The 113,047-nt window shown below is 34.9% G+C and overlaps 4 protein-coding genes across 8 annotated transcripts; 2 read left to right on the forward strand and 2 right to left on the reverse strand.

Annotated features, from left to right (window-relative positions):
• Positions 1-4,898: 4,898 nt before the first annotated feature.
• LOC136041272 (heterogeneous nuclear ribonucleoprotein R-like) lies at positions 4,899-67,077 on the reverse strand. Of its 5 annotated transcripts, none has more exons than XM_065725887.1 (11): positions 66,955-67,058; positions 42,952-43,384; positions 41,170-41,411; positions 36,824-36,959; positions 35,237-35,442; positions 30,026-30,175; positions 21,020-21,165; positions 16,488-16,576; positions 13,833-13,957; positions 11,920-12,076; positions 4,899-8,731 (listed from the first exon to the last, which is right to left on the reverse strand). In XM_065725887.1, exons 2-11 carry the CDS (start codon positions 43,364-43,366, stop codon positions 8,547-8,549), a joined length of 1,851 nt encoding a protein of 616 aa, XP_065581959.1. In that variant the 5' UTR covers positions 43,367-43,384; positions 66,955-67,058; the 3' UTR covers positions 4,899-8,546. The 5 variants fall into 5 exon arrangements, with proteins under 5 accessions (XP_065581959.1, XP_065581951.1, XP_065581965.1 ...); XM_065725879.1 differs by lacking the exon at positions 66,955-67,058 and adding an exon at positions 62,041-62,198; XM_065725893.1 differs by lacking the exon at positions 66,955-67,058 and adding an exon at positions 62,041-62,183 and having other exon boundaries at positions 42,952-43,379.
• LOC136041300 (uncharacterized) lies at positions 23,216-29,591 on the forward strand. The gene is made up of 2 exons (XM_065725918.1): positions 23,216-26,184; positions 29,098-29,591. Exon 1 carries the CDS (start codon positions 24,193-24,195, stop codon positions 25,441-25,443), a length of 1,251 nt encoding a protein of 416 aa, XP_065581990.1. The 5' UTR covers positions 23,216-24,192; the 3' UTR covers positions 25,444-26,184; positions 29,098-29,591.
• On the forward strand, positions 65,534-82,985 carry LOC136041304 (protein bcn92-like). Its single transcript, XM_065725932.1, has 3 exons — positions 65,534-65,696; positions 76,042-76,162; positions 82,850-82,985. Exons 1-3 carry the CDS (start codon positions 65,614-65,616, stop codon positions 82,898-82,900), a joined length of 255 nt encoding a protein of 84 aa, XP_065582004.1. The 5' UTR covers positions 65,534-65,613; the 3' UTR covers positions 82,901-82,985.
• A 13,202-nt stretch (positions 82,986-96,187) lies between these two features.
• LOC136041259 (uncharacterized) lies at positions 96,188-103,052 on the reverse strand. Its single transcript, XM_065725874.1, has 2 exons — positions 102,347-103,052; positions 96,188-100,756 (listed from the first exon to the last, which is right to left on the reverse strand). The coding sequence occupies exons 1-2, from the start codon at positions 102,391-102,393 to the stop codon at positions 98,380-98,382; spliced, it is 2,424 nt and encodes an 807-aa protein (XP_065581946.1). The 5' UTR covers positions 102,394-103,052; the 3' UTR covers positions 96,188-98,379.
• Between the last annotated feature and the right edge of the window lie 9,995 nt (positions 103,053-113,047).

Genomic DNA, 113,047 nt, shown 5'->3' on the forward strand with positions numbered 1-113,047 from the left:
ATTTTTCTGCATCGAATGTATTTTTCCCTGCCATTTCAATTGGAGGCGGGGGTCATTCGACCGGAAATTGCAATTCTGATGTCCTCTTTAAGGGGGTGAAAGTGATTGAAGGACTACCAGCCTCCCTCCTGTACCTTTGTTTGTCCCCTGGTACCCCGTAACCCCCACTGTACTCGATCCTCATTATTAGGTAGCCATTTTATTCAGAACTGTTGGAAGATCTAATGCGCATGTCCCCAGGGTCAACAGGAATCTTGCAGGCCAGGGAGCAATGGTCGTAGATTTTGTTAATAACACATTATTCACAGATAAGTTTTAGTAGATAAGATGAACATGTTTGATCTTGGCTCATCGATGGGCAGCGGATGTAAATCCTAGGGATTGTTCCCTATGCACTAATTTTCTAGACTTTCCCAAGTGTATGCTCCTAAAACGACCCGGGCACGTGGAAACACTAAAAGACATCATTCCGGGGGAGGCCAATAAAACTTTTAATGTTTTTTTGGATTGTAGAGAAGAGCGGGGTGTCAATAAAAATTGTTTCTCCCGAGATGCTAATTATTTTTCCCTTTGCCTTAGACCGAGAGTTTCCGTGAATTTTTTATGGCACTTGGCATTTATTAGTGACATATAGCGATCGCAAATTCTGTCGGTCTGTCTGTCTGTCGGTCCCGGTTTTGCTAGTTTAGACACTTCAAGATAAGCTAGTACGATGAAATTTGGCAGGCGTATCAGGGACCAGACTAGATTAAATTGAAAAATAGTCGTTTCCCCAATTCGACCATCTGGGGGGAAGTGGGGGGGGCGGTTAATTTGGAAAAATTGAGGTATTTTTAACTTATGAATGGGTGATCGGACCTTAATGAAATTTGATATTTGGAAGGATATCGTATCTCAGAGCTCGTATTTTAAATCCTGACCAGATCTGGTGACATTGGGGGGAGTTATAGGGGGAAACCTAAAATCTTGGAAAACGCTTAGAGTGGAGGGATCGGGCTGAAACTTGGGGGGGAAAATAAGCACAAGTCCTAGATACTTGATTGACGTAACCAGAACGGATCCACTCTCTTTCGGGGAGTTTGGGAGAGGGTTAATTCTGAAAAATTAGAAAAATGAGGTATTTTTAACTTATGAAGGAGTGATCGAATCTTAATAAAATTTCATATTTAGAAGGATCTCGTATATCAGATCTCTTATTTTAAATTCTGACCGGATCCAGTGTCATTGGGAGGAGTTGGGGGGGTAGGAAATATTGGGAAACGCTTAGAGTGGAGAGATCAGGATGAAGCTTGGTGGGAAGAATAAGCACAAGTCCTAGATACGTGATTGACATAACCGGACTAAATCCGCTCTCTTTGGGGGAGTTGGAGGGGGTGTTGATTCGGAAAAATTAAAAAAATTGAGGTATTTTTAACTTAAGAACGGGTGACCGGATCTTGATGAAATTTGATATTTAGAAGGGACTCATGTCTCAGAGCATATATTTTAAATCCCGACCAGATCTAGTGACATTGGGGGGAGTTGGAGGGGGAAACCGCAAATGTTAGAAAACGCTTAGAGTGGAGAGATCGGGAGAAACTTGGTGGGCAGAATAAGCAAACGTCGTAGATACGTGATTGACGTAACCGGACAGGATCTGCTCTCTTTGGAGGAGTTAGGGGGAGTCTAGTGCTTCGGCGAGTTTGGCGTTTCTGGACGTGCTAGGATGATGAAAATTGGTAGGCGTTTCAGGGACCTGCACAAATTGACTTGATTAAGTCGTTTTCCCCGATTCGACCATCTGGGGGGCTGAAGGGAGAAGAAAATTTAGAAAAAATGAGGTATTTTTAACTTACGAGTGGGTGATCGGATCTTAATGAATTTTGATATTTAGAAGGGCCTCGTGTCTCAGAGCTCTTATTTTAAATCCCGACCGGCATTAAGCCTGTGATTTTCCTTTTAAATTAATCTATTGATTCTTAGAATTTTGCTAGAGCTCATGCCTTATGAGCTCTTGGCTCTTCCAACCTCGTCACAAGTGCCATATGAGCTCTTAGCTCTTGTTTCTTTTTCATGGTGAAATAGCGAGGTAATGAATTATAGACAGTATCCGCCCCCTTATTATCAAAATAGGGTATCTGCAATATCTGAAGAATGGTTTGGAGATCAAGTTCAGACCTTGGGGACTGCTAGGGGACAAGTAGACTCTGAATTTTGGGCTACGGGGGGGGGGGGCAAGTGTGTTTTGTCTCTAATTCATCTAAAAGTTTTGTCGTATTACCTACTGTGGAACTTTTGAAGTTTAGGTAAATCAATACTATATATACTCAGGTTATCGATATACCGTATCTGCAACGTCTTGATCTGCGTTCCCAGTGAGTTAATACTTAAATAAAAAGTTCATATTTTTGGTCTAGGATCATCAATAGTTCATATCTAATAACAAGTTCACATTTTGCCTCTTGGCAACCCAAAAGTATACGCAAAAACTGTTGTTTGTTTTGTTGTTGTTTTTTTTTGCCCATGTTGAACAGAGCAGCTTATAAGTCTTCCTTGGGTTATGAAGGCATCAAAAATAAAATTCTAATTGCTAACTTTATGACTAAAAGCGCAAGATATTAGCCATAGTAGTATAAGCTCCTATAGAACTGATTGACGGAGAACGTAGTGACTCAGATGTTTTTTACATACAGTAACTATAAAAAATAGACAAGATCCGAGGCATAAATACTTTGTTTTATTTTATCAGGGGACTTTAATGCCCAGATTGGCACAAATGGGGCTATATGCCATCCTAGCTTAGGTAAATTTGGTGTAAGGAAGGAAAGTAGCGAAGGAACTGCGACTACTACAATTTCCAAGCGTCAAAACCTATGCGGTATCTGGTCATAAAATAGTCCATATCATAACATGATACTTACATGGCAGCCCATCTTACTGAATATGCTATTGTAAATGGAAGACTGATAGCATCAATACGGGACACTAGGGGATATATAAGTGATGTTGTTGAGTCAAAACTAAAGACTACATTTAGCAGTGTCGAGAGTTAATTTCAAGCGGAAGCTGAGTAAGCGTAACTACCTCCTAAATAGCCATGACATGATAGACTCCAGGATGAGGATTTGAGTGGAACTTTCCAAGAACAGTTGGATATGAGACTTTGCTGTTTTTTGTTTTGTTTTTTTTTTGCAGAAAAAAAATTAGCGGGAGGCCTGTTTGGAGGACCGACTTAAGGCTCAGGGAGTGTTAAGGTGGAGGGCTAGGGAATTCAAATTTTATGTTTAGGAGAGGGAGGAATGAGAGGGTAAAGAAATTGTTTATCTTTAAAATATTGGTAAGCCAGGGGGATAAAAGCTTTCCTTTGTCCCAACAGGCCAGGACGAGTTACTGGACTGGGCTTCGAAGGTTTTTGATCATCCCAAGCCAAATGTGAAGATTTGTGATGCTCTAAAAAGGCACCATAGATTTCGTGTCCCCGAGCAGCGCGGGAATTACATCCATGTCCCTGAGCAAACTAGACCCCAAGGCAGAAAAAAGAACAAATTAATTTTGGCTGTACCGATTTAAGTTGCCGAACATTTGGTAAATTTTTGGTTTGCTCGATTAATTCACAAAGTAAAAGATAAACATACCAGTCAATATGCCTTCTAACGATCAAATATACTAATCGAACCCTCACAAAGAAGTCCGGGCCCACTTATCAGGCACAGGTAAACCCTAGGCTATATACAAAACTTTGTGAAATTCTTTTTCGAAATTAGCTTTATAAATAAACTATTGGTGAGAAATAATCCCCCCAAAAATGCAAAAACCAACAAAACCAGAACTCTTTCCATATAGCCTAGGGCAGGCTGGCCCATTAGGGAAAAGGGAACTTACAAGAGCTGCGATTAATATATTAATTCGATGTGCATAAAAAGGCACATAGAAGGGTATAAAATCTTTCAGCTAGTGAATTAAACGAGAAAATGATAAATCTACTATTTTTTCGTCTTTGATAGGCCTGAAACCCAATGAAACCTGACCTAAGAAGGGAAAATGACTTTTAAAAAATGAATTACATCCCTATGGAATCCCAACATGGGCAAATTTTTTTTTTTCTCTGGTCGGCTTCAATCTTTCAGGACATGTAGACCGGATCAGGAAAATCCTATTGAGCACAAGCAATGTGAAATGAACGATTCGATCATGTCGATTAAAAATGACAAAAAAAAACGAAATTTTCTTCCTTTTTTTGCGCAGACTCCTCTGAAACTTACAGGGCTAAGGAAACATCAACGAGCGCCCACAAAAACGCAAAAAAAAAATAATCTAACTATTGATTCGTGACATCTATTTTTTTAAGAAGAAAAAAAAAACGGTATATTAACAGATCCCTTGAATAAAATAGAGACTATGATGCGTGTATTCAAAGGTAAATATGCATTTTATTTACCCCTGTAGCATAAGAGGCCAGTCCTAAATTAAAACTTAATTAGTTAAACCCAAATCTCTTTATTCCTGGTAATTAATAAATCTTCGAATCAAAAATGTTTTGCAAAATTTGTAATTAATTACAGTGAATTAATAAGACTGGTTTAAATCCAGCCTATTAGGTAGGAATTCAGAAAGTATTACAAAATCATCAAGTCCTTCTTCTGAAACATCGCACCTAACACTATGATTGTTAAGCACTTTCTCTAGTTGATTTGTACCATATCCGGAAAATGTTTTCGCTAGAGAGAAGCCAGAAATTTAATATAACAAAATGAAACGAAACAGTGCTTGTAGAGATATAGTATCTCCAACAAAAACTACTGGTATAGATATAACGTAAGGGGTACTATGGTTGCCTTGAGTGATTTAAACCTTAGTGGATGTAAACACCCGATGCAGTGCTTACAACTGACCTAAAGGTTAGACGTTTCAAGATCGAATCGCACACAAAAATTTTATTTCTTCACTTCGAAAACATCAGTTCATGAGAGGGCACAACAACTAATCATAAACAGGCAGCAAACCGATAGATTCCAATCACACTCTGTTATGAGTCTATCCTCTGTGTACGAAAGACAAAAAAAGTCTGAACTTGTAAAATATCCAAAACTAAAACTATACTAAGAAGCAAAAGGCTATCAGAAGCAAAGAAGGGAAGTTGTAATATGGATACTAAAAGTTGTTAGATAAGTCTAGCCATTTTTACGCATAGAGCATAAGCCAAAAATGTATTTTAGGACCTGAAGAATAGCTACTACGACAAACAATGGTAAACAAATATTTCAACATCACGTTTAAAATGAAAAACAGCTAGACTTTCAAAAGGTAAAAAATAAAACTTTCAGTCACTAAAGCTTCTTCTTTCCAAAAGAAAAGGAACACAAACAATTATAAAATAAAAAAAGAAGAAAAAAGGTAAAGCATATACAAATATGCACAATGAAGCCAATCACGTTGGTGGAGTATCTGAACACCGAAACGCGTTGACAAACTGTGAAAACCCCTATCATTTTAGGCTGCACTCCATTCGTACAATGATAATAAAAATATTTAAGAATACTTGAACAATCAACGCATTCTATGCCAAAAATTGTTTTTCTTTCATTTCAAATCAAATATCTCAGGTCTAGCTGAAAACCAACTTAAACAAAGATCCTCAATCTATTCTTTCAAATTTGATATATTTCATCTCCTACTTTTTCAGAGTTCCGAACACAATCGTTAAAAAAAATATATATAGTTTCGTATAAACCTACAGTTAATAGAAGCAAGCCTGCTGGTTAACTAATCCTTAAAAAATATATATATGAAATAAAAAATATGTGGCTTAGCTGTTACAAATTAAAAGCGTCAAGTTTTCTTAGACTTGTTAGTTTTTTTTGAACTGTTCGAATTGTACTCAATTCGTGAAATATCTAACTCACCTAGCCTTTTTTTTAGAAAAACAATAAGTAACAAGCACTCAAACTAATGTATTTTTTATCCTGACTTTCCAACCTAGTAGAGACTTAAAACTATTTTGCGACATGCATTGATGCTTACCGCTATTCGTAATAATAAAAAAAAATATAAAATTTGACTCGTTTTAAGTTTGTCTAACTTTTTTACCAGTAGATGAAGTGAAAAAGTGAATAGGAAATAAAAGATTGCCAATGGAGTGCAGTTTTCCAACAGACATCAAAATATTACTGAATAAAATGCAGTAGTGTGACGTTTTCGCAGTTTATTAGCCTAAACATCATCGGTTGCAAGAGAGAGCAACTTTAAAAGTTTAGTTAGTAATCAGCCAATAGCCAAAAGTCATCCATAAGTCTTGTCCTATATCCGTTTCCTAAAGTCGGCAAAAATTGTAAAATTAATCTGATCGGTAGAGCGGTCTGGCGGGAGGGGAGATACCTAGCTTTATCTTGAATTAATACCACAGCTTAAAGATAATAATCCAAAATATAATAAAAGTACACAGAATCACATTCTTTCTTGTGGAAACAAAAATTACATACAAATGACTACTTTCCAACATAGACATTTCAGAAAAATTATCTTTAGGCATCTATCTTACAAACAAAAGAGCCTTTCGAAAGCAATTTGTAACTAAAGATTATAAATAGCTAACGAATATGCGACAAAAATTGGCTTAAAATATGAGCGACAATCGCTTATGATACAATTTCCCAAGAAACCGAATAGGGAAAACGTATTTAGTGGAACTTTTGCGTTCTATTTTAGCTCCAAGTAACTCTAGGCCATTCCACGGGCCGAAGACTAGCTCAAAAGTTGAAGAGTTGAAAACAGAGGAGACGTAGTCTGATTTAGCGACTTGCTGGGGCAAGATGTTTTCACCAGATGGGTATGTTTTGACAGCAAGCACACACATGACCATCCCAAAATCCCCATCTTTTACATGTACTTTCTTCTTTGGCATATAATTGACATATTTATCCGTTTATTTTAAATTACCCCCACCCCCAGAAGTAAACTCTTGAGCATATACCTTAATGAAAGTCTATTGGTAAGGTTAACGAAAGAAAACTCGAAGTACGAGCTATTTAAAAATAATTCAGTGGAAAAAGAACTCAAAAATACAAATAATATATTTATGACATATTAACTTAAGAAATGATGATCTTAACATTTGTAATCTTATAATGGCATTCTTGATCCAGTTTTCGGCACTGCAATTTGCTTTTTATCATCGCCATTGCTGACTCACGCATGGCAGAGTAAATCCTTGTCGACAGTTTCTTGAGAGTTAATCAGCATTAAAGTTGAAACGCACCCGTATAAAAGACTCAATCAATATTAATTAGGCGTTGTATTGCAAAAAAAAACTGACGAAACTACTTTTTCAAACATCGCCAATTATTAGTTGAAGTTTATAATCTTTGGTTCTAAGTACTAAAAACTAGAAAAAAAAGACAATTCTTCTGAAATGGTCAGGAAGACAACTACAATATAATAGCGCTGCCTTTCACTCATAAGTGACAATTTACTCATATCTCAATATCAACTGCTCCCTTTAGAATACCAAAGACTTGATAATGGCCTCAGGAATGCATTTTTTCATATATTCATTAATCGTTGGGAAGAAGAAAAAATACGTAAAAAAACAAAGCATTTAGGCTACGACTTAGATAATAGAAATTTTGAAGACATTTTAAGGGTAGCAATAACAAATAGAAATAAAGGTATTTCACATTCTGGATATTAATGAAATATTTTGAGGTTATCATCAGTTTCTATATGCTCATATAATGAAATTAATATTTCCATGAACATTTCGAAGAAGAAACTTTGATATTACTAAAGTTTATCAATTAAACATATTATTCGAGTTTTATTTATGACGAACTATTCATGAGTGTTCAACAAATGACAATACAATAAAAAGAGGGTGACAGTACACCATTGGTCTATAGATTATTTTTTACATTGTTCAAAAATGATGAAGAAAATTTGTTTTGGCTATTTATTTGCATATTCCGTCTTACAACTTTTTCTTTTGAATTTGTTTCTTTTTCAAAGGCACTTGAATTAAAAGCTGCAAGAATGGAAAATCTGAATTTGCATTGACTTCAATAGGACCACGTTTTATCCAATCCGGGAATTGGCTATAGGGAGAAAGATCCTTTGGAATAGCGAGTTGACATTGAGCAAAGTTGAATAAGTTTAGCGACCTACGTCGACGACAAACATACATTCTAAATCCTCTACAGAATGTCGCACATGCAAACGGTGACTTTGTACTTAAGTTGAAAATGGCAGATACGGTAAGCAAAATCAATCATGCTCACCGCAAATTCACCGAGCTCTGAAAATCACAGACAATCGAAAAATAAAATAAACGCTCTAGCATAAATGGATACTAGAACGGACTTGGGAGGAAAGGGGAGGGAGATCTGGCGATTTTCAGATACACTTCCAGTCAAACTCATTTTCCTAATGTCTCATATAAGGCAACACTTTTTTATAATCAGAATAATTCACTGGACGAGATTGTACCCAAAATGAAAAACAAAATAAACAGCTTTAAATGAAAAATCTCATTCACACTAAAAAAAAACTGGCAGTGGGTGGGAAAAAGGAGGGGGCTAGTTCCAAGATGCCCCAAATGAATCATCACGATACCAGACTTCAGTGCTAGAATTATAAACACTTGTCCAAGGTCCAAAATGGGGCCGAGACGCACCAGGTCGAAAAGACTGGTCTTGCTGTCTTGAAACTGGATTGCTCTTCCCTCCTTGGCCCGAAGACCCGCCTTCCGCTCCCGAATCCTCTAAAAACAGGAAATCCATAAACAATTAAATATATATTCTTTTAAGAATCCCATGATAAAACCACAAAAATTCTGTAAAAAGAGACTAAATCACCAATTTTGGTAATGGCAGAAAATGTGTCCTCATTTTTCATCAATTAGTAGTTACATTCAAACTTCATATTATATTGGAAATACTTTTCTCTAGAAAGTTTCAAATATAAGACAAATCCTTCAAATTTGTAATTAGAAATCCATAAATCCTAAGATAAAGTTTAAAACTAGCTTTTTAGGTAAGAAATTCAGCAATAGCTACAGGAACAGCAATACCTAGACTAAGCTCAGACCCTGTCGGTTGATTTCCTCTTTCATTTCTTCAACCAAGATTAATATCGCCATCAATTAATGACATCATCAATTAATTACGCAGCTACTACTAATACTATTCAAAAGGCCCATTGAGGCCTTTTTAATTGAAATTGAAGTTGCTTCCCAAAACATTCAAGTAATGTTGCATCTACGTGTCCGGCAATAGTCTCATTTATCAACCACTGAACTTCGAAGTCGCTGTGGCAAAAAAGAAACTATACAGGTCATCATAAAACAACAAGGGCCAAAATTCCTTGGACACATGCTATGACGACCAACCAGCAACATATTCCACACTGTCCTCACTTGCAAGCCCCCTTCATTAATTGGAATTCTTTGGATAGCTTCCGCTGATCCTCGACGTCGCTGAGACAAGGATGGGCTGAAGATTGCAGAAGAGACTGCCGCTGAAAGATAATGCTCGACAACATCTATCCATCAAGTAAAAGGAAATGTGATTAGCTTTAGTTAAGAAGGCTAATTAACAAGAGCAAAAAAAAACAATGCCCCTAATATAAAAAATGCTTAGTAAGACAGACAAAAAAAATTTCTAATAATAATTGCACAATGACAAAGCATGAAAAATAAACCCTCTTAAGAGATCAAAAATAGACCGCCTGCGTCAATTAATGTAAATTAGGCAGTTTTGGAATTCCTTTTTTTTTCAGCATCTAAAAATTTCTCTTTATACTTGAACTCCTTTATTTAAAACTACTGTTCCTCGCAAGCCATTTGGGCCGTCCAAATCCAAAACAGGTTCCCTGCAGCTATTAGGTATTAAGCTAAATGTTATACAATGTTAGGGTTATACTTTACCAGTCGAATACGTCTCTGAAATTGGAAGATGTGTCACTTTTTATACATCCTCGTTAAAGCAAAACATAATTTTCAAACTGTATTTGTTTATAACTTATTTTTAGCAGATAATCTCGGGTTTTGATTTTAAACAGCCGAAGAATCATTAGCTTAGCATCACACCGAAGCCACGTAATTTCCTCCATTTAAAGTTTCTAAAAGCATAAATAATAAAAAATGGGAATAGATGAGAAATGGCTAAGAAATTTTGCTTATATAAAAGACACCATTTGACTGGGCTTGTCGACTCGTTAATCCATGTTGAACGAATTTTAAATGACCGTTACATGTTTAGACCTAAAATAAATAAATAAACAAATCAGTCAAGCGCGGTCTGTCACTAGCAAGAACGAGCCCCTTCAACAATTTTTACGTTTGATTTTCAACTTGGCCGTTCAGGGGCCAAACCAACTAACCCCATAAAACCCATCAGAGATGAAATTCATAGGAAAATAAACCATTTACAAAGTCAATTATAATTTTAATGCTACTTATATTGAATACTGCTCCCATGGAACTTGGTCAAACTCGATTAGATCAAATCTAACAGTCCCAGCAGTAGACATGTCAAGATACTTAAGGTCACCAAGGCCGTAGGAATCTTGTCATATCTCTTCCTTTACTGACCATTCCGATTCTATAATTCCAGCAGATGAGTTCCCCAGCAGTGACAGAAGATAATTCATTATTCACTGCCAACTATCAGCTCATAGTATCGAACGATTATATAGGGAACTCAATTTTCTTTCATACCATTTAAAGTGATAATGACATGCCTTGTTAATTCACTATGAAAGTAACTACCTGACATTTTATCATTTCTTCTAGCGTAATCAAACTAAAATTACCAAAAGCTATCAAACTTGAAACTGAAAGTATTTTGTGTGCAAACAGAATGAGGAGATTAAGCTGTTAATAGTTGGAAAACCGTCCATCCTTACGAAAAGGTTTTTTTTCTATATCATCCAGTAATTCACAACTAGGTTATCAAACAAAGTATTAAACATTATATTACAAACTTTATTATCGAACTCAAACTGTAGTTAGCCAACCTCCTTTATCATTCTGATGTGCGTATTCTGGCAATTTGCACAGTGATATTGGAACTTATTATGATGCGGGTTTTGTTTATTGTTTTCTTTTTCTTTATATATTTTGTTTCATTTAGTTTAGTTTTTTTTCCGTTGATAAAAGCTTCCGGACGTGAAGTCGAAGTATTTTTTTTATTTAGTTTGTTGCCTTTTTCCTTTTTTTGTTTTGGTTTGCCCACTACTTTATTTAAAATACCATGTCCGTTTTCACTATATTTTTATTTAATAAAATTCTGTTTTGGTGGGATCAGATAATGGTAACCTTACTAAGCAATTTTCACACTCCCTGCAATCTAGATTTAAGAAGAACAATAATTATGGAAGTTCATTGGTGACCCCCCCCCCCCTTTTTTTCCGTTTATATACTCATAAATTCAAACAATCGCTGTTCTTTTTTTTAATGTATCCAAATGAGTTTCTTTTTTTGAGAAGCCAACAAGATTTAAGCTAATGGTTTTTTCACACCTTGGCGTAGAACTTTTCATGGTAGCATACTTAAGGATTTACGGTACGATACGTTATCTTATGGAGCAAATTTTGTCTATTTGGAGATTTTTTCTATGTTAAAAATTATACTTGGTTCGTTTTTTAAGTTTGTTTGTAACCACGTTTAACTTTACGTTACCATGTGACGTTAAACATTACGTACTTGCAGTTGTACAGACGCACAGTTTATACGTAGTAGTTGTACAGTTGTGCGTAGACGTACGATGTACTTATACGTACTGACATGTTACTGGCGTAACCAATGTCACAGCGTCGATACAATTGTACGTACAGTTTATATATCGGTGGAATCATTCGAAATCATTTTCACCTTATAATTATTGCAGGATAGGTTTCGAATAAAAAAAAAAAAGTTTTAGACACAAACTTCAAAAGGTTTTCAACTACCTTCATCTCGCCGCCTTGGATCCCCGTTGACCCCTCGTTCCTGAAGGCCCCTTTCCCCTTTGAGACACATCCCTTTGGGGACCTCTCGGCGCCCATGAGGGCCATGATTGTGGTCCAAGTTGTGGGATTCCCAATGGGCTTCCAGGATAGTACCAGCCTTAAAATTACCAGATATTAATATACATATACAAGTCATAATAACACAAAGAAAAACATATCAAACCAAAAAAAGGAAAAAGATACAATAGCATCAGGGGATAGTCTATGGTTGCAAATGGAGAAATAATGGTTGATTAGCTCTTTCATTGAAAACTGAAGCTTTTTCTGAAAAAGAAGCCAACAGTTTTTCGTTAGTCGATCTGTCTAAAAGTATTATCATGTGTGCAATGGATCTCTTTGGACAGCTGTGTTATTACGGTATTACATGGATGGTAATCCTCGGAGCAGATACCCTGGATTATCAAAGATTTTTCAATGTTGTATCTCATGTCCTTAAAAAGTGCACGGCTGCTTATATCTACTAATATTCATAACAACTAAATACAGGGTAGACTTTTTTTGCTAAGTTTTGTTGGTGATATTTATAGAAACCTTTCTGTGTGACCTTTGGGCTACTAAAATAAATAGATCCATCGACCGATCGACGGTATAACGGCAAGAATTGGAAACTGAGAATTAAATTGAAATTGAAAAGGGGAAGTTGAAATATGCATAAATATTCAGGTAAAAATCATATAACTAACTTTATGCTCCTTGGATTTCAAAGAACATATCCTTCCTCCTTAAAGCCACCCAAAATGAGAAATAACAAATTTCAATCAAACTTTGGGAAGTCGCAAAGCTTAGAATCCAAAAAAAGACCTTTTATTTTGTATTTTATTCAATTTCAGAATGTACTGCTTTTGAGCTTTCGACAAACATAACTTTTTCTTCTTTTTTTTAAAGGCTACGTTGGTCGGGAGATTTTCGGTTAGCAATCTAACGCCCGAATTAAAATACACAGGACAATAGTACGAACAATGGAAATTTATTTACACGGTCGGAATGGGAATCAAACGGAAAAAGTTTCCCAGACTGAGAGATTTTCCAGAAATGTCTTCAAATTGACCATTAACAAACACTAGACAAAATACTCTAGAATACCATAATATTTCAAATGAAAAAAGCCAAGAAGTAGATAAAGTCTGAGGGAAAAAGAAAGTAGGAATAGAGCAATATGGACGCATAAAGCATCCATATTTGTAAATAGTATTCAACAATAAAAATTGCACCATAATAATTTTCATATTATATGCTCTCTATAGCAGAGCCAACAAAACAGAATTCAGTGTGGTTATTCTCCGAACTATACAGATTTCTTACTTTTTAAATCTAAAGAAAGTTACCAGAGTTAAAAAGAGTGTCTTTTTTTCAATTCTATTTCTGATTTCCTGTCAAAAATCTGATTCAATGTGTTGCTATTTTGCAACAACAACATAAATCTGTGCTCAACCCGAATACAGTCTTAAAATACAATTTCAAAAAGGCAATTTTTTTTAATCTTCACGTACTAAAAAGAATGAACACGCTAAAAGAAGAACGAGAAGATATTTAGAGTTTGACAATTATCGTAGCAACGGAACAAAGTAAAATATCGTAGCAAAACAAAGGCGAAAAATTAATTAAAATTTCCCTGAAGAAACCCTTACGAAAAAGAATCCAAACATTAAACCTAGGTATTGAAAAACGAGTTCATAAAATTTTGCCTGGATTTATAACGAAGGACCAAGATGTCTAACACAGATGAAGAAAACGTTACAAGCATCAACATTCAACTACATATAAAAAGCAAAGGATAAGCCAGCAAATAAATCCAAGCTAAAAGTCTCAGAAGAGGAAAAACAAAAAGAAATGAACAGAAAGGTTCCACTGACCCCACTAGAACATGGCCCACTTGGCAAGTCATAAGAGTACTGGTGAAAATAGGTTCTGTAGTACTGATCAGAATACGAACTCCCAGAACCAGTTATGAATTCACGTCTGCTTTCAAAACCATAATCTGCAAGTTTGATTAGCATTAAAATTATTTATTTTCCTATCTTTTACTTTTTTTTCGTTGCTGCTTAAAATACTAATTTTCCACCAGAAATTTACGAAATATAAAGAATCTAGCATTTAATACTTTAGGGAAATTATTACACTTTTACAGTATATAAAATTTAAATGCAATTAAAAAAGTAGAATATTGAAAGCTAGTAATAATGAATTTGAATCAGGGTAGAAAATAGAAAAAGGAAGAAGAACACCAATGGTCCCATTCCTACATAATGTGCTACTGCTTTAAATTTGCAACTTCAGGTATGTTCATTTCTACTTTTTTCAAAATGTACTTCATTTGAAAAAAGTAGAATTCTCTAATATCAATCACAAAACCTCCTAATTTAAAAATGAGTATCTTAACTAAGCATCAGTTTATATAAAGAACTATGGTCCTTCCAGGACTTCCGTTGATAAAACTGTGACACAATATAATAGACAAAAATCACATTGGTTTTGAAGCAAATGATAATTGACTTGAGTTCAATGAAACAAATGATTTTGTTCTATCTTATTTTTGTGAATAAATACTTCAAAAATTTCAAAATGAAGAAGATGAGGGAAGCAGGTGATTGATATCTTCGAAAAAAGCTAAAGCTTTCAGATCTGACATTAAGAAAAAAGCCTCTTGAGAAAAAAAAGACGAATCTTAAATATAAAAATAGTGACATTTGGACCACATAATCATAAGTTTGGCATTCAAAACAACTATTAGCAAGTCGTCTACTACCTCAAGTATAATAAACGTTAATTATGCAACGCAGCTTCGTTAATTTTACCGATTCGTGCAACCTCAAATACCATTTTTGATCACAGCTCTGAATTTATAAACATCTATATACCCAAAGCATCACTCAATATGGAAGGAGATGGCTCAATTTAACAATCAGGAAATCCAAGATTTTTAAACACAGAATAAGAAAACTATTTTGATATATTTGATTGTTTTACGAGTAATCTCGTAAATTCCTGTAATGCGCCTTCTACTTTGACTAACACATCCCCCCTCAAGGCAATCATTTTTTCGCAGTTGGCTGTAGCCGAGTGGATTATCAAAACTTATATAGGTAGACAATAACAAAGTGAAAATAAATACATAATATCTAATTCTTTCCCTTCAAGCAATTAATTTACTTTTTCTTTCTATGTTGTGTCATTGGTGCATCTTCTTTCTTTCGGGGGGGGGGGGGGCTGGTTTTCCAGCCCATACATTTTTATACATGTAGAATATGACATTGACACAGCCCATCCACACAGATACAAGTCCTTAACCTGTCTGTGTAATTCAAGATTCGTTCAATTGTTCAAACTTTTGTGTCGAAATACTCTTCGAACTAAAATGACAATATCATCAGATTTTACGTCGCAAAATAAGCTAACTGGAAATAAGGAAAGTTTCAAGTTTTGAAACGTTACAAAGAAAGTGAGATTTTACAAAGAAATATGGATTGTAACGTTCAAATGAAAAATTAGAGTAGGACATACTGAAGTCAATAGTTTTATGTTAGTCGACAAGTAAGAACTTCAAAATCCACCTGTTCACTGCAAAAGTAAAAAAGTAATGTATGCTTGTAAAGATTGTTTCAAAAAACAAATGAGAAAACTATTAAGAAGAAGAACAGGAAAGGAGAAAAGAAACTATACTGTTGATAGCCAAATAATGGACGCAAACAAAACAAGACAGGCAGCTTCTTAAATCGGTTAATTAATAGTATAGTATATAAAATTCATAATAAGCAGGTTAAAAAATTCGGTCATACAGTCACTCCGCCAAACCATTACAATCAATGAAACTGAACAGCAATTAATTCAGTAAACAGCAACAAGAATAAGCTTGAAAAGGCACAAATAATAAAACTCTAGTTGGATGTCATTACCTAAAATCCTGGTTGTCAAGCCTGTTCATTGCATTCTCATGCATTGCATATAAAAAGTATGCATTCCTTCTTTCTTTTGGCGCTTCTAGAGAAGTTTCTGAGGTATGTTTTCAACAAATACGTTTTTTGTTAAAATTGTTCTCAGAATACGTTTTGAAAGCCACCATTGCTTCTTTTTCAAAATTATCAAGAGAGATTCGTCAATACTGAACGGAATAAGCGAACTTCAAATTTTTCGTTTTTTTTTGCAATAAATAAGCAAATTGCTTTTGAGAACAGACGTACCACAGTTACAATCACTAAGCATCATAAATATCGATAAAAGTAATTTTAAGTGGAAGTATCAAAAATCCAAAATAATTGACAAAAAAAAAAAAAAAAAAAAAAAAAAAAAAAAAAAAAAAAAAAAAAAAAAAAAAACTTTCAGAAATTCTAATTAAGAATTGATCATGAAACTGAAAATTAAATTTATGGGCCTGTTCTAATATGAATATTCTACATATTTCCGAGAACAAAATCACTGATAACAATGAAAGAATTGTATTAATTGACAATTTCTTTAAAATATCCTGAAAGCGGATTTTCTGCAAAGAAGTTTTCGAACTACCTACTTACCGTATTCTGGTCGAGACAGAAGACCACGCATGTCGCTCCCACCATCCACACGGCCACGGGGTACAGAACCAAAATTTGAAGGGAAAAAGCTGTGGAGAATAAAACAATTTTGGAGCTAAAACTACAGAAAAAATAAAGCAATTGCAATGTTTGATCAAATAATGCAGAGAGGTATCGCTAGACGGTAGCACATAGGTCAAAATCATTGGGATAAAAAGAAGATCTGCAATGCGACAGTTAAAATCAAAGACAGTGCGAATCTAATGAAGTTAATACAAAGAGGATCGTCCACTATGATTGAAATTGTATAAAATTAAAAAGAATGCAAATGTTGTCTTTGGGGCAGCAAAAAAGGTCATTAGATGTCAACAGAAGTTACTTAGAAACAACCATTAATATCCTAAGCCTGCCTTTCCAGAGTCCAGAATCAATTCGAGCTCTGAGAGGGAGTAGGAAGGACGGGGCGGGGGACCTTTAAATTGACGTAATAAGCACGTTTATTGATGGGGATGCCATATTCCATCAAAAACTTACTAAAACTAAGAGCCTGGCTCTTAGTACGACCAATCTGAATTTTTTGGAATGGGGAGGGGTGGGTATCAAAGATATCCTTTAAGGCAACGGGGCTCGCTTTTAGAAAGTGTGAGCGCAAGTGAATACACATCGTCACTTGTGTTTCTCCGAGGTTGTAACCCACAGGTCACAGTCGTTGCAACACTTCACAAAGCAGGGCAACAGAGACTGAGCTTCATCTATGATAATAGTATTATTTATCAAAAGAGTACTACTATTCTCAAGAGGTTTCAGTATCTACTGGATTTTTTTTTTTAGATCTTTGGTTCGTATAAACAAAGTTTACTAAGTTTACTAAGCCAAATTTATCAAATCGTACTTCCTTAAATAAAACGTTTAACTTTAGAAAAAAAGAAGACAAGGCTGAGTCTTTAACAAATTGAACAAAATTACTGCTAAATTCAGGAACTTGCTCGTAATTATATACAAGTTGTGAAACAAATTCTACTTTCAAAGTGCATATCAAGGAAAATCCCATCGGAAGCCAATCTGACCGTCCAAACTTGGGTCAATCTGAGTAACAGTATACTAAGCATTTATTTTTAAATCTTGTAGTATTTTCGTAAGGTAAACGGTGGTACATTTTCACAACAAATTGGATAAATGGCAGCACACTATCTCTTAGCTCGAAGTGTTCATAGCAAGCTTATATAACTAGTATAAGATTGTTTTAGCATTTAGGCAACATTTTGGAATACCCTTAAAAAGCTTATACAGAATTACAGCTACACCCCCGAAAAACTCGTAACTATGCATGAAATCTCAGGATTCGATTTGGAAACTGCGCTTTGCATCAAGAAAATATTCTAAAGCTGATTCTATCACTAAGTTTAATTGTGATAAACATATCAAATACGTCGTCAAATAAGAGTTCTTATTTTGGAATTTCGTAAAATCTTGGTGGTGTGGCACTTCTTCTTTTCCTATATTAGTACTAAAAGTTATCCCAGGACAGTAACTACCCAACACACCGCAGAGTCCGCCACCAAGATTCCCATAAACACTAAATGAGGGCGTTCCGCTTGTAGCACTACATTGTAAGCCCTTATCAAAAGTTACTATACAAGCCTGTGAAAAATCTGTAGCAAAATCTTTAAGTGCCTCTCCTCACTTGGATGCTTTATACAAAGAATTGCTTTTTAGCCATTAATTACTTCAAACGTTGATTAAAGTTGAGCCAAGCAAGTTGTGAGGTTCATTCAAGCAAAGTTACTTTAAAATATGTGATTGAACAAAACCATGTTTATGGTTCTATGATGTTTACCGGGTTGAACATTATCCCTCACATTTCCAAAAATTAACTGGAGAAATTTTCAGCTTTTGAGAAAAACGAAGAAAAAGATAGCTGAAAAGGGGACTTCCAGGGTAGAATGAAACCTTAATCAAGTGCTTTCTTCGAAACCGATTCCTGAGGAAATTTCAGATTTGGCTGGTTTCACATTACCAAGAGACTTGACAACTTTCCTCACACGTATTTGCACTGAGAACGTTTAATTTACGCTATGTCTGAAGGTTTTAGTCAAACTAGCTGGCGCTCCGTTTCAAGGGCATTGCTTAAGCAGCTAGGTACTTTACTGCCAGGAATTATGCTCACTTTACCGTGTACAACATATACTAGAACAAGAGCTAAGAGCTAATATGGCACTTGTGACCAGGCAAGAAGAGCTAAGAGCCAAGAGCTCATATGGTATGAGTTCTAACAAAATTCTAAGAATCAATAGATTGATTTAAAAGGAAAATCAGAGGCTTAATGCCGGTCAGGATTTAAAATAAGAGCTCTGAGTCGCGATGTCCTTCTAAATATCAAAATTCATTAAGATCCGATCACCCACTAGTAAGTTACAAATACCTATTTTTTTCTAATTTTTCCTCTCCCTTTAGCCCCCCAGATGGTCGAATCTGGGAAAACGACTTTATCAAGTCAATTTGTGCAGCTCCCTGACACGCCTACCAATTTCCATCGTCCTAGCACGTCCAGAAGCACTAAACTCGCCAAATCAATGAACCCCTCCCCCCAACTCCCCAAAAGAGAACGAATCCACCATGGTTACGTCAATCACGTATCAAGGACATTTGCTAATTCTATCCACCAAGCTTCATCCCGATTCCTCCGCTCCAAGTGTTTTCCAAGATTTCCCCCTCCAACTCCCCCCAATGTCAAAAGATCTGGTCGTGATTTGAAATAAGAGCTCTGAGACATGAATTCCTTCTAAATATCAAATTTCATTAAGATCCAAACATCTATTCGTAAGATAAAAATATCCCAATTTTCACGTTTTCCAAGAATTCCGGTTTCCCCCTCCAACTCCCCCCAATATCACAGGATCTGGTCGGAATTTAAAATTAGAGCTTTAAAGCACAATATCATTCAAAATATCAAATTTCATTAAGATCTGGTCACCCTTCCGTAAGTTACAAATTCCTCAATTTTCAAAATTACCCCCCCCCCAACACCACCAAAGAGAGCAGATCCGGTCCGGTTATGTCAGTCATATATCTTAGACAGGTTTTTATTCTTCCCATCAAGTTTCATCCTGATCTGTCCGCTTTAAATATTTTCTAAGATTTCCCCCCCCCCCCCCCCAATGACGCTGGTTCCGGTTGAGATTTAAAATAAGAGATCTGAGTTACGAGATCCTTCTAAATATGAAGTTTCATGAAGATCCGATCACTCCTTCGTAAGTTAAAAATACGTCATTTTTTCTAATTTTTCAGAATTAGCCCCCCCACCAAGCGTTTTCCATGATTTTAGGTTCCCCCACCCCAAACTCCCCCCAATGTCACCAAATCCGGTCGGGATTAGAAATAAGAGCTTTGAGACACGATATCCTTCTAAATATCATTGATCCGATCACCCGTTCGTAAGTTAAAAATACCTTATTTTTTCTAATTTTTCAGAATTAACCCCCCCCCCCCCAACAACCCCAAAGAGAGCGGATCCGTTCCGGTTATGTCAATCATGTATCTAGAACTTGTGCTTATTTTTTCCACCAAGTTTCATCCTGATCTCTCCACTCTAAGTGTTTTCCAAGATTTTAGGTTTCCCCCTCCCAGATCCCCCCCCCATGTCACCAGATCCGGTCAGGATTTAAAATAAGAGCTCTGAGACACGATATCCTTCTAAATATCAAATTTCATTGAGATCCGATCACCCATTCTTAAGTTAAAAATACCTCATTTTTCTAGTTCTTTAGAATTACCCCCCCCCCCCCAACTACCCCAAAGAGAGCGGATTCGTTCCGGTTATGTCAATCATGTATCTAGGACTTGTGTTTATTTTTCCCACCAATTTTCATCCCGATCCCTCCACTCTAAGTGTGTTCCAAGATTTTAGGTTTCCCCCTTCCAAATCCCCCCCCCCCCAATGTCACCAGATCCGGTCGGGATTTAAAATAACAGCTCTGAGACGCGATATCCTTCCAAACATCAAATTTCATTAAGATCTGATCAACCGTTCGTAAGTTAAAAATACTTCAATTTTTCTAATTTTCCGAATTGACGCCCCCCCCCCCCAGATGGTCAAATCGGGAAAACAACTATTTCTAATTTAATCAGATCCGGTCCCTGATACGCCTGCCAAATTTCATCGTCCTAGCTTACCTGGAGGTGCCTAAAGTAGCAAAACCGGGACCAACAGACCGACAGAATTTGCGATTGCTATGTCACTTGGTTAACACCAAGTGCCATAAAAAGCTATTTTTTATGGCCTTAGTCATTCTTTATCTTTCACGCTCAGTAAAAAACTGAACGATGCCCGAAAATAACCTGGAATCGTGGCTTTTAAGCATGCGTTTTTTTGTATTATTACCCTGGTAGTAACAGACGCCGTGGAACTGTTCTTAAAGAGGGATTTTTCGCATCCGTCCCTGTGCACTAGCAAATGCAACTGAATTGTCCCTATTTGTCATTTAGAAAGAAATATTTATATCAAAAGTAGAAATATACAAGTAACAACTCACCCTCCTCTTTGCATAAACATTTGCATAACTCTCCTTTCTCTTGCTCGAAGCATCTCCTCTTTTTTCTTCCTATCTGATGGAGGTTTGGCCAAGGAAACTTCAAGCACCACATTTTCAAGCGTTTTACCGTTCAGACCGTTAATTGCCTGCAAAAACATTAGATGCATCTTAAATAAATATTATTCTTCAAATCCTCACTATCACTCCTAAAACATCGCATCTAGAATTTTCACGCTTCTGATTTAATCGCCAAAAATCGTTAGCTAAGTTAATCTCAATAGAATGATCAGAAGCGCAACGTAGATCGGGACGATAAAGGTGGGATTAAACATACCTACTAATTCTCGCTCTGAGGACAACCTAGCTGATGGTTTTAACAATTTTTTAAGAAGAGCGAAAACGTCGGATACGACCTTTAGAGCAGTAAAAATACAGTAAAAAGGCATATGTCCTGCAAAATATAAAACGTACTACTAATGCAACACATACTAATCTAATATCACAAATTGGGAGTATATTATCAGAATAACAACCATGATAGGAACGTAGTATCATAACAATAAAATTACCCTTTTAAGGTTGAAATACGATAAATTATCAGAAACATATTCTAAGGTAAAAGGATTTAATATCTAAAAATGGCTTATTCTTTCTTTTTCAAAATAATTAGTTTTCAAGGTTTCTAGCCCTGCGTAAGTATTAGCATTGTCAGTTTCTGAATGGCACTCTCCATTTGGGCGAGTAAAATTCTAAACTATATTCACAGATATATGTACAATTATCCCAAAAGTACCGAATATTTTCCCATGTGATTTGCCTTTTTTCAGATTTGTACCCCCCCCCTCCACCATCAAAAAACAATAAACGCACATATTCAGCTATATTGTATTTTACCTTGTTGTGGTTAAAGACACAATTTTTATTTTTTGAGCTTGGGTTGCCTTACTTGAAAACATTTTAAAACATTTAAGCCGTACAGCTCAGAAATTGTTTCGGGCAAAGGGGCAGATACAGCCACATAATCCTTATATATCGCCAATCTTTGAAGGTCTTCAAGATTTATCGTACTGTAGGCCTATATTCACAACATGTCAAGTAACAGCAGTCAGATAAGGATTGGGTCAAAGAGTATGGGTAACTTATAAGTGTGGGAACTAGCACTCGACAAATAATATCTCAACGTCATCTAGCGTTTGGCGACACCAGGCATTTTTCTTTAGTGAGATAACAAGAATGATCAATTTATTTGTGTAGTTGTTAAAGTTGGTGTACTAACAAGTGCCTTATCTCAGTTCCTGGGTCATTCCATGTCAAATCACCCAGTAAATAATTAATTTGACACCCACCTATTTAGATTTTGATGAAACTTGGCACAATTATTGTATTTGCTATCCTATTGATAAATACCAAATTTTGTTTCTCTATCTCATATAGTTTTTTTTCTACAAATTTTTTAACTTTTTTAATTTAACGCAATTTTAGGCCTCGGATTTCGCGTCTTGCAATGTAACTTGTAGCTTAGAAAATTAATATCTTGAAAACTATTTGAGATATCACCATGAAACTTTGCATAATATTTAATTAATATATTTAAAATAAAGAAAAATATATTCACTAACCTATCTCAACTCCAAAAAATTATAAAAATATTATAATCAGAATTTTTTTTTATTTGTAAACCGTTGTCGGGATTTACTAAAATTGCAATATCTCAGGTCTCAGACCTGGTAGTGTTCATATTTTTTTTTACATACTCCTACATACATAGGCTAACAGATAAACAAAAAAGATGTATGGCTTTTTCACATGTTTGACTGATGTTCAACATTATTTATGAGTAACAAAATTACAGACCAACTAAAAGAATACGCAATTTGAAACATTTGGTTTGAAAGTAAATTAAAGTTTAATTTTAACTTTTCTTGTATTAAGTTGTTATCAGAATAAAAACACTCAATTAAACAAGTTAATCAAGTTAGTTTCAATTTTAGAGTATTTACAAAACCTTTATGAAGACAAATTGTAAATTATTTACTACTGATCATGTTTGTATCAACTATGAAGTGTTTAAAATTTTATATATCCACTTATTTTTTACAATTATTTCTAAAATCAATTAATTATTGATAGAGCAAGGAGTCGGAACTAAGACATGACAAAGATTTATAAAAGAAACATTATAAGCACTAATATTTACACAGCCTGTATGACTCATCTATCTTGTCTCAACAGGATCCTTTCATGTTGGTTCATGCTCCTAGCTCTACAGCTAACCACTGAACACTGCCTCAGTTTAGATCTTGCTTTGAGTGAGTGAAGACCTATAGTGCAAACTTCTTGTGCAGTGATTGTGATTTTTTATTTTATTAAGTGAAACATAACAGTTACAGTATATAACTATGTGATTTCCACTGAATGTTTTTTAATAAAACTATATAGTTTTGAAGTGAAGATGCACCTTTTAATTTTAAAAATCAACAAGAGTCAATTTTTTCTGACTCAGTGATTGTGTAAAACTAAGTGAATAGGCTAGTTACAGGTTGGACCTATTTTTCTACTTGGACTTTAAAATGGGGTAAGCGGAAATCAAAATGACAAATCCTCAAGCTTGTAGCATTGGACTATTTAAACAATCAGACTGTTTTTAGACAACTTATACACCTTCCAAAAAATTACAATCTGTATCAGAATTAACCGAGGAAGAAAAAGAATTAATTCAACTTACATCTCGAATCGATTTAATTGAATTTAAAAATGTTTGTTCCCATCACAGCTACTACTTTCTCAATGTGTTTGAAAAATATCAAACAGTATGCATAGATCCATTAAAAAAACACAAAAAGCCAATAAAAAAGTCACCAAGAAATGTATCTTTATGTTTTTCAAAACAATTGTGTGAAAAAAATATTTGTGTTAAACCTGGGCAAAAGGTATGTCCTTCATGTCGAAACTTCTGTGACGAAAAAACTAAAATCACTAAAAATGAATCTGATGACGAACTAATGATTGAATTGGATTCATTTGAATCTAGAAATGTCTCCCTTTCACAAACAAATGAAGCCTTAGATGATTAGGGTTTAACTCCAATTAAACTTCATAATTTGTCATCACATAGTAAGGGATCGTGTTACAAAAGAAAAGTTGAAAAAGTAACAAAAGAAGTAAATAAAAAAATGTCCAAAGCTCTAGATTATGACATTGAAATGTCAGAAGACGAAAAAGAAGGCGAAAGAAATTTTTTCAAAAAAGTAGAAGATTTTGATAATCTCGTGGGCCTTTTAAAAGAAAAACTTGTGTCTATTGGGAGATCCCAAAAAGTCCAGATTCTGACTTTGGTGCCAGAATTTCAGGTGACCAAATATATGGTAAAACAAGCAAGAAAACTAAAACGAGAGAAAGGTATCCTAGCTATCCCTGACCCTAAAAAAGGTAACACACTCTCCGAAAACACAGTTAAACTTGTGACAGACTTTTACCAAAGTGATGAGAATTCAAGAGTTTTACCCGGAGCAAAAGATAAAGTGAGCATTAAAAAAAATATTTATATGCAAAAAAGACCTATTCTCAGTAATTTGAGAGAGCTTTACTCTTGTTTTAAATGGGAATGCCCCGACTTGAAAATAGGTTTCTCGAAATTTTGCAGTATAAGACCAAAGTGGTGTGTCCTTGCTGGGTCAGCAGGTACCCATACAGTATGTGTATGCAGCACACAACAGAACGTGAAATTGTTACTAGATGCTGTAAAAATTGAAGAAAGTTACAAAGATTTGATCAAGATGTTGGTTTGCAATGTTGAAAACAGTGAGTGTATGCTACGCCATTGTGACAACTGTCCGTCTGATGATGCCCTGATTGAATACTTAACTGCAAAATTGAGTGAAGATTATGATTTAGAAGAAGAAATAATTACAAGCCAATGGGTTAATACTGACAGGACAGAAATGGTTAAGCAATCAATCAGCGTTGAAGGCTTTATTTCTTTACTGAGCAAATCTGTAGAAAACCTAATCCCACATTCATATATTACAAAATCACAGTCTAAAACTTTCAAAAAACTGAAAGAAGATCCGCCTTTAAATACAGCAATTGTAGTAATGGATTTCAGTGAAAATTATTCTTACACCATTCAAAATGAAATCCAAAGTTATCACTGGAACAGAGGTGGATGCACAATTCATCCTATTGGACTCTACTTGACAAAGGATGATAAAGTTTTAATTTCCAACCATTGTTTCATAAGTGATGATTTACAACATGACACTTGCTTTGTGAATTACGTACAAAAAGAAATTTCGAAATGGCTGAAAGAAAATCATCCCGAAATAAACCAAGTTCATTATTTCACTGACGGCTGTGCTGGTCAATGCAAAAATAGAAATAGTTTCAAAAACCTAACAAACCATCATGAAGACTTTGGAATGTAAGCCAAACATTCATTCTTTGCAACAAGCCACGGGAAATCAATATGTGATGGCTTGGGAGGAACTGTTAGAGAATTTTGAGAATAGCCAGCCTTCAACTTTCAGATGAAAATCAAATCGAGACAGCAACTGCAGTTTATGACTTCTGTAAAGTCAACATTGAAAAAATAAACTTTCACTTTATTGACAAAAAAAATGCTGAAGCTTTCAGATTGGAGTTAGCGTCACGATTTTTAACCACCAAGAATATTCCCGGTACTAGAAATTTCCAATATTTCAAACCATTAAATACAAATGAAATTGAAATAAGGAGGACTACTGATAGTCCTAATCCTACTCTAATGTTTTCTTTTGATTCTGCTACAGATTGGGTTCAACCATCTTTAAACGATTATGTGGCTGCAAACTACGATGGAAAGTGGTACTTTGGACTCGTTAAAACTGTGTTTCATGAAGAAGAACATGTTGAAATTCTTTTTTTTCACCCTCCAGAACCTGCTGCCAGCTTTTACTGGCCTCAAAGAGAAGACTTGTGCATAATACCTTTGGAGCACATTATCAGTACAGTTGATGCACCGCAATCAACTAGCACTGGCAGAATGTACTACTTCAAAAAAGAGTGCATCAGAAAAACAGAAGAGTGTTGGATGAAGTGGAAAAAATATAACAAGCAGAACTAATAATTGCTGTAAAAGATATTGATTCTTAGACTTTAGTTTTTATTTTATTTCACATTTATTAAATGTAAGTAAACCGCAAATTTATAATTTCTTAATAATATTCTACTTTTTGGAATATTAACTAAACATGTGATAAAGCCATACATCTTTTTGTTTATCTGTTAGCCTATGTATCTAGGAGTATGTAAAAAAAAAAATATGAACACTCTACCAGGTCTGAGACCTTTTTAGTAAATCCCGACAACGGTTTACAAATAAAAAAAAATCCTGATTATAATATTTTTATTATTTTTTGGAGTTGAGACAGGTTTTTTTTTTTATTTTATTTTTTTTTATTTTAAATATATTAATTAAATAATATGCAAAGTTTCATGGTGATATCTCAAATAGTTTTCAAGATATTAATTTTTTAAGCTACAAGTTACATTGCAAGACGCGAAATCCGAGGCCTAAAATTGCGTTAAATTAAGAAAATTAAAAAAATTGTAGAAAAAAAAAACTATACGAGATAGAGAAACAAAATTTGGTATTTATCAATAGGATAGCAAATGCAACAATTGTGCCAAGTTTCATCAAAATCTAAAGAGGTGGGTGTTATGACCTGGTTGACTTGACATGGAATGACCCTCCTTATAGAAAAACGATTAGAGAGCTTGAAACAATGCAAAGTGTCGCCAAACACAAGATAGCATTGATGGTTTTTTTGCCAACACAAGTGCCATTTTGCACTCTTATAAGTTACCCATACTCTTTGAATTTGATTTTAGGTTCAGGCCCTTACCTAAAGAGGATTGAAATCAAGATGAAGGTTTAAGTGTGGCAAATGGTAGTGTTTAAAAAAAGGTTGAAAACAACTGGAGGAACCAAAAACTCAGACACAGTAAAGAAGGAAGCATTAATGTTTGAAAGTGTGTAGCCGTGTTAGACTTAGGGCGAATATATTATTTTTTAAGCAGTGTCAAAAATAAATGCTCTAAGACCGGTTTTTAAATTCAGGGTTGATTGTCAGCTTCTTAGAGGAAAAAAATTATTAAGTACGTTTAAAAAAAGAATACCCGTTTTGAATGATCGATGTGTGCAGGGTTAGATAGGAATTTTTTGGCGGGCCTTCTCTATCTATTAAATTTTTAAGTAAAATTTAAATTTAGTATATATATATATATATATATATATATATATATATATATATATATATATATATATATATATATATATATATATATATATATATATATATATATATATATATATATATATATATATATATATATATATATATATATATATATATATATATATATATATATATTTATATATATATATATATATATACTTAATTTATGTAGTACCGGGTATTCTGTAGAAACCAGTAGAAATACATGTATTTCTACTGACGACGGTCGCTATATATGGGATCAAAATATCTGGACTTTTGTACCTCTTTTTTCACTGTCTACATAAATGGATTTATCCCCATTTGAAAGTTTATTTGTTCGTAGTACCAGGAAACCTCGGCTACGTGGCAGGCTTTTACATATTGACTCTCATTGTCACCTGTCTTCTATGCGAGGCTGTTGCCGCAGCGAAGCAACAGGTTGGTTTAAATCATCCTCCACTTCTCGCATTTTCATGTAACCTTTAGCTTAGTTGTTCGTGTCTCACATATATCTTCCAAGAGACCCATTGGATTGCGAGAGATCCCAAGACCTAAAGGATCTGGAAGGTGCTCTTTAGCAGCTTCATTGAGGTCTAAAAAGTATATTTTGTCACATGAATGTTGTTCAAAATCACCTTCGTGGGTTTATGATTTCGGAGCTGAAAACATTACGACTACTGATGGTTTGATCATCGCTTACGTTGAGTACAGCTAAAGCAAAACATGAGTTCAAGTTTCGTATCTGTTTATGGAATTCTTTAGAGAGCAAATGACGTCTTTAAACAAGCCGAACCAATTCATTTGAAAATTGTGGAGGTGGCAGTGCAATTTGACCAAGCATGCGAAAACTGCTGTAAATCAGCTTTGTTGGCTACTTTTCCTATGGGAAAATGGTGGACTGAACGTTGAAGGGTCCCAATGACTTGTAATTAATACTTGCGTAGTTTACGGCATCTTTGTAGGTTTTTATTGAGTTTTGCTCCACAGTTTGTCGGCGTCGAAGATTGCGATGGCGTTCTTCTTCTAACATAATATTTCTTTCTCCTTTACTTTCATTTTTGACTCATTCTAATATTCCTTGTCGCTTGTCTTCTAGCAGCACGATTCTTTGTTCTTCACTGTCATTTTTGAAACTTTCTGATACTTGTTTTCGAGTGTCTGCTAACCCTACAATTCTCTGTTTGTCACTTTCATTTTTGACACGTTCTGATTCTCGCTGTTGGCTGCAATTCTCGCTGTCAGTTATCTTCTAACTATACATTTCTTTGTTATCACTATCGTACAGTTTCTAACCACATATTTCTTTGTTCTTCGTTTTAGATTTTTGATTCGTTGTAATTCCCGCTGCAACGTATCTTTTAACAGCACATTTCTTTGTTCTTCATTTTCGTTCATAATTGCTTCAGACATTTTTTAATGCCCCTTGCCTTAGTTGCTCGGATTAGTCTTGTCCCTTATGATAGTTTAGTTTGTTTATTTTCACCAGTGCATTAACATTTCTCATGTTGTTGTTTTTTTTATCTTGTCTCGTTTGATGGTCCATTTTGTTCATTTTGACCTCTTTGGTTCACATTTTGAGCTTACATTAATTTACGTTTTTGTCCTCTAGATATTATGCAACAGCTGAAATGTCTTTTAAATTTTACATCACAAAACATGAATAAATGAATTAAAATTAATAAAAATTTCTGAGTTTTGTTCTATAAATTCTTCAAAAACTGTTTGAAAATCTAATTTCCTTGTGTCTTCACTCACAATCGACATAGTTGCTAAACTATTTAATCTTTCTTGGTTATTTTTTAATATCTTTTTTTTTTTTAGCCTGGAAAATGATATCTCTCCAGAAGCAACGCTCACTGAAATTGTTAAGAATATTTCACAATTTCAAATCAAATTCTTCATTATGATGGAGCCTCTGGGCCCGATTGGGCCCAATTGCTCCAATCACCCTTTATCCGGCGCTGGATGTGTGGGTGTATGCATAAAAGTGTGATTTATTTGATGCCCAATTTTCAAACATTGACGAGTTTATGAGGCAACACCTTTGGGTGTGGGAATATGACCCATAGTGGCTTGTAAGTATGATTGGAAGCCAATCTTATGATACTCACAAATAGCTAGGAGGATTCCTTGGACCAGCAAGGAGTATATTAAAAATAATTACTATTATTAAACTACTTTTAAAAATAATAGAACATTACAGACCGGTTTTTATGTAAATCTTTTTATATTGATTGATTAGATGTTCATTTATATATCAAGTTATTATGTTGCTTATTTGCCATGGCCTGGTGTCCTTTTTTGAAATAAATATTATATGCAAACCGTGCTATGGTTTATAACCGAAGATGTGTCTGTTGAGAGATTTTAAGTTTTCTAGCCTACTATTTAGCTATGCAGCCATCTGAGCTTGTTTTTCTTCTTCTTTTTTCCCCAATAGTACTATATAGTACATATTTAGGAAGCCCACTTTTTTTGTATATTTTATTATTACAAAAATACAATCAGCACCTGTGATGCTGCAAAGACAAGAGAGAAAAAAAATCTTAGCTTCTTTTGCACGACTATTTTATTTTCGTTTTTGAAATATTTTCAAAAATACAAAAAAAGAGCGGTTGCCCAATATAACTAGATAATACACACTTTCAAGATTTTTGTTTTTGCCCCCCTCCCCTCCCTCGGTCAGATCTATGAGTATCTAGGATATTACACAACGAACTCTTAGCACATATACACAAGAGCACATTACCTTGATTGCATTATCCCTTTCATCAAAATGAACGAAAGCATAATCTTTGATCTTCTTTGCTCTTTCCACTACTCCGTAAACTTCAAAAGCCTGCTTCAACTTCTCTTCGGTGATATCCTGTGTCAAGTTCCGAACGTATAGCACCTTTACCTACAAGGATAACAGAAGTCAAGGAACATTGTGAAATATTCTATACTTGAATGTATATAGACAGGTATATATGTTTATCTTCTTTTTCTTTTCTCGCTTTTATCTTATGTTACTCAACACTTGTGTTCTTTTGCGTCATTTGTAACCTACATTTTTTCAGTTTTTTTTCTTTTCTTTTCCCCTTTTCCTTGGGTTATTTTTCCTGGCAATTTTTTTTATTTTGAGTTGAAACATTACATTCGTTCCCTCCCCTCCATTTTCCTTTGCAGGCCAGAGCCTTCGTTGGGACTAGCACCTTGTACATAATTGCACTTATGAATGCAAATATCTTATCCATCTCAAAGACAGACGAAAAAGTAAATTGAAACTTATTTACATTTTTTACTGTATTTACCTATTGAGTCACTTTATTAAGGCCGTGATTAAGTGAACTTGAAAACATAGAGCTTCAAAATTGAAGTTAGGTTAGCCTTCTGTCTTTTAATTCTCTAGAGACCGTCGGTTGTCAAAACTTAAAATAGCACCAATTATCAAGTCTTGTCAAAAGTTTTGATTGACAGCTTCCTTTGGTGAGATGCTTCAGCCGAGAAATAGTAATATATTTGGCTGCGTCTTGCAAAGCTTGGTTACCGACCAAGGGAGAAGAGAAAATGAGCAAAAGAGCACTATCATTCTCAAGTACAAAATGCCCATGTATATGCAACATTGACGGCATGCATAGAGTGCATTTTAAAATTTATTGTTTTTTCCACTTTTTTTCCTAGGGATAGGCTATTTAAAATACCTCAGTTGATTAATTCGAAATTAAATACCAAAATTAGTTGAAAGCTTTCTTCGAGGATTCTTAGAAAACCAAAGGTTTCTTATAAATTAAATAAAAAAAAAATGACTGAAAGTAAGGAGTTACATTAAAACTTAAAACGAACAGAAATTACTTCGTATATGAAAGGGACTGCTTCCTCGTGAACGCCCCGCTCTTTACGCTGAAGTTTTTTACTGTTTTAAAAAATAGAGTTAAGAGAAAGAGTCAGACTTTAGCGTGAAGAGCGGGGCGTTGATGAGGAAGCAGCCCCTTTCATATATGAAGTAATTTCTGTTCGTTTCATGTTTTAATGTCACTCCTTACTTTAAGTTAAAAAACACTTGTTTTTATTTTATTTAATTTCTGAACGAGTTTAATCAATGCATGTTTTGATTTATGCTCTCTGCAGATGAATAATTAAAACGAAATTTGCATATTTTTTTTTTTTTGGCTAAATGGCCTTCTCATAGTTTTGATCGAATGATTTTGAGAAAAAAAGGAGGGGGGAAGGAGGTCTAGTTACCCTCTGATTATTTGGTAACCTAAAAAGGCAACTAGAACTTCTAATTTTTTACCAATTTTTTTATTAGTAAAAAATAAATTTTATTAGTTAAAGATTTATGTAACTTACAAATTAGCTTACGTAAGGAACTTCTGTATTCTCATATTTTTATTACATATATGAGGGGGTTCACCCCCTCGTCAGTACCTCGCTCTTCACGCTAAAGCTTAAATTTTGTCCCGATTTCTTAAGAATGACCCCTGAATCACAAAAGCCGTAGAATAAATAGTTGAAATTTCTAAAAATACTTTAGCGTAAAGAGCGAGGTATTAGGAGGAGGTGAGCCCCTCATATGCGCAATAATTTCTGTTCCTTTTAAGTTTTAATGCTGCTCCTTACTTTCAGTTGAAGAAACTTTGTCATATTTATTTTTTCATTGTTTTTTTTTTAAATAATACTAGAAATATCCTGCGCTCTCTTCATGGAAATTTTCTTCCCCCATGAAAAGTTCACCCAGCATATCCCTCTCTTCTCAACCCCTGCCCCCAACCAAATGAAAACACCCCTGAAAACGTCTGTACACTTCCCAATAATCATTACTATATGTAAGCACTGGTCAGTGTTTGTAACTTGTAGCCCCTCCCACGGTGACTGTGCGAGAGTAAGTCGTCCCAAAAGACATAGTTATAAGGATTTTCGACTACGCTGAATAAAATGGCTATCTCCGAATTTTGTTCCGGTTACTTTGGGAAAATAATTAGCGTGGGACGGGGGCCTATTTGCCCTCCGATTTTTTGGTCACTTACAAAGGGCACTGGAACTTTTCATTTCCGTTAGAATGAGCCCTTTTGCAACATTCTAGGACCACTGGGTCGATTTGATTACCCCTGAAAAAAAAAACAAATAAACACGCATCTGTGATCTGCCTTCTGACCAAAAATACAAAATTCCATATTTTGGTAGATAGGAGCTTGAAACTTCTACAGTAGGGTTCTATGACTTTTAGGGGTTGTTTGTCCCTATTTACTAAAATAAAGCAAATTTTCTCTGGCTCGTAACTTTTGATGGGTAAGATTAAACTTGATGAAGCTTATATATTTAAAATCAGCATTAAAATGCGATTCTTTTGATGTAGCTATTGGTATCAAAAATTCCATTTTTTAGAGTTTTGGTTACTGTTGAGCTGGGTCGCTCTTTACTACAGTTCGTTACCACGAACTGTTTGATAAAGTTGCAGGACAGGCAATATAAACAAAGGTATTTTATTTCTAATGACAATACAATTAAGTATGTAAATACAAAGAAGGATAGAATGTAAGGAAAATGAATTTTCCTGTTACCGGTACTAGACGATTAATCTTATAAGTACGGCTCTCGTATTGGAAGCCCCCGTGGAACTCTGGGATCAAAGCATCCATGAGGAATCCTTTTAGCATGGGAAAAATCTTGTCGGTCCAAAAGCCTGGATCGCGGTCTATCTTTTCAATGTAGAAGTCTTTCTGGGTAAAAATCATGAAAAAGCAAGTATCTAGCTGAGCACATTCAAGCTGACATTGTACTTGGTAAAAGTAGTCGTGGCCTCGTTTGAGGTTGACCAGTCCATTCTTTCCAACTTCCATGCAAAAGTCCGCCTTAGCCTCTTTTCGATTCTTTATCCACTTGCCTATCCCCAAATTTTTCGCAGTTGCATATCTCGCTTTGATTTAATTTTCCCCATGATTTCAGCTTTGTGTGCACAACTTTACGGAAGGCTCCTGACTATTTCTCATTTCTAGGTTTCTTCATTGCATTGAAATAATCTATGAAAATTTCACACTCTATTAACAAGCAGTTGATTATACCAGCTTGTCATTTTGGTCTCTAGGGGCTATTATCGGCGATCTGAAACGATTCTTTGTGGCAACCGACTAGTAAAAATTTCAGGTAGCTGAAAATATTCTAGGGGACTGTTAGAAAACAGGAAAATACATCGAAAAATGGTTCCAATCATCTTACAGGTTATTGTTTTCTGCTCATGATAGTACCGATTTTGTTCCAAAAACAATATCCTTCATAGAGTACACTTGTGAAAAAGACCTAGACATTTTCTAAGATTTCTAAGCAATTAGAGGAAATGGAGCAAAATCCTTTCAAACATTTTGTAGCATCTTCAAGAAGCTATGGGCTGATATTAAAAGCGGCATCTTCCGCCAATGAATACTTGAGTACTTTTTAAATATAAATTTTCAATTTAACATGGGATTTTCGAGTTCCATCAGTTCACTTAATCACGGCCTTAATACATAATACAAAACATCCGTGGTGTTTGCAAAAATGGTCGAAGTCCGCTTTTCCTAATTTTACAGGAGAGCAAAATAAAAATAAAAACGCAAAACTTGAAACTTTGGCAATCAAAAATGAACGAAAATAAATTTAAAAAAAGAAACTTTCCGAAGAAGTGTTCTAAAGAAAAGTAAAGGCCATATTAAACTTAAGATCAGAAGAAGAAACCAACATTAACTCAAACTCAAAATAACCGGAAATTGCTATTAAAGAATAAATGAAATCCAAACCGAACAGAAATCAAATAAACAATCATAGCAAAAAAAACATACAACAGGTACTAATATAAATGAATAAATAGATCTCAAAACGAGCAAAGCGTAAGTATAATATGCAAATCAAGCAATAAAGGAACAACAATAATTTTCTATTGAGGCATAAATGAAACCCAAAACGAACACAATTTAAACAAACAATCATAGCAAAGAAACAAACAATAGTTACAAATATAAATGAGTAAATAAATCCTAAACGAGTGAAACTTAAATTGAACATGCTAATGCAGCTTGAAACGAACAAAAATATCTAAAAAGAAGAATTTGGGTTTTGCCTCCTTCTTACACTGTAAAAGTCTAAAACCTACTGCGTCATTGGCCCTTCACTAAAAACAAGTTATATTACAAATATTTTCTTTTGTACTTACTACAACAACGAAAATAAACATAAAAATTACAGTAAAATTAAATTTTGAACTCATGAGTTTTCAGCAATTAATATCATTATATATGAAATATTTAGTTCAATTTTATTAGTTCTTTCCAAGACTGTTCAAGACAAATATAGCTTCACCACAAGCAAGAGTTTGGATACTGCCCCTGACTAATTATAAAAGTCTAAAGCCTATTACGTCATTGGTGCTTAACTGAAAACAAATTATATTACAAATATTTTCTTTCCCAGTTATTGCAGCACTGAAAATGAAATTACAGTGAAATAAAATCTTGAACTCATTATCTTTCAACAATTAATTCCATTATATTTATCAAACATTCAGTTTGTTTGTTTTTTGTACTTTTCAAGACTGTTCAAGACACATATAGTTTTCAGTAAAGCGCCAATGATGCAGTAGGTTTTAGACTTTTACAGTGAAAGAAGGAGGCAAAACCCAAATTCTTCTTTGTAGAGATTTTTGTTCTTTTCAAGCTGGATTTACATATTCAATTTAAGTTTCATTCACTTTAAGATTTATTTACTCATTTATATTAGTAACTATTGTTTGTTTCTTTGCTATGATTGTTTATTTAATTTCTGTTCGTTTTGGGTTTCATTTATTTTTTAATAATAATTCCTGGTTGCTTTGAGTTTGAGCTATTGTAGGGTTCTATTTCTTTTGAACTTAAGTTTAATATGGCCTTTACTTTTCTCTAGAAAACTTCTTTTTCGGAAAGATTTTTTAATTAGTTAAAGAAAAGGTCAAGTACAATTACAACCTTACCTTAGACATAGTCTCTGTATCTGGTTCTTCTTGGGGGTCTGCCCAGTCAACAATGATGTCACAATTCCATGCTTTAAATCGTCCTGTGCTTAACCTTCTTTTGGCAACAGAAGCAGATTTGTGAGAATCATACTCCAAAAAACAGAAACCTCGATTTTTCCTTTTGTCGTCTGGAGCACTGTAGATAATCACATCAGAAAGACCAGCTAGAAAAATTAGTAAAATATATTTACAACAAAATATAATTATAACTGTCACTTGACATATGGTTGAAAGGTACATCTCTTGAAAATAAAACAAAAGATAGAGAGGAGGGAGGAAGAGCGAAACTTTAAAAAGTGTAAGACCAAAATACCATGTTGTCAGTTAAACTTTTTTTATTGACTTGGTGGTGGGGTCCTGGATGAGAATCAGGAGAAAATTCTTCTTGTCCCCCTCCCACCAATTTATGGGTATAAGAATCGTCATGCTAATAAAAAAAAAATATTTGGGATGTTTCAAAACTGTGCGAAAAAAATGTAATGTTAACCACGATTCTGCTTTTACTCATACTTGTTTCGCGTTCCTTGCTTTCTCTGGTTAATTACGACGACAGAAAGCAACTAGAAAGCATTTTCCGAACCGTTTATAGGGTTCCACATGAGTAGAAAGACAAAGCAATATCTTTTTTTGTCACTTTTTAGTTCTTCAAGGTTAAATAGGAGACATGCGGCAGAGACGAAAAGCATTGCTTGATGTCATTGCCAGAGATTCTTTTACAGCATCAGCAACAATATCAACGCAATCAAGTAGTGACATATTTGCCTTGTGCTGCTTTTTTGACTCTAACTGTATCCCGTTGTAGTACAATCCAGCATATAACATAAGCAAATCTAAGGATTGTTAGTGTACAACGACGTTTTTCTTATTTCAAAAGACAAATTTTTCGAATGGATTATCCAAGAGAAGCTCCAGGGCAGAAGCAATGGTTTCAGTCTGAATGAGGAGAGCATCAGGGCCGAAAATGTGCCACTTGCACTCTCAAGGATCTTCGGTTATATCCCACCAAATTATGGTGTAGAGACGTTCTAAAAGCTGTCAAACAATTTCTTAATTTATTAGTCCCCAGGGAAAAAAGAGGGGAAAACTTATAAAGTACAGAATATCAAAAGAAAGCTATACATTTGTTTGCTACCTCCTTTTTCTATTACAAAGAGCGTATTAAAGAAAAAAATTACGCACCTGAAATGATTTCATGTTATTTTCTTTTCTATGACAATGAACTGAGTCACTAAAAAAAAATTAACATGTCAGGTAGCCCGTTTTTTTTTTACAATCATTATTACCAAAACTAAACAAGTTCTAATGGAAGATTGAGCTAGTCTTATGCGACAGGTAGCGACACCGCTCCTGTGCCTCACTTGCATGCCATTACCCTGGGACACTCTTAATCAAGGAAACCTTTGTAGTAGCACTATTTCTTTTCTTTTTTCTTTTACAAATGTAATTAGCGTTTGTCAGAATAAAAATAAAAAATTATCCTTTGAATGCTTTCCAATACTCTACCTAACATGCAGTAGCATAGCTTAAATAGGAAAATGAGCTTACTTGTGTACTTCGAAAATTCTTCTTTGATTTCTTGTTTTCCTTTTGACTTTGGTATGTTACCGACGAAAAGTTTTAGGTTCGGTATGCTTACGTTCACTTTAAGAGTCTTCCCGGGCTTTACTTCATACTCGTCAAGCTAAAAATTAATTTTTTTTTATTTTCTTAGATAACAAAAACAACATTTTTCTTTGGATTGATAATTATACAAATTAAATCTTAAACAAGTATTGTTGAAAAGATAAAATAAGCAAGATATCAATTACCTTCATGCAGGAAGTGGATGAGGGAACTCACCCTAGAAAAAATAAAAAATGTCCTAAATACAAAATGAGACGGATCAAAAATTCACGTTTATTCACCATTCAAATCTTATATTGAAGTTTTTCTATTCTAGCAGAGTGAAATTGATACTTCATCTTCTTCCCTTAAAGTTCTTTTGTTGCACAAGAGCAATTTGCATGGTTACGCAACCTATGTGGTTTTCAGCCCCTTCCCTTAAAAGGGTCACGCTTGTGTGCGCCTATGGAAGTGAAAAAAAAAATAGAAAAAACTGCAAGACAAATTTACACTTAAAACCCTAGAATTTTCGAGTACAAGTGAAGTTTTCAAAAGACGTGTTTCTTTCAAGTGTGACAGGAGATATTTTATAAATCACTACTAAAAGCTTTCAGCGAGTGCATTTTAACATATTTTAATAAGCGTAAAAACTAGTAACTGTGAAGTTACACATTTTTTCAGCTTTAAGCCAATTTTACAGAAAAGTCAATATACAGTCCTGCTTCACTTTTAAAACTCAGGGAACCGTATGAAAAAGGTTATTTTATAACTATTCAAGACAGTAAAGGTATTTCAAGACTTTACTTGAACTCATATTTATTAGGAGAAAAATTCAACTTGCGATGCAAAACTTGTTTAGAAATATACAAATGAACTACTGGTAAATTAGGAGCTTTTCCTGACAATCTTTAGGTAAAGAGCTTCTAAGGCATACTAGCAAGTTTTTTTTTTAATAAAAAAAGAGCGCAATTAATTTCTCTTGACTGATGAGTAGGCCTTGTACATACAACAATAATTTCATTGTAAGATACAAGCTACTCCTTGTTTTCTGCCGTCGGCTTTGGCTCGACCACGGTCTCCTATTTATCATTACAATATATCAGGGATGGCCATAACGTGACTTGAATACAAAGTTTTCGATTAGACTCTTGGACCCTCAAAGAACAGATTTTACTGAGATCCTGCTCTGTCATAATTTTTTAACAGGTAATATATTACCTGTTAATACATTAACAGGTAGATAATAGGATATGTAGATAATCTACAGACATCTACAGAAATGAAGATATACATCTTCATTTCTTGCAGCTTGGTCATCCATATAAACATTACCAAAGTTAATCCTTCCACTTTTTTTCTCTTGGCGGAAAAACTCGTTACAGTAGTCTCCTCTAAAATCGATATCAGAAACAAAGGATTAATACATAATGCAAACCAATAATAAACTTCAAAAAGAGATTAAGGACATTCGGTACTAACAATGTCATTTTGCAAGTCTCAGCGTTGGCTGAAAGTCTCAAATACAAAATGTCCATTACCAAATTTTCCCCAGCAAATTTGGTAAAAATTGATAGGGGATCTTAGATGTGTTCACAGTTAGAACAGCTAGCAAGAGGCTTGTTAAAAAAAAAAGTAGACCTATAATCACTTACTAATTGTTCAGCAAAACGGTGTCTAATCGATGTACATACAGTACAAATAATGTTATCCTGTGTCCCCAAAGATTTAAATCAAGGCGGCCCAACAGGAAACTTCCAAAGCTGTCAAATTATTCAATGAGACTTCTTTTGGGTTGATATTTGATATTTTCCAAGGAGGTAAACTAGAGTATTTTTTATGGACTGCTGTTCCTGAATTTTAAAACGAAAATTCTGCTCCATTCAATCAAAAACAAGAGCTAAGAGCTCATATGTCACTTGTGACGAGGTAGGAAGAGCCAAGAGCTCATATGGCATGAGCTCCGGCAAAATTCTAAGAATCAACATATTGATTTAAAAGGAAAATCAGAGGCTTAATGCCGGTCGAGATTTAAAGTAAGAGCTCTGAGACACAAGGTCCTTCTAAATATCAAAATTCATTAAGATTTGATCACCCACTCGTAAGTTAAAAATACCTCATTTTTTCTAATTTTCCCTCTCCCTTCAGTCCCCCAGATGGTCAAATCGAGTAAAACAACTTAATCAAGTCAATTTGTGCAGGTCCCTGACACGCCTACCAATTGACATCGTCCTAGCACGTCCGGAAGTACCGAACTCACCGAAGCACTGGCCCCCCCCTCCTAACGTTTTCCAAGATTTTCCAAGATTTCCGGTTTCACCCTCCGAGTCCCCCCAAAGTCACCAGATCTGGTCGAAATTTAAAATAATACCTCTGAGACATGATTTCCTTCTAAATATCAAATTTCATTAAGATCCGGTCACCCATTCTGAAGTTAAAAATACCTTAATTTTTCTAATTTTTCCAAATTAACCCCCCCCCCCCCAGCTCCCCCAAAGAGAGCAGATTCAGTCCAATTATATCAATCACATATCTAGGACTTATGCTTATGCTTCCCACCAAGTTTCATCCTGATCTCTCCACTCTAAGTGTTTTCCAAGATTTCCTGTTTCCCCCTCCAACTCCCCCAATATCACCGGATACGGTCGGGATTCAAAATAAGAGCTCTGAGACATGAGGTCCTTCTAAATATCAAATTTCATTAAGATCCGATCACCCATTCGTAAATTAAAAATACCTCTAATTTTTTAATTTTTCCTCTCCTCAAGCCCCCCAGATGGTCGAATCGGGGAAACGACTGTTATCAAGTCAGTTTGTGCAGGTCCCTGACACGCCTACCAATTTTCATCGTCCTAGCACGTCCAGAAGCACCGAACTCACCAAAGAACTGGATATCCCCCCAGCTCCCCAAAAGAGAGCGGGTCCGTTCCAATGATGTCAATCACGTATCTAGAACTTGTGCTTATTCTTCCCATCAAGTTTCATCCCAATCTCTCGATTCTAAGCGTATTCCGAGATTTAAAGTGTCCAAGATTTCTGTTTCCCCCCTCCAACCCCCATTCCCAACCCATCCAATCACCCATTCGTGAGACAAAGATACCTCAATTTTCACGTTTCCAAGATCTACGGTTTCCCCCTCCAACTCCCCCCAATGTCACCAGATCTGGTTGGGATTTAATATACTTGAGAACTCTAATTTTTTCCGAATTTCTCCCCCTCCTCTAACTCCCTCAAAGAGAGCAGATCCGGTCAGGTTATGTCAGTCATGTATGTTGGACTTGTGCTTATTCTTCCCACCAAGTTTCATCCTGATCTTTCCGCTTTAAGCTTTTTCCAAGATTTCCCCCCCCCCAACTCCACCCAATGACAATGGATCCACTCGGGGTTTAAAATAAAAGATCTGAGTTACAAGGTCCTTCGAAATAGGAAATTTCATTAAGATCTGATGACTCCTTTGTAAGTTACAAACACCTCATTTTTCCTAATTTTTCAGAATTACCCCCCCCCCCAACTCCCCCAAAGAGAGCAGATCCATTCCGGTTACGTCAATCACGTATCTACGATTTGTGCATATTTTTCCCACCAAGTTTCATCACGATCCCTCCACTAAGCGTTTTCCAAGATTTTAGGTCCCCCCCCCAACTCCCCCCAATGTCACCGGATCCGGTCAGGATTTAAAATAAGAGCTCTGAGACACAATATCAATCTAAATATCAAATTTAATTAAGATCCGATCACCCTTTCGTAAGTTAAAAATACTTCATTTTTTTTTAATTTTTCGAATTAACCGTCCCCCCTACTCCCCCCTAGATGGCCGAGTCGGGTAAAAGACTATTTCTAACTTAATCTGGTCTGGTCCCCGACACGCCTGCCAAATTTCATCGTCCTAGCTTATATGGAAGTGCCTAAACTAGCAAAACCGGGACAGACAGACCAACTAACCCCAACAGACCGACAGAATTTGTGATTGCTATATGTCACTTGGTGAATACCAAGTGTCATAAAAACTAAATTTACACTAATCTGAACATCTCTATCTCTGGCACAAAACAGAAGAAGATAAATGGTTTTTCAAAGATTCCTGGGAAATTAGGTGTCTGTTTTTAGTTTTCTGTCGTTTATTCGGATCTCTTATCAAAGCTGTAATTTATAATAGTAAAAATATACTGCCATAAAAAGGCTTCCGCCTCTATAAGACCGTCCAATCAATTCGGAATGGTTTGGCCGCACAAGATCATCAAATTGGTTGAGGGTAATTTTGGAAAATACAACTGAAAAAAAGAACAACATACTTTCCTAACAGCCTCTTGAGCACCATCTCTACCAGTAAATGTAACAAATGCATATCCTCTATTCATCCCTGTTAATGGGTCCATCATCAATCTCAAGTCCCAAATTGAGCCACATTGTTCAAACAAAGGTATGATCTCATCCTCATACATGTCCTTTGGAATCTTCCCAACAAAAACTTCACAGCCTGGTCCGGGAGGAGGTCCTTCCCAATTTGGTGGAGGTCCACCATACTTTCTCTGGCCTGAAATTTCTCAACTTATTGTTTAATTGGACCCAGAACATTGTTAGTTTAACGAAAAGTTCATTCATCAGATTGACCTACACACAATAGGGAAAAATTAAGAGCAGTATATATATATATATATATATATATATATATATATATATATATATATATATATATATATATATATATATATATATATATCCAACTTTTAAGGACATGCAGGGTAACCTTTCAATATCATTATGATTTTTACTGGGAAACTGAGTCTGCCACAAAAAAAAAATTTCACAAATAGAAAATTTTAAGAGCTTCTTAAGAAAACAAACCATGTGAGCTTAAATTGGAATCCTTTTTGTTTCCAACAGCTTATCAACTGACATATCATCCTCTACCGTTTTGTCACCTTCCACACACAAAGTGATGCCATTTGTCCAGAAAAACTCACTAGACAAAGAGTTAAAAAGTCACTAGACTAAAAAAATTAAGAAAAAAAGGAGCATACTTGCAGAAGAAATGCTTTATTTTCTTTTCTGTTATTTTTTTTTTCAATAATGACTCCCACTTAATAGTTTCCTTTTTCTTGTGCAAATACATTTGCTCAAAAATAACTAGAAGGCAAAGAGAAAAGGGATGAATAAAGAGAAAACAAAATCAACTAAGAAAGGGCAAACGTTTGTACAGTTTGAAGGGGTGCACCCTAGATCCATCTGAACAATAGTATCAATTCCTTGACAGTAATTATTTCTTGGCAATTTGTTTAGGTGTTTCTCAAGGAATTTCAAACTAACAAACAAGGCTCAACAGTGATATTATTATATTTAAAAAAAAATTGTCTCCAACAAACCCAGAAGTCTGCAGAGTGAATATTTAGTCTAATATACGATTTAAAGCTGTAAGAAACACAGATTAAAAAGCTTTAATGCACAATTCAAGAAACTTCTCGAGACCCAGTTCAAAGAATAGACAGCTGAGAAATTTAGAAAGGAGATTTACTGCTGATTTGACATAAATACACAAGCTGTTTGACAAAATAGTTTTTCTATGAACTATAAACTATGGTAAAAAAAAACTAATTAAAAAATTAAACCATGGATCAATAAAGCTTATCAAATCCCCTCCTCAATATTGTAAAATCCTCCTCCTCTTCCTTCTTTGTGCAGATATGGAGCATCATTATAGAGAAAAACTTATTCTAGAGAAGGAAAAAAGGATACTTGCTGTGCTTTAAGTACTGTTGTTCCTTTCTTTACATATTTTTATTTATTTTTTTTACCAAACTATCTTCTTAGTGTCCAACTATCAAAAAATCATTTTCAATATCTCAAATATGAAAAAAGTTAAAAATATTAATAGCCTACTTCAATATTGTGTAGTATTGCCTGTCATAACTGTGTATGCTTCTAATTCTCAATGTGAACCAAAACGAACACACAGCAACAAATGAATCTTCCCATCAAAATAAAACTTGGCTAACCTGATAAAGATCTCTTTAAAAAAGAAAACAACTAAATAATTTGAGCACATCAAACAAAAGTAGTGATAAAAATATAGAAACCTGTTGTAACATCTAGACAAAATCCTGTTCTTTTTAGAATCACATCAATCTTCTCTTCATCAGGACCTCTAGCCAAGAAACGTGAGCCATTAGAAGAGGTTGATGCCAAACTTACTAGGCCTGACCTTGCTTTTTGTCTGTATGTCTTCATGACACCACATAAAAAAGCAGACTTGTTGCTAACATGCTCAAGATTTGATTCCATAAATTGTTTCAAGACAGCAAGGGCACAATCTACAGGAAATTCCTTAATAGCATCAATGGCTCTGTCATCCAAGTCCCCCAAAGTGAGTTTGTCACTTTTGAAAATCTCTATCAGCTGATCTGCTACTCTCATATCCAAACCAAGTTCAACTAAAGATTGTAGGTCTGAACTTGCTTTGCTGCTACTGGGCATATCAAGTTTAGAAGCCATTCTGATGATAAATCTGAACTAGAAAATATAAAAATGTAAGGTACTATTAAAGCAATTGCCAATACAAACTTATAAATTTATGAATATATGAGTCTAATTTGTGTTGAAGTAATTCCTTCAAAAAGAAAAAAATAGTTCAAAACCATCAGCTGCACAAAAAAAAAATTTACATGCAAAGATGAGGTTCTACTAATAATAGTGAATATATATATATATATATATATATATATATATATATATATATATATATATATATATATATATATATATATATATATATATATATGGTGATTTTTTGTGATTAAAAAATAAAAAGCAAGAGTGTTTTTTTTTTTTTTTTGTTTTTTTTTTTTTTTTTTTTTTTTTTTTTTTTTTTTTAGGTCGGAAGTGTTATCTGGTGTTACAGCTGGACGAGTGAAGCAAAGCTGAGAGCTAGCTAGATGGAAAGCTACATCGTTGAGGATGACTCACCAATTTTCAAAGGAAAAAGTTTTGTTTCTATTTTTTTTTAAACTAAAATCTGTCCTTTTCAGGTTGTAAAGTGCTCAATCAAGGGACATCAGCATAAGAAGAAAGCAGGTGGACAAGGATGCCCTAGAACGAGCTCCGAACCGCTGTTGACGGTGGAATTTCTTATAGAAAAGCTGGTCATAATTTTAGCATCCTATAGTGTCCTCTATAGACATCACAGTATAAGAAAAAGGGTCATGAAATCTTAAAGATGGGAAGACCCTCCCCCCGAGATTGACGAGTTTCAAGAGGAAGAATTAATGAAAAGCTTGGTGACTTGTGGACAGGGCTATCCCATGACAGTTTTTGACTAGAAGTGTTTTGTGAAGTACTACCTAGATCGCCGAGGGAGATCATCTGGCAGATTCAAGGACAATATTCCTGGAGTGCGGTGGTAGTCTAGGAAAATTATGAAAAAAAGGGGTCAGCCTCAAACAAATTGTTATACAAATGATTCTTTCACTACCTAACCCAAAAATATCTGCTGAATCCGAATCCGGAAAGTTTACCGCTCTAGCTCTTTCACAAATTTGAGTTTTTTTTAGGTTGAATATTAGGTTGAGGCAAGAAATGTTGATTGAGTAAATACCAGCAAATGTGATTAGTAATGTCATTTCTAGCTCTTCTTTGCTGACGAGCATGAAAATAAATGTTTAAATTCAAAGAATTGTTTTGAGCTCAGAACTTGACAAAGCTATTCAAAACTTGGTCTTATTCTCACTATCATCGTCTTCAAGGTTTCTAGCACCAACTGTTTTGCAGTTAAAACAGCTTGTGCCTTTACAATTGCAACAAGCCCAAGTACATTTTAAGCCATGCTTTTTACAAGAACATCGCAGCGTCGGACACTCGCTCTTGCAATTACAGTGAAACACTGAGAGAAGGGAAGGCGGTGCTGGTGATCAATCTGATTGCAGAGGTCGTAATTCTCTTTTCCGCACGATCCAGCCATACTCCAAAGGATCCAGTCGACACTAAGCATTTTTCCACGCTTGTACTTGGAAGTATTCTCGAATTGAATGATATTTGCAAACATTGCTTGTTGGTTAGAGCGTTTTTGCCTCTACATATTTCCCAGAGCTTGCGACTTTTTCAAGGAATTTTCCATAGCGAACCTGGTCAAGACTTGTTTCATTTTCTACAGCCTTAAATAAGATCAGCATGGCCTTCTCTCCAGCTTTTCCAATGCCGTCTTATGTAGAAGCTGAATCTAGGAATAGTCTGGCGATATCCTGGAAGTTTGTCTTTTTTTGCATGGTTTGGCAGTATAGGTTTCCCTATACCATAAATTTGCAAAGACCTCATATTTGCCGTTTTTCTTTCTTTGCAGGACCTATGAGAAAGAGATTGGTTCAAAAAAAGGGAAAATGAACCAAGGCTACAGAAGATAGGGAACAAAGATGCAACCATGGACAACCTGTTCTTACATACCTTGGCAGATAATCTTCTCTTCTCTTATTCAACAAGGATTTTATGACACATATTGGTGAGCCATTAAATCCTTGGATATAGGAGAGTGCTGTTATTGATATTAAAAATAAAAATCCCCTCTAGAAGAGTCTAGAGTACTTCTGCAACTGTCTCACCATGTATGAGACACCTAACCTGTAATGGTTAACACACTTCTGTCCCTCTTGGCACATGCCATGAGGTATATGTAATTTCTAAAAGTTAGCAATCACGAGTACTTATTTGGTAATAACTTAAAACTTCTCAGATTGCTAAGCTGAAATTTTGCATGTGCTTTAAGCTCACACAAATTAAAACAATATATTTTTTATGTTTCATGTCTATCTGAGTTAGCAAGATGGTGTATTTTTGTTTAAAGATAACAATATTTACCAAAATATACTACTTATACTTTACTAACTAAAAATTCAGAAGTCACATGAGGGGAAAGCCTGAAACTTTGCAAATAACCAATTTTATGCATTAGAATAGGAGTGCAAAATTTCATAATGTTATGAGAATGTCAGGTTGTAAAGGCAGATTTGGTTATAGTATGTTGATTTCATATTAATTAACGCCTCTTATAAATCTTCTCTCTGATCTTTAAGAATAATGTACCTTTTGTCATAAATTGCTCAAACACCTCCAGAAACATAGTACAAAATGAAGAACAGTATTACCAAATCCTGACAGCCATTTACTAATTTTCTACCCTAACTACTGAGGTTTTACAAACTATCATACTGAGATCTCACTACAAGTCCTAGACAAGGTGCTTTTGTTTATATTGGAAAGTAGTTGAGTTGGGTGAATGAATAAAACTGTCAGGAATTGGGCCAGTCTTAAAAATTATCTGGGAAGATATTTTGAACTACCAACCTCTACCTCTTTCTTCTATAAAGGATACTTTCATGACCTTTTACAATACTTGTATTATAAAAGAAAAGTCTTGAGAAAAAGATCAGCAACTTAAATGAGGCAAAAGGGACAATTCTGATCCTCATTACCTTAAATCGCATTGTCCAGCAAATAAGGTATTATGATGTAGGTGCTGGTTAGTGAAGATGTTGAGCCAATGCATTGACTGCATCCCATTCTTAAAGCCATGGCTTGGATGACCAATCTTGTCTACAGCTCCCTTAGAGGCCTCCACACTAGGGGTTGAGACTGCTTCTTCACTTAAGGACTTCCAGAGTCCCACAACTCTATTTGGGAAGAAGGTGTTCTGCAGTCTGGTGTTGGCTTGTTTGCAATACAACTTCAAGGTGTGTCCTATAGGTCTTGTTGACTGGTCAGGTTCAAGCATAATTTGCTGCAAGGACTGAGTGTGCAGCATTTTGTACACCATGATAACACACCCATGCTTCCATCAATAGGAGAAGGCAGGAATCTGTAACTTCTCCAGGGGGGATGGGTACTCCAGGCTTCTACCAACCCTCTATTGATTTAGTTGCTCACCTTTGGATACTCTCTTATTTTTCTTGTCACCTTTATTTAATGGGGTCAACACAGACAAACCAAATACCAGTTTTAGTTAAATAAGTTCTTTATATAGCTTTAACATCAGCTTTGGTGACCTACTGTGGGATGTTCTTCTTACAATTGCCAGGACCCAGAGTCCTTTGGAGACAACTGACTGAGCATGTTGATCAAACTTCAATTCTTCATCTAAAAGTATACCCAGGTCTCTTTCAGCATGGAAGGAATCAATCATCTGCCCAGCACCATCTAATCCACACATGTGTTACTGACCCCTTGCATTTTTTCTGCCAAAATGAATTGCCCTGAATTTCTTAATGTTGAATTCTAACCTCCAGAGTTTTGCCCAATCTGAGAGTTTGTCTTGGCCAGCTTGTAACAAGGCTTGCTCTTTGGCTGCTTTTGCAGGGTTGATGATTTTCAAATCATCAGCATACACATTCGTATTATTTTGACATATTGTGGGGCATCATTGATATAGATGTTAAATAATGTTGAACCAAGAAGTGTTCCCAGTGGGACTCCACTTTCCACTTTAGCGCTATCCTAGGAGCTCAGTGACAAAATCACATGCATCTATTAGATTTGTATCAATAGATTGTCCTGATCTAAGTCCATGCTGACTCTCTATAATAAGATTGTTGGCATGAGGTATCTGACAGTTGTAGTGTTTACAATTCCTTCCTGGATTTTCCAGCAATGGATGTAATGCTAATAGGGCAGTAATGTGTTGTGCCTACTCAGCTGCTACCTTTATGGATAGGGATGATATTAGCATTCTGCCAGTCCTGTGGCACTCTCTTTGCATCCAGGGATTTTTGGAAAAGTGCTGCAAGAAGCAAAGCCCGTTCTGCATGATCTTCTTTTAATGTTCAAGGGTGTATTCTCTCAGGTCCCACAGATTTGTTCTGGTTTAGGTCTTTCAGTCTATCCTCAACATCATCTTTGAGGCAGTAATTAGTAACTTTGGTTTATCAACTGTATACTTAAGTTGATTGGGGAGTGGATTTCAATCTGGTAGTGAAGACTTTTTGGAACTGATTGTACAGTGCCTCAGCTATGTCTTTAGGGCTGGTAATAGATGTCCCATCAATTGAAACCTCAGTTACTGATTGACTGTAAGATTTTTGTAGGGAAGCATGCCTCCAAAATTTATTGTGATTTGATTTGGAAGCATCTGCAATTGCTTCTTCATACTCTCTTGTAAGTTTTCTTGAAAGCTGTCAAGTCTTTCAACCTGATACCTTTCCTTACATCTGAATTTAAAGATGTGTAAATAAATTTCTTACATTTAGGAAAAAGCTTGGTACTAGTCAATGGTTAGGCCTAATCAAAAGGGAACAATATGAAATTCAAAAGATACAAATTGCCCCTTGATAGCTCTATTCCATGGAATAGTTCAAACCCTGAATAGGCATTATTTAGCAAAGGTTAAGAATAGCAGCTCTCCAGAAGGGTACATGCTACAACAAAAAGAGACATTTTTAAATAATTAATTTTATGGTTCTGTTTGTATTTTTGACAATCCGTCCATGACCTCCCACCTCCTTAATGACCTCATGCAGCCCTAAGCTAAACAAAACAATGAAATTATCACTATATAATATGCAAAATATTTACATTAATCAGATCATCATGTTTACTTCTATTATTATTCACTTTTACAGCTCATTTAATATAATTGTCTTGTCCCAATATTCAGTGCAATCACTAAGGCTAAACTGGATATCCCCAAGCACACACAGAAACTGGTTTTATAACTAATCAGTCGATTGGAAGAGTAACAAACAAATATATTACCAGGGCTACATGTGTCCATCAGGAGAGGGGGGACATTGTCAATGTAATAACTACTAGGCTGAAAAGGAACATAAGATAAGGAATCTTATGATACAAATTTTATTTCATGTTTGTTTTGTCTTTAGTCTAGAATGATATAGAGGAAGGGGAGCTTTGAAAGAAATGTATTTATTATTTTATCTTAAACAAAAACAGAGTAAGCCATAGGCTTGTCTTGTTACAAATAGAAAATAAACAAGAATTGGACCCCTGGAAATTGACTGGTACCACAAATAACAAATTAATACTTAAGCTAAGCCCATTGCAGAAAAAACCAAATACCATACATCAGAATGTAAAAAGAGACAAATTCATGACACCCTTCTTAAGGGCATTAAGTAAAACAAATCATAAAAATACCATAAATAGTCTGGTTCTATATACTGCCTTTCATAAAAAAAAGTTCCAACCAAAGCTAGTTTAAAAGCTAAAACATTATTTCCTGAAACAACATGGTCAGGTGACATGTTCCATGATTTACAAAAGAGCCCTGTCCGGCCTTTTTTTTTAATTTTTCTGGTATAATCTTTAATAAGTTCTCTCATGTAGGTGAATGGCCACATTGAAAGAAATCACAACAAGATAAATTATCAACACCTTTACGAATTTGAAATGGTGTTAACTAAATCTAATTTAACCCTCCTGAATTACAGAGATGGTAGGCTCAGAACAGCTTAGCAAATACTTAAAATAAGGATCAGTTTGATTGCCATTTTCAAGTTTTTTTTTCATTAAGCTGTAAATCAGATTTTCTTCTTGGATACCACATATATATGCAGTATTCAACTATAGGTTACATAATTGTTCTATACAGCATAATAAAGCTTTGCAGGTTAAATATTCTAAACATCCTTTTGATCTCTATCCAATCCTATAATTCTGAAATTTCTTCAATAGCAGAGGTATTCAAACATTGTCAAATGCCTTACATAAATCAAGATTAACACAATCAAACTTTTGAGCTAAGTCAGCTATTATTTGAAAATATTTGATAAGTTCAATTATCTGGGTGATACAGGACCTATTTTTCCTGAAATGATGATGTGCTATATGCTGCAGTATTTTCTTTCAAGATAATCTGGATGGTGATCATCAATTACTTTTTCTATAGTCCTATACAAAATTGAAGTATTTGAAATAGAATGGAAGTTACTGAAATCTGACCTTAATCCACCCTTAAGAAGAGGTTTTATCGCTGTCTTTTTCTATGCAACCAGAACATAAACAAAGGTTACATAGAGAAGCAAGAGGACTGGCTAAACAAGAAGCCAATACATGCATGGTCAATATCAAAGGCGTTGTCAACAACATCAAAGATTCTGTATAACCATTTCAATGTGTTCATGTATAATGTCTGAATCATCAAACTGCAACACAAATTACAGTATGGGAGCTACCAGCATAGAATTAAGTTGCACAGGAGCAGCAGGATTTACAAAGAATGATAGAAAAATTTCATTAAAAACAGCTGCCTTTGTCCTATCATCATCATCAGATTCACCATTGACTGGATCACTGAGGATTCCAGATGATGGTAATTGATCATTGCTTCCCCTATTTACATACTTTTAGTACCTCTTTGAATAATTTTGCAAGGAATTAATGATGACTCTGCAATTAATTGTGTGATCACAGAGAGATTGTTGCAACATTTCTTGCTTTCTTATAAGCACACAAGGATTTATCATCCTTAACCAACAAATAATATCTCCAAAGTTTATTTTTATGGATATTGTATCAAGCACAAATTTTGGCAAGTTTTTTCATTTTTTACGATCCTCTCTAATATAGTACCTTGGAATTAACTTTTCACTTCTACTCCTACATTACAGATAAACTCAAATGCTGTGTTCACATCCATGAGACAAAGGTCTATCAAAATTGCAAACAAAATCATGAAAAAGAGCATAAACTTAGCAATGTAAATCTCTATCTTTTTGTTCTAGTATGTCTCTTTCTGGAGAGTATTCTGTCTCTTTCCTTTTGCTATCTTTAACCTTATCATTTTACTCACCTAGCCCTACTACTTCATATGATATCAGAAAGCCATTAAACTAGAACTTTACTGAAAAAAAAGAAGAAACATTGAAGTTCTTTGCTGTGAATTCTGTACCACTGTGGAATAATTTTTCAGATTCAATCGTTCAACTTGATTCTGTTGATTTATTCAAAAAAGGTGTTGACTGTGACTGGAGAAAATCAGAATGGAAGCTAACCTGAGATCCTGCCAAATCTTGATGAAGTCACACCTCTAGAAAGATTCTTTGAAGGGGATTAATGCAACCTTATCTTGCTGGTCATATAGCCTTAGGACATATAGAAAACTTTGACAATGTGGTCTCTTGGGTATCAGTATAGTCTACAATTAGGCCTGCTGAGAAGGCAACAATTCTTTCTTCATAATATATAGTAGAATTGTAGGGTAGAAAACAGTATTCAACTGCACAAAATTATATAAAACAAAAATTCTCACATCTTACTAGCATATACGAATTAATAGAAATTGTATATGTCAATGAATAGATAAAAACCTATGTATCAATGTGGTTATTATTAAAATTTCTTAAGATCAAACACTTGAAATTATTAGTCTATTGGCTTACCTAGAATGACCTCTTTTTTGAAATATCAACTATCCTATTTGATGTATAGGCTAGATCTATATTCTTTTAGTATTTCAGTTTTAATCCCATATTAACAAAAAGCCAACTTTCTTTTGATTCTAAAATGTACCTTTTATTACTTGATAGCAGTGCTGTCACTTACTTCAAGTACTTTTACTTGAAGTACTACTTAAGTAAAATTTTCCATTACTTGTACTTGTACTTAAGTAAAAACTCTAGGGTGTACTTATAGTCCAGGACTTTTAGCTCAAAAAAGGGTCGAACCCGGACATAATTGCAATATAAACGAAAATGGTACCAAAATCATCAGAAAAAAATTCTGTACAACATACTAAAAGTCCCCATAAATCCGAGTGGGGCGAGTACCCGAAAAACAGGGGAAAAGGGGGAAATGCGGAGGAAAATGGGAAAAATGCCGAACATGCCCAGAAAATAGTTTAAAGTGAGTTTTCTGGGGTTTTCACATACGCTGATTACGAAATTGACATCTAAAATTCAGTATAGAAAAAGAGTACTACGGAAAACGGGGAAACAGGGGAAAGAGGGGAGAAAAGAGAAGAATACAGGGTAGGGGTAGAAAGCGGTTTGGAAGATATTTTCTGGGGTATTCCTATCTGGTGATTATGAAATTGAGATATAAAATGATATACAAAAATCGATTAACATAAAACGGGGAAATGGGGGGGGAGGGAGGGGAAAAAGGAAAATATACAGGGTAGGGGTAGAAAGCATGTGGAAATGTGTTTTCTAGGGTTTTTCTCTGCTGATTATAAAATTGACATCTAAAACAAAGTTCGAGAACAAATACAGGAGATCTATAGAGGTTCGGCTACCCCATAGGTTCGGAAAAGGCAAAGAAAAAATTCGAGAAAGAAATACGGAAAAATACTGAAATTATATTATTCCGTATTCCTCGCTGTTATCGACAAGCGCGTGGGTTCGTCAACATAATCCTGTTCTAATTCGACATCCAGTAAGAGAAGCAAGGTAGACTAGTCACCGCGGAGTTCCAGTGCCGACGACAAAACCTATCCTGACGGAATGACATCTAGCGGATCCAATAGTCCCCAGTCAGCAATATGGAAAGAAGCGAACACGGACTCGATTCACCACCTGCCAGTGTCAGATCGTGTCACTGTAGTTGACGGAGGTTGGCTGCTTCAGCAAGTACCTTGGAAGATTGGTGATGCTTATGATTCAATCTGTGACAGCTATGTTAGTTTCGTTACTCGACGCTGTACCTCCCCTACTGTTGTCTTCGATGGATACAGTGCTGGTCCAACCATGAAAGATGCTACGCACAACCGACAGTGTAAGGGAAGCCAGCATCAAGTGATCAATTTCAGTTTAGGGATGAAGCTCCAGAAAAAGAAGGAAGAGTTTTTGAGCAACTCTCAGAACAAACAGCAAATTATAAGCTACATCGGGGAAAAACTCAGAGCCAAAGGATTTGAAGTCGTCCATGCGAAGGATGATGCTGACTATCTAATCGTGAAGACTGCCGTAACGAAAGCAGAAAACTCTGAAACAATAGTTCTTGGCAATGACACTGACCTTCTGATTCTACTCTTGTATCACCTCCCGCCTAATGCAAAAACACTTTACTTCGAATCGTCAACGAACGCAAAAGAAGCGATAACATGGTTCTGGTGCCTCAATGAAGTGCAAAAAAAAATGGGAGAAGTATCCAGGCTGCTTCTGGTAGGGCACGCACTCTTGGGATGTGACACGACCTCACGAGTTTTCGGACTTGGAAAACAAGCTGTGCTACCTCTTTTGAAGAAGAGCAAAGTGTTCAGAAAAAAATGCAAAGTGTTTCTGGATGAATCATCGTCCAAAGATGAAATTGTGAAAGCGGGTGAATATCTTCTCCTCAGCTTGTATAAAGCACGACCAAACGAAGATCTCACTAAGCTGCGACATCGAATTTTCTTGGAAAAAGTTTCTTTGTCTAATACTACGGCGTTTGTTAAGCCTGAAAGGCTTCCGCCAACCAAAGCTGCAGCTTCATTCCACTCCCAGCGAGTGCGCCTCCAAGTATCTGGTTGGAAAGGGGAACCAGCTGACCTCGACCCAGCTGACTGGGGTTGGGTCCTCAGAGACCATAAATACTCACCTGTGATGACCCATTTGTTGCCCGCACCTCAGACTCTTTTGAGTGTCGTGACATGCAACTGTAAGACAGGCTGCGAGAACTCGCGATGCAGCTGCAAGAAAAATGGATTAGCGTGTACGTTCGCGTGCGGAGAATGTCAGGGTATCAACTGTTTGAAAAGGGACAACAAGATTGTCGAAGACGAGGAGCTCGACTAGTGATATCAATACTGTGTTTTTCAAGTCAACTATACTGCCTTCGAAAGTGCAAATTTTACATATAATAGCCATTTTATATATAACTGCCAAGCGGTTGTTTTCTTTATGTTTAGTAATTCAAATGGTTGTAAGAAATGTCTGTGATTCAAGAAAGTACAAGTTTGATACTTAAGCGAGTTATTTTGTCCATAGGCCTACTTATTAGCCATTAGCAGCTGGCTCAGGAGTCAGGCCTCCCTTCCCCTTTTCCGTTGTTTCCTCCAGTTTAGTTCGGTTTTCATGGTTCTCGTTTTCTTTCCTTCATTTTAGGGGTCAGTTTCGTGATCAGCAGATAGAAAAACCCCAGAAAACACATTTCCACATGCTTTCTACCCCTACCCTGTATATTTCCCTTTTCCCCTCCCCCCCCGCCATTTCCCCGTTTTATGTTAATCGATTTTTTTATATCATTTTATTTCTCAATTTCGTAATCACCAGATAGGAATACCCCAGAAAATATCTTTCAAACTGCTTTCTACCCCTACCCTGTATTCTTTTCTTTTCTCCCCTCTTTCCCCTGTTCCCCCGTTTTCCGTAGTACTCTTTTTCTATACTGAATTTTCGATGTCAATTTCGTAATCAGCGTATGTGAAAACCCCATAAAACTCACTTTAAACTATTTTCTGGGCATGTTCGGCATTTTTCCCATTTTCCCCCTTTTCCCCTGTTTTTCGGGTACTCGCCCCACTCGGATTTATGGGGACTTTTACTATGTTGTACAGAATTTTTTTCTGATCATTTTGGTACCATTTTCGTTTATATTGCAATTTTGTCCGGGTCAAACCCTAAAAGTCCTGGATTATTATTACTTGATACTTCAGTAAGATTACGAAATACTTATTACTTAAGATACTTTTAATGTACTTGCTTTTCAAATACTTTACCTTTGACACAAAAATTTTGTGTGTGTGTGCTTTGGCAATGTACAAGAAAACATCACCTTTAAATTTAGAGCAAACTCAGATATAGCTTTTGTGTGTGTTTGCTTTGGTAATGTACAAGAAAACATCACCGTTTCATTTAGAGTAAACTCAGATATAGCTCCATGCCCTGATTTTGGATATGAAATAAGGTGTTTGTTTTTGACGAAAAAAATTATAGTATGATTAACACTTGGTTTAATTTTTGTTTTAAAGTTATATAGCAAAGAAAATTGAAATTATTTCACAGTTCACTGGTCGACAGTGAGCTAAATTCCCTTGTTTTGTGCTAAATGTTGCATACTGTAGTCCATTTGGGCTTATATTTCTGACATTAGTGTTTACGTTTTGTCATCTCGTCAACTGAACCAGATTTCTACCATTTCATCATCTTCAGGACCATATTATTGGTAAAACTACTGAAGCTATGAATCTTTGCCCATCTAAATGTTGTCTGCAATAAACAAGTCTAGGGAATTCTAGCTGGATCCAATCCAGTGATATTTTGTCAAATTTTTTCCAGCAAATTCAGGTATTCAGACGAATCTGACTTCAGATTTGTCACTCCATTCATAAGTTATAAGCCCTACTATATTAAAGGAAAACTCAACTTTCTTAAGGCTTGAAACCCTCTCCCCTTCGCCTAATTTGAGATAGGATTTGCAATACCAGAACTTGATATGAGCCCTGATCTTAGGCATCTTTGGTCTAGTTTTCATTCGGATCCATTACTCCATTTGCAAGTTATACTAAATTAAACAGAAAACTTAAATTTTTCAGGAATTAAAACCCACTCCTTCTTGTTAATTTTGAGCTAGGGTCTTTATATCAAAACTTGATATGTGTCATGGTCTTAGGCCTCTTTGGTTCAATTTTCATTCAGATCCATCACTCCAGTTGCAAGTTACTCTGAATTAAATGAAAAACTGTTTTTAGCAGGTGAAGCCCTCTCCCCCCTGTTCTGTTTGAGCTAGGGTCTTCATCTTTCAACTTGATGTGTCTCATGATCCTTGGCACCAAATCTGGCCATCAAAATTGTCATCCAAATCCAACCAGCGGTTCTCCCCCTTTACATGATTACACAGACGGATGGACTTAGGTAGCCATGTTGGCTCATTGGATCCAAAAAAAGAAAACAATAGCATATCATCATCCAGGCATCATCACCTATTTGGATAGTGGAAAATATCCATCAAGATAGGTTTTTGAGATCTGTCTGTCTGTCTGCCCGTCTGTGCAATCGAGTATAGCGGGAGAACCGCCAGTCAGATTTGTATTAAAATTGAACTATTTGGATTAAAATTGAGCTTAATTAGGGTGATGGGGCTTTTAAGTGTTAAAAAAATTCGAGTTTTTCATTTTATTCACTGTAACTTGCAAATGAATGAAAATTGAATAAAGATGCCTAAGAGTATGATATGCATTGAGTTCTGGGATGGGGACCCAAGCTTAATTAGGGCAAGGGGGAGGTGGCTTTAAGTGCTAAAAAATTTAGTTTTTTGTTTGACTAAGTTTAACTTGCAAATGAAGTAATGGATTTCAATGAAAGTCAAGCCAAAGATGCCAAAACCATAAGACAAATAGTGTTTGGAGATGAAGACCCTAGCTTAATTAGGGGGAGGGGCCTTAAGTGCTAAAAAAGTTGAGTTTTTCATTTAATTCAGTATAACTTGTGAGAGATCGATGGATCTCAGTGAAGATTGAATCAAAGGTGCCTAAGAACGTGGTAGGCATCAAGTTTTGAGATGAAAACCCTAGCTCAAATAGAATGAGGGGGAGTCGGTTGAAGTGCTGAAAAAGTCAAGCTTTTGGTTTAAATTAGTATAACATGCAAATGGAGCAACAGATCCAAATGAAAGCTAGACCAAAGATGACTAGGATCAGGGCTCATATCAAGCTCTGATCACAAGCCCTATCTAAAATAGGGCAAGGGGGAGGTGGTTTCAAGTTTTAAGAAAGTCAAGTTTTCCTTCAGTTTAGTAGGGTCTATAACTACTTCCACCCATGGCTTGCCCAAAGCCTAAAAATAACCCTTTTCCAAAATAAGTCATACTGAAGCCGACCTTCAAACAAATATTCCATCCCAAGAGAAAAATTACTTTGTATGGCACTTGGTATTTACCAAGTGACATACAGTGATTGCACAATTTCTGTCAGTCCTGGTCTTGCTAGTTTAGGCACTTCCAGATAAGCTTGGACAATGAAATTTGGCAGGCATATCAGGGACCAGACCAGATTAAATATGAAATAGTTCTTTCCCCAATTTGACCATCTGGGGGGGGGAAGTGAGAGGACGGTTAATTTGGAAAAATTAGATCGAGTCTTAATTAAATTTGATGTTTAGAAGGATATCATGTCTCAGAACTCTTATTTTAAATTCCAACCGGATCAGGTGACATTGTAGGTGGAAACCTAAAATCTCAGAAAATGCTTGGAGTGGAGGGATCAAGATGAAACTTAGTGGGAAAAATAAGCATAATTCGATACGTGATTGACACAACTAAAATGGATTCGCTCTCTTTGGGGGAGTTGGAGGGGGTGTTAATTCAGAAAAATTACAAAATTGATGTATTTTTAACTTAAGAATGGGTGATCGGATCTCAATGAAATTTGATATTTAGAAGGATATCGTGTTTCAGAGCTCTTATTTTAAACCCTGGCCAGTTCTGATGACATTAGGGGAGAGTTGGAGGGGAACACCAGAAATCTTGGAAAACGCTTAGAGTGGAGAGATCCGGATGAAACTTGGTGGGTAGAATAAGCAAATGTTGTAGATACATGATTGACAAAACCGGACTGGATCTACTATCTTTGGGGTAGTTAGGGGGGTCCAGTGCTTTGGCGAGTTCAGGACATGCTAGGACAATGAAAATTGATAGGCACGTCAGGGACCTGTACAAATTGACTTGATTAAGTTGATTTCCCTGTTTCAACCATCTGGGGGTAAGGGAGAAGGGAGGAGGAAAAATTAGAAAAATGAGGTATTTTTAACTTGCAAGTGGGTGATTGGATCTTAACAAATTTTGATATTTAAAAGGACCCTGTGTCTCAGAGCTCTATTTTAAATCCCGAACATAATTAAGCCTCTGATTTTTCTTTTAAATTAGTCCATTGATTCTTATAATTTTGCTAGAGCTCATGCCATATGAGCTGTTAGCTCTTGTTTTATTCCTTTTTTCTCAGAAGATTTTTGACTTAGTCTCATGGTTTTTGCCACTTCATGGTGTGAAAACAGCTGCTAGAAATAGATAGGTTGCAACTTCTGCTGTATTGTCTTCTAATATATTTAAATGTGTGCTTGCATTGTCCCTGCGTCCCCTTAAAAGTTCTGTTTCTTACAGTAATAATGGTTTGTCTTCTGTTGCATATGCAGACAATGTTCTTCTTGTTGCCCGGACTTGCTGTGGATTGCTTTCCAATTATACTATATTAACTAATGAACTATCTAAGATTGGACTGTCAATTAATGCATCTAAATGTGAGTTTATTTGTTTTAATAGCCCTTATGCAGTCGCTCTATTCGTTGCTGGGACTGCAATTCTGCCATGTTCTTCTTTAGTTAGTTGGCTTGGTCTGTGTTTTGGTCCAACACTTTCCACTACCTTTTCATCCCTAGTGAATCAAGCCTTGAAAAACCTACACATTGCTTACAGAAAAATATCCCCAAACAATAGTCATTACAACTGCAATGGTTTGTGCATAATTTATAATGCCTATTACGCCCCTGTGCTCTTGTTTTTATCAGGCATGGCTCATCTGTTTTGTAAGAAAAATCGCCATACTCTATGTGTGGCTTATTTCAGATATTGCAAATTCCTCCTCAGGCTTCCTAGATGGCACAAAAACAGAAAAATAATTGCTCAATTTTGTATAATAGATATGCCTTCTTGGATTTGGTCTTCCAATGATGATTTATTTAAAAAGACTATCTACTTTATTCACTTTTATGACCCTCTGCAGCCTTTTTTCCATATTGATACTGGTTAATTAGTCCATGTTGTCTTTTGTTAGTTTGAATTTTTTTTTCTTGCTGTTTATTGTGTTTTTTTTCTTTATTTATAATACTCTGTACTTTCTGTTTTTTCATACTTTTATGGATAATAAAGTTCATTCATTCATTCTGCAGTTTGACCAGCCATATGAAATGCGTCTGAATCAGCAGGCTTCCTGTGGCCCATGATTTTATAATATATGTTTGTAGGAAGTTTTACCAACCATCTCAATTGACTACACAACATGCAGCTTGCTTGAGTGAAAACCAGCCAAAGGATATAGATGCCATACATTTTCATAGCATGTCTGAAATTTAACTTGAAAACTGAAACTGAACTTGAAAACTTGAGCCAGTTTCCTTGAAAAGGTGCCAAGGGCAAGATATGTCATCAAAGTGTGAATCAAGACTTCATTTCCATACTCTTCTTTTCTTTCAGCACACTGAGAGCCAGCAACCTTCAATTAGCTACCAAAAGTGTGAATTTTTGCTACTCCTTTTTATTGAGCTTTGATTTCTCTTATTAAAAAGGTCTGCAACTGACTCACTTGGCTCCTTACTTTTAAATTTGAGTTGTTTTTTTTTGTTACTAAGGTTTTTACTTATTGAATCAGAGAATTAACTACTTTATTACCTTTTATCTGTTTTAAAGCCAACCCAAAGTTTATTTTTCTATTTTCAATATTTTTCCACTATTCTGACATGTTTCAGAATAACTCTGTATTTTTTCAAGCATGCCAGACTTGACTGAACACTAATTGCCAGAATTTCAACTCTATGTGTACTGTATTAATCCTGTCATGAGATCTGTGTGATCCAATCAGAAGTTTTTTGACTGCACTTAATTTTTTGATAGTCTTTTTCTTTCAAGCCATTGTATTGAAAATTGGTTCAGATTATTTTGTTGACTTTGCTTGGAGTCTACCAGCCAAACAAGGGAAAAAAATCCCTGTTTTTTTTTCAAACATGCCAGATTTGACTGAACACTAATCACCAGAAGTTTGACTCTATGTGCACTGTGTTAATTCTGTCATGTGATCTGTCTAATCCAATCAGGAGTTTTTTGACTACACTTAATTCTTTTGAAAGTCTTTTGCTTTCAAGCTGTTGTGTTAAAAATTGGTTCAGATTATTTTTTGGGCTTTGTGGGCTGTGCACCAGCCAAACAATGGAAAACAATACTTTCAATATTTTTTCCATCATTCCCACACGTTTCAGAATAACCCTGTATTTTTTCAAACATGCCAGATTTGACTGAACACTAATAACCAGAAGTTCAACTCTATGTGCACTGTGTTAATCCTGTCAAGTGATATGTCTGATCCAATCAAGAGTTTTTGACTGGAATTAATTGTTTTGATAGTCTTTTCCTTTCAAGCCATTGTGCTGAAAATTGGTTAAGATTATTTTCTTGGACTTCATTGGGTGGGTACCAGCCAAACAAGGGAAACAGTTAAAATGAAAAAACAGAAATTCTGGTTCTTGATTAAGATTTCCCAGAGAGGAATGACAGGGGACATTTTATAGGCAAGGGAAGGGGCTAAGAAGCCTTCAGAATGGCTTTAAAAAAGGGAGCATAGACTTGATATCAGATGGATATATATATATATATATATATATATATATATATATATATATATATATATATATATATATATATATATATATATATATATATATATATATATATATATATATATATATATATATATATATATATATATATATATATATATATATATATATATATTATTATATATTATATATATATATATATTATACTATATATATATATATATATATATATATATATATATATATATATTTATATATATTTATATATATATATATATATATATATATATATATATATATATATATATATATATATATATATATATATATATATATATATATATATATATATATATATATATATATATATATATATATATATATAATATAAATAATTGAAGTAATACTTAAGTACAATTTTGGCAAGTTCTTGATATTTGATACTTAAGTAAGAATTTGGAAAGTACTTATTACTTGATATTTAAGTAAAAAAAACAATGAGTACTTAATACTTGATACTTAAGTAAAAATTTGGAGTACTTGTTGCAGCACTGCTTGATAGTTATTCACTATATATTTTTTCTTTCATTTGCTTGTCAAAACAGAGGCAAGAATTTTTAAATTAGTCTGTGAGGACAAATGATTGGTGAAAAATTATGTTTATGTTGTAATAAAATTTGGGTGGTCCAAAAACATATCTTGATTTTTCTGGAATGCCAAAAAAAAGTGGTATTTCAAAAACAAGGTGTTCGACCCTAGGTTAGACTAGCTAATCATTCCTAAAAGCATTTTACTCATGATTGACCCTTTTATCTCCTGTACAAATATAGCCTATAGCCCAGAATATATATTTCCTATGCATTTTATCATAGGTCACATTACTCTTTTATTCCAATTTAATACCAGTAAATTAAAGTATCATCATTAAAATTCTAGTTAATTGACTTCTTGCTATCTCAGAAAGGGTTTAGGTTAGGAAAATGAAACTTTCAGGGATGAATCTACAGACTAAAACATGTCCTGGAAAGGTATTTTGAAGCAACTACCTCAGCTCCTTCTCCCTCTAGAGGGCCCTGACCTTTGATGACCTTTAAAAATATGTGTAGCCTATTTTAAAAGTGAAACCTTGCAAAATAGATCTTCTGCTTAATTGAAGCACAACGAAATTGTTTTCAACTTCATAACTTTACTCAATTCCATTTTATAAGGTTTCAAAAATATGCAAATACATTTCCTAAATTTTGGAGAAAAAAAAACATTGATATGGCTCAAAATTCAACTCAAATAACAGGAATTGCATTTTCAGAACTAAAGGCAGAGAAAAAGCAACTAGTAACTGAAAATTAAGGTAAAATGTTCTTTTGTCAAAATTTCAATAGGTATAGACCTGTCATGTAGGCAAATTTCAGGCCCTCTAAAGGGAGAAGGAGTGGAGGTTGGTACTTTAAAAACCTTACTTGGACATACTTTAGACTGTAGACCCACCCCTGAAAGTTTCATTTTCCTAACCTAAAGCCTTTCCAAAATAGCAAGAAGTCAATTAACTAGAATCTTACCATATCATCAATGAAATCAAGAAATGGAAAGATGCATGAGAAATATGTAATTTGTGGCTAAACAAAGAAAAAGGAGCAAAATATAACATATGATTCAGGTCAATTGGCCTATCTTACCTCCTTAGGAGAGGTGGGGCAAATTTGCAAGAGTAGGCCTATAACCCAGCCTTGACTATAATTCGTTATCCATTAACTAGCAAACCAATTGGAATATCTTAGGGCTCAGGAATATCTACACTTCCTAGTAAGTAGTCCATCAAATGTTTTAATGTAACAAAATCTAGCCTATTTAAACAATCCTATCTTGGTAGTTTTTCACTGAAATAGCTTAATTTCCAGACAATGTCAATATTGTGTATTCTTTTTCAAATCTACTTACCTACTTAAAAAGAATTGTAAAAAATCAAGTGCCCACCCAAGGTCACATAAACAAACAGTCACACCATTCCATGCCAATATGCCGAAAATCAAAAATGGCGGCGGCTTTCAAATTTGGCGGGCATACGGTGCGTTTTGTGGTATTATCCCAACTTTGGGAAGAGCTTTGCTTAGAGCTAAACTTTTGCTAGATTACCAAGAACGTAAAATACAAACAGCATATGCGTCGCTTTCGCAGCCCTGCAAATGGGGAAGAAACTTTTAGTTTAATAAAACTAAAATCAGATGTAAATTTGCCTTAATATGTCTAAATTGATTTCGTCAAAGAAAGTTTGAAATCCAAATATGCCAGACACATTTTCAAATTAGATATGAATGGCCTAAATCTCAACTTTTTATTTCGACTTTTTTATTCGATACATTTCGACTTTGAAATTGTAACAAATAATGGCTCCTAGGAAAATTGCCTCTCAGTTATCTCTAGAAGGAGACATATCCAGATGTCAGTAGCTCTCCAGAAGGAAACATCCCCGGATGTTAGCAGCTCTCCAGAAGGAAACATCTTAATAAAACTAGTAGCTAACCACTATATTTATTATTTTATTCTCCTTGTCAGTAGTGGTGTATTTTAGTCAAAATCATGAGGGTTGGGAGCAATTTTAAAGCAAATTTTCCCAAATCAAATGAAAATGACAGTAGAAACTAAAAAATGAGCCATATGGTACCTCAAGGGTAAAGATAGCCTAGGCTGCACCAAGAAAACTGACTGAATTATGTGGACACTTGAATTATGCAGGCTGATTTTAGTTTTGACAAGATTATTGAAGAAACTAAATTTCACCTGAGAGAGAGGTAAACCCTGCCAAAGAGCAAATTATGCTCCTGTTTTACGTGTGAATTGTTTCGAATATGAGATAAGCTAGTAAAGTAAGAAAAAAAAAAGACGGTCCTGGCCTATTTAGACTGTATTAGTTATATTTTCCTCATTAATGCCCAACAATGAAGGACAATTAATATTTTTACCTGTTAAGACTAGCCACAATGCCAATCAAAGCAGGCCTTTAGCTGTTTGAAAACTTTTATTTGCCCCTTTCACTGGCACTCAGTTGCTTAAGTGTTTAAAGTAAATTTTAAGAATAATATAGGAAAAGCTATTGTTATGCTAAATTGGTCTGGGTACAATTAATGTTGGTTTCTGTAGCTCAAACCTTACTACTTTTATTTCAAAACTGTTTCAACATGGATAATATTGTATGACTTAATAGCAATTGATAAAACAAAATAAAGTGTCATTGGACACAGGGGAACCTACCAAGCTAGGCATCAGACAACCTTGTAGAGATTTACCCATTCCCATTACAGCAGTACATCATCTCAATGCAATAATTAGACCTTAAAGCAAGACAGGAGTAGCCAGAGGGCATTAAAACTGTGGCCAGCATTTACTCCAGGACCCCCTCCCCCAATATAGAAAATTCTCACGCACAATATTGAGCAGCCAAAAAGAAAATACAAAATAGACACTCAAAAAATCAATCAGATGTACTAAGGAATAAAAAAAAGGAACAGATATCAAAAACAGTTTTAAAACAGGAGCTAATTGGTCTCCAACAGTGGCATAACTTTATCAAAATCCCAGGGGGTGGCTAAGTGGGAGCCAATTTTCCTGAATCAAAAGAAAACGACATTGAAATCAGAAAATTGAGCCATATATCAGTTAAAGATATTATAAAGAAAACTGACCTATTTCTGTGGATGCTTTAATTATGCACGTAGGTGTGTTCCATTTTTTTACGCGAATATTTTAGCTGAAGTAAAATACAACAGAAATAAACTTTTCGTTCTGTTGTTTTGTTCCACTGTATTTAAGACAATGAATGTAATTTGGGAGCAAAATTGTCCCAAAAATTTTTAGATTTTTTCATTTGACTGACAAATTCAAATTTTCTTCGATAAAGCTCATCTTGATGTAGATTCACTATTTATTTCCCTGTAAATGGCCTATAGTGTCACCTCCACCCGTCTTTAAAAGCTATAAACTCGATTATCTCGAAAACTTTTATCTCCCAGAGAGACAATTTTACTCTGAGGTGACGATTGACTAATAGTGGTTCGAGTAAAATATGGAACAAACATATTAGTGTGCAGTTGGGTGTTGGTTTTATGTCGGAAACGAATGAAGCAAAGGTTGAGGGGCATGGAATTCCATATATGTCACAAGGAGCTGGCAAAAACAAATTTACTAGATCTGTTCAAGCTGGTCAAAGTGGTGGGAGGGGCAGGGATTTGTTTCAGGATAGGTTGTTTGATAAATATGAGAACTGACGGGTTAATGCTTGAGGAAAGAAGGAAATACATGGCTCAGGTCAATCAAAAAATTGTCCTTCATGCGTCAAATGTGTGGAAATATTGAGGAAAACTCTTTACAATTTACTGGGAATTGCAAAGAATTTGTAGATTTAAGGAAAGAACTTTTTGGGAATGTTTTGTTGACAAATAAAATTTAATAAGAATAATTTGACAGAAATAACTTTGGAGAAATGTGAAAGCTGGAGATATTCCTTAGACTAGGGCTAAACAAAAGAGATCATTTATAATCTCATGTTGGATTACAATAATGTGCTTATGTTTTAAATATTAATTGATGTAGCTTGTTCCTTAGCGTCTTGTTCATTCTGCTACGGCCCTAGACGGCTTTCACACAAATAGACAATAGTTTTCTTATTAACGCTAGTAATTGCTTTGGGGGAAACCTATCTTTTTTAATGAATCTAGAACATTATTTTGGAGATCCTGGAACTCGAGACAATTTTTTGGGTGTTATAAACTTTTATTGCGTACTCACAAAATGAAATTGCTATGTTTGAAGAAATCGTACGGATCCTGACAGATAAGATGGTTTAATATATTAGACAAAATTTGCATGGTTTGTGAGAGTTTTTAGATAGACCTTAGCATAACTCCCTCTGTGTTTTCCTTACAGGCTAAGAAAATCATGCTGTAAATTTAATTGTAATGAAAAATGTCTCTGTGTGTAACGGTAAACTGAAATGAAGAAAATCAGCATTTTATGGGTTTAGTAAAGAAAAACAGGAAGTGCCACTGACAGTTGGCGCCCAGAAGAACTAAAAATATTGCGTATATTTTTAAATTAATTTGTGTCAAAATTCCTTTGGATTCAATATTAGTATTTTTGAAAATCAGCAGATTAATTCATCTAAACTTTTTTTCTGGATTACGAAATAGTAAGTGCTAGGGTTATTCGGGCTAGTTAAAACCAAACCTGGTCAAATCGCATCTTTTTTATCTTTTTGAAAAGTTATCCTTATCTTTGACTCAAAATGCAAAAGGAAAAATACTAAGCAAAATAAGTATAAATAAAAATTTAGTTTGACCTATTAGATTTTAAAAGGCTGGATACACCTCAATTTTTTCGGCACCGACTGGCCAAATCGGCACCGAATTGGAAAGGAAACGGCAGTGATCCCAGCTTGAAAAAACATTCTAGTTTCGGTGCCCATCACTTTAAAGACGGATTTTTTTTGGTGATTTTGGTGAAGAAAAAGAAGAAGTTATGTCAAATTCATTCAGGAAAAAAATTATGCTGTATAAAAATCTTTTAAGAGAAGCACACAAGTTTGACTCGTATAATTACAGGTGAATTTTGAAATTTCATAGTTTGAACAAGACTTTTACTTTCTTTTAGTAAAGTCTCCCTTTAGAGGGCCCTGAAATTTGTCCACATTACAGGTTTGTACCTATTGAAATTTTGACAAAACAACGTTTTACCTTAATTTTCAGTTAACAGTTGCTTTTTCTTTCTGAAAATACAATTCCTGTTATTTGAGCAGAATTCTGAGCCATATTGATGTTTTTTTCCTCAAAATTTAGGAAATATATTTGCATATCTTTAAAACCTTATAAGTTTGGATTAAGCAAAGTTGTGAAGTTGAAAACAATTTTGTTGTACTTCATTCAAGCAGAAGATCTATTTTGCAAGGTTTTACTGTTATAACATACATATTTCTAAAAGTTGTCAAAGGTCAGAACCCTCTAGAGAGAGAGGGAGTAGAGATGGGTACTTCAAAATACCTTCCTAGGACATACTTTAGCCTGTAGGCCTATCTCTGAAAGTTTCATTTTCCTGTCATAACCCCTTTCCGAGATAGCAAGAAGTCATTAAACTAGAATTTTACTGATATGGTAAAATTCATAAATGATTTTTCCTTCAAAGACCTTTCACTTTCTTAAAACATCATGTAGCCTAGGTATAGGAAAATTTGTAAATCTTTTGTTAAATGAGTATTAAGATAGCTAAGAAATAAACTCATCCCTAGAATCAGAATCTCATATTGAATGCAAATATAACATTTGCAAATTCAATTTTAAGCCATTTATGACCCTTAAAGATGATAGCCTATTAGATCTTTCTCTCTCTTTAATGTATGACCATTCCAATGCATAAAGAGACATGTTAAGAAAACATTTCTTGGTAAATTTATAGCAAACCATATAACTAGCTTTTGTATAAAGTGTATACACCACTCAATGCCTTTTTTATGCTCTTTACAAACATAATAATTGCTTCTACCCTAAATTCAGATTTAAGCCCTTTTTAACCTCACCTAACCAAACATTATAAATAGTTTTAGCACTGAAAAAATGTAGTATTATTTTGTCAAAAACAGTACAGAGAAAACATGGTATTATTTTGTCAGAAACAATGGATAACTTGTACTTTAATAAAAAATTTGTCATTTTTAAGAGCTTAAAAAGTGCTTAAATTTGAATTTGTTGTAAAAGTGATGAGAATATAAAAAAAGGCATTGAGTGGTATTGGATATACTATTTATCTTCACTTATTTTTCCAACTTTGTAAAAAAAAATTATAAAAAAAGCCATGCTTTTGATAAACCTTGTGCCTGTTGTCAAATTTGTGCTGAATGGTATGCCATTCTACAAATTTTTTATTGATAGTGTTTATCCTGGCTGTTCCTAGTTTTTGTAGTTTTGTATTTTTTTTATTAATGAAAATGCAGTGGCCAAAATACAAATTAAGCACCATCTACATATTTTCTAAAATCTTTTGTTTGTAGGATGATCTAGCTGTTTCATAATCAGAGAGAATTATACAAATAATTAATTTATAATAAATACAGATGATTAATTTTTGCTGAAATGTCATGGATGAATCTGATAATACATACAATAATAAATATGATTTAATTTGGTCATTGGCTGGTGCTTTGACTAGTGCTAGAGGAACTTTGATCTGGCTGATGAATATCAGTTTTGCAAAGCTCAGCCACCTGTAGTAACAAATGATGTATTCTGGTCCCTTTATTGGGAAAAAAAGTTTTCCATAAAGCTTGGCAAGATAACCAGTCATGTGGTTATCAGATCTCCCATTCTTGGGATTGCTTCATGCTTTGAATGCCATTAAAATTCAATATTTTGTGTGTGGACCCCAGTCATAGGGTCCAAAAAATTTAACAATTGGTTAAATGTCAGTTGCTGAAACCTTTTTGTGTTTAATCTACTTTAAACTCTTCAACACTCTGACATTATGGTTGTTTCTGGATGAATCCAATCACCTACAATGTCAAACAGTGTGTATAATGCATATTATGTCAAGCAGTATAATGTCAAGCAAATAAAAAAAAGTTTCTAGTTTTTTTTAAATGATTTGCCATCTATATTAAGTGTTGTATTGAAATTATATTAAGTTCTGAATTGTGCTTGAAAATTTCTGGATTGTTGAAAATGTTCTGAATTGTGCAAGAAAAATTTTGAATCATGCCAATAATGAAAAATGTATGTCCCTTGTGTGAAATTAAAATAATGGCTTTAGAGTATTCCATCAAACTGGAGATGACTTACAACAATTTTTGATTGTTCATGATATTCTCCCATATACAATGTTCTGTGCTGAATGTCAACAAGAATGTTATTTTGATCAAAGAAAATGTGCATTTTGCTCTGTGAAAACAAGAATGGAACAATGTGGTTGTAAAAGTCATATAAAAAATGGAATCTTCTACAAAGACATCATACAGGGACTTGGTGCAAAATTTCAAAGCAATCTTATTGACAAATAGCTGAAATGATGCTGGTTTTTGCAAACAGGAGCTGAGGATTTCACATCCAGCAATTCATGGTTGATGAGATGGGCATTTCAACACATGCTCCTGTGGATTGGCAAAATTTTGTTGTGAAGTATGTCTAGACTTTGTAGATGAGCATAGTGTTAAAGTGGGTGGCCCAGGGAAAGTAATTGAAATTGATGAAGCAAAGATAGGAAAAAGAAAGCACAGCAGATGATATTTCTTTCAAGGGCATTGGGTGTTTGAGGGAATTGAAAGGGACTCTGGAAATTTGTTTATTGCCCCTGTTCCCAACTGGACAGCAAACACACTGGTTAGCTTTTTATGCAATTGCATTCAGTGAGGAACAACCATAATGTCAGATTGTTGGATAGCTTAAAGTAGATTAAACACAAACAGTTTTCACCACCTAACAGTTGTTGTTTAGTTGACCCTTGAGCAAATCAACTGCTCGTATATGTGTGATCCTCTTTTGAAATTTGTGCTTATGAAGCCACGTCACTTTGAAAACACACAAATAAAATTTTGGCACAGGCCATGTCAACACTTAAGATATCTTGGGAGAAAACTAGGACGTTGTACAGAGTGTTCTTGCTTAAATCACTGGCACTATTATGAATATCACACCTCTATTCTGCTAATATTGCTTAAAATATCTGTGAAAAGAAACATATTCAGATTTAAATAAAGCTAAAATACAAGAATAAATAGATAGATGTCCTGTGGTGGTGCAGTGGATTTGACCTCAGCTTGGTAATACGGGACCCAGAGATCAAATCACGCTGCAGGAATGCACTGCAGGGCCAACGCAGGGACCATAGTAGTCAAGATGCATTGTTAATTCTTAAATAATAAATAGATAGATAAAAAGGTCAATACAATAAAAATATAAGTTAATGCAGTTATTACAATTAAAACATTTATAAATTGAAACATTAATACGAAAAAGAAAGGTCAATACAATGACTATATAAGTCAATACATTATATATAAAAAAAAAAAAAAAAAAAAAAAAAAAAAAAAAAAAAAAAAAAAAAAAAAAAAAAAAAAATTATTGGTCTCTCTGTCACACAACACCTTATAAATACATGTAAAATATTCATTTTGAGTAGCTTTTATACTTATACTCTGACCATTTAAAATACCCCACTTTGCCATTATATCAGTAGATTCATTTCCTGCAATTCCCACATCACCTAACAGTTACACTTTTGTGAAATTTTGTGGACCCTGTGATTGGGGCCCACACACAAAATATTGATGATGTTTAATCTGTGAAGCAATCCCTAAGAATGGGAGATCTGATGACCACATGGCTGGTTATCTTGCCAAGTTTTGTTGGAAAACCTTTTTTTTATCAAATAAAGGGGCCAGATTACATCATTTGTTACTACAGACAACTCATCTCTACAAAGCCAATATTTGCCAGCCAGTAAAAAGTTCACCTGGCACCTGTCAAGGCACTAGCCAATGACCAAATTAAATCATATTTATTATTATCTTGATTGATGAGATTTCAGCAAAAATTTATCATCTGTATTTACCATAAATTAATCATCTGTATAATTCTTTCTGATTGTGAAGCTGCTAGATCATCTTAGAATCAAAAAAGGTCATTTTTATATCCGTTTTCTTAGCATTTATTCTCAATTCTGTTTTTAGCAACTATCTAGATGGTGCTTAATTTTGTATTTTGGGCACTGTATTTTCAATCATCATTTTAATAAACTACAAAACTGAATGGCCATTATGAACACCATCTATAAAAAAAAAATGTAGGATGGCATATCATTCAGCACAAATTTGAAAGCAGACAAAAGATTTATCAAAAGCAACTGACAAATCAATGTTTAGCATGTTAAAATCTCCAACTACAGCTAAATCACATCTAGATCCTGAAAGCTCCAACAAGTGCTCCAGCAACAAAGAATCAAATTCTTTGTAATTCAGATCCTCAAGGTGGACTGCAGTATATTGCAACAATTTACAAAGGAATGCTAGATTTTAGTATTTGAATATCCAATATTAGGCTTTTGGCAAACAACTGTATTGTAGCCTAATAGGAGATATATCTAGCTAATATAATGACATATATCTTGTTGACTCTCAGCTGATAAGTTGTTAAAAGTTTAACTAATTTATGTAAGAAAATGATAAATCAAAATAATTATAGTCAAGTAAATAAAAGCAATTTTTGAAGATCCAATGTTAGGTAGTAGGTAGTAGAAAAAAGCATGTATATTTTGGAAAAACAAATTCTGCAAAAACTTTTTTGAAGATGAGGTCACTTTGAATGGAAAAATATGCCTTAATGTAGATTGAGTTTTAAATCTTTTTTTAAATTATTAGATTTTGCACTTATTCCAATGTATAAGTAAATTCTAATAAAGGCTTAGCAGCTAGTAGTCTTTGTCCTCTTATTCTTGGTGGATGCATATATGTTAAAGTGTTATGGTCATCACAAGGAAATGTTAGTGGAAAGCCATTTTGATGGCAGCTATACCTTGGTGATTACCTTCACATGTGCAGGAGCATTTATAGCCTAAAGAAGTTTGCTCATGTGGTGCATTTACTGTGTTTAGTGAGTACAGCTTTTGCTATGCAGAGAATCTTGATTCCCACTTCCCTCTTTTTAAAATTTTCCCAATCTCCTACCATTGTGTAGCCTGAAAATAAGGTCAGCAAATATTTTCCCAACATTGTTCAATAAAAATAAATCTTTCTGGTTGAAAAAATGTTAAACCCAGCTTAAGCACCTGAAAGAGATTTAGAGTTTTTATGCAAGGAAATACATAATTCTGAAATCATGTCCACCATCATCACTTGTTTTGTTTTCTACATCATGAACAAGCTCAAAGTAAAAAGAAAAAGGAAATGGAGAATCCCAGGGTATTAGGGCAGAGTAACATACTTTAGTCATCATACCAAGTGGGTAAGAATCTGAAGTAACAAGAAGCCATTGTTAATTTTGAAGAAAGAAAAAGGGGTAAACTGAGAGTAGGGGCTTAATATAAAGTCAGAAATGTTGATGCATGAACTTTGCCAATTAATTCATTGTAAAAAATTCCTTCTGTTGCAGTTTATAGGGGCTTTGACTCTTTTTAGTATTTTAATGCACTGGGTCATACAAAGGAGTTTTGATATGTATGACTAGAGGACCTAAAAGTGTATTTTTCCTTTGTCCCCTCGAATGCTCCCCTATTGTTGCACATGCAGACAAGTCCTCTTTTGATTCATTGATTGTTCAGGGAATGACTCAATAAGTACATGTTTCACAAAACGTGTTCAATTTCCTTCAAATTGGTAGCAAAGCTTTATAAGCCTTTGATTACAAATCTGAACCTACTATTACAATAAAGCAGCCCAAAATCAAAGTACATCCAGTAAATATTTCATAGAATGTGTTTTATTTTCACCAAAGCTGATCTTTAAGAATTTCTGAGACTGTTGATTACACACCTGAGCCTAATTTTTCAACTGATACATTCAAAATAAAATAAACATGAAGTACAATTTAATAAGTAATGGTTACATTGCAACCTCTTGAAATGTGTGAAATAGAAAAAATCCAATTTGTGTGATTGGAGCATCCAAAATTGGGCCCTCCAACAGCGCAGACTGTTAATCATAGATTATCAAAACATTATACATTATAAATCATGCAGATTTTACTTATGACCATCCCGAATCTATACAAAATCATATAAGAACCTCAAATTATGAAAATAGTCTCTTTGAAAACAAAGACTTTAGATATTATTTTGGTGTAAGACTTGTATTATGTCGAATGACTTTGATATAGACCTAGATGTGATTGTTATCAGTTAAACCACAATAGACAGATATTTCACAAGCAATGTTTGATTTCCATCAAAATTTATACTTGATAGTTTTTTAATTCAGTAATAACAAATATGGGACTAAAATAACAATTTTTGGTACATATATGCCTGCAGCCCCTGTACAATTGACCCAAATCATGCAGATGTAGGGTTTAAGAAAAAGACTCCAGACATAAATTTTTGTAAAATGGCAAGTATTTTATGCGTTTTTGAAATCATGATTGTGCAAAGGTGTTGTTCCACCTAATTGCTGACCCCTGGGTCCCTTAGACCTACTCCTCTCTGAGATCTTAGATCCACTCGTCAGTTCTGATAATTTGACAGTTTTTGTAAAAAAAACAAACATTTTTTCTACTTCAGAAGATTTAATTTAATGACTTATGGTTTGAAAAGGGTAAATGTATAACATGTTATTCAGACAATAGAAGCAAAAAACTGAAAAAAAATGCCTCAAGTATAGCAACAACAAATACAAAGTAGAGACAATAGGGAAAATCTTTTCAAGACAGTGGATATTATTTCTGTTGATATTTTGGCCCTATGTCCAAGGGCCGTCTTCAGCATAATACAAGAATAAGAGAGAAACTATATATATATATATATATATATATATATATATATATATATATATATATATATATATATATATATATATATATATATATATATATATATATATATAAATGAACTTACATCAAATTGTGAGAATTAAAACTAAATAATTAAAAAAAACTTTTAAAACTTTTTTTAAAAATAGCCCTAGCATCCTTACTTCAACGAAGTTCAACCAGGACTGGCGAAAAGAATGAAATGAGAATATAAGCTCATTCAAACTAAAGAGAACAAAATGATTAGATGCAATTTCTTAAAGCTAATCTTGCTTGTTTAGCAGCCTGTCTCAAAGGCCTTTTCGTAGTTGGTTCAGTACTATTATAAATCGGTTTAGTAAAATATTTTGTTAGATCATTTTTAATTAAATTTGAGTATAAAGAATTTAGTGAGTATTCCCCTAAGTCCCTGTTCAAAGAAATATTATTATTTATTTTGAGATTAATTTCGATTGATTCTCGAACCATCTGTTTTATTCCCAAATCATTACTGATGAGTGAAGAGTTTTCAAAAAGTATCATATGGGACGGATTATTAAATATATGCCAACCTAAAGCAGAATCAAAGGAGTTGTTGGAACTATTTAAAATTAAGGCCTTGTCTATGTCATTTTTATGCTGTTGTAACCGTTTGTCTAGATTCTGATGGGTCCTGCCGACATAGTAATTTCCACAATCACCTTTGGTGAGTAACTGGGGTCTTATCTTTACCCGAATTTAAGAAATGGATGATTTTAAAATTATTAGTAAAAACTACATAGGCCTACAGATTATTTTTTGTGCAAATATTTTTTAATCTAAAAAAAAAATTTTTTGTGCAAATTTTAAAAAACATTTGCACAAAAAATAATCTGTACGTAGTTTTTACTAATAATTTTATAATCATCAATTTCTTAAATTCGGGTAAAGATAAGACCCCAGTTACTCACCAAAGAGGGGTCTATCAAATACCTTGTGATTGTGGAAATTACTATGTCGGCAGGACCCATCAGAATCTAGACAAACGGTTACAACAGGATAAAAATGACATAGACAAGGCCTTAATTTCAAATAGTTCCAACAACTCCTTTGATTCTGCTTTAGGTTGGCATATATTTAATAATCTGTCCCAGATGATACTTTCATGTAAAACGCTCAAAGAACATTTTAGCATTTAATATTGTAATTTTGGCTTGTCTAATTTTTATGGCACTTGGTATTAACCAAGTGACATATAGCAATCGCAAATTCTGTCGTTCTTTCGGTCTGTCTGTCGGTCCTGGTTTTGCTACTTTAGGCACTTCCAGGTAAGCTAGGACGATGAAATTTGGCAAGCGTATCAGGGACCGGACCAGATTAAATTAGAAATAGTCGTTTCTCCGATTTGACCATCTGGGGGGGGGGGGGAGTGGGGGCCGGTTAATTCGGAAAAACAGAAAAAATGAAGTATTTTTAACTTATGAGCGGGTGACGGGATCTTAATGAAATTTGATGTTTGGAATGATATTGTGTCTCAGAGCTCTTATTTTAAATCCCTACCAGATCTGATGACATTGGGGGGAGTTGGATGGGGGAAACCTAAAATCTTGGAAAACACTTATAGTGGAGGGATCGATATGAAACTTGATGGGAAAAATAAACACAAGTCCCAGATATATGATTGACATAATTGGAACAGATCCGCTCTCTTTGGGGTAGTTGGGGGGGGGGAGGTAATTCTGAAAAATTAGAAAAAATGAGGTATTTTTAACTTACGAACGGGTAATCGAATCTCAATTAAATTTGATGTTTAGAAGAATATCGTGTCTTAGAGCTCTTATTTTAAATTCCGACCGGATCTGGTGACATTGGGGGGATTTGGGAGGGGGAACCTAAAACTTGGAAAACACTTAGAGTCAAGGGATTGGGATGAAACTTGGTGGGAAAAATAAGCACAAGTCCTAGATACATGATTGACATAAGCGGAACGGATCCGCTCTCTTTTGGGTAGTTGGGGGGGGGGGTTATTTCTGAAAAATTAGAAAAAATGAGGTATTTTTAACTTACGAACGGGTGATTGGATCTCAATGAAATTTGATATTTAGAAGGATATCGTGTCTCAGAGCTCTTATTTTAAATCCCGACTGGATCCGGTGACATTGGGGGGAGTTTGGGGTGGGGGAACCTAAAATCATGGAAAACGCTTAGATTGGAGGGATCGGGATGAAACTTGGTGGAAAAAATAAGCAGAAGTCTTACATACGTGATTTACATAATTGGAATGGATCCGCTCTATTGGGGGGGGGGGGATTAATTCTGGTAAATAAGAAAAAAATACGTATTTTTAACTTACGAAGGAGTGATCGGATCTTCATGAAACTTCATATTTAGAAGGACCTCGTAAGTCAGATCTCTTATTTTAAATCTCAACCGGATCAAGCGTAATTGGGGGGGGGGGGGACCGGAAATCTTAGAAAATACTTGAAGCGGTGAGATCAGGATGAAACTGGATGGAAAGAATAGAAACCTGTCTAAGATACGTGACTGACATAACCGGAACGGATCCGCTCTCTTTGGAATTGGGGGGGGGTAATTTTGAAAATTGAGGTATTTGTAACTTATGAAAGGATGACCAGATCTTAATGAAATTTGATGTTTAGAAGGATCTTGTGCTTTAAAGTTCTAATTTTAAATTGCGACCAGATCCTGTGACATTGGGGGAGTTGGAGGGGGAAACCGGAATTCTTGGAAAACGTGAAAATTGGGGTATTTTTATCTTACGATGATCGGATCTTAATGAAATTTGATTTTTAGAAGGAATTCATGTCTCAGAGCTCTTATTTCAAATCCCGACCAGATCTTTTGACATTGCGGGGAGTTGGAGGAGGAAATCTAGGGAAAACACTTGGAGTGGAGGAATCGGGATGAAGCTTGGTGGATAGAATAAACAAATGTCCTTGATACGTGATTGACAGAATCGTACTGGATTCGCTCTCTTTGGAGGAGTTTGGGGAGGGGTTAAGTGATTTGGCGAGTTTGGTGCTTCTGACGTGCTAGGACGATGAAAATTGGTAGGCGTGTCAGGGAGCTGCACAATTTGACTTGATAAAGTCGTTTTCCCAGATTCGACCATCTGGGGGGCTAAAGGGAGAGGAAAAATTAGAAAAAATTAGGTATTTATAACTTACGAGTGGGTGATCGGATCTTAATGAATTTTGATATTTAGAAGGACATCGTGACTCAAAGCTCTTATTTTAAATCCTGACCGGCATTAAGTCTCTTATTTTCCTTTTTAAATCAATCTATTGATTCATAGAATTTTGTTAGAGCTCATACCATATGGTCTCTTGGCTCTTAGCTCTTCTCGCCTCATCACAAGTGCCATATGAGCTCTTAGTTCTTGTTAGCTACTATCAAAAGAGCAAAAGAAAAGGAACTTAAACATAAAACAAACATTATGATTTTACTTCATTTAACGTATATATTTTAGGGAATATTTCCAGAGAAAAATAAGAGACTCATTTAGGGAGAGTAAGAGTTTACAAGACGAAGCTGAAATCAGGAAGAGGTATCAGTACGGGATAGAAATGTTGACAGTACTTAGGAGACAGGTAAGATTATTTAACTCTTCTGTTGTGGTTAATCATTTGAGTGGTTTGGCATATTGAAAGAAAAAGAACCTTACAGTTGCTAACTTTTGTACTTTCATAAATATCATATTAGACTTGTGCACAAGACGTGTTATTAGAAGGGTCGCCAAAGGGAGACTAAGTTTTTTTTTAACATCTTTTCTCCTTAAAGCCCAAAAAGGTCGCTTTTTGAAAAAAGAGGGCCTTTTGCATATTTGTTTCAAATCAAACCCTTGTTAATTCTGATTTTGCTCTTTTATTACGAAAAACTGGGCTTGGAATTTTCTGATTGGTTATTTCTTTTACTAATTAGAGATTTTTTCTGTTTCATTGTTATGATCGTTTTCATTACGTTTTGTAAATTTTAACTTGAAGGAATACACCGCTAATTTTCAGAAGATACAAATAAAAAATCAAATTGTTTACGATGCATCCTGCTTTTATTACCTTGTATATTTTATTTATCATGAGGTTGACTCACTTAGTGCATAGCATTAGGAGAACTTGCAGAAAAAGCACCAGTTGTAGCAAAAACCAGAATAGTCTATAAAAACAGCAATATACAAAAAACAAATTGTTTGGTCCTCGTATGCACAGTATCTGTCCCTTATTTAAACTGTGATTTTCATTCCTTTTTGATGAAAGTAATTTAGCCATGTGAAGGAAACTTTCTGGAATTAGCTCAAATATCAATTCCTTAAAAAGTTTTACACAATGCATTTAAAATATTTGCTTTTTTAATTTGAATAAATCCAAAATTATTAAGACTAAAGGAATAAATATCAGCATATTTATAGTAAATTGTCAATCCACATTCATTCCTTGTTTTTTTCAAAAGTCTTAGTTATCACCTCTTTTTTTTATATTATTAGAAATAGGAACATACAGCTCGAACAGCTCTGTTTGTTACTCTCTCAAACTCCTTTTAAATTAGAAAAAAATATTCTTCTTTAAACAGGAAATGTGGTTTTTATGAAGAAAAAGGTTCCAAATTCCCAATTCCTTGTGTTTGGATTACCTCTCCCAGAAAGTTAAAATTATATATTCTTCCTTTTCCTTTAAGGTACTTTGAGACTGGAAACTAAATTTCATTAAGTTTTCTAGTATTCACCAATCTAATATACACCTAGTTATCAGAACGCAAAAATTTGGAAAAGAATATGTCTCGGAAATTTAAACCGAAATCCAACAAGTGATAGGCACCTTCAGCTTTGGTGTAGTATGGTTTTGCCCTATATCTCCCAGTTGAAAAAATTATAGTTTTCACTTTCTATTTTGTTGTAGGCGTCCCGTGATAAAAGTTAATTTTGTAAAAAAAACTCTTGCTGAATCAGAGAATAAGTTCCTCTCTAGAGAGGGCAACAGTAATACAGTTCGTCCCTTTAAAGGTACTATGTTGAATTTGTGACGGCAATATTAGGAAAGAACTTTGACTGTAAAGTCAAATGGTATATTTTCGCGTAGGTCAACTTCATGCAATGGGGATCTCTCTGAATCTGGAGAACAAAAGAGATGGTGACATGGGTGGGCTTGAATGGCCTTAGGGCGAATATATCGATACGATGTTGCTTGTAATCTACAGATACCTAGAAATAAAATTTGAGCGGGAGATATTGCGTAGAGGCTATAGTTCACACAGCCAGAAGTTACTGACTCCTTGCTGGTTTTGCCTTATAATATCATGGGCAGCGCTATAGCGCTGTCTAAATAAAGAGTGATATGGGCACAATGTATTGTTTTTTTTTCTTTGGGTCAGGGCACTTTGTATTAAAGGAGATGTCGTAGAAACTTTGCAAAGGGCTCATTCGATTGGAAATTAAAACGACTAGTGCCCTTTTTAATAGTCAAAGATGACTAGAGGGTAACTACCCCCCCCTCTCCACGCCCACAATTTTCCTAGACACATTCAGTCAGAATTTTAAGGTAGCCATTTTCTCCAACTTAGTTGAAACGTCCGGAAATTGTGTCTTTGAGGATGACAACCCCCTATACAGCCCTCAGGGCAAGGGTTGTAATTTATGCCCTGCGGGAATTTAGGGTTTATATAGAAAGCGTGAGCGTATAAACTTTTGAAGGGGCTTACTAGACAGCTAATCAGAAGTTTTAGTGCCCTTTTTAAGATTCAGAGTGATCGGTAGAAATTTTGAGATGGTCATTTGTTGTCGTAGAAACTTCAAAAAAGGCTCATTCGATTGGAAATTGAAAGGGCTAGTGCCCTACTTAATAGTCAAAAGTGATTCGCGGGCAACTAACCCCCCTCCTATGCCTGCCCTTTCCTCAAACACATCCATTCAAAAATTTTAACCTAGCCATTTTCTTCAACGTAGTCCAAAGGTCTGGAAATTATGTATTTGAGGATGACAACCCCCGCTACAGCCCTCAGGGCAAGGGTTGTAATTTATGCCCTGGCAGCATATAATGTACATACAGAAAGGGTGATCGTATAAACTTCGGAGGGGGTTCATTGGACTGGTAATTAGAAGTTCTAGTCCTGTTTTTAAGATTCAAAGTGATCGGAGGGTGGATACCCCCCCCCCCCTCACACCTCATTTTCCCGAAATGTATCTGACTGGAATTTTTAGATGGTCATTTGGTGTCTTAGAAACTCCGAAAAGAGCTCATTCGATTGTAAATTGGAAGGGCTAGTACCCTTTTTAATAGTCGAAAGTGATTGGCGGACCACTAACCCTCCTCCCACGTCCACCATTCTCCCAAACCCATCCAATCCAAGTTTTTAGATTGTCATTTTGTTCGACGTAATTGAAAGGTCTGAAAATTATGTCTTTGAGGATGACAACCTCTCCAGAGCACTCAGGGCAAGGGTTGTAAGTTATGCCCTAGGAGAATATAAGGTATATATATATAAAAGATGTTCATATAAACTTCGGAGGGGGCTCATTGGATTGGTAATCAGAATTTATAATGCCCTATTTAAGATTCAAAGTGATCAGGAGGCGGATACTCCCCCCCCACACCACGTATTTTCCCGAAATGCGTTCTTTGAGATGGTCATTTGTTGTTGAAGAAACTTCGAAAGCTGCTCATTCGATTACAAATTGAAAGAGACAGTGTCCATTTTAATATTCAAAAGTGATTGGAGGGCAACTAACCCCCATCCCACGCCCACCATTTCCCCAAACACTTCCAATGAAAATTTTGAGATTGCCATTTTGTTCAACAGAGTTGAAAGGTCCGGAAATTATGTCCTTGAGGATGAAAACCCCCATACAGCCTTCGGGGCAAGGGTTTTAAGTTATGCACTGGCAGCATATAAGGTTATATGTAGAATGGGTGATAGTATAATCTCTCAGGGGCTCTTTGGATAGGTAATCAAAAGTTCTAGTGTTCTTATTAAGATTCAGAGTGATCAGAGGGTTGATACTCTCCCCCCTAAACCTCGTATTTTCTCGAAATGCATCTGATTTTAATTTTGAGGTGGTCATTTGTTGTCTTAGAAACTTCGAAAACAGCTCATTCTATTGGAAATTGAAAGGGCATGTGCCGGTTTTAGTAGTCGAAAGAGGTTGGAGGGCAACTAATCCCCCTCTCACACCCATCTTTTCCCCAAATACATCTAATAAAAATTTTGAGATAGCCATTTTGTTCAACGTAATTCAATGGTCCGGAAATTATGTTTCTGAGGATGGCACCCCCCCCCCACAGCCCTCAGGACAGAATTGTAAGTTTTGCCCTGAGGGGATATAAGCTATATATATATAGAAAGAGTGACCGTATAAACTTCGGAGGGCGCTTGTTGAATTGGTAATCAGAAGTTCTAGTGCCCTTTTTAAGATTCAGAGTCATCGGAGGGTGGCTAGTGCCCTTTTTATTAGTCAAAAGTGATTGGAGGGCAACCCCCCCCCTACTTCCACCAAGTCCCAAAACACATCTAATCACAATCTTGAGATATTTATTTTGTTCAGTGTAGTTTAAAGATCTGGAAATTATGTCTGATGACCCTCATACCTTCTCAAGACCAGAACATAATTTGCGCTTTATTGAATAAAAAATGGCTGTGGATTGCCAGTTTAATATACATATAGTGATATATATTCCTCAAGGTTTCGATAATTTTTAATCTATTGTAGTTTAAAAAGTTAAAACATTTTAAATATATTTTGTACATTTAAATCATACAATAAATAACCGAGTCAAACTCAAAACGAGCAAAAATGTTTAGGGCTGACACCGCCCATGCCTTCTCAAGGCTATTTATTGTAATTTCTGTTCGTTTTGAGTTTCATTTATTTACTGATAGTGATTTGTGTTAGTTTTACAATTGGAAGATTATTTGACTTTATTTTTGCTCATTCTTGGCTTAAGGGAGCTCTTTACTTTTCTTTGAGAAACTTGTCTTGTGGAAAAAGTTTTTTTAAATTAATTTCTAAGTAAATATGATGTATTTAATACCTTTTGCATATAAACTATTTTTTCTTGGGGGAGGGGGATATTCCCTTTCTAGGGGGCTATATTCCATCAAAGTTGTAATCTGATTGGAGGAAATAATTTTTTGGGGATTTATTACAAATTTCAAGGTCTCATAAGTGGAGAAGGAATTGGATCTTCTCTAATCGAGCTGAAATTTTAATGCAATATAGACTCTATTCGACAAATATTCAATAGTGAAAAAAAAAAATCAATGGTTCTGTAAGAAATTTTTTTGAGTCTAAAGAATGAATTCAAAGTTATATGCGCTCGAAAACATTTCTGCAGCAAAAATGGTTCTAAAAGAATTTGTGACATTTTTCTCATAAGACAGTCTTGCTGAACATCTTTTTTTTAAAATTCTGGTTACAAAAAGCTCAGGTTTGCTCTTTACTAGGTGGCAGCTACTGCTGCAACGAGAGACTAAGTCCTTAAACAGCTCTCTATGATGTTCCAGTGCCCTGCTAGAGCTGAAAAAAAGAAGACATGTCACTCGTGCACAGGCTTAAATATAAATTTCTCGAGTTTTCAAAATTGTGCACTGAAAAATTCTAGACGAGAATATTCAACGATGGTGGTTCTAAGAATTCAATATTTTTTCCTATTCGCCACTATTTTCGAGGGGTTTTAAGTATTTGTTTTGCACTATAATTTTACTAAAAAGATAACCTTAAACATTAGTTATCATTCCTCAATCATTTTTGAATGAATAATTTTTACACTAGACATCTTTCTTTTCAAGTGCGTTTTATAAATTTTGGGATGCTATGGACAGTAGCTTTACTAAATAGTGATCGTGCAACTGGCTTTAATTATGATCAACTCAGGTTTGAAGGTAGTTAGTTAACTGGTAGGCCTATGAACATTGCTTAGAGAAAAGAGTGCAAACCACGTAATAAAGTGTTTTGAAATAAAACTATCTATAGTCCTTCTATCAAAACCAAAAGACTCATTGTGATATTGTAAAATATGACGCATAAATAGCCTACTTGATGTTGGCCTTTAATTGAAAGGCGAATGTATTTTATACTCTGAGGTTTACAAAATAGGATTTCAAAATAAAAGCTCGAGTTGAGTCTACCCAAATATTTCCAAACTGTTACTGCTATCAAGGTATATGAGCCTTTGGACTCTTCAACGGGTGTCCTTGCCATTGGGTTAGCCCAAAACTACAATTTACTTAACAACTCTGTTAAAAAATAATTTTGTTATATTGGAATCATAGAATGTCACCAGAATGTTAAATATAACTAACAAAAAATATACTCTAAGTTTCCACTCATTTAAAAAGTTCTTCCAGCCCAATTAAAGTCCATTGGGATTTTATTTGTAGTAAAAATTAACGGATCGAATCTACCACATATTCAGAGACAAGAAGGATTCTGTTCTATCAAAAAGTTATGAAAGTTTTACCACCAAAAATAAGTAATTTCTTCTTTGTTTGGGACGTTTTTAGTCACAATCATCTTAAGCAAAACACATATTCCAATACTCTATGAGATTTCTCCCCCAGAGGAAAAAGCAAATTGAATGACATGCGGGAGTAATTTAGGCCAGTTGAAATTTAAAATTATCTATATTAACTGTGAAGTAAATACACAAAGCGAAGCAATTAACTACAAAACGTTGCTACAAATTACATGCTTGCTTTTAAAAGCTTAAATGATGATGCAGCTGAATAATATACAGCAGAAAATTGTGGTAAGTAGATTGATACAAACAAACGCTTTCTTGATTTAGTTTCTAACATAACCGAGGAAAAAATTTCAGACCTTTCCAAGTACCGTAGAATTTAATAAGTAAAACACAATATTAAACTTAAAAACAGATGCAATGGCTCTTAAAATTGAGCAATAAGAACTCTGTGTCTAAGACAGTTAGGGTGCAGTGTTACATTACTATAAATGTTATCAAAGCATGCCAGAGGCTTCAAGGTTAAGAGATGAACTAATGAATATATCTTGCAGTTCCTAAAAAATCAAATTACACTATAACAATCAACGTAACACCATATTTTTGGTTGCACTTATGACAATTTTTATAAGAGTTCTTTGGGGAATGAGGGGGCTTCAAATAATCTGCCCCCCTCTTCTGGATAGACTACTGCTTTTAAAGACAGAACCGCAGCTATGTTTAAAAGAGAAAAACAAACCAACAGAACAATAAATTACCTTAGCGTTTACATGCTGAATTTACACTCAAAGCTAAAGAAAGAAATAAATGTAGTTTTTTTTTCCTTTTCAGGTTTTAGTTGGAAATTTGTATGGCTCTCCCAAAATCGTTGTTGAAAAGTAAGGAGGACTGCCGCTAGTGATAATGTAGTATAAAACTATTTTGTACTGTATATAGTTTGTATAAAATCGACAATTTTCGAACTTAAGGCTATTGCATTATTTGGGGTCTCCGTACAGTGCTTCCACTCTAAACTGAGAGGTTTCCAGTGTAGCTCAAATATAGGAAACGTATGTAGCTATTCCTGAACTAAATTAAAACTATTTCTTTGTCGATTGACGAGGTTCCACCGTAGTAAAGTTTATGTTGTTGGGCAAGCTATTAAGTTTGTTTGGAAATTTTACAATAATGATAGCCAAGCACAGTGATAACCCCTTTGCTTCCCCCCTTTGCTGCTTCAAATTTTTCAGTGTTTGACTGACCTCATGCAAAACGGCCTCAGGCCATATTTTTTTTTAAATTATCTAAGATTCTATGCCTTACTATTCATAATAAAAGAAAGACATGTCGTTTCAACTGTAAGTAAGGAACAATTTTAAAACGTAAAATGAAAGGAAGTTGTTCTCTGTATGGGGGGGGGGGCTGTCCCCTCCTCAATCCCCAGTTACTCACGCTAAAGTTTTTAGTACTTTAAAAGATCTTCTTATTCTAATTAAACAGCTCTTGTGTTTCAAAAGTCGTCCTTAAAAAATTGGGACAAGAAGTCAAATCTTAGCGTAAAGAGCAAGGTATTAAGGAGGGGGCATCCCCCGTCATATACGGAATGAGTTCTGTTCGTGTCAAGTTTTAATGTTGCTCGTTGCTTTCAGTTCAAAAAGACTTTTTCTTATTTAATTTCTACTCATTTTTTCAAATAATGCTGGGAATCTGCCTCCCCCTTCATGGAAAATCCTCCCCACAAAAACTTCCATTGAAAGTTCCTTCTGGGTAAATGCGGAAAATTCCTCCGTGGAGAGTTTCTGTCGTGGAAAATTTAACCATAAAGGATTTCTCTCGCGGAAAATCCCCCCTCCCACGGAAAAATCAAATTCTTTGGAAATTTCCCTGGAACATCTGCATGTATAAAATTGATCTATCGAAGAAAAAGTAAGACAAATAAAAAGAGTTTCGTGTAGGAATTCTGGAAAATTCCCCCATCGTACAGTTTCCCCTTGACCATTCCTCTTCGGCATCTTTCCTACCCATAGAAAATTCTCTCTGAAGAAGATCTCCGCCATCCCTGCAGAAAATTCCCCTCCCCGAAAAATGTCTGTATATTTTCCAGTAACAATACTGTGTGTAAACAAGGGGTAAATTTCATAACTTACAGCCCTCTCCCCAGGGGCTGTGGGGGGTCTAGTTATCCCCAGAGGCATGGTTACTTGACCTTTCATCTATGCTGAACGAAATGTCTGTCTTAAATTCTGATTAGATAACTTTGGGGGTAGCGGCATGGCAGGAGGGCTAGTTGCCCTCCTCCCGAATCAGGGGTGATTCGATACGATCACCCCTGGGGGATTGGGAACAACAGCATAAAAATAAATATACACTTATCTTTTATATTTCTTCGGATAAAAAATAGAAAATGTCACATTTTTGTAGATGGGAGCTTGAAACCTCTACAGTAGGATTCTCTGATATGGAGGTGCGAATTTCATTAAGATAAATTGACTTTTTTTTTTAGCTATTCCCCCCTTTTTCGAAAATCAAGTCAATTTTCTCAGGCTCTTAGCTTTTGATTGGTAACATTGAGCTTAATAACTTTTATATACCTTGAATAAGCATAAAAAGGCAATTCTTTTGATGTCAAAATCCGCTTTTTAGAGTGTCGGTTTAATGTTTTTCCAAACCGCTACTTATTTATAGTTCGTTACTACGAACTGTTTGATTATAATTGTATTGTTAAACAAAGAATTTGTTTTTTGTTTTGTGCAAGATGTAAAAAAGCTTACTAAAGCGAGATTTTAGGGGACACAATCTGGATAGGTCAATTTCATTGAGAGATTTTACTAATAAAAATCTGATTGTCTTGTACCTCCTATAAGTATCTAAAAATGCTTTAAGTCGAATACTAAAGATAAGTCGGTTTTCACAGGAATCTATATTTTACCCAACCAAGCATTTCACCATCACTTCCTTTTATTTGTAATTAGTAACTGTAAAACTGTACAACAATTTTGGTGGAAATCAAGCAAGGCTTATGAAAAACGAACTTGGTGTGTTTTTATTTTGGACGTCTGTTTTACGATATTCGCATAATAATTAACAAACTCAGAAGGCGTTCAACAAAAACGGGTTCAAAATTAGAAGCTATTTGTGAATAATTTGGGCTACTTGCTGTGTTTTGTTTTAGGATACCAATATTCTAAATTTAGCCTCAAACAAAGAAACCGAAAATGTGAACTTTGACACTAATTCAGAATCGTTCATAATTTCGTAAAATGATATGTTGCGTGCTGGGGAGTCATGTAATGGGGATTTGTTTGGTTAAGGATTTAAATAGAGAGTTGGGTGAGGAGTTGTGTAGCCACTGAGTTATGGTACATTGAATTTTACACTGAAATCATTCCGTTGTTTCTCCTTAACCCTCAAAATGTTAAACCTCTTTAGCGGGCTATTGTTGTTTTTCGTTATAACGGTTTCCCAAAAATCGTTTAACAATCAGTTTAACTTTTTTAGATTTGTCCATTTAGTTGTTGTTGTAACACTAACTTCTATGCTCCAAGTTTATTTTTTAAAATAAAGTGGATCCAGTTAAAGACACAGATATAATTATAAGCTTTTGTTCACTCACTAGATATCAACTGTATTATAATTCAAAATCAAATTTGGTAAAAACATATTTGATAGGTATTGTTTGATTTTTACCAAGTTTGGTATTTGAAATCGTCAGTCACCAAAGAATATTATTCACTGTTGACCTTCTAAGCTTTTTTATTCACTTACTTTACATTTTATTAATACTTTTCAATTCGTACAAATTCTCATAATGTTTAGGAAACTAAGACCAGCAAGTTTCTACACTATGGCTAAGAAAAACACAACAAATCTAAATGAATTTTGTAAATAATGCAAAAAGTTGATGAGTGTTTATGACACCACTTGAGGATAAAAATGGTTATTGATATGTTTAATAGACAATGTCCATCCAGCCTATTAAAAGGGTGTATCAGTAATATCGTAGGAACAGCTAAGGGTATTAACTTGAAACTTTCATGGCTGCTAATGCTGCTGCGACTTTGACTGTAATTAAATAAAAAAAAACTAATTTTTTTGGCTGAAAGTAAGGAGCGACATTAAAACTTAAAATGAACAGAAATTACTCCGTATATGAAATGGGTTGTCCCCTCCGCAATCCCTCGCTCTTTACGCTAAAGCTTTTAATTGTTTTAAAAAGTAGAATTGTGGCAAAGAGTCAAACTTTAGCGTAAATAGCGAGGGATTGCGGAGGGGACAACCCATTTCATATACGGAGTAATTTCTGTTCGTTTTGTTTTAATGTCGCTCCTTACTTTCAGCTAAAAAGATTAGTTTTTTTTTATTTAATTTCTGAACGTTTTTGAATTAATGCATGTTTGGTTTTGGCTCTCCGCACATAAATTATTAAAATGAAATTTGTATATTAATTCTTTTTTTTGGCTAAATGACTTTCTCTTAGTTTTGATCAGACGATTTTGAGAAATAAGGGGTGGAGAAGGAGGCCTAGTTGCCCTCCAATTTTTCGGTTACTTAAAAAGGCAACTAGAACTTTCAATTTTTAACGAACGTTTTTATTAGTAAAAAATATACGTAACTTAAGAATTAACTTGCGTAACAAACTTTCATAACCTTATATTTTTATTATGTATACGAGGGGGTTTGTACCCTCGTTAATACCTCGCTCTTTACACTAAATCCTAAGTTTTGTCCCAATTCTTTAAGAATGACCCCTGAATCAGAAAGGCCGTAGAATAAATAGTTGAAATTACTAAAAATACTTTAGCATAAAGAGCAAGGTATTTATCTCCTCCTAAATACCTCGCTCTTTATGCTAAAGTATTTTTAGAACCCCTCATATGCGTAATAATCTCTGTTCGTTTTAAGTTTCAATGCTACTTCTTCCTTTCATTTGAAAAAACGTTTTCGTGTTTATTTTTCATTGTTTTCTTATAGTAATGCTAGAGAATCCTGCGCCCTTTTCATTGAATTTTTCTTCCCCCATGACAGATTCCTCCAAGGAAAGATCCTCCAACATAGCCCCCTCTCCTCAGTCCCACCCCCAAATAAAATAAAATCCCCCTGAAAACGTCTGTACACTTCCCAATAACCATTACTATATGTAAACACTGGTCAAAGTTTGTAACTTGCAGCCCCTCCCCCAGGGATTGTGGAGGAGTAGGTCATCCCCAAAGGCATAGTTATTATGGTTTTCGACTATGCTGAACAAAATGGCTATCTCAAAATTTTGATCCGTTGACTTTGGGAAAAAATGAGCGTGGGAGGGGGCCTAGATGCCCTCCAATTTTTCTGGTCACTTAAAAAGGGCACTAGAACTTTTCATTTCCGTTAGAATGAGCCCTCTTGCGACATTCTAGGACCACTTGGTCGATACGATGACCCCTGGAAAAAAAAAATAAAAATAAACACGCACCCGTGATTTGTCTTCTGGCAAAAAATACAAAATTCCACATTTTTGTAGATAGGAGCTTGAAACTTCTACAGTAGGATTTTCTGATACGCTGAATCTGATGGTGTCATTTTCGTTAAGATCCTACGACTTTTAGGGGGTGTTTCCCCCTATTTTCCTAAATAAGGCAAATTTTCTCAGGCTCTCAACTTTTGATGGGTAAGACTAAACTTTATGAAACTTATATATTTAAAATCAACATTAAAATGCGATTCTTTTGATGTAGCTATTGATATCAAAATTCAATTTTTTAGAGTTTTGGTTACTATTGAGCCGGGTCGCTCCTTACTGCAGTTCGTTACCACGAACTGTTTGACTATGACTACTTGTGATGGTGACTGCGGCAACTTGCGACTGTGACCATTATTCTTATCATGCGCGATTGGTACTACTTGGAACAACAACAACTTGTGACTTTGACTACTTGCAACTGCATCTACTTGTAACTGCGACTTTGACTACTTGCAACTGCATCTACTTGTAACTGCGACTATAACTACTTACAACTGTGACTACGACTACTTATGATTGGGACTGTGACTACTTGCGACTCTGACTGATTGTATCTATGACTACTAAAACTGTGCCTTCTTGCAACAACAACTTACTTGCGACTGTGATGGGAACCACTTGCTGCTGCGACTATTAATAACTCACCGCAGCACCAGGCTACATGAGGCCAACACAATTACGCACGCTCCTCCATCCCAACCTATTCAAAGCCTCCCTCTTTACATCCTCTCAGGAAGTTCACATTTCCTCTAAATCTTTCCTTGCGACGTTCTCCCACCCCAATCGAGGACGACCTGCTTTCTGTTTAGCCCTATATGGTTGGTCGAAAAGGGCAATCTTCGGTAATCTGTCATCCTTCATCCTCAGAACGGGGCTTAGCCATCTCAGCCTTTCTCTCACTATAGCCCGAGAAAGCGGGATTGAACCACACTTGTCGTACAGGCTACTGTTTGGGCCTTGGCTATTCTACTTTTAACATCTTCACTGCACACGCCGTCTTTAGTAATAATACTACCAAGGTAAGTGAAGCTTTCCACTTGATCAATCTTTTCTTTACCCAACGTCACCTTTTAATCTTCACTTATTCCTAGAATTAACGGCTTAATCTTCTTCACATTAATTTCTAAACCTGCTCTAGGACCCTGAACTGGCAAAATATTTTGAAGCTCATTCATTTTACTTACACTTATATCTAGGATGCTTAAATTAGTAGCATAATCTAAGTTTTAAAAGTTGTACTTCCCTATTTATTCCATTTTCTCTCATTTCCTATGCTCCTTAAGACAAAATCCATCAAAATCATCCATATAAATGGGGATAGAACACAGCCCTGTTTAAATCCTGATTTAATACGAAAACAGCTACTTATGTCATTTCCTACCACAACCGCATCAATGTTATACTCGTATATAGCACTATTCACTTGAATGTATTTGTCTGGTATACCATACAAGAATAAAAACTTCGCTAAAGTTCTTTTATCTGCTGAATCAAACGCTTGCTCACAAACTATCAAACCGAGGACTAAAAGTCTTTAATGACTCAGGTACTTCTTAGTTATTAACCTAAGAGTAAAAATTTGGTCGACCTCTACCTTTCTTCAAACCGCGCTGTTCTTCTTTTAAAACTCTGTCTACAGTATCTCCAAGTCTAAAAAGTATCATCATACTAATTGATTTGCTACCTGTAGAGACCAGGCTAATGCCTTTATAATTACCACACTCACTCTTATCACCTTTCTTATACAGAGGCTTAATTAGGGTTTTCGCTAAAATCGCTAGGTAATTCCCCTTTTTCAAACAGTTCGTGGTAACGAACTGTAGTAAGGAGCGACCCGGCTCACTAGTAACCAAAACCCTAAAAAATGGAATTTGATACCAATAGTTACATCAAAAGAATCGCATTTTAATGTTGATTTTAAATATATAAATTTCATCAAGTTTAGTTTTACCCATTAAAAGTTACGAGTCTGAGAAAATTTACCCTATTTTGAAAATAGGGGGAAACACCCCCTAAAAGTCGTAGAATCTTAACGAAAATCACACCATCAGATTGAGCGTATCAGAGAACCCTACTGTAGAAGTTTCAAGCTCTTATCTACAAAAATGTGGAATTTTGTATTTTTTGCCAGAAGATAAATCACGGATGCGTGTTTATTTGTTTGTTTGTTTTTATTTTTTTTTCTTTTTCCCAGAGGTGATCATATCGACCCAGTGGTCCTAGAATTTTGCGAGAGGGCTCATTCGAACGGAAATGAAAATTTCTAGTGCTCTTTTTAAGTGACCAAAAAATTGGAGGGCACCTAGGCCCCCTCCCATGCTCATTTTTTCCAAAGTCATCGGATCAAAATTCTGAGATAGCCTTTTTATTCAGCATAGTCGAAAAACCACATAACTATCTCTTTGGGGACGACTTACTCCCCCACAGTCCCCGTGGGAGGGGCAGCAAGTTCCAAATTTTGACCAGTGTTTGCATATAGTAATTGGGATGTGTACGTGGTTATTGGGATGTGTACAGACGTTTTCAGGGGGATTTTTTGGTTGGAAGGGGGGGGTTATGTGGGGGAGTCTTTCCGTGGAGAAATTTGTCATGGGGGAAATACTGCGCCCCATAAAGGGGCGCAGCATTTTCTAGCATTATTTAAAAAAACAATGAAAAATAAATATGCAATTTTTTTTCAACTGGAAGTAAGGAGTAGCATTAAAACTTAAAACGAACAGAAAATATTACGCATATAAGGGGTTCACCTCCTCCTAATATCTCACTCTTTACGCTACAGTATTTTTAGTAATTTCAACTTTTTATTCTACGGTCTTTGTGATTCAGGGGACAAAATTTAAGCTTTAGTGTAAAGAGCGAGGTATTGATGAGTGGGCGAACCCTCTCATATACGTAATAAAAACATACGAATATAGAAGTTTGTTACGTAAGCCAATTCATAAGTTACGTATATCTTTTACTAATGAAAACGTTCGAAAAAAACTAAAAGTTCTAGTTGCCTTTTTAAGTACCCAAAAATTGGAGGGCAACTGGGCCTCCTCCCCCTCCTTTTTTCTCAAAATTATAGGAAAGCCAAATAAACAAATATGCAAATTTCGCTTTAATTATTCATCTGCGGATAGCCGAAATCAGAACATGGATTAACTAAAAAACGTTCAGAAATTAAATAAAAAAGTTTTTTTTACTGAAAGTAAGGAGTGACATTAAAACTTAAAGCGAACAGAAATTACCCCGTATATGAAAGGGGCTGTTCCCTCTTCAACGCCCTGCTCTTTACGCTAAAGTTTTTACTGTTTTAAAAAGTAGAGTTGAGAGAAAGAGTCAAACTTTAGCGAAAAGAGCAAGGCGTTGAAGAGGGAACAGCCCCTTTCATATACGGGGTAATTTCTGTTCGTTTTAAGTTTTAATGTCACTCCTTACTTTCAATTAAAAAAACTTGTATTTTATTTAATCTAAATCTTCAGTAACTTATTTCTAACATCATAATCACCATATTGAACAAAATCATTTACCACACTATCAGTAAGTTGGGTGATTTTATTGTTTATTTTTCTACTGTTACTAATTATTCCTCACAAAATGAATCTTCCTTCACATCCAAGATGTCACCATCTGTTTCATTTTCCTCTATATTTTTTCGAGCAACTCTACCCTGGTTTAGTACATTCTCAAAATGTTCTACCCATCTCTCTTTAACTCTTTCCTTACTACTTATGTGGCCTTGTTCCTATCTTTTGCTGGGGCAAGTCTGTATTGACTACTCTTTCTCAATTTATTAGCATGCCGGTACAAGATTTTGCTATTTTGCCGTCTAGCTGCATCTCTCAGATCCCTGTCAATTTTACTACTAAAAATAAACTGAATCAAAAGAATATAAGTGCATCCAGGTTATTAAAGAGGTCTTACCTGCTATATCTCATGAATGGCTAAGATTATTAAGTTGAAAATTTGCAGCAATTGCTTCGACCTAGTAAAAGGTGAAACACAGCCCATAGTAACCAAAAGTTGAAAACGGGTTTTAAAAAAGAAATTGTCTAATTAAAAAAAAAAATGTCATTTGACAGTGATGATGCAATGGTAATTATTGTTTTGATTAATCTTACAAGTAAGTTTATAACGAAAATAGATTTATGGTGATTTTGAAAAAATAACTTAAAACCCCCAAAAGTGGCGTCTGATTAAAATGAAATCTCCATCTTAGGAATTTTTCACCAGGGCTAACGGGCATTTAGAATATCATAGAGAGATGTTTAACGGCTCATTTTAAAGGAATTTGCTACATATAGTGCCTTTTGTAATTAAATAAAATTATTTTCAAAATAAAATCAATTTTAGGAAGAACTTCGTTTTTGACTGACTTTGCTGCCTGATTTCCCTGTGGTTCGTCTTTTACTATTCGAAGTAAGAAAAAGCCATAAATTTTTTCCTTAATATTGTCAATCGTGGTTGCAGCAGTTGCTGCGACGTAGTAAAAGGCGAACCGCAATTCATAGTAGCCAAAACTTGAAAAACGTGTTTTGAAAAATGACGGTAAAGAACAAACTCAATCCAATAGTAACTGAAATATTAATTTATAATAAAGAACGAATTCTGGCCCATAGTATAGAATAGAATTTGATTTTAAAATTTATTTAACAGTATCGTTGCTGAATTTGAATTAGTATATATATATATATATATATATATATATATATATATATATATATATATATATATATATATATCGTATCATAAATTTTGTCATAGCTGAGTACAAAATATTAATAAAATGAGTCAAAACTTTGACTCATTTTGACATCAAACTTCAAAATAGAATTAGTGACTAGTTTTTCGGGCTATTCTAGAATCCAGCAAAACGCGGAACAAAATTCTTGCGATGTCTTTCATGCTTAGCAGGAATGGGAGTCAATTTGGTGAATTTATACGGGACGGTCTGTTGCGGGCGGGAAGGATGGGTTCGAGGATGATGGAACGTAATCGGGGAACAGACATGGTTTTGGTACCGAAACGGCCGCACAAGAGATTCCTTCTCGCGGTCGAAGTGGTGTGATCAAACTTAACTGGTATATAGGGATATGGAACCTTCCCTTTACCATTTATGATTCTAAGTGCTCGATTTTGGACATTTTGAATCTTATAAATATGCTCTGAAGAGGGACCAAAATGCCACACTGGAGAAGCATACTCTAGTATTAGCTGTATAATAAACTTGGAGAAGATCTTAGGGGAGCAAGAAAATTTCATCAATTTTTTTTATGGTTTTCCTCCTCAACGCCCTACTCTTTACGCTAAAGTTTCTTACTGTTTTGAAAAGTAGAGTTAAGAGAAAGAGTCAAACTTTAGCGTACAGAGCGGGGCATTGAGGAGGAAAAGCCCCTTTCATATACGGAGTAATTTCTGTCCGTTTTAAGTTTTAATGTTGCTCCTTATTTTCATTTAAAAAAACTTGTTTTTTCTATTTAATTAAAACTTAAGACGAGCAGAAATGAAGTCCAATAATAATTCAAAATTAAATGGACAAAAATTACTGTCAAAGAATAGTTGAACTTAACCGAAAACAAGAAATATTCGAAACTGAATTTCCATAATCATTACATTGTAAAATTCGAAATCATTGTTAATAAAATCTGGAATTGCTGAGATATCCAGGAATTAATATCACTATGTGTTAAACATTTAGTTTAACACAGGAATGACGTATGGACGGATGGTAGATAGACTTATCTATCAACAAATGAAATGACATCATTTTTATACAATCCTAAAAAGGGCTTATCCCAGATTTGCCTCTTTTTCACTCGGACTATCTGTCTTGGCTTTTTCTATAATTAGCCACGGCTTGATGCGTGGCCTTATTTACTTGATTTTAATTCAAAATCAATTATAGCGATTCTATTTTTCGTCGACGTTTTGAGAAATTGAAGCACAGTGTTAGAAATGCAAATAGTTTTCAGTAAAACGCAAATGGGACGACAGACTTTAAATGTTTTACGGGCTAGGAAGGGGATGTAGCCAAGATCATGTGAGTAGTAATTTCTGTTCGTCTTCAGTTTGACTTGAGTATTAATTTAAATTTTTACTCGTTTTAGGATTTAATTATTCCTCTATATCTGTACCTGTTACCTTTATGTTTGATGTGATTATTTATTTTAATTTATGTTCGGTTTGGGTTTCAACTATTCTTAGACAGTGATTTCCGGTTGTTTCAAGTTTGAGTTATTATATGAATCTATTTCTGCTTGTCCTAAGGTTTAATATGGCTCTTTACTTTTCTTTGAAAAACTCCTTTTTCGAAGTTTTTTTTTTAGTTAATTTCATAACAAGGCGGCTAATTGAGCAGTACCATTGCATACACAGTAGATCAACCCAGTCTAAAAACTTCAAGAAATATTTTTGTTAAAAAAAAAAAATCGAAGATTTTGGGAAAGTTGCTTAAATTCGGTGGTACTTCTGAACTTTCTGGGACAGTGCATCCACTGATTCTATGTTACGGCCAAAGCTCCCAGCTTGGGGAAGTACAGAAATAAAGAAAAGTGAACACATTTTAGCGCATAAGAGGGAATAGTGAAAGGAGTCCCCCTACCCTTTATATTACTCGGAAAAATCTAAATGTTTCCTACCATTCTTCGTGTTTCCTCTAGATCTACCGTTTCTTCAAAATCTCCGTCGCAATAAACATGTTTTAAGTCTGCTAATTAGCCAGTGTCTAGGTGTGTCGCAGAATCTAACTATTATTTTTTGAAACAGTTCGACGGACATGGTAAAAATCCCATTCATGGGCAGAAGTTAAAAAACAATTTGGGCTTGTACAAATATTTTGTTCTACCAGCAAACAATCATGAATTATCATGAATAAAAGAATCCACCATTAAATGGCAGCCACCTTTTAACTCCACCCCATTCTATTCCGAATGATTTTTTGTTCGTTTCAAGATTGTGCTTCAATTTTTTGAAGTACCGAAAAAAAGATCATCTGAATGTAGAGTGACACTAAAATTTAGGCGATCTCTACTCTTTTACTATAACTTAAAACTTATAATCGTAATCTTTCGATATGATTTATTTTAAATTTTGAATATCTGAGGTAAATATTGGGGAATATATCTATTTTAATCCATGAGAGACGACTTTTTTGCCAGACATAAAATAGATGGCGATGTAACAGATGATTTGCAATAAAATACACTTTTCAAGTAACTCTATGATTAGGCTTTATAAGTTACCTAGATATGCTTTCGTGTGTGTGATCGATACCCGTAAGATGAAAATCAGATTGATAAAAAAAAGTAGAAGAGAATCAATCCAAATTTTAAAATATAGCAAAGTATGGTATATTATGCACATCGTGCCCGTTTCTCACGATTTTGAGTTAGACAGACCACATATTACCAGCGCCCTTACTGTATCAAGTAGCGGAGTCTTAGATTTTATTATTAATGTTTCCACTCTTTCTTTTATAAATATGAAGGTGAAACAAATCATCATTTCCACACATTCTCGTAAATATCACAGCATTGGCTCAGTATTTACTAATGTGCTTCGATTTTGAACCTAAGAGCAGAAGAAAGATGCCGCTGGATGCATGCTGTTCTTAAGGCTAATGGTCTTTTTTGTTCCCGCCCAATTTCTGAAACAGATTCTAAGAATCTTAATAACGCCACTGCTAGTATCTATTCGATAGCAAACTCGTTTATGAGACTTGTCAAAAACATAAACCAGTGGGAGAAAAAAACAAAAGATGTTTGTTTAGTAAAACCACGTTAGATTCTACGGAGATTAATTTAGATGAACAGGTTATGTAAAAGAAAATATACCCACTGCTGAGCTAAAAATAGTGTTTTCTTTTGCACATCAATTTAAAGGGTAATCCTATATTTTTTCGCTCAGAGATTTTGATTCGATGTGCATTGAATGCAAATGGTAGAACTTGTACGAAAAGTAGACAAATCTTTTATTTTCGAGATGGGTGTCTGTTTTGAAATGTAAAGCGTGAACTCTCCCAAACCTCAACCGAGACCGAGTCCGTTTGGAAATGAAAATTGTTTGGCTATTGGGAGAACCCTTGGGTATTGAGAATTGCAAGCAGTTAGCCAGGTGGGTGAAACACCCACCTGGCTATTTTCTTTTAATCTCCAGTTCTCGAAGTCCACCAGTCCCCAAACTTAAACCTCGTCATGTTACTTCTGAATTCCTTTTTACAAATTGTGATGAAAATGAAATAATTATGAGTATGAAATAACAATCCTGTGGAGTAGATGAAGTATCGTTAAAAGTTGTTAAAGCAACAAAAACAATTGTTATTTCTATTTTGACTCATCTGATTAATTTATCACTTGAAGAGGGAACTTTTCCAGAAAGACTTAAATTAGCCCGAGTGCTACCCCTTCACAAAGGGAAGTCAAAAAATGAACCGAGTAATTACCGATCCATTTCTATTTGACCTTTTTTTTTCGAAGATTTACGAGAAAGTAGTCCATGAAAGAATGTATGATTACCTCCAGGAGTAGAATCTTCTGTGCGATACCCAACTTGGCTTTCGCAAAGGACTTTCTACGGATATGCACCAGCTATCTGGAATTCAATCCCCTTGGAAATCCGGAACTCAAATAGCCTTACTACCTTCAAGCGAGCAGTGAAGGGTCGTTACAGAAATACTGTTTGGATTTGAATATGCGGTCCTCCTCTTTTCGGTCTTTTCTTTTCTTTTTTTTTTTCTTTTCTATCTCTTCGTCACTCCCCTTTTTTCTCTTTTTTTTTCTTTTTTGATAAATCCAGTTGATTCGTTGTTTCTGTTAGTTGATTGTTTAATTATTCTTTAGTGAAGTTTCTGCCCTAGTCAAGCACTTTTGTGCTTTCCTGGCAGATTATGTACATGTAATTATGTGTTTTTTGTTTAAATATATATGATTGAATTGAATTGAAGAATTCCTGCGAACAAAACTCTAGCACAGCTTGCATCAAACAATAAGTGCGTAATTGGTAATTTGATGTGTGTGTGTAGACTTGTTCCTGTGTTTGCGTACGTTTGTGTTTTTGTGCTCCTCAATCTCATCCTGCTAAATAACTAAGAAGACTAATCCGCCATTCCATCATAAATTTACTATGAAAAAGTAGCATATAAACAGAATTGATGGAAATAAAACTAATTTATTGGGAAGATAACAAGATGAAAAGTTTGTGTAAAACGAAAAACTCAATGCATACCCGTACTAATGAACTTATTTTGGAAGAAATATAGCCTCTCAGGCGCATACAGGTTAAAGCACATAAAAAATAATTTTTATTGAAATAGAATAAAAGCGATAAAAATAGAAGAAAAAGTTCGGGATTTCCCAAAAGGAATTTAAAAACCCTTGTCCATCGTATCTGCCCCCATTAAAATACAACAACGAAAACAAACAGTCCGCACATGCAAAAGTAAACTACCCAAAGAAAAAGGATGAATGTTTGAGAGGTTTTTCACTCTCAGAAATCATATACCTCAGGTGGCTAGTACCAAGCATGGCAGAAGTGTGCCAAGCATAGCGGAACTGTGAGAACAGTACTAAGAGTGAATGATCTGTGCCAAGCATGACATAAGTATCCCAAGCATGGCAGATGTCTGCTAAGTCTGATACAAGATCGTGATTTCATAGCAATCTGGGAATGTACATTATACAATTAGGCTAGTGAGTTAAGTAATCAAAAATTAAAGAGCCATTTGAAACAGACGGACAGAAAATAAAATCAATGATCTAAATGTGAAACGGTCAAACATTACTGTCTATGCATAATTGACTGAAAATGAAGAGAAATAAAAATAAATAATTATACCAAACATAAAAGAAATGGGTACTGCTATATACAAATAATTAAATCCTAAACGATTGAAAATTAAAATGAGTGCTAAAGTTAAACCAAAAAGGACACAAATTACTGCCCATAGGAGTTGGGCTAGAGTTCCCTTCTAATCGTAAAACAAAATAAAAAATTGTCGCTAAATAGAATCTGTAAACCTTAATTGTTGATGCTTCCTGTAATTAGTATATTAAACACTAAATAATTATACATTACACATTCAGTTCATTTTCAATATCTTTCCAGTCACCTTGATTTTTATAGGTTTTTTTTTTGTCATTTGTTTGGAATTAATAAGATGAAAGCTATTTTCCTTGTAATAAGATTAGGGCGTTAACGTTATTTTGTGTTAGGGCGAGATGCACAAGATTTCGGAAAGAAACTTAATGACGCTTTAATTAAATACCAAAAATGAACGAATTGTACAGAAAACGTAATAATTGTAGGAAAAACTATAAAAATCACAAATATTAAGCCCAAGTAACATACAAGAAATTTATAAAAAAAAACTAAAATTGTTTGTATTAAATGTATTTAATATACTTCAGACCAGATAAGAAACTTCATTATTTTTGGACATTGACGAAGAATGAGACAGAAATTTATGGAGGAAAAAAGAATTTTCCTTGCCAATATTTTTTAACACATTTTTTTTATCAAACACGAAGATTTATCTATTCCAAATCAGACCAAATTATTTCTTCAAAATCACTGTTTTCATGCATTGAGTTCCTGGTAAATTCACTGTTCTCCCCCGATCCCTTCTGTGCGTTTTTTTTCTTGCTGTTCACTTCAACTCGACTCAACCTTCTTTTTTTTCCTCTTTTTATTTCTTGAGACAAGCTTGAGTCCTTCGGTTGGTGGGCTGTTGTACATTTTACAGACACAGGTTCTCTGATTTCCATATTCCTTGCAACCCTTGAGTCTAAAATTTCAGGAAGTAAGGATTCATTCCAGAAGGCTTCAAGCTTCGGAAATATTTTTTCCCAGTAGTCTTTCGATCGGTGAACTGTAATTATTTCCCAATCCTCAATAGAGTTATAAACTATTAAGTGGCGTACCATTTTATCCAGTATCCCGAGTTGGCCTTGTATCTGGGCGAAATACCTGTGATTTTTTTTAGCTGAAGACCTTCACTGGATAATTCAAGAAAAAATGCTTTAACTAAATTTTTTGACTGGGCCACATCATAAATGGTTTTGAACTCTGGTATATTATGCACCGTTTTTATCTCTATAGGTGTGCCATTAGGGAGCAGTCCATCTACAGATGCAGCAAGATACTGATACTGTGGATGCACACTGAGTCCTATTTGATCTCCCTTTACGACTTTTAAGTTGAATTTGTTTTCATATGCTTCTAGTGCCACTACTTCTAAATCTAAGCCCTTTTTCATTAGGGCAGAGCAGAATCTAGGTCCCAAGTTTCGAATTTGCTTAACAATTGGGGCAACTCTGGTGCTGTTTTTTCTGGTTGCAATTCTGTGGAAGTAACTACTAGTTATTCTCTTAGATCTTTCTTCAACCCAAGTGTCATTTTTGGATTGACCCTTGGTACTGTTGAACAAACAGCTTATACTGGCAAAATCCAATTTTAAATTCTCGTCAGTATATTTTTGTATAGCCAAATTCATTTCATCAGAAGTCATGTCTGGCTTATTGCAATTTGGTCCATAGTCACGATTACCAAAGTTATAGTTTCTATTTTTTAACTTAGCAACGTGTTTTCCTCCAAGAGCACTATAATAACTGGTCAAATTACGTTTAGATATTACACGGAGCTTAGCCGTTTTATTACAATATTTTTTTGTTACGCTAGAAGGACTAAGCCCAAAAATATTTTTCCAAGCTAATTGATGCCATTTTGGACCTGAATTATAAGCAAGACTTGCTCCATGAACTCTTGCATGATATGAACCTCGTTTAGACCGGCTTATTTGCTTTTCTCCGATGAATTTAGCAACAACTGACATGTAGCTTTCAGCTAAGTTTGTAGTTGCGTCATTTCGAAGCTGCTCTGCTTTTCGACACACAATATCGACCTCTGTCATAACATCTTCAAACACCTGCAGGGGAAAATTATTCCACCGATCTTCTATTTTACTATTCACGGCCAATTCAGCAATCTTAGGACAGCCAGAATCACATTTTGTGTGGTTTCCGAAAACATGGTACGGACCTCTTTTTAACAAGATTTTCAATTCTTCTGCTGTTCCATTATTTTCAGAATTTATTTTTATCGCGCCCCTTAAATTTTTTGTCAGTTGCTGTATAATTCCTCGGGGAAGACATTTTGTGTACAAACCTTTTTTATTTTTGCACAAATTATATAGATGGGCGGTATAGTTTTTTGTGACGTGATTTGCACATTCATGTTTCCGTATGTTGGAACCGTAGGAAACACTTTGTTTTAGCTTATAAAAAACACTGGAATCACCGTCACCGATAAACTCTAAAAACTGTAATCCGTGCATCTCCTCACTGGAACGAAAGCCTTCAACTAGAATATCTGTTTCCATGCTCCTTGAATTTCCGTTATAATTCAGAAAGCAGAAATGATCTTTGGGAATTACTTTGGCGTTTGCAGAAGAAAAACATATATAACAGTATTTATTTTTTATGCCAACATATAACAGTTTTTTCGAAAATGCATCTATGATAACTGCAACACATCCTTTGGCCGAATAATCGTGTCCTTTGCTACGCTTATTCCAGCCTCCATCACATATCACTTTTGTCCAGTATGAGTCCTCCTTATACCTATCATCATGAATGGCTGATTTTAAGGCCTCTCGTCCATTTTCTAGCAAAATTTCCGATAAACTATTCATCCAAGCATTACCAAGCTGCCTTTCCATACGGGAATAAACTATTCGTGACATTGGTTTCACTCCAAGCACCCCGAAGAATTCACACAGTGTAGAATACCCTCCTCCACTACCCATGGCTCCCCAAACAGCCTTCGAATTCAAGCAGCCTTTAAGACTTGATTTTTTTTCGGAAAAAGCAACCTGTGTCTGGTCCGTAAAACTTGAAATATATTCTTTTACGCTTGTTGCTGGACATTCTGGTTCACCTTTAATCCTCTTTTCCCAGTTACACTTATTACACTTAACTTTCAGTTCAGTTTTCAGGCCTTTCTTTTCTAATTGCTTTATAATCAATTTTCCGTGATCGCAACTGATTTTGTGTCTGAATGCTGAAATTACTTCAGCAAGGAAATACCTTAGATTCACAATGCAGTTTCCATCTGGAATTCCAGATAAGTCTATCTCAGTATTCGTATCGGGGCAATCAACACCGTAAGAACCACTACCGTTTCCCAATTTATTTGAATCGTCTATGAGAGGATTTGCTGAAAATTCTTCTGAAATTTTTGATCCATTTGACAAATTATCTTTATCTTGTTCTCCAAGCAGCACCTTTCTAAAAAAAATGAAAAGAACCATAGAAAAAAAAAACAGCGACCCGGCTCAATAGTAAACGAAAGTCTAAAAAACGAAATTTTGATACTAATAAATACGTCAAAAGAATCGGATTTTAATTAAATTTAGTCCTACCCATCAAAAGATAAGAGCCTGAGAAAATTTGTCTTATTTTGGAAAAAAGGGGGAAACACGCCCTAAAAGTCATAGAATTGTTTTGCCAGAAGACTGATCAAGGGTGTGTGTTTATTTGTTTTTTGTTTTCTTTTTCCCAGGGGTGATCGTATCGACCCATTGGTCCTAGGGTGTCGCAAGAGGGCTCATTTTAATGAAAATGAAAAGTTCCAGTGCCCTTTTTAAGCGACCAAAAATTGGAGGGCATCTAGGCCCCCTCCCACTTTCATTTTTTTCTCAAAGTCAACAGATCAAAATTTTGAGATAGCCATTTTCTTGAGCATAGTCAAAAAACATAATAAGATGTCTTTGGGGACGACTTACTCCCCCATAGTTCCCGGGGGAGGGGCTACAAGTTATAAACTTTGACCAGTGTTTACCTTGACCTGATGCCCACTCAATTGGACAATCTGTCTTGGCTTTTTCTACAATTGGCCATGACTTGACTTTTCCCATAACTATTCCTTTTAATTAAAAGTCAACGGTTGAGGGGTTTTGGCTGAGGGGGGGGGGGTAGAGGGGAGGGAGCTACGTTGAAGGATCTTTACTTAGAGGAATTTGTCACGGGGGAAAGAAATTCAATGAAGGGGCATAGAATTTTCTAGCATTATTAAAAAAAAACACTGAAAAAATAATAATGAAGAAGTTTTTCAACTGAAAGTAAGGAGCAGCATTAAAACTTAAAACGAACAGAAATTATTACGCATATGAGGGGTTCATCTCCTCCTAAATACCTCGCTCTTTCCTCTTTCCGCTAAAGTAATTTCAACTATATATTCTACGGACTTGGTGATTCTAGGGTCATTCTTAAAGAACCGGGAGAAAATTTAAGCTTTAGTGTAAAGAGCGAGGTATTGACGAAAGGGCAAACCCCCTCATATATGTAATACAAATATACAAAGTTCTAGGTGCTTTTATAAGTTACGAAAAATTGGAGGGCAACTAGACTTCCTCCCCCACCCCATTTTCTTCAAAATCGTCAGAACAAAAATATGAGAAAGCCATTTAGACAAAAAAAAGATATGCAAATTTCGTTGTGCGGTGAGCCAAATCAAAACATGCATTAATTTAAAAACGTTCAAAAATTACATAAAAAAAAAGGTTTTTTAACTTCAAGTAAGGAGCGACATTAAAACTTAAAACGAACAGAAATTATTCCGTATATGAAAGGGGTAGTCCCCTCCTCAACGCCTCGCTCTTTACGCTAAAGTTTCTTATTGTTTTAAAAAGTATAGTTGTGAGAAAGAGTCAAACTTTAGCGTAGAGAGCGGGACATTGAGGAGGGGACTACCCCCTTTCATAAACGGAATAATTTTTGTTCGTTTTAATGTCGCTCCTTACATGCAGTTAAAAAAAACTTGTTTTTTTATTTAATGGACAAGAGGGAATGAAACTTGTATATGTAATTTTTACTTACCGGTATTTTAAATTCAGCCACCTTTTGTTGATAATTTTCTTCCTCATAGCTCAAATGTCTTATTGACTTCAGTTGACAAGTCAACAGCTTTAATCAGAGACACAATGCCTTCTAGGCGTAATGTCTAAAATTGGATAAGAATCCCGCCTTTTTTTCTATTGGCTGATAAAGAACGCTATTAAGCCGGAAACAGGGGTAAAATAAGTAAAAAGTAAGCACATTTTGAAATTGTATTTTTCTGATTTTGCTTTCAAACTATTTATGATAGACATCAGAAATTTTCTGTAATGGTTGTAGATTATAAAATCTACATATGATCCAAAATTCTACCCTCTGGAGCCAACTTCATACCTTCTAGCAATAAAAATGTTGAAAATTAAAAATAATTTTTTGCACCGTTAAAAATAAAAATATAACAATTCTGCAACCAACATTTTTTTTTAAATACTGGCAGGATGAACTAAAAAAAAAATCTACTGTCATTTCCCATCCACTAAATTTTTATTCACCAAACCAAAATAACTTGATTTCTTTTTTTGCACAATAGGTAAAGCATATACAGAAAAAGTGAAACCAACATTTTTTTCCTTTTTAACTCGAGAGTCATCAAAAAAAAAATCAGTTCAAAATCACCTAAATCGCAGAAGTTATTCATGATTTTCTATCATAGGAGAAATAGCATTGGACACAAATTAAGACCATTAGCCTTAAAAGATGCGTATGCTACTCTTCGTTCTTTTGTTTCTAAGGACATTCATTAACCCGAATATTATGAATTCATATTTGGGGCCCGTTGTAAAAAAAAAAAACGAAAAAAGAAAAACATACAATTCATAGTTTAAAACAAAGTAATTGAAAAATGAGACAGAGAAAAAATTCTCAACTTATATCCGCTTATAGAGGTGCATTATAGAGAGTATGCATATATTTTGCAAAGTCAAGTCAAGTAGTTCAGAATTTTCTCAAGACAATCCACCGACAGGTACTTACAACAAGAATCAGAAGTCCAGACTATTTAGGTCAGGCATAAAGTGGCATAAAGCGGTAGTTGTAACCTACTCAAGATCTAACCATGGTCCATGGTAACGAAAGACCAGAAATATGTTTTTGTAATAACTTACGACTGGGAAAAAATTAATTCAACTAAGATAACTTCCTCGGATCGAGCTTCAGAAAACATGGACTAAAAAAAAAAAAAAAAAAAAAAAAAAAAAAAAAAAAAAAAATCAAACACTTTGGAAAAGAGCCTTAAACCTATTGATAACGGCACAAAATCGAAAACAAATCCTTCATTACAATCGTCGTATCCTTTTTGCTCTCGACTTTAGCCGCATTTTTCCGAAGTATTAACGATCCTCTAAATGATAAAAATCAAGTTTCTACTTTTGTTATGACATAAAGTAGGCATTTGACACGGTAAATCATAGAATTCTTCTTGAAAAAATCAATAGTGCAGGAATAAGAGGTAAAGGACTTGAATTATTAAAATCTTACTTGCATGACCGATAACATCATATCTTTGTAAATAGTCACATGTCAGGCCAATATTGGTGCTCTGCAGGGGTCAGTACTAGGGCACTTACTATTCCTAGTTTACATTAATGACTTACCAAGATGTTTACCTCCTAATGACACATTAGCTGAAGTTTTTTCAGATGATACTGCAGTGACAGTAAAAGTTACAACTCCTTTCTTGCTTGTTGAAATCTGATGACCACATTGAATTGCCTTGTCTACAGTGATTTCCCATTTCTCTTGAATTTCCTTTCCGTACGTGATTTTCTTGCAACTATTTGGCTCCAAACTTATCAAAAACCAAATTCATGATGCATGGGCACTACAATCAGGTACTGGTTAATATCAAAATAGAAAAACTATCTTGCTTCAAAATAGGATAAGAAGGATTAATCATTTAGTTACCTAGGGGTCATTTTTGATGAAATGTTTTTTTTTTCACAAACACCCTGGTTATTTGCGTCTGAAGCCTGCCCATAGTCTGGGATGCCTTTATAGACTAAAATATATGTTTTAATTCTCCTTACTTATAATCTTGTATAATTTCCTCATTGAATCCTACGTTCAGTATTGTCCTATAATTTACCTCAAAATGTTTGCGGTTCATTTACAACTTCTGCCGACGATCCAGAATAAGGTAAGAAGAATTCTTGGCACTTTTATTCCTCGCCCTACAAAGCTACAATGTCTATCGGAAACCTCTATTATTTCTAACCTCTTAGTATATCTGGATGTTCTTAATCTCAACTGACTAATAGAATTACAAAGGGCAATGTGGTTTTTTGGCATTCACTCTCCAATAAACTATTTTCCTGATAAGGCTGTTGCCCGGGCTCCCATTTTTTATGTCCATGTTTGCTTCAAGAATCTTCATCTTCCTCTACTTAAATCAAAAAGGGCTAGATTTTCATTAAGGTACCAGATCCCCTATATTGTAAACAAATTTAATCTGGAGAAATAATTCCAAAGAATAGTTTTTAAATGAAAAATATATTTTGAGGAATATTCCTTGTCGGGATGGTGGGGAAATGTTGGATTCATTTTTAACTTTGTTTTGATTTATATTTGTGCTGGGACAACCTCTACTCTTTTTTCTCTGTTCTTTCTTCTTATTCTTCTCTTTTGCCTTTTGCCGCTTGTTTTTCTTGATCTGTTCTTATTTTTGTCTGAAGATGTATTATTTTGAAGTGTTAGTTTTATCGTTGTGTCTTGTGTATTAAGCTGACATCTCAAGCTGCGCTCTCCGTTGGCTAAAGTGGAAATTTGTTGTAGCTTTTGCATTAATAAAAATTTAACCTACCTTGACCGGGAATTTACAGCTTCCCGATCAAAAACCAGAGAGGACTGAGGTTTGACCATAGTAGCACAACTGTGTCTCTTTTTTTTCTTGTAAGGTAGTGGTAGTGCCAAAGGCATTCTGCATGGTCGTACGTTAGAAACTAGATTCTTGAACTGAAGGTAACAAAGACATTTCTGACTCCAAAACAACTTCAGCTTAACAACGAATTTAACTTAATTTTCTATAAAAAAAAGCGTGGAATTCTTTCATGAGAGACACTGGGCTTTTGTCCTTTTTCTGTTAGGCTAGCGCCAAAGGCTTAGTGTATGGTCGCTCGGTGTTGATTAGAGGCTCTTTGGAAAGATTAAACGAAAAAAACGTCGTTTTTTTAACTGCAAGCAAGGAGCGACATTAAAGCTAAAAGCGAACAGAAATTATTCCGTATGTGAAAGGGGTTGTCCCCTCCTCAACGCCTCTCTCTTTACGCTAAAGTTTGACTCTTTCTCACAACTCTACTCTTTAAAACATTAAAAAACTTTAGCGTAAAGAGCGAGGCGTTGAGGAGGGGACAACCCCTTTCATATGCGGAATAATTTCTGGTCGTTTTAATTTTTAATTTCGCTCCTTACTTGCAGTTAAAAAAAATTATTTAATTTCTGAACGTTTTTTGAATTAATGCATGTTTTGATTTTGGCTCACCGCACATGAATAATTAAAAAGAAATTTGCATATTTAATTTTTTCGGCTAAATGTCTTTCTCATAGTTTTGATTGGGTGATTCTAATAAAAAAAGGGCGGGGGAAGAGGGCTAGTTGCCCTCCAATTTTCGGTTACTTAAAAAGACAACTAAAAACGTTTATTTTTTTACGAACGTTTTTATTAACCTACGTATCGAACTTCTATATTTTTGTATATTTTTATTACGTAATATGAGGGGGTTCGCCCCCTCGTCAATACCTCGCTCTTTACACTAAATCTTGAATCTTGTCTTACTTACTGTTTCTTACTGTTTTAAAAATAGAGTTAAGAGAAAGAGTCAAACTTTAGCGTAAAGAGCGGGGCGTTGAGGAGGAAAAGCCCCTTTCATATACGGAGTAATTTCTGTTCGTTTTAAGTTTTAATGTTACTCCTTACTTTCATTTAAAAAACTTGTTTTTTATTTAATCAGCATAAAAATGTGATTCTTTTGATTTAACTATTCGTATTAAAATTCTTTTTTTTTAGGGTTTCAGTTACTGTTGAGCCGGATCGCTCCTTACTACAGTTCGTTACCACGAACTGTTTGATAAAGAAGGGGTTCCTGACACTGAAACAGCGTGTACCAAAATCTAATTGTGATGTCGTTTTTGAAAATTAGCTTAGATTCCTGCATAGGAGAGTTTTTTGGGGGAAATGTTGTTTTTTAATGTGACCACATTCGTTCAGTGGCATGATAAACCTTACAATACAAAGACATACTAAAACATTAATAATTTTAGATCATCATATTAATATTAATAATTTTTAGGTCATCATATGCTTTATAAAATATCTATAAAGACACATTTTACCGGTTTAAAAACGCTTGTTTATTTTAACGTGAGAACTTAGGTGCTTTTACATAAGGCTTATTAACAAAGTTTGCAAAAATAATCCTGTATCTTAAACTTAGTGGGGCTAGGGTTCTGGTTATATCTTCGTTAGCGGCGTGTTGTCAAGGAAATTCTTTGATTAGAATACGAACTATGTTGGTACCTTAGGTAACTGGCCAGATGACACTAGCCCTTGCTTATTTTCGCCTAAATCGGTGAGACTAAACTAAATACGGTTTTTGACAGCCCGTCGAAGAAAGATTTCTAATTTATGAATACAGATTCAACTGGTGTTTTAACCCTCATGTTAGATGCAATGTAACGTCTTAGCTCTGATCCTGCCTCGTTGTCTCTTAAACTAATAAAGCCAGGGGCTAGTAAATGGCTCTCTATAGGTATTTAAAAGCTGATTAATGAATGTTTTCAAGAGCAAATTAACGCCAATTCCCTAAAACGTGGAGGGAAGGCATGGATCCTTAAGCGAAGATACAAAAAAAATATCCTTAAAATTTAGGGCGAGGCAATTGCCCCCCCATCGCTTTTTTAATTAGCAAAACTGCAAGAATCCTCGTTTTGGGGAGGGTATGGCACTAGTTTGGTTGTTTTTTAGATCTCTATCAATTTGTCATTTATCTTATCCAATAAATGCTACTTGTCGAGTGTTCTGTGGGACGGGTAGGGCACTGGTCTAGTGCTCTTCAGATTATAGAATTATATTTTAATAATGTCCCAGATGCTGATTTCGGGGTCCGACGCATCCTCCCACCTTGGGAAAATGTTTCCGATGAAATTCCCCCCACCCCTTCACCGTCGAAAATCACCCCTGACATTCTATCCACTCCTGGAAATTTTCTCCAAATATAAATTGAGCAGTCAAGTGGAAATTAAGACAAATAAGAAGAATGTAGAAAAGAGACAGAGAAGCGATGGTCGTTGTGCAGCGAGGGAGAGGGGTGAATGTGCCAGATGCCTAAAAGAGCACATTTCAATGCCAAAAGTATCTAAATCTTCATAAGCCTTCAGATAAACGTAGGATGGGTATGGGGGGAGGGGCATTATGGCCATTAACAGTAATTAACTGTAACAGCAACTCGCAGCATTTACCTTCTATAATTATAGATTCGGGTTTGTATATTTTGGCTTGAATAATAGTGGACCCCTTTTTGAATTCAATGTTTTACTCATTGGAGACAAAAAGCTAAAAGAGGAAATCTGCTATCAAAACAATTTGATTATAAATCAAGCAAAAATAAATATTAAACATGGAAAGCTCATTTCTACGTTAAAGTAGCAGATCCGTTTTTGGCTCGGGCACCAAGTATCTCCTCGTCCTCCCCCCACCCCGTACCATCGGATTTGTAAATAGGAACTACAGTAAAAAAAAACAATCAACAAATGCTGAGACTCTTGACTCATATTATGAATCTAGCAAATACTACCTTGAATTTCGAACTGGGTCATCAGTCTTGGCCAGTTGCTAATAATTTTGACGCATTATGCCAAAAGTTTTTATGTGTTTGTGATAATCAGCCGATACGCTCGTCTATGCTGGTCATCTGAAGCACTGTTCAAATTTGGAAAACAACGAAATTCCTTTTGCTGTAAACATATTCAACTCAATTTAAACATTAATGTCAAATCCAAAAAAGGGATTGAACATTGGCTTCTTCATCGTTTTTTAAGTATGACTATGATCCACGCAGTCACATACGTAGGAAATATATTTACGGGATGCCTGATTTTGTAATTTTTTTTGGGGGGGGGGGATCTAAGAAAGCGAAGCGAGGAATTAGTAAATTGTATGGAAAGATATAAGGAGTTACAGGAACAATTGTTGAAACCTTAATATTTTATGTGTTAAAGAGGTGTCGGACCGAAGGCCCTTTTCCTGCACACTTGCATGGCTCCAAATACTGACGAACTGTGGTCGTCATTACCTTGAGAAAAGATTACTTTGTTAGATATTTTTACTGTCTGTCTTAAAGAGCCCTCCAACTACAAAAGTCTCAAAAAAGTATTGGTAAAAAAGTGAAAGAACATCTTGAGTCTCTGGTTACTATTTCGTTGTTGATTTAAAAAGCCATGTGAACAACTTTTCAACGATAATTTCAGCAGATCTTATTATTAAACGTATTTTATTAGACTTAGGTGAAATTCTGAAAATACTGACACACACAATAACTTGTAGACGCATTAAATTGGCTGTCTTTTACTTTCATCAGGTTAGCCTACATTGAATTGAACTGACAGTATTCATACAATCACTTTTTCCCGAGGGGGGGATTTATTGCAATAAATCTATTATATATTTACTATATTCTTTGCTGAAAACGGTGCTAATTGACAATACCTGTTGTTTGAAACTCTTCTTGGTTTGAGCTCTGCCTCAAGGATAAGCGAAACCTATACTCTTTTATCCCAGGCAAGGATTATACGCAACTTTCCAAAATAAATTTCGTCAATCACGCCGAAGGTGCATCCTTTTCGCAAGTACTGTAGAGACAAAAACCTAACCACTTCTTATAATAAACTGGAATCAGCCGCACAGGAAAAAATGCAAAAAGAGAAGGTACAGCAGAATACCAAAGTATTGTTCCCGCACCACAATAAGAACTAATGGGAAAAAAGTGCTTCCTTTATTGCTCTTATTTTAGCCCCTCTTTTTATAGTTTCTTGGGTGCTGAACTGAGATTTTTCCAGATCTTTTCAGAATAGCTGAAATTATGACTATACCTAAAAGTAACAATATTTCTACAGTTGATAGTTTTACTGGAAATTCACTTTTTCACACTTTATAGCAAGATATGCAAGAAAGCTATTCATGTTCAGATGTTTGATAATTCCTGTCCAAGAATGTATTTCATACTTTTCTGTATGAGTTTCTAAAGAAATGGAAACATTTTTATCATGGTTAAAATAAAAAGGTGGTCAATTTTTCTCTTTTTATACTTTTAAATGTGGGACATATTTTTTAATTAATAATTTTGTTTCATAAATTTTTGCGTTAGTGAATAAATCTATTAAATCTTATTTAGTCCCATAAGCCTCATTCTTCAACTCGTCTGAAGCAGGTGAATATCTTAAATATATCTCAGCTGGCTTCATTACAACTTAACCCTCATATAACATAACCCTTTGCAAACAAACCCTTGTAACTGAACCCTCGTGTAACTGAACCTTTGTACAACTGAACCCTCGTGCAAATCAGCCCTTATGGAGCTCAACCCTCCCGAAGCTCAACCTCAATTTATCTGAACTTCCTTTTAACTTAACCTCAATGTAACTACATCCCCAATCAACTTAATATCCGTGCAACTCAGCCCCATTAAGCTCAACCCTTATTCGTCTCAAAACCCGCATAACTCAAACCTTGTGCAACTCAGTCACCATGTATTCCAGCCCCCTTTCAACTCAACTTCCGAGCAATTCAACAATCATTTAACTCAATCCTCATTCAACTCCAACCCCGTTTAACCAAAACCTGTCTGAATCAATCCCAAGTCAAATCAACCACAATCAGATCAACGCTGCTCAAATCAACAATACAACTAGAAAATGTAATTCGCCCCTTTTTGTCGGAGGTGGTAAAAGCCGACTCTAATAAAATAATAAAATTTCTTTACTTATTGGTTAATTCTTTTGTGTTTTTATTTTTATTCTATATTTTATTGCACGGTGGCTCAGTTGCACGTGGGATCAGATACACGAGGATTCAGTTTCCGGGGGTCAGTTAAACGCACACCGGCACCAGCTTTATGATATTTTAATCATATCCTTTCGGTATCTTGAGATATTTTATCCGTTTAATTTGCTTATACTGGAAAATTTCTAGATTCATTCCAAAATTTATTCAATTATTTATATGTTTGACACAATTCTACTGTAATTAGTTTTGATAGTGAACATTTCATAGTCGTTATCCGTCCGACGATAAGAGTAGGTTTCTGAATTCGATACGCTTGTATGAATCTTTGAAACTTAAAAGTTGTAAGAGTACTAGTATTTTTAAACAAAACTTTAAGAAAAACTCCCTTCGCTTCGCTACCTTTTGCTTCTTTGTTTTTATTTTGCAGGTATGTGGGCTGTAATTTCTTTGTTTCAATTGTATTTGCGCTTACTTCTACGTAAGCATTTTCGCAACATATTTACTACTTTGTAAAAGTTTGCTAAAAATAAATATCTCTTATGTCTTAGGTCTTAAAGGTCGCTGTTATGCTTCACGACACCCAAGGAACGTAGACTTAGCTTTTTATTATTTCTACCTTATAATCTCCCTTTGATATTATAATCTTCCTTTGACCAATTGTTTTGCTGCTTTGGGATTTACAATTCTAGCTATACTAAGTACCTGAAAAATTTTCAATTAAGTCTATTTGTGATGTAGTTAAACCTTTACACGTTAAACCTTTTTATATTCAGCTATTTAACTAACGATGGTTAATTATTTTTTTTATTCGGAGTCATATTTCACCTAGTTCTTTTTACTTGTAAATACGACGCACAGGGGTACGGGCATACTCCAATGATGGTTACTACTATGTTTAAGTTCTCGCGACGACATATTAGCAGGGACTGTCATTGCTATTTGGATTCAACTAAATCTAGTTTGTTCGAAAAAGATTAGCCGGTCTAGTCAGATTACCTGAAAATTTAGTTGGTTTAGAATTTTTTTTTTTTGTAAAAATTTAGTTATTTTCCTCAGGACTAATGTTTTTATCCCTTCCTCCGACAAATAAAGTTTCTTGATTCGTCCTTCTCACGAGATTTTGCAACAAATTACTGTTTGTACGCAATCTTTAATCATGGTACAGACTCCAAGGGTGGCAAGTAATATCACTGGCAATTGGAGATCAGACAGCATGACGAGTGATCAGGTAAGTCTTGAGCCTATTCAGTAAATTATTGTAATCAGTTGTAACGTGGGGTGTATTAGCTCTGTTGAACGTGGGGTAGAAAATTTTCTAGCCCACAGTAAACGATAAATCTCTAGAAGATCTTTCTTTAATGTTATAGAAAAAATCTACTGGAATTCCAAACGCTCGACTGAACTAAACGATTGAATGCATCAAGACGAATATCCCAAACTACATCTGAAACAGAAACAGTCTGCTACATCGACTTTAGTTCCAAACGGTCAACAGAACTCTGTGCATTCCGACAATTCATCCAGGTTGCCCAGCAGAAATCGCTGCTAGTTTCGTCTATGAGATGGGTTTCGATGGAAGATTCACATGTGAGGATTCTGCATTTCTTTGAAATGCGAATTGCCCTGATTGTTATAATTTGTATTGCGTTTTTACCGACAGAATTGCATACACCTAACTATTCAAAACAGCATGAAAGCAATTCACCCCCACACTAAGGATGGTATGATTGTCCCCCAGTTCTGTCACTGTCCACACGGGGCCCTATAAACGCGTGCCACTTTGAGCATTCAAAAGGTATTAAATACCACCCTCAATTTTCCTAGTATTAGCTCGGAATTGCCTCATAAAAATTTGAGAAAATCTTATTTCTTAAAATTCATGTTGCATTTTACTATCACCCAAATTATACAGCATTTTGTTATAATTTGCCACTGGCCTGTACTGGCTGAATCCGGTCCGGCACAGATATGCCCAGTTTCTGTTGTCCAAGAATATGGAGACTTTTTAGCAGGCTATACGCATTACGATATTATGCTTCCTTCTTCTTCTTTATTTAAGCATAATGGCTCTTCATGAGAGGCAAATAAGCCTGTATTGGATGACATCATCTGGAAAGTTGTTGAAGAAGCAGAGCCAACCAATGACGAGTTTAAGGTGCATAGCAGTAATGTAATTCGACTTCTAGACGGTGGAAGATTCATGTGACAGATTCCTTGAAAAAAAAACACAAAGTACGAATTTGTCTGCCTAAAATGGGCATAACACTTTCGTGGACGCTCTCATAACGTTTCCTTAATGTTTGAAGGTTACAGTACAAAACCAATCATAGGATCAGTGACTAACTTTTGCTGACAAAGAGAACTAACTTCATCTTAAGTAAATTTTACCTAAAAAATTATATTTAACCAAAACAAAGGCGACTTCTTAGGGAATAGAGCAATCAAAAAAAGGTTTACACTAAAAGGTTCAGCAGTGCCGGCTGCGAAGTCGCTCAGTTGAGTGGAGATACTGAAATACTCATAGTCAGAACTCCAGAAAGATCCCAGAATCCTACCTAATCGTAGTAGTTGGAGAAGAAGATGATTTATTGATACTTCTTTGTCACAATATCCATAAACAAGAGCAGCCAGTGTATTTTCACTCTCAACTAAAAGCACACTCAAAAAAGAGAGAGTTTGGAATATAACAC

The sequence above is a fragment of the Artemia franciscana genome, chromosome 2, assembly GCF_032884065.1.
Source record: "Artemia franciscana chromosome 2, ASM3288406v1, whole genome shotgun sequence".
NCBI lineage: Eukaryota > Metazoa > Arthropoda > Branchiopoda > Anostraca > Artemiidae > Artemia > Artemia franciscana.

What these genes read in the sequence shown, in the direction of transcription:
- LOC136041300 (XM_065725918.1), top strand. Translation starts at nt 24,193, where the DNA reads ATGTCCAAAGCTCTAGATTATGACATTGAAATGTCAGAAGACGAAAAA.
- LOC136041272 (XM_065725887.1), bottom strand. Translation starts at nt 43,366, where the DNA reads ATGGCTTCTAAACTTGATATGCCCAGTAGCAGCAAAGCAAGTTCAGAC. An exon ending in ATACAGAGACTATGTCTAAG is followed by an intron (nt 30,176 to 35,236) that starts GTAAGGTTGTAA and finishes TTATCCTTGTAG; the next exon opens with GTAAAGGTGCTATACGTTCG. An exon ending in TCTGTCTCGACCAGAATACG is followed by an intron (nt 13,958 to 16,487) that starts GTAAGTAGGTAG and finishes TCAAACTTGCAG; the next exon opens with ATTATGGTTTTGAAAGCAGA.
- LOC136041304 (XM_065725932.1), top strand. Translation starts at nt 65,614, where the DNA reads ATGTCAAATTCATTCAGGAAAAAAATTATGCTGTATAAAAATCTTTTA. An exon ending in TTTGACTCGTATAATTACAG is followed by an intron (nt 65,697 to 76,041) that starts GTGAATTTTGAA and finishes TATATATTTTAG; the next exon opens with GGAATATTTCCAGAGAAAAA. An exon ending in TGACAGTACTTAGGAGACAG is followed by an intron (nt 76,163 to 82,849) that starts GTAAGATTATTT and finishes TTTCCTTTTCAG; the next exon opens with GTTTTAGTTGGAAATTTGTA.
- LOC136041259 (XM_065725874.1), bottom strand. Translation starts at nt 102,393, where the DNA reads ATGAGGAAGAAAATTATCAACAAAAGGTGGCTGAATTTAAAATACCG. An exon ending in TGGCTGAATTTAAAATACCG is followed by an intron (nt 100,757 to 102,346) that starts GTAAGTAAAAAT and finishes CATTTTTTTTAG; the next exon opens with AAAGGTGCTGCTTGGAGAAC.